The following is a 144,179-nucleotide window of genomic DNA, read 5'->3' on the forward strand; positions in this document are numbered from 1 at the left end:
GGGGCTGGTGCAATGGGACGACCCAGAGGGATGGTATGGGGAGGGAGAAGGGAGGAGGGTTCAGGATGGGGAACACATGTATACCTGTGGCGGATTCATTTTGATATATGGCAAAACCAATACAATGTTGTAAAGTTTAAAAAAAAAAAAAGAGTATGTTTTTAAAAAATAAAGTTTTAGTTTATAGTATATTAAATTATAATCCATGATTTCTGGGGATATTGGAGGGAAATAACGTAGAGAAGGAGTTATACTATTTTTTTCTTTTTTTTTTACCACCTGACAGTATTTGTATTCTAGAGATAAAGTGAAAGTGAAAGGCGCTCAGTCGTGTCCGACACTTTGCGACCCCATGGACTATACAGGCCAGAATACTGGAGCAGGTAGTTTTTCCCTTCTCCAGGGGATCTTCCCAACCCAGGGATCAAACCCAGGTCTCCCGCATTGCGGGCGGATTCTTTGCCAACTGAGCTATCAGGGAAGCCCTATTTTAGAGATGAAGCTTTCGTGTAAACTTCAGAAACAATATTTGCATGAACCTTGGCGTCACCAGCTGTAGATCATTCTACTTCAGTGACTCCTGGAAAGCAAGTTATTTTGACCTGATTCGTTTCATGATGTTATTGCACCTTCCCTCAGGAAGATGGGTTTGAAGCATTACCTGATGTGAGACAGGGCAGCTGGAACCTGGGCATCTGACCGCAGTCCTAAGCCAGGGCAGTGAGAAAGGAGAAGCCACGTGTGCCACCTCAGGGTCCAGAAGACACTCCATGCATGATTCTCAAGCCACTGTGGTGGGTGACAGTCTGTGCTGTTCACTCAGGTTTTTGTTTTTTTTTTTTCTTCACTAACATTCTCCGTTCTCTCCTTCTGCCCACGTTTCTCTGACACTGGGCGAGATGGGAAACACAAAGTCCAGGGTTTGTTTTTCAAAAGCCAAACACACAGGAGACAAGGTTTGAGGGAGAGGCAGAGCCCTGGAGGACATCAGAGGGAGGTAATTAGGCTTCCCAGGTGGCACTCGTGGTAAAGAACCCACCTGCCAATGCAGGAGGCATAAGAGACACGGGTTTGATCCCTGAGTTGGAAAGATCCCCTGGAGGAGGACATGGCCACCCCCTCCAGTATTCTTGCCTGGAGAATCCCATGGACAGAGGAGCCTGGTGGGTTACAGTCTATAGAGTTGCAAAGAGTCAGACATGATTGAAGTGACTTACCAAACATGCGGGTGGTGAGTTGGAACTCTCCTAATCGGACTAATGCCCTTTTAAGAACAGGAAGAGAGACCATAGACAGGACCAGTGCTCCCATAAAAGAGTCGCCCCCATCCCCATCCCAGAGCTCCCTAGCCCCTTCCACCACGTGTGGACACAGTGGGACGTCTGTGACCCAGAAGAGGGTCCTCACCTGACCTTGCTGGCACCTGATCTCAGACTAACAGCCTCTAGCACTGTGATAAAGAAATTTCTGTTGTTTATAAGCTACCCAGACTATGGGAATTTGTTACAGCAGTACAAACAGACTAAGTGACTTTCTATTTTCAAACCATCCTGAATTTTAATTTTGAGAGTCCTATGATTTTCACTTACCAGAAGTAATAATAAATGGGATTCTACCCTATCTTTTGTATTTTACTGAAAAAAAAAGTCACATTCACCTGGAGCCAGTGCTCCAGCACTTTACTGCTTTTTGTTTTTGCCTTTTAAAAGACATACAAGGTCTAGCAGTTTATTTAACCTGGACGGAGGAGCCTGGTAGACTGCAGTCCATGGGGTTGCTAAGAGTCGGACACGACTGAGCGACTTCACTTTCACTTTTCCCTTTCATGCATTGGAGAAGGAAATGGCAACCCACTCCAGTGTTCTTGCCTGGATAATTCCAGGGACAGCGGAGCCTGGTGGGCTGCCGTCTATGGGGTCGCACAGAGTCAGAAAGGACTGAAGCGACTTAGCAGCAGCAGCAGCAACCCTCCAGGGGTCTTCATATATGTCTGTATGAACCCTATATGTGTCTTGATCTGCAATACTGAGAAGACACTGATTGAACTGACAAAGAACCATGTACAAAGTGAGGTGCTGATCTCCCATCTCTGGCCATTTCACACCTGGTCCCCATGGCTTTGCCACCATAAATTAGTTTCTTTACCCATGTTTAGTCAATGCTGAGTGAACGCTGGGTACTTGGCAAATAAAGTGTGATAAAAAACTCCTTCCTGATAATCATGTCCTTGAACACGTGTCAAGTGTTTCATGGTTCACCAGGCAGGTCCAGATATTCAAGGGGTTTGATACTTTTAGCAATTCTATGAAGTAGGTATTGCTATGTGCTTCTGGCATAGGGAAGAACAAACCTGACTCCATAACAGAGTTTTTTACTCTAACCTTTGTGCTCTGTTGCCTGTGCTTAGTCTTGCTGACTCTGTACCTTTCCTAAAAGAATGTTACCTATAGCCTGAAACATACAGGATAGCCTATTCTCAAGGCGCTAACCTTTAAGAAGATAACATTTTTCCAGTCACATAGAGATACAAAGTTACAGAATAGAGAAAAACATTTCTTTTGTTGGAAATATACAGAAACACTCTGAACTGACCTGCATGGACAGCTGCAACAACAAAGGAGGTGGACATCAACAAACCATGCCCTTCCCTCACCTTGCCTTCAAAAGTGCTGTGCTGAAACCCTTTGGAAAGTTCGAGATTCAGGAGGCATGAGTCACCCATCTCCTTTCATGGACCTGTAACAAACCTTCCTCTGCTCCAGACTCTGACATTTCAGTTTGTTTGGCCTCACTGTATATACAGACTGGGTTTGGTGACACTTCTTACAGAAAAAGAAATGCAGGACTTTCCTGGTAGTCCAGTGGTTAAGAATCCATCTTCCAATGCATGGGATGTGAGTACAATCCTTGGTCCGGGAACTAAGATCCTACATGCCACGGAGCAACTAAGCCCATGTCTCTCACCTGGAGGAGGTCCACACGCTGCAACGAAGACCCAGTGCAGACAAAAGAAAAACCAAAGCAGAGAGCTAGAGCAAGAGGGCATGGTGAAGGGCCCAGATCATTGCCTGTCATCTTGCAGAAGTTCCATAAAAGTCTGGGTTGTTTCCACAGTGATGCAGAGCTTGTTTCAGGGCCCATCTTCATACTCCATGAGTTCTGAATTCTACCTTGATGACAGAGGCACTTCTTTTAACCAGAAATTGGAAATGGAAATGTTGTGTTCCTCATTTTGCTTCACAATAAATATTACATAAATGTGTCTGGTTCTTCAAACTCTCTCAAGAAGGCTCTTGATAGAAAACACTAAGATAAAAGGATATTTGTAGTCAGTAGCCCCGGGCTTCCTTCTCAGACTCATTTCTTGCTCTTTGTCCTATCTTCCTCCTTCCTTGTTCTCTTGTGCTACTGCTACTGCTACTGCTAAGTCACTTCAGTCGTGTCCAACTCTGTGCCACCCCATAGACGGCAGCCCACCAGGCTCCCTCGTCCCTGGGATTCTCCAGGCAAGAACACTGGAGTGGGTTGCCATTTCCTTCTCCAATGCATGAAAGTGAAAAGTGAAAGTGAAGTCGCTCAGTCATGTCTGACTCTTCACGACCCCATGGACTGCAGCCCACCAGGCTCCTCCATCCATGGCATTTTCCAGGCGAGAGTACTGGAGTGGGGTGCCATCGCCTTCTCCGTCTCTTGTGCTACTTGGCTTCTTTTCTTGCCCGAGGAACAGGTTGTTGCTGGTGGGGACAGTGGAATCACACTGCCTGGTTCAAGGCTTTGCTGCTTACCAGCTGCATGACCTCAGAAAGTTCCTCAACCTCAGACTTGTCACTTTTATAACATGGAGACGTGCAGTCATTCACTTTGTAACCTGACTGCAATGAAACAGGCCCACGTAAAGAACCTAGCATAGCACCTGGCCGTTAGAAAGTGTGCTTATGTGTCAGGTGCTGTGGTCTCTCAGGAAAGCCCTTTCATCAGCTCATCTGGACTAAAGTGTATCAGACTTTCTGTTGTTGTTGTAGGCTTCTGTCCATTTTTGTTTAATGATATGATCCTGAAGAAAAGCTATGACCAACCTAGACAGCATACTAAAAAGCAGAGACATTATTTTGCCAACAAAGGTCCATCTAGTCAAAGCTATGGTTTTTCCAGTGGTCATGTATGGATGTGAGAGTTGGACTATAAAGAAAGCTGAGCGCTGAAAAATTCATGCTTACGAACTGAGGTGTTGGAGAAGACTCCTGGGATTCCTTTGGACTGCAAGGAGATCCAACCAGTCCATCCTAAAGGAACTCAGTCCTGAATATTCATTGGAAGGACTGATGCTGAAGCTGAAGCTCCAATACTTTGGCCACCTGATGAGAAGAACTGACTCAGTTGTAAAGACCCTGATGCTGGGAAAGATGGAAGACAGGAGGAGAATGGATGACAGAGGATGAGATGGTTGGGTGGCATCACTGACATGATGGATATGAGTTTGAGTAAGCTCAAACTGGAAGCTGGTGATGGACAAGGAGGCCTGGCATGCTGAAGTCCATGGGAATGCAAGACTCGGACATGACTGAGCGACTGAACTGAACTGATGGTCCTCAAACATGGAGACTAAACCAGAACAGCCCCGGAAGCTAACCACCTTGCTGGGTTCTGAGTCAACAAGCCTGGATGGGGCCAGGATGCTGACCTCCAAGCAGGCCTGAGTGGACTGGTGTTCAGACACCACAAGTGTAACGGGAAGAGCAAAGGTTTTGGAGGCAGAGACCAGAGTGGGTTTCAAGTCATGTGACCTGGGACCTATCACTCAACACTTCACACCACATCCAAAAACTCGGCATAAAAACACCTCTGCCGGGCTTTCCTGATAGCTTAGTGGTAAAGAATCCACCTGCCAATTCAGGGGACGTGGGTTTGATCCCTGGTTCAGGCAGATCCCACATGCCGCAGAGCAACTCAGCACCAGGGCCACAGCTGCTGAGCCTGTGCTCTAGCGCCCTCAAACCACAACTACTGAGCCCACATGGCCTAGAGCCCGTCCTTCCCAACAAGAGGGGCTACCACGACGAGGAGCCTGTGCGCCCGCCGAGATCTGAGAGTAGCCTCTACTTGCCACAACTAGAGGAAAGCCTGGGCAACAACAAGATACGGCACAGCCAAAAAAATAAAAAATAAATACGTAAAAGTTTTCAAAAATTAAGAAAATATGTCTGTCATGGGGTTACCATGCGGAAAAAACCAGTAGAAAGTGTATAAAGCCCCTAGCACAGTGGGATCTCAGTGCCGGAAGGTGGTGTATACAGAAGGAACCTCAGAGAAGTTCTAATTAAGCCTCTTTATATTAGGAAAGAAAAAACAGATTTATGCAGTTAATAGATGCTCAGAAGATACAGAAGGGAGACCAGACCTTGAACGTCAGTGCTGGGATCTGAATTTGTCTTTCCTGTGAGAGTCAAACTCAAGACCTTAACAAGACTCCAGGCTCTGCGGAGCTCACACTCACGTGTCATGTTATGAGTTCCGTAACCCTCTCGGGAGGGATCTCTAGGAGGAGGAGTGGTGACCACACAGCACTAGATTGGTAATGGTGGAATTTTATGCACCACGGAGCGAACCAGTGAACCAGTGAAGTTGCTCAGTCGTGTCCGACTCTTTGCAACCCCATGGACTAGAGCCTACCAGGCTCCTCCATCCATGGAATTTTCCAGGCAAGAATACCGGAGTGGGTTGCCATTTCCTTTGAAGTCTTACTTAAATGTAGCATGATATGGGAGAAGGAAGTATGAACCCCTCCTCCCGTTTCTCCTCCTCTTCCTGCCCTTCTCCTGCCTTTCATCCTTTGGCAGATACTCTGTGTTCAACGCAGAACTGTGGCCTAAGGGGAAGCAGAGGGCTTCCTCCTTACCCCTCAGGGTGACATTCTGAGCTAGATACGATGTTACCCTAGCAATCTGGTGCCTGCCGTCCCATTGTCACCAGCAGTTTCTTGAACTGAAGAATCAGAGGATAACTGCCTTGTCATCCAGCACAACCGGAAGCTGCTGACCTTTGTCATGAGCACCTCTTCCTTAAAAAATGAAATTCTTCTTCTCATTTCCACCCTCAAAGTTGCATAGGAAGGTTGGAAATACATGTTTCGAATTTCAAAGTGGAAAGGGATGTAAAGAATCATGTTTGCAATCTTTTTTGACCGTAACACATAGTAAGAAACACATTTACACGTGACTCAGGACACACACACACACATACGCATTCTATTTCATATTTTAACATCTCGTTGACCTATTAAATTGGTGTCTTGACCCGTTAATGGGTGACGATGTGAAGTTTTAAAAATACTGCGGTAGAGATCACAGTTCAACTTCTCCATGTTGTGTGGAGAAAAAAAAATCAAAGGCCCAGAAAAATGAAGTGACTCGTCCTAGGTCAAAGAGCCAATAGATACAGAGAATAACAAGTTCTGAGGCAAAGATGGCTGAAATAGGATGTAGGGGAGACTGGCGAGATAAAGGAGTAGGTAGAGGTCAGTAAGCCAGTGAGTCAGCATGAAGCTTTGTGTGTGCTCACAAATACGTCCTCACACATACAAACTCCACAAGCTATGGGGGCTTGGGCAGGATTCTGAACAGGCAGCCTGCCAACCAGGGCCATGCTTTTAAACTTCTGGTGGCCCGGGCACTCAGGATGTATTGGGGGTGAGGCAATCCTTCTCCTTATGCCATACCTTCTCTTGTCCTTTGCAAAAGCATCTTTCCAACCCTTGGGCACATTCCCATCTGCTGCAAGGATCTCAACCCTGGGATTCCTGTCTTCACTTCCTGATACCAGCCCTGGTGATTTCAAAACACACCCAGATGCCTCTAACATCAGGATTCATAGTTCTATGCTTCCTTGACTCTGATGACGCCATTCTACCTTCATCATTTGAAACAAGACTTCACCTTAAACCATACTGTCCCTGGACACTGTTCTCAGATCTTACCCTATGGAACTGCCCAGATTCATCTCCATCCACCCACCTTCAATTCCAGCAAGTATGTATTTAATGCTACTAATGTTCCACAAAATTCATGAAGGGTGGAAAATACCAAGGCACATAATACACAATCCTGTGCTCAGGAAGACCCTAATCTGGGGATAGAAAGACAGACTTACAATCCAGGGTGGGTATACTCCATGCTGCTGGTGGTGGCAATAATGGTAGTAGTTAACAATCACAACTAACACTTGTTTGGTGCTGCTTATGACCAGGCATTATTCTAAGTGCTATGGGGATACAAACTCAGTTGTCTTAAATAAGTAAAGGTAATTTGGCTGGCAGGTGTCAGAGCCAGGATTCACAGTCAGATAGTCTAGTTCTAGAAGCCTTGCTAAAAACCATCAATGATGAAGAGAGACACATGCTGCTGTGGGAGTCTACTGGGAGGACCTCATGGAGCATATCCCAGAGAAGGCGACCCCTGACATGAGTCTTGAAAGGTGATTAGATTTAGCCAGTTGGAGGTTGTGGATTGGAAGGAGGCGATCCATGTAGAAAAAGTAATGAATTGGAGGTGAAAAATGATGGACAACATTATGGGTAAAGCAATCAGTTTAGCTTGGCTGGAATGTAGGATGCATGTGTGGGGACGGCAAGAGATAAGGTAGGTGAGATACAAGTTTCATTTCTTTCTGTTCCCTGGCACACAATGTTTGGGGCTCCAAAATGTTGGAAGATGGTATGGCCTCTTTGAAATCTTTCTTTCTGCCTGAGGCCCAGAGGTTTTCCTTCTCAAACTGTTTGTCTATGCTTGTTCCTACAGCATCTGCATTGGGCCTCACACCGTCTCGGCATCTGCCTTGTCTTGCCCTCTGCGGGCTCTTAAGCAACAGAGCTCTGCATGTAGTAGATACTTACTTCCTCATCCAGCTAGTTCCAGGAAGGATTCAGGGGAGCTTTCAAGCACCTATTTGACACACACAAAAACGCCTCTGATTCAAACTGAGACAAAGCCTGACTCAGGTCTGGTGATGGAGACGAAGTATGGGTTTCTTGGAGGTCAGTGGTCACAGGAGAGGGAAAGGGGGTTTTAGGAAGGGCTAGGCTATAATCCGTGACAGATAGCAGGCCAGTCCATGGAGCAGAACAGGCTAAAGTCACTTCCTGATGTGGTGGAACTCTAGGAGCAGAAACAGAAAGAGCCACAGAAGTGACCCAAGATGACCTGGAAGTTTATTCCTCCCTTGGTTTCAGTCCAAGAAAGCCACTCCTGGTCCCCTCTCAGGGCTCAGCCTAAAGACTGCCTGGACAGGGACTGGCAGGGGCAGTAACATCACAAGGGGACGGTGGGCTCAGCACCAGTGCTCAGACATTCTTGGGTTGGCTGGGCGCAGCCTCTGCTTGGGAGGCCATGAGGCCCACGGATGCCATAGGTTTAGGAGCCTCACAGTGGGGATCACATGCTCCTGGCGTGAGAGAGAGGGGATCAAGCATAGCTGCAGTTTCAGACAACAAGCCAACAGGAGTGGACCAATTAAGTGATGAGTTGACTCCCGGATTATACTGCCTGACTGATGTAGTTAGAAAAAAACAGCAGTTAAGAGTCCAGTCAAATGGACCTTATCACCACAGTGACCTCCATGAGGCTACTTCGGGGCAGGATAACTGTGCATCTGGTGTAGTTTATTGGTGAATAAAAGTACCGGCTTTGGAGTGGGGCCCGGATGCAAATGAGGCTCTGCAGCTTATGAGACAAAGCACTTAACCTGTCTGAGACTCCATGTCCTCGTCTGTAAAAGGAGAAGAACATCTCTCTTAAAGAGTTGCCACGAGGATTAAGTGTGAGCATACTTATAAAATGTCAAGTGCAGTAACTGATACTTATTAAAAATTCCATGCTGCTAAGTCACTTTAGTCGTGTCTGACTCTGTGAGACCCCATAGACAGCAGCCCAACAGGCTCCTCTGTCCCTGGGATTCTCCAAGCAAGAATACTGGAGTGGGTTGCCATTTCCTTCTCCAGTGCATAAGTTTTGGTTATTATTATTTTTTTTTTGGAGTATAATTGCCTTAAACGTTGTGTTAATTTCTGCTGTACAACAAAGTGAATCAGTCATATGCACACATCTGTCCCCTCCCTCTTGAGCCTCATCCACCCTTCTAGGTCATCACAGAGCACCGAGCTGAGCTCCCTGTGCTATACAGCAGCTTCCCATTAGCTATCTGTTTTATACATGATAGTGTATATATGTCAATCCTAATCTCCTGATTTGTCCCACCTTGCCCCTCACCCACTGTGTCCACATGCCCATTCTCTATGTCTGTGTCTCTATTCCTGCCCTGCAAAGAGCTTCATCTGCACCATTTTTCCAGATTCCACATATATGCATTAACATACGATGTTTGTTTTTCTCTTTCTGATTTACTTCCCTCTGTACAACAGCCTCTAGGTCCATCCACATCTCGACAAATGACCGTATTTCACTCACTGCAGCACTATTTACAATAGCCAGAGCATTGAAACAAGCTAAATTTTCAATGACAACTGGCTGGATAAAGAAAATGTGGTACGTATTAATATAAACAATGGAATATTACTTGGCCACTAAAAGGAACAGAATGGTTATTTTTACTTCAAGACTCATTGTCTTTAAAAAAAAAAACGTCTGGGTTGGGTGATTGTAATCAGGTGGCAGGTAACTTAACTTTGTCAGCAAAAAGTTTGTTGTTTTGTTCTTGTCTTGGGTGGCAGGACAATTTTGCTTCAATGATAATAGCCTTTCTGTTATGTGGATTTAACTGGGGATGCTTCCAAACATGGTAGTTATCTTGCTAAATAAGAGACAGGAGGGTTCCATTCACATTTCTTCAAAGTGCATACTTACCGGGATGTGCATTTGCAAAGCATTTCTTGAGAATGACATGAAAGTAAATATCATAAGATATCATAAGTCAATACCATGAGCATTTTGAAAAGTCTGGCATGCTTTGGCATTATAAATTTTTTATAAATTTAAAAATAGATATGTCAATGCTATTTCTGACTGTACACATATGTACATTTTTTTACAATAAATAGAAAACTGAATGCTCTCTGCTCTGTGTTCTACTCTTTAGAAGAATTATGAATGACTGAAGGGAAAGAGTAGCGTTTTAAAAAACATACCCAAAAATCAATCATGAAGAGTCAAGATAATTTTTTTCAAAAGCCATTGTCTCCTCCTGTCTATGAGTTGAGGCACACAACAAATTGTCCTCATCAAAGGGTTTCTGATTTATACTTTTATTCATATTTTATATTTCTTTGTATAAAATCTGTTTAAAGCCACCCTTGATTTCATCACAGTTTTATTTTATAAGAAAGTGGGCTGGAGCCACCTTGTTTGGCCAGGTTTGTGGGCAGGAGGCCCTAAGGGCTGTTCAAGACAGTTCCTCAACACAGATGGGGGCACACACAGCCAAAGCAAAACACAGAAGCCCACCCGTACCGTGACCCTGCACCTGGCTTTGTTTGTAAGAGCCCAAAGAGATGGGTGCTGAAGGGGCTGACTGTAGGAAAGGCCAAGGGAAGGAGAAACAGAGAGGGTGCTGAGGAGTTGGGGGCAGGAGTAATAAGAACCAGCGCTTCCTGGGATTCTTGGCTCCGTGGCAGTTCTGCCTGAGGCTCTGTGCATATTTTTCTCACTTCATCCTCTAATGACTGTGAGATGAGATGATTATCCTGTTAGGAGGATGTGGGAGGCAGATAAATCTCAAGGACATCAAGTGATCCCTGCCTGAGATCACACAGGGGCTTTACATCATGTCTTCCTGATTCCAGGGCTCATTCTCTCACTGGAAGAACAACAAAGCCTCAGGGAGGCTGGTCCTAAAGGAGCACCGATCTCTGAGCTCAGGGACTCCTGGTAGTCACATTAAGGGGTTGGACAGGTGATCTCCATAGTCCTTTCCACCTCTCACATGCTGCCCCTGTCACTTTGGGAAGCTCTGCTCAGTGATCCAGGGAAGCAAAGAGAAAATGCACGGAGTATCTATTTATTAAGTGCCAGATATTGTCTCTCTGTTTAATTTGTATATAAATTATGAAAACTATCAAAATCTTGGGACTTCCTTGGTGGTCCTATAGTTAAAAATCTGCCTTGCAATGCAGGGGACAGGCGTTCGAGCCTTGGTCAGGGAACTAAGATCACACATGCTGCAGGGCAATAAAGCTCACAAGCCACAACCACTGAGCCTGAGCACTCCGGAGCCCATGCTCCATAGTGAGTCCGTGGACTGCAGAGAAGATCTCATATACTGCGACTAAGGCCCTATGCAGTCAAATAGAAAAATAAATATTTAAAAAATATCAAAACCTTGATTCAGCAGTTATTAAAATTTTGCCACTTTTGGTTCTTCCATACCTATCTATCTACCGTCTGTTGAAGGAAAGTTACTTGGCTCAAAAAGCCTGGAGTTAAAACTCCCCTCCAGGTCCTCCCTACCATTCTATGCAAAACAAAGAACTCTCTCACCCAAAGGTGGGAAAAAAAAAGGACATTAGGGTGATTACTTTCAGCTCCCAGCCGGTCCAGCCTCTGGCCGATCTCCAGAATTCCTTGCCCCAGCCTTTTGCTGCTGGGCTGCTGTCTATGGGATCACACAGATGGGACAGGACTGAAGTGACTTAGCAGCAGCGCCCCAGCCTTTTAAGAGATAACTAATCCGAAACAATCTTGGAGAAGAACAGGCCCCCTTAAGACATTAGCTTTCCACATATATGCCTATATATACTTACTCTTTTCTTGGGTTAGTGCAGCAGCTCACTAATCTGACTGCTGCCCCTTCTCGCCTCATGAGAGGTGATCTGTTCCCGTAAATTGCCAATCTTGTTCTTTTTCCGAACCTCGCCTCCTCTAACTCCCTTACACTACATCTATAATCTATCATCTATAAGAATTTTTGAAACAAAGTAACAGGTGAACATCTCAAGATTTTGCCCCTAAATATTTCATTCTGTATCTCCTTAAGAATAGGGATATTTTCTTACGTAAGCATAAAGCACCGTTATCACACCTCAGAAAATTAACAATAGTTTCCTATTTATACCCAAGTTTAACAGACAGTCCAGATTAAAATTTCCTTGTGCCCAACTGCATTTGTAGATTTTACTTGCGTTTTTGAACCAATATTCAATCAAGCTCGACTCACAGTATTTGGCTAAACAAGGTAAACAAGAACAGCTCCTCAAACTCTGCGGTTTGTTTTGTTTTATGATGTTGACTTTTAGAAGAGCACAGGTCAAAGTTTGGTAGAATAACCCCTATTCTGGATTTCTCTGATTGTTTCCTTGTGGTGTTACTTAACTTTTCCTTCTGATTTTTCCTATAAACTGGAGGTTAGGTCTAAAGACTGGATTGGGATTATGTTAAACACGTTAGATGGGGATACTTCAAAGGTGATTGTACTTCACATCACCTCAGTCAGGAGATAAAATGCTGGGATGTTAAATGAAGTTAAATATGACCACTTGGTCTTTCCATTGTAAAGGTGGGATTCTCTTGAAAATCTCTATGGCAGAGTGTGGATTATCCATTCTGTACTTGATGTAAACGCACCCTTTGTTATTGTATATATTGTTTAACTGATGGTTACAAAATGGTGATTTTCTAAATTTTCATTTCTTCTTCCTTTATTTGCAGGCATATCTTTGTAAAAGGGAAAAAAGAGCTTTTCCTTACCTACTGGGAATGAATTACAGTTTCTTTTTAAAAGGCAGGGTAAATGCCCCCTTTTCTTTGCTAACTTTCAGAATAAGAAGTAGCCATAGTTACTTTCAATGCTGGTAAATTGGGTTTTTTTCTGTCTCTCTTTAACAGTGATATGGACTTGTGGCTTTTTATTGATTCAGTTTTTATAGTCAATTGCAATCATTTTTGGTTCAAACTGCCCCAAATTTGGCCAGAGGGAGCTCCTTCAATTAAGCTGGATCCTGTGTCCTTTGAGATGTCCCCATGATTCTTTGAGCACTTCCTTGCTTTTTAGCACAAGAAAATGTGCTTGCATTTTCCACATCCCAGGTCTAGAATAAGGAGCCTTGAGATCTTTTATTAGAGAATAGTATCTAAAATCCCAAATCTCTGAACTCAGAGAGTTCATTGTCATTGGAGTGTTATTGCCTGTAAGCTCTCTTCGTGGTTAAAGCTAAGACATGTATTTAAATCATGAGTTCAACTTTCAAAATTTTATATCATACCTCCTCCCTCATATCAGTTTCTGTGTGTGTGTATGCAGTTTCTAATGACATTAAAATATTTACCAATTTCCTTTAGTTTATAAAAGATATATAGAATGGCAGAAGTTTAGATTTTTTTAAGAGCGTATTTCTTTTTGTCCTTAGAATATACTCAATTAAAGATGAATAGTAAGGGTTTCCCTAGCGGTCCAGTGGTTAAGAATCCACCTGGCAAAGCAGGGGACACGGGTTCAATCCCTGGTCCAGTAAGATTCCACATTCCAAGAGCCACAACTACTGAGCTCACGTGCAGCAACTACTGAAGCCCACTCACCCTATAGCCTGGGCTCCAAACCAAGAGAAGCCACCACAATGAGAAGGCTGTGTCCTCAAGAAGAGCAGTCCCTGCTCGCTGAAACTAGAGAAAGCTTGCCCGCAACAATGAAGACCAGCATAGCAAAAAAAGAAAAAAGATGAACAGTAGGAGTATTGTATTCCAAAATCACTTGAAAGAACTATTTTCTATATTTACTATGTTATCCATATGTAACTGGGAAGGGTTAATTATGACTCCATGACAGATCTGTTCCTCTTGCTTTACTTTTGCTGCTTTTGTTATTATAAGCAAATATAATGGCTTGCCTTAGGGAACCTTGCCCTCCTCTGCCTGTTAAACTAAAGTGCCTTTGTTCATAACCTTGTCCACCTGCAGACGGCAGGAAGAAAAAATTAACACATCCCCTTGCCTGACTGAGCGACTTCACTTTCACTTTTCACTTTCATGCACTGGAGAAGGAAATGGCACCCCACTCCAGTACTCTTGCCTGGAGAATCCCAGGGACGGGGGAGCCTGGTGGGCTGCCATCTATGGGGTCACAGAGAGTCGGACACGACTGAAGCGCCTTAGCAGCAACAGCAGCAGCTGCCTGAACTTGCCATTCTAGGAGTTGTTTGCAACAATTAAATGGTCTTTTTACCTTATTTCCTTACCTTCCTCCATCTCTGATTCATAAAAGAACCTGGCATCCATGCCCCAACATGATGGTTATTTTGAGACATTAGTCCGCCATCTTCTCAGTCAGCCAGCTTTGTAAACAAAGTTGTATTCCTTGCCTCAACACCTGTCTCCTAGATTTATTGGCCTATTGTGCAGCGAGCAGAAGGAGCTTGGACTTGGTAAATAGTTAGAGTAACTTGTTTTGGTTTGATTTCAAATTTGGTTTGCTTTTGCTTTCTTTGTAAGTTTTAGTTTTGAACAGGTAAAACGCATTTGAGCCTTTCTGTGGCTCAAATTCAAAATTACATAAAAATATAGTTAAAGAAATCAACTTTTTTCATCCATATCCCCCTCCACCTGCCCCTCCTCTTCCTCCCTACCTCCAGGTAACTAACACTTTCATTTCTGTTGGTTTGATACTTTGTATGTGTATGTGTGATTTCCTCTCCCCTTTACACAAAGGAAAGCAATCTACATTTACTGCTCTGTGCCTTGTTTTCTTCCTAACAATATTAACAATGCATGCTGAGAATCCATCTAGTTCCTACATACCTTCCTCATTGCTTTTTTGTTACTGCGTCCTTTATTGTGGTCCTACACTTTTGTTGCTATTTGGTCTCAAGCAGTTTTGCTTTATTGTTACTTAGTGGCTCTTTTTGCCTTTGTTCATCTTCTTCTGGTCCTCAGAGGCATCTGAGGTCTTGACTCTGCTAAAGCTTTCCAGCCGGACAGAAGCAGGGAACACAAGTCCAGTCAATTCCCAGATTTATCCCATTAATTGCCTTTGGTGGAGATAAGGGTAATGCGGAACCTAACCTGGCTGTTTTCCCTCAGAAACTGGCCCAAGCACCCTGGGCTTTTTTCTGTTTCCATGGAGAGCTGGGGGTTAATGACCAAGGGGAGGGTGCTGATTTAATACAGCTTGGAATTAACTTCCATGGTTTCTTTTTTTTTTTTTTTCCCCCTTCCCTTTCCCTTCTCTGCTATGTACAAATTGGAATCATTTTCCTCTTGTGCTAACTTACAGGCAATTAAAAAAAGAAAGAAAACAGAACACAAGATTTTACTAACATTCAAAAGACACATCATTAGATTGAAGAAAGATTTTACTGCACACTGGAGTTTTCGTCTTCAAAATTCATGTCTTGGATTTCTCAGAATAACTTTAAATATTCAGTATGTGAGTTCTCTTAATGCAGACTTTTTTCTGTGCTCATCTTCAAAGCTTGTAACACACACATTCTCTTATTTTCTTTTTGCTGGGTAATTCTTTTGCAGGTATATTCTTTCAACATTCATTTCTTAAGTCATTTGTTTCATTTCTGCCCCACTCATTTAAAAAAAAAAAAGATGGAAAGACCATTTTGGTGAAATTAAAAGCTTTTTGCCTTTCCCTGCAATGATTTTCTTCTGACCTTTGAGTAATATGGCAAAAAGAAACTAATGCAATACAGCGTGCTTATCATCTAATCCACCCATGCTAGATGCATGACTGTCGCCTGGTTTGTGAATTACTCTAGCACACACAGAATAAATTAATCAAGCTCTGAAGAGATCACCTATTAGTCCTTGAAGGATAACTGTCTCATAGGAATCTGAAGCCCTGGCTGAGGGTCAACATCATTTTCAGCCTTGCAGTCAGGAGCAGGGGCAAAGCAATGATTACTTCCTGGCCTGAAAGGAAGAGAAGGGAGAAAAGGGTGTGAATGGGAAAAGATGGAAGAGTAGATGTGAGAGCAAGGAAGGAAGAAAGGAGGGAAGGGAGAAAAGAAGAGAAATGGGGGTTACTGCAGGCAAGAGCACAAAGCTCTAAATTATTGGGCTGGCTAAAAAGTTTGAGATTTTCTGAAACAATGTACCGAAAAACATAAACGAATTTCTGGGCCAACCTAACACGGCCAACTTTTTGGCCAACAGACATATTTCTGGTGGAAAGAATTCTCTGAGGGTTGGAAACCATGTTTTCCAGTTCGGTATCTTCTGCACATGGTGCTATCCAAAGAATCTGAGGAACTGGCTTGTACACAGAGCATTTGGGGAAATACAGCACCTCTTTTTTTTAGTAGCTAATATTTACGAGTGAGTTGGTGATGGACAGGGAGGCCTGGCGTGCTGCAATTGACGGGGTCGCAAAGAGTCGGACACGACTGAGCAACTGAACTGAACTGAACCACGTACTTATTCAAGCACTTAGCATGGGTTAGGACATTTAATCCTTACCTCAAGCCTAGGAATTAGGCTTTATAATTACTTCAATTTTACTACTGAGGAAACGGAGGCAAGGATGCTAATGAACTTACCCAAGGTCACACTGAGCAAATGATGGTCACTGCTGTCACGACCCCTCCCACCTCCACTGTCTTCTTTGCTAGCAGAACCCCAGTAGTTTAGGTTGACTATAGGCCCACACTCCACCCCAGTCCCTGGAGAAAAAGACCTACACCCACCTTGCCTCTGGCATGCTCCTTCCTGATACACACTTTCCCAGTCTCCCTTGTACTTCGCCATATGACCCAGTTCTGATCCAACAGGTTTAGACAGAAGTCCACTGGAGGGCTTCTGAGAAAGCTTTTCCTCTGTGATGTGCGTGCATGCTAAGTCACTTCAGTTGTGTCCGACTCCTTGTGACCCTATGGACTGTAGGCCACTAGGCTCCTCTGGACATGGGATTCTCCAGGCAAAAATACTGGAGTGGGTTGCATATCCTCCTCCAGGGGATCTTCCCAACCCAGGGGTTGAGCCCGCGACACTTAGGTCTCCTACTTTGGCAGGCAGGTTCTATACCCCTAGAGCCATCTGGGAAGCCCTCCTCTGTGATAAAAGAAAGCACTTTTTCTGCCTGCCTTCTTTCTCCTTAGGATGATAATCAACGGCAATGTCATCCTTTTGGCTCAGGCAGCCACCCTGCAACGATGAGGCAACAAGCCCTAGGACAGGCCTCGCTACACTGAGGATGGTAGATTGAAAAGTGGAAATGTGTCGTGCATTTTGAGGATACTGCTAGATGTTATGATAAACCTGGATTCACCTCCCTATCCTCTTCTTCTTATGTGATATTTCACATCAAATGTAAACTACTGCTGCTGGAAATTTGTTACATTTAGCCAAACCTACAGCTGCATGTATGTCAACTATAGTTATGGGAACAGAAGTGGATTTTGGACATAGGAAGCCTGTTTCTATTTTAGGCTGATAGTTTGCTATTCAGTATCCCAGAATTCGGTCTCCAACAGAACTTCCTACCCTCAACCTTGACCTCACATACACAGTTGTTATTCCTAAGTGAGGAACAAAGGCAAAATGTAGCAAATTGTAGGAAACTACATACTGATGAGATTTTTACTACTGAAAATTTATTCTAATAAAGCCAGAACAATAATGATACATATTGCAAGTAAACATCAGTTCATACTACAGACATTCTTCCCAAGGACCCATAGTCTTTGTCCCTGCATTGTTCACACAGAGCCACATGCTTACCCATGCTCACAGTTGTGCTTCTATCTAGGACTTTGTTGTTTAGTCGCTAACTTGTATCCAACTCTTTCACAACCCTGTGAACTGTAGCCCTCTCCGCTCCTCTGTCCATGAGATTTGCCAGGCAAGAATACTGGAGTGGGTTGCCATTTCCTTCTTCAGTGGATTTTCATGACCCAGGGATCAAACCTGAGTACCTGCACTAGCAAGTGGATTCTTTACCACTGAGCCATCTAGGACTTTAGTTTGTGCTAAAACTGTTTCTTTCTGTCCCCAACACACATGCTTTGTTTTAGGACTCTTCATATTCCCAGCATCTAGTAGAGTGCCTGATGTCAACCAGGACTTTGATAAATACCAGTGGTATGGAAGTAAAATTGCATTATATCCTCTCTATTAAACAGTTATCAAAGTCACATGCATCTCAGGAATTACAAATATATTAATATTTTCCAGATCCTGAGAGATGATTTCTTTAATTATGAAACATTTAAAGAAATGCAAATTGCTGAGGAGAGGAAGTTTGATAAGTTGCTAACAGACAGCCAATGCTTAAGTGCTCAACAAACTAAACAGACTGGCTTTTAAAAAGCTACATGTTAACCATATGATCCAGCAATCTTATTCCTGGGCATATATCTGGAGAAAACTATAATTCAAAAAGATACAGGCACCCCAATGTTCATTGCAACACTATTTACAATAACCAAGACATGAAATGTCCACCAGCAGAGAAATGAATAAAGAAGAATAGTACATACATACGATGGATTGCTTGGCCATATAAAAGAACAAAATAATGCCATTTGAAGCAACACAGATAGACCTAGAGATTATCAAACTGTAAGTAAAGCAAGTCAGACAGAGAAAGATAAATATATCACTCACATGTGGAATCTAATTTTTTTAAAATGATGCAAATGAAATTATTTACAAAACAGAAACAGACTCACAGATATCAAAAACAAACTTACCAAAGGGGAATAAAGGTGGGGGGGGAATAAATCAGGAGCTTGAGATTGACATATACACACTATTATATATAAAATAGATAATAAGGACCTACTGTATATGACAAGGGCCTCTACTCAATATTAATAACCTATATGGAAAAGAAATCTTGAAAAAAATGAATATATGTATATGTATAACTGAATCACTTTGCTGTATACCTGAAACTAACACAACATTGTAAATCAATTATACCCCAATAAAATTTTTTTTAATAAAAAAATAAAAAGCTACATGCTCTGGGAAGTGTAAATTTGGTTCAAGTAAAATCAGGCATTTCTACCACACTGTTCTCAGGGCAAGAAGAATTTAATGGATTTTTCAAATAAGTTTGGCTTATAACCAGAAAGCAATTAACACTACAAAGACTACAGCTTCATTACATTATTAAGTGCTTCATTTTGTCATAAAGTTAGTGATACCTGGACCAGATCACAGCTCCCCAGTACAGTGAGTGCATTCACAGGGAAGTCTAGTTCCCTGACCTCGTTGTTAAATGGAATTCCACTTAATGCAAAAAAATGCCTTCCCTCTCAAAGATGCTATTTAAATCCAACGGCTCTCATTGCAGTGGAGACCAAGGTAGAGTGATGCCTGCAACTTAAATTGCTTCTAAATAAACTAACTTGAGAAGGATGCAAAGAACTGAGGAAAAGAAATGGTAACCTAATAAAGTACTCTATATTTTTTGTTGCTCTTTAATTTTACTTTCAGGAAAGAGTTGCAAAATTTAAAGGTAAAGACCTCATCATTCTTTTTAAAATCATTATGGCTCAAGGTATTTAAAAGTACTATAAACAAATGTTAATCATTTCCATTCAGTAGACCCTTCAGAACCCTAGGGAAAGTAATAATAAAAAATAACAATTGCTACAATACCACTTTATATTTGTTTAAGCTGACTTTTTCATTTTCTCTAATTATAGCTATATATAAACATTTTCTTATACTTGCTCCGTTGCAATTACTCTAAATGGCCTTTATGCCTAGCATAATGAGAAATTATAATGAACTGAAAACTCATTAGCAATGTATTCATAAGGAATCAAAATAATTTCAGAATTCAACAACAACCTACAGGTAAATTTTTGTTTATTACCATATGGTATTCATTTATAAAGTATCGAGCTAATAATCAAAACATTAGTGTATTGGGAGTTCCTCTAATAGTGCTACCTAGAATTACTCAAGCAATATCAACTTGAACCTTTATTTTGTTATGGTGATATTGTCTCCTGATCTGGAATGTAATCTTGAGGGGTGGGGTGGGGTTGGGGTGTGTGTATATCTATCTATCTATCTATATGAAAGTGAAAGTGTTAATCACACAGTGGTATCCGACTCTTTGTGACTCCATGGACTACAGCCCGCCAGACTCCTCTATCCATGGAATTCTCCAGGCAAGAATACTGGAGTGAGTAGCCATTCCCTTCTCCAGGGGATCTTCCCAGCCCAGGAATCTAACCCAAGTCTCCTGCATCGCTGGTAGATTTTTTCCCATCTGAGCCACCAAGGAAGCCATATCATTTTAAAAAGTTGATTAGGAGAGTCTTATAAGATTATAAAACAAAACAACACAATGAAAAGATTCTTTTCATCAAGTACCTAGCACACTCTTGTTCACTTTTCATCTTCCTGTGGTTACCAGCAGACCTAAAACTTCCTTGGTATAGTTTCAACAGTGCTCCAAGATGCTCACTTGTGCCATTCACCTCTCTTCTAACTTTTTTCAGATTCTAGTGGGAATAAGGTATTGGGGAAATGAAAGTGTTTTCTCCTGTTAGAGAGGCTGGGGAACCCTATTGATTTGGTTGAATATTAACTGATTCAAGAATAATTCCTGGTGTGGAGGAAAGGGAATACTCTAATACTGTTGGTGGGAAAGTGAATTAGAATAGCCACCATGAAGAACAGTATGGAGGTTCCTTAAAAAACTAAAACTAGAATTACTATATGACCTAGCACTACAGCTCCTGGGCATATACCTGGAGAAAACTATGATTCAAAAAGATACATGCACCCTAATTTTTATAGCAGCACTACTTATAACAGCCAGGACATGGAAGCAAACTAAATGTCCATTGATAGATGAGTGGATAAAGAAGATACGTTGCACACACGCACACACACACATATATATAAATATAATATATGGGATGGAATATTACTCAGTCATAAAAAAGAATGAAATAATGCCATTTGCAGCAACATGGATGGACCCAGAGATTATCACACTAAGTGAAGTAAGCCAGAAGAGACAGACAAATATCATATGATATCATTTATATGTGGAATCTAAAAAAAAAAAACCAAAACATACAAACTTATTCACAAAACAGAAAGAAACTCATAGACATAGTAAACAAACTTATGGTTACCAAAGGGGAAAGAGGTGGGGGAGGGATAAATTAGGAGTTTGGGATCAACATATACCCACTATTACATATATGTATAAAACAGATAAACCTACAAGGACCTACTGTATAGCACAGGGAACTATACTCAATATTTTGTAATAGCCTCTATCAGAAGAGAATCTGAAAAAGAATATATGTGCATATGTATATATATATAGGTATAAAAGTTATATATATATATAAAAATAACAGAATCACTGTGCTGTACACCTGAAACTAGCACATTGTAAATCAACTGTACTTTAATTAAAAAAAAAAAAAAAGAATATGTCCTAAATGTTGGTTTCAAGCCTAATTCCTTGCTTTGTGATTTACCTCCAGTTCCTAAACATGAGGGCTGAAACTTTCATCCAATTCAGGGATTGCTCAGTATGACTCTGTTAATTAAGATTTTATTTTATTAAGAATAGGCAGAATGGGCCTGATGAAGCCACATAAAAGCACCGGATGAATTCTCTCATGAAATCCAAGCTGCCTGATTTGACTTTATGCCTGCTTCATTTCTCTAATATTCCTTTTATCTTAAGCATGGCCTCTAAACTTCATTAACATCAAAAAGATTTTGTTAAGCACTTTAATGGAACATGGCACTGTACAAAGAGTCTTATAAGAACCAGATTCTTGTTATTTAGCAAGTTCAAATCACAGACTTAAGACAGAAATATTTATAGGACTCACACGCTTTATGCAAATACAGGCCATTCCTTGATTTACTTTGCATGATTCATAACAGCTAATACTTCCTGAGTCCTAACTATGTCCCAGGCATTGTGTGAAAAGCACTTTCCTTAATCTTCTCCATGAAGTCCCCTAAAAACAATGAAGAAGGGGAGACACTGGCAAGTTACATAAACCTTCCTCAGTTAGTTATTAGTCACTCGGTCATGTCTGACTCTTTGCAACCCTATGGACTGTAGCCCCCAGGCTTCCCTGTCCATGGAATTCTCCAGGCAAGGATCCAACCCAGGTCTCCTGCATTAGGAAGGTCCTTAGGAAGGTCATTTAGCTGTGACACCAATCCAGGTAGGACTCAGAGGCCAGGCCGGTTCTTTAACCACTCTGACCTGCTCCTGCCCTTTGGCTTATAACCTCCTCTTCACAAATCTATTGCCTACTAACAGCCAAATACGCTCACTCAGCATTCACGGCAGCTGCTGCCTGCAGCCGGGGCACAGATTGTGGTAGGCATGGTGTGGTGACCGACATTCCTTGAAAAGTGAAATTCTTGGGTAGCCAGATAGTATTGGATTAAGTGCTGTTAAAAATAGGGCAATCCTCGACTTCCCTGGCGATCCAGTGGTTAAAATTCTGTGCTTCTAATGCAGAGGACGTGGATTTGATCCTTGGTCAGGGAACTAAGATCCCACATGCCTGCCACATGGTGTGCCAAAAAAAAAGAGAAAAGAACAGGGCAGCCCTGACAACACAGAATTATCAATCAGACGCAATTCTACTCTAAAAATAAAATCTGGACAGTTGGGACTCCAGACTGTTTCAAAGAGCTCTTCATTTAATCTGTAAGGAAACCTTAATGAAGAGTGTTTCTGCTCCCTGGCTCCCCTGCAAGCTTCTGTCCTCACTCATCCCCTATTACTCTTCATCCTCCAATTAGGATAGACTAGATCGCTGCCTCTACTGCCTCATTAACCATCAGGGCTCCGGGCTCTGCCATTTGATTTCTGCTTCCACCCTTCTGCTGGAAGTGCTCTCCCAAAGGTCAGCAATGATAACAGACCACCATTATAATAATACCCAGTGGTTCCCGTGGATTTACTGGGCTCCAAACCCCACGGTTGGAGCTTTCTTTACACTGGAAAAACCAGGAGAACCTTAGGGTTGTACTGGATTTGCAGATGGTTTTGGCTTGGTTGGCTCGATTTTTAAAAATCAAGTCAGTATTAAAAGATCAGAATATCTTAGACAAAAGTCTGTATTTTGAGCGGTGCTGCCCAGTTTGCTATGGTCCTCACGGTGAATATATGTACATGTGGATCTATCCGACCTCTCTCATTTATGTCACCTGCCTGACTCCCTACACAAGCAGTATTTACTCTCAGTGCTTTGCATGGATATTCTGGTCGGGACTGTGTAGCTGCCAGGAAAAGAGATATTACACACCTTAAACTTAGAAAATGTTATATGTCAATCATGTCAATAAAACTAAGGAAAAACCCACATTCGCCAGATGGTCTATCATGACTTGTAAAAACCATCAAGTCCTAGACAATGCATGAGCACCTTCTGTGATGTCCAGTGGCCTACTCCATTTTCTGAGCTGCCTTTAAGTTTCAGCCACCTGCTCTATTTGCAGACCTGCCTTGTCAGATCAGCAGTGTATCCTCTCTGTGCTATGATATCCTGGGGCTGATCTTGGACACTTAAATTATATCCCAGATTGCTTTTTACTCTCTCTGTCACTCTCTGGGCCTCAGCTCCATCCTGGCTACTGTGGGTTGCTGGACTGCTGACACTTTGTCCTGCATACAAGCTCTGGAGACAATCTTCTTCACCGAGGGTATTTAAAAACAGAGCGAGCCGGGACCAGAATAATCTTCTCAAAGTATAGTTCTGATCGTATCCTTCTCTGCCTCAGAATGATTGCAAATTAAGTATAAACTTCTCAGTTAAGGCAGCTAGGATTGTAAAAAAAACAGAACCCTACTTGGGGTGACTGAGGTCAGATTTATGACATGGATACAGGAATATTACACAGGCCTCCAGAGCAAAGATCAGGAACAGGCTGAACCATAGAGAGACTGGCAAACTTTCTCTGTAAAGGACTACAGAGTAAACGTACTAGGCTTTGCAAGTTATCTGGTTCCTGGCACTCTGCCAGAGACAATAGGAAAGTAATGTGCTCTAATAAAACTTAATTTACAAAATAGACACCCAGCTGGATTTGACACACAGGCCAGAGTTTTAGGGTCCCTGGGCTTAAGCATTATCAGAGCTCACTGAAACATCTCTGTCATCCTCCACACACCTGCTTTGTTGTTCTCTTCCTGCCAACTACCATCCTTAGCATCTCTGGTGCTCATGTTGGAAAATGGCTTCTGAAAGCACTGACCTTTCAGGTCACAAGCTAAAGTTCAAGTGTTCTCATTCTCTTTCTTAGTCCTCATTTTAAATTCTTCGGGCAGAGATGTGGCCAGGCCTTTCTTGAGTCAGATACTTACCCTGAGACTAATCAGCTGTGGCCAGGAGTTTGGGTCTTGCTTTATGAACCAGGAGGGTGTTGGCACCCCCACCCCCAAAATCTCTTAGATCAAAGCAGAAGAACAGATTCCAGAAAAGGGAAAGGAGTTGGGCAGACAAGTCACTGAGAGTCCCTGTCTGCATTCATTCAAAGCTGTATTTTCAGCATTGTCCCTTATTAGAACCTTGATATTTTTTCTTGAAATAAAACGAACCCCTTGCTGTTCCTATGGACCCTGCATATTCCATCCTGGATATGTGAACTCAGTCGCCTCCTACTCTTTGTGACCCCATAGACTGCAGTTGGCCAGGCTCCCCAGTCCATTGGATTTTCCAAGCAAGAATACTAGAGGGAGTTGCCATTTCCTTCTCCAATATTCCATCCTGTATCCCTTCCATTTGCTAGCAGAAATTCTACTCATCTTTAAAGTCTCTTCTAGAAGGCCATCTTTGCCCTCGCTTTCCTCTTTATATCCACACAACTCTATTGGTACAGTGTGTCTTGTCTCATTGCTATTTCTGTATCAGACTTTTTTGTTTTGCAGTCAATAGATGCTCTGCTGACTGAGGAAAGGACTTACTCAGCATTTCATGCACTCTGGTACCTGTCAGAGCACAGGCTTGGAGTTCTCATTTGTTGAGTTTAACTATATCCTCAAAGCTGAATAATTCCAAATGGAAGAAATTTAGATTTTATAAAATTGCATCACTACAGGAAATATGGTATCGACGTTTAAGAAAATATTTTTCAAGATATAAACATTAATTTCTGCATTTAGGGTAGCCAAATTAAAGTACATGTGGAGAGAGAGATTATTTACAGCCAGCAAAATATATATTTAAAAATGGCTAATAATAAGAAATAAAGTCCCATTAGGATTGTCTTTTCTGTTACCGTAATAAACTAAAAAATGGAATACTACAGACATGATGTCTGATAAATAATAGGGAGGGTTATACACGTGAAGTAATCAAAATCTCTCTAAAAAACAAATGCTCCAAAACCAAAATGCTCCAATGATTATGCAAGATTTTTACCAAAGAGCCAGAGACCTCATCATCTAATCTCTTTCTTCCTAGAACTATTAATTAACATTGTTCCCAGAACTCTGCTAAAACTCCCCTGCTGAAAGGAAGAAAGTAAATACAGTACTGCAGAGAAAACTGGTTCATTCTACAGGAACTGTGAGAGGCTTGCGCTTTTGCGAAACAGAAAACACTTGCTGAAGAACTATTCCTAAACTGTTAGAAACTACCTAAAAGCTTTTTTATTGTAACAGCATCCTCCTGGGAGACTGTGCCGGAATGTGCAGCAGATCTGAAAACAGCACAGATTTGGCTCAAATCTGCAAATATTAGATGCACAGAGCCGAAGCCATTGTGTAGGGAATCGGGGTGGAGCGGGCGGGGTCCTGATTCTCGATGTTGATTAGTAGAATTCTAATTTCGTTTAGGAATTTTTTTTTTTTCCTACAACAATTATTACAGTTTCTCTATAAAAATAAAATATCGGTTGTGCTCTCACCTGGGTTTCTAATTTTCAGCGTCTACCGAAAAAAAAAAAAAAAAAAACCTCGTATTTATTCCCCAAGAATCACCCTTCTGCAATCTGCTGAGCCGCTGGGAAAACAGGAGCGCACAGCCCCACCGCGCCCCCCGACCCCGTTCCCACCGCGGCCACCTCCCAGCCGCCCAGCCCACCCCTCGAGTCAACCGGAGACGGTGGGTCTCCGAGGCATCACTGTTGTCTGTTGACGTTTCTGGGTGTGGGGAATGCTTCAAAACAGTAAACCACTACACACAGAATCCCAGCTCGGACACCGAACCAAGCTATCCTCGCCTAGCTTTCTTTTCTCCCCGGCCTCGTCTCGCCAGGATCCTCGCCACCCCGGCATAGCGTCTCCCCGCGGCCTCGGGTGGCCCTCGCGGCACCTGCGCGCGCCCAGGACGCAGTCTCAGGGACGAGGCGGCGGGAAGGAGCCCGGCGGCGGCCACTCCGGGAGCGGCCCGGACTACAACTCCCATCACGCCCCGCAGCCGGCTCCCTCCCCGGCCCGGCCCCGCCTCCCTACCTCGGCCGGCGGTCGGGCAGCGCCGAGCTTTTATCCGCAGACCGGGCGGCCGGGCGGACTCCGGGTCCTTGCCGACTGCCCCCCAGACGCGAGCGCTGTCCCGGGCAGCAGCGGCGGCGGCGGCGACTCCCAGCCGAGTTGTGCCTCCGCGTCCCCGCCAGCCCGGAGCCCGCGGGGGGCGCAGAAGGTCCGTCCCGACCCGGCGAGAGGATGGTCATCCGCGTGTTCCTCGCCTCCTCCTCGGGCTTCGTGGCGGTAAGCAAGCAGGGGACCGGCCGCGGGCCGGGGTCGGGTCCCGCGGGGAAAGGGGGCGCGAGTCCCGCGGGGCGCGGGCGGCGCTCGCCCCTGTGCGTCTCGGCGCGGCGGGCGGCGGGAGCCAGCGCCCGGCAGGTGATCCATCTCCCTCGGACGACAATGAACGGGGCGGGGAGCCAGGGTGTGTGTGTGTTGAGGGGGGGACCCCGCACTCACCCTACATGTCCACCCTGCACGGTCCGAGAGGGAGACCGGAAAATTGATTCGGCGGGAAGCCCCCGGCTCTAGTTGCGAGGCTCGGGGATTTGGAGAGGGGTAGTCAGAGAGCTTCGGTCGGGGGGCGGGGGGTCCCACTTTCCTTGATGAGCTTGACCGATTTGGGACATTCAGCCCGGTTCCATTTGGTACAGGAACTTGTTAAGCTGCTTGGTTTGCTCACCTAGCTCCTGAATGGAACAAGTTTAAGTGGAACTTGTTCTCCACCCTCTGTGCCCCGCCGCCAAGCACGTTACTTCAGTTTTATACCTGCGCAGAGAGATTCGTAAACCAGGTTTGTCCTGTTGTGCTAGGGTTTTTTGTTTTTTTCTTTTTTGCCTAAGGTGCTATAAATATGTTTACATCTATATGTAAATATGGTGTGTTTGGTTCATCTTCCTCTATGTGCTCAATTTCATCTTGGGGGTATGTAAATTGTGGTCTCTTTAATTATTTTAAGCTATTTTGTTTGGTCCGATGTTCTCGAATTTATTTTTTTTTTAGGGAGAAGTTACATAGCTAGATGTCAGACTTTAAGGAAAAATTCAGTAATAATAGCTCACTGAGTAAGACATGTAGCAGTATGTTTTACATGATTATTAAGATTTGGTTACCTTTAGCTGATTTAAACTGTAGATTTCAGGGGCTCTCTAGTGAGATATAGAGTTAAATACATCAAAACCTATGGTATTGATTGTTTCAAATTTAGTCCGGCCAGTTGGTTGCCTGCCCGGAGACTCAACTAGGTTTTCCCCAAATTGGTTTCAGAAGGCAGGTTCGATGGAGAATCGAAGAAATGTCGTTTGCAACATAACTCTGAAGTTTTTTATTTTAAAAAGAATTAACTTGTGGTAGAAAAAAGGCCCCCTTTTGTATTAGTAACAGGAGGTGGGAAACTCCAGTTTATCTTTATATGCAGGGATGTTCCTGGTCCCCAGACTCCTGATAGCTTTAGTGTTGCTTGCTCTCTGGGGCTGCTTAGTCATACCTGCCTTTTATAGATCCCTCCACCGCTCCACCGAAGCTACACTTCATGTGTTTGGGAACCCATAGAGCTTGTGGATAGATTTTTTTCACAGTCACTCCTTCATAAGTTCTACAAAGCTTTTGGTTTCACTGTCAACTTCCATAATTATTGCAATAGTATTTCATTGACTGGGAAGGGATGCTTTATAGTATTGATATTAAGGAACCTATGTTATCTATGTTGGACAAGTCAGAGTCAAAATTCTGAGGTCATCAGGTGGCTTATCCTTCAGTAGGTAGTATATCAAGAGAGTTCTGGAACCCTGCATCTCTGTTTACTTATTTCCATTAACAAATATTATTGCCTGTCTGCTATGTGCCTTTTTAATTTTTAAATTTAATGATGGGTGTTTTGCACATGAAGCTAGACCTGAGAGAACCCAGGCAGGCTCTGATGAGCGGAATGAGCTTGGTTGAAGTACCTCATCTCTGCCTAAGTTTCATTGATAGAATGAAGAGTTGTGATGAAAAAAGTCAGCATTCCACTCTAGCTTTAAAGTACTTTGGCTTAATTAGTTGGATAAATGCAGATAAATCCTCGTAACAGCTTCTTTCACATTGACAATATACATGCTAGTATCAAAGTGAATTTTTTTTCCCTTTGGTGTTTTACTGGGATTCCCTCCCTGCCCCACCCAGTTTGTGTTCTAACAAGATAAGGTTTGAGCTGGAAGACATACTCTGTTATCATGTACCATATGTACAGCCCATGAACACTAATTATCTATTTTAATGTACCTGATCTTTTTGGGTCTCAGACAATCCTCAGTCACTGAATCTCTCCACTTGTAATATCTCCTGTATCCCTGCACAGTTTTTCTGTAATTAATATATCATTGATACTTTTGGTAATGATAAGTTTCTGCTTGTATGCAAGAATAGTGATTTCTAAGAGATAATGAAGTTGTTTAGGTCAGCTACTGAGCAGTAGAGGCTCCCTCTAGCTTATGGCATTATGTTGTATTGAACTGTGAGGGCATAGCAGGGTTTTCCCTCCAGCAGTGTTGTACTGACCATTGGCTCTGTTTTATCCAGTGGCCAACAATGACCAGCAAGTGCAAGGGAGAAAGAATATTCCTAAGTCAGTTTGGTTTTAGCTGAAGTTGGTTAAACCACACGGAAGTAATGTGACTGGAAGTAGACTTGGCTAAGTAAGTCCCAGAAATTTCAAAAAAGATGCTCTGCCCCAATCCACAATAGATTTAAATAAACTGTTTAGGGAAAACCCTCATATCTTGTTCTGATTTCCCTGAACTCTCCAGCTTCAACACCTAACAGTGGTAATTGTAATAATTAACACCAAAAGGTGATTGCCCTTTTCTCTTCCTCAGCTCTATGTAAAATCTGCTTTTATAAGAAATAAAAGCAATGCCACATTATTATGCTGTGGCTACCTGAAAATAAGATTTCTTATCCAGCTGTCATTCATCTCATAGCGAAGGGCATTTTATTTCAGTCCTAAGAAAATACTGTAGTCATAGAAGTGCTGTTTTAAGACGTCTTGATTTATTTTGGTTGTATACCCAGCAGGGGTGATCTTGGTAACTTTATCCAGGAAATGTATTATTAACATGACTTTTTAAAAAACTCTAATTTGTATTGGAGTATAGACAGTTAACAGTGCTGTGATAGTTTCAGGTGGATGGCAAAGGGACTCAGCCATACATATACATGTGTCTTCATTTGAAAAACATTGAAATCAGCCCGTTATTTCATAGTCATTATTTTATTCATTCAGCAAGCATTTTATTCATTCATCTAAGTGTCTGCTGCTTGCCCAGCTCTGTAAGGACAAGAACTGCCTGGGCAAGGCAATTCTTGTGGGAATTGGAGGAGAGCAGAGGGTGTGGTTTCTGTGTCCTCAAAGAATTCAGGTGGGGATCACGCCGGGAGATAAGATAGGAAAGGTGAAACCACCAGTAATAAAGTACAACCCAAGGACACTTGCCTCTTTCGGGAACATTCTTAACAGAGATAGAAATAATATAGGCGGCAGAGGGATGCGTTGCAGGATGTCAGATAAAGAGGAGATGTGCCAGAAGTCATAAAATATGCATGTGGGAGCCTCAGGCAGATGGCGGAGAGAGGGACTGAGTTGGATTTGGAAACGAGGGGAGAGTGCCCAAGCCCACCTTGTTCAGGCTGGAAGGTGGGCGCCTTAGATGGGAGGGGGCAGGCTGCAGGGTTCCCTGTGGACCTCTCTTGAGGACACGGCAGACTCTGAGTCCGTGAAGTGTTAGCTGCTCAATCGTGTCTGACTCTGTGACCGCAAGGACTGTGGCCCACCAGCCTCCTCTGTCCATGGGATTCTCCAGGCAAGAATACTGGAGTGGGTAGCCATTCCTTTCTCCAGGGGGTCTTCCTACCCTGGGATTGAACCTGGGTGCATTGCAGGCAGATTCTTTATGCCTAAGCCACCAGGGAAGCCCATGATGACAACGTCCAGAGTGCTTAGCGTCTCAGAAATGTCTTCAAAATCTGCAGCTGATGTGCTGTCTGGACCTTTGTCCCTAGGGAGGAAGGTGTGGTCTGATGGGGAGGGACCACTGGGATGTGATTTCAGAAGATTCTTTACCTTCCTGCCTGTCTTGACTGAAATTTCTCCAAAAGGAAGGAAAGCTTTTCACTCTTTGTTAAAGTCCTTGGGCTCCAGTGTTGGGGCTGGCAGAATACCGAGAGAGATTTTCTCGTGAAGTCCAACCGCCTCATGTCACAGAGAAGGAAATATGGCTGAGAGAATAAGTGACCTGTTCTGAGGTCATTTATGTCAGTCAGTGCTGAGCTGAGGATTAAATGGAGTCCCGGTCACCTGACTCCTGAATGTGTTCATTCCTGTGTTCATTTGGCCCCGCATGTATTTGTGCCTTGATGGACTCATTCATACATTAATTAATCACCGAAAACCAACTGAGTACCAGGCTCTGTCTGACAAAGGTCTGTATAGTTTTTCCAGTAGTCATGTATGGATGTGAGAGTTGTACCATGCAGAAGGCTGAGTGCTAAAGAATTGATGCTTTCCAACTGTGGTGTTGGAAAAGACTCTTGAGAGTCCCTTGGACTGCAAGGAGATCAAATCAGTCAGTTTTAAAGGAAATCAACCCTGAATAGTCATTGGAAGGACTGATGCTGAAGCTCCAATACTTTGGCCACCTGATGCAAAGAGCCAACTCATTGGAAAAGACCCTGATGCTGGGAAAGATAGAAGGCAGGAGGAGAAGGGGACGACAGAGGATGAGATGGTTGGATGGCATGACCAACTCGATGGACATGAGTTTGAGCAAACTCTGGGAGATGGTGAAGGACAGGAAAGCCTGGCGTGCTGCAGTCCATGGGGTCTCAGAGTCAGACATGACTGAGCGACTGAACAACAACTAGACTCTGTGAGGTGCTATTATGTACTGGGTATATACCATGGTCAGGAGAACAGACACAGACTGCCTTCATGGCATAAATCAGTGCTGAAGCCCCACAGCTCAGACTTGGACTGTAAACCATTTCACCAAAGAGAATACAGAGCTGATGCTGGCCTGGGTGACGTTTCCATGGGACAAGGTGAAATGAGCCAGACAGCAGTAGTATATCGCTGGATGTTGGAGGGGACAGTCACTGGGAGGAAAAGATACAGAGAAATGGGAAGCAGAGTTGGAAGACGTGGTCCTTTGCCCACAGCTGCAACGCTGTTTTCAAGTGAGGTTGGGAGTGGAGAGGAAACGGAACTGTGCTCAGAGTTGTCTTGCTCTTTTGAGCTTAGAAAGGCGTTTTATTTTGCCTGATTTATAACTATTTGAAACATGCAGAGATCTGTTCCGTCTCCACAGAATTTATCGTGAAGCTTTATTTGTGTAAGGCAACCTTCTAAAGGAATTCCAATGTAAGTCAGGGTGTGACCATGTAAAACAGACTGAGCATTAATTCTTAAGTGACTCTAATCCCAGAAAAAGCTGGTGAGGGTAAGCCTGGACTTGCTAGGATCTTTAATTCAATCCTGAGCCACATGGCAGGGTTGATTGCCATCTTACAAGTGGAGAGGCTGAAGGTAACTGACCTGATTGAGATCATTTGCAGTTGATGGTGAGACCTTGAGTCAGAGTCTGGCTGGCAGGTGGCTCTAAAGCTTCTGGAGCCGAGTTTCTGCACTGTGGGCACTGTCATGTCCTTGATGGAATGGAAGTGCCAGGGATGCTCGACATCCTGCAGTGTCCTGGACAGTCGCCCAAAAGAGCTGCTCCATGCAAAATGCCAGTGGTACCCAACAAGAAATACTGCTGAAGGCTTTTGGTGGCAGGAAGTGTGGAATGACTTTAGGGAATTGGTGGGAGCATATAAGAATATCAGAAAATAAAAGAATAAGGCTTCCCTCATAGCTCAGATGGTAAAGAATCTACCTGCAGTGCAGGAAACCTGGGTTTGATCCCTGAGTGAGGAAGATCCCCTGGAGAAGGAAATGGTAACCCACTCCAGTATCCTTGCCTGGAAAATCCCATGGACAGAGGAGCCTGGTGGGCTGCAGTCCGTGGGGTTGCAAAGAGTCGGGCGTGACTGAGCGACTAACAGACTAACACGGGGACAAAGTTGAAAGAGAATGTCAGGCTGGGAAGACTTGTGTGTTGTTTTTCTATGGCTGCCATTACCAAAGTACCAAAACTGTGGGGCTTAGGCAACAGACATTTGTCTCAAAGTGCTGGAACCTGAAAGTCAAGATCAGGGTGTTGGTCTGATTGCTTCCTTCCAAGGGCTGTGAAGGAGACTGCGCCATGGTTCTCGCCTACCTTCTGACGGTTTGCTGGAAGTCTTTGGTGTTCTTTGGTGTGTAGATTATCCCTTATATCTGTCTTCATGTCCGCATGGCATTCCCCTTGTGTGTATGTCTTTGTCTACCTTTCCTCTTTTTATATTGAACTTCAGCCTACCCTTTTACCTAATTTTGACTTGATCATTTGCAGAGGTCCTATTTCCAAATAAGGTCACATCACAGGTACTATGGGCTAGGACTTCAGCATCTTTTGGTGGGGGGACACAATCCAGTTCCCATAACAGCATGCAAGTTGAGGGTTGAACTAGAAGTACTAATTGATGGCACTTCCAGCCTTTAATTGGAAAGACTACGGACAAATTTCCTGAATCCTAAAGTCAGCATCAGGGTATGAAATTTTAGTCATTGTATACACTAAGGCCCATCACTAGCGAGGGAGATTCTTCATCATCCCAAGTGAAGACCTGACCTCAGTTTTTCTAGTTCATTCTAATTTTTCCCAAATTTGACATCTTTTTTCCGTTCTGTGATATTTTAAATTTATAAATATAATGCAGGGCATGGACCTCTTTACGAAATTAGGGACTTTTAAAAATCTGTTTGCATTAGGACACTTTAAATAAATATTCCATTTCTATTTGAGGAAACTAAATTTTGACAGCTGTTTATAAAAGTATGAGGTGGTTTCCACATCGAAGGAATGTAAGTCTAGTTGTCTTGCTTTTTTCTGTGTTTTTCAATTTTTTGATCAAAACCAGAGAATAATGAAGAAGGCAGTGACAACCCACTGCAGTACTCTTGCCTGGAAAATCCCATGGATGGAGGAGCCTGGTAGGCTGCAGTCCATGGGGTCACGAAGAGTTGGACACGACTGAGCGACTTCACTTTCACTTTTCACTTTCATTCTTCAGAGAAGGAAATGGCAACCCACTCCAATGTTCTTGCCTGGAGAATCCCAGGGACGGAGGAGCCTGGTGGGCTGCCGTCTATGGGGTCGCAGAGTCAGACATGTCTGAAGAGACTTAGCAGCAGCAGCAGAGAATAACTGTTGTGAAACTAACCCCAACAGTTCTGCAGGAAGCAGTGAGATACTACCACTAAAGAACATTTCTTCCTCAGATTTTTTTTCATGTTTAAAAAGTTGCGAAATGAATTGCATGCTTTTTTTTGTCAGTAAAGTTATAAATGGGTAACAGAGTAGAAAAAATCTAGATTAGCTGTGACAAACCTAGAGAGCATATTAAAAAGCAGAGATGTCACTTTGCCAACAAAGGTCTGTATAGTCAAAGCTATGGTTTTTCCAGCAGTCATATACAGATGTGAGTTGGACCATAAAGAAGGCTGAGTACCGAAGAATTAATGCATTTGAACTGTGGTGTTGGAGAAGGGTCTTGAGAGTCCTTTGAACAGCAAGGAGCTGAAACCACTCAATCCTAAAGGAAATCAACCCTGAATATGTTCATTGGAAGGAGTGATGCTGAAGTATAAGTTCCAGTGTTTTGGCCACTTGATGTAAAAAGCTGTCTCATTGGAAAAGACCCTGATGCTGGGAAAGACTGATGGCAGAAAGAGAAGGGTTTGACAGAGGATGAGATGGTTGGATGGCATCATCAAGTCAATGGACATGAGTGTGAACAAGCTTTGGGAGATAGTGAAGGACAGGGAAGCCTGGCATGCTGCAATCCATGGGGTCGCAAAGAGCCAGACATAACTGAGTGACTGAACAACAAGATTCTTAGTGAATGTGTCATTTTAAGAAAAAAATTATTTTTTGCTGCACTGGGTCTTTGTTGCTTTTGCACAGCTCTCTTTAGTTGCAGTAAGCGGGAGCTACTCTTCATTGAGGTGGGTGGGTTTCTAATTCCTATCCACTGTGCCCCTTTTAACATAAAACTTTATTATGATTTAATGATTATATGTGAAAGTTTGAAACACTTTTTTGAAATGTGGATTTGGAAAAAAATGGGATCAAGAAATTATTAGTTTAGCTGCCAAATGTTAATTTTTAAAAAATTTGTCCCCCAAACTCTAAACTCAGAAGGAGACCCTTTTAGGTTTCATCTGTTTTTCAGTACAGACTGCTTTAATAGGTGTTAGTTTAGCTGCAGCGTTAGCCAGAAACTTAAGTTATCATTTAAATCACATTCCTGTGTTCGTTATTTTTCTGTGGTCAACTTTATATTATTTTGTTTATCCATTTTGCAGGGAAGGAGCTTAGCTTTCCAAATTAGAAATTTATTGAAAATTTATTCTTTCTGTAAAATGGTGAATGCTTGTTAACCTGTGAGGGAAATCCTCTGCTTCTGATGATGTACATTTGGCTTTTGGGGTCCTCTTGTAACAAAGTCATTGAACTCTTCTGTTTGGTGTTTTTAAACCAATAGGGATCAGTTCTTACCATTGCCAAGTTTCTGATTGGTGGTTGGGATGGCTGGGGTGGGGGCAAGGGTTGGGGGAGTCGGAGATTGGAAATTGACACCTGCTGCAGCTAAGAGGCTAGGTTAAAGCACTGGTTTCCCTTCTGTCCTCTTCAGAGGCTTATCTGGGTTTTCCTGCCAGTACAGGCTAGTCCCTCAGGACCGGGATTGTGGCAAATATTTTCTTTTTTTTGGCTATGCAGCACGTGGGATATTAGTTCCCCAACTGGGGGAGGGGTGTCAAACCCACTACCCCTACAGTGGAAACACAGTCTTAACCACTGGACCCTCAGAGAAGTCCCAAGACTATAGCAATTTAAAGTTAGTGCTGTTATTTCTTTTACGTTTGATTTTTTTTTTTTACCCGCAAATGCTAAAAGAGAAATCAACCCAGGAAAAGTACTTCATTGAATGTTTCCGTTCCAGACTCATGACAGCTTTGCTGTAAACTGACAGCTGAACTAGATGCTGGCAGAGGGGGCCCCCCACCTATAACCCCAGGGCCCTTTAGGCTGGTATGGCCCCTGGGAGGTGCTGGAGCAGTTTGATTGGTCTCCTACATCTGATCCCTTGTGTTAGCTTTGACAACTTATTTATTCCTGAGAGGACCTGACTCCTTTGTAACTGGCAAAACCCCAAAGGGAGTTTCCTGGAACTGACCCCTGACAGTGGAAGGATAGGAGTGGTGTACGTCGGGGTGTGTCTGCCTTGTTGTGGGACCTTTGTGGGCTCCATGCCAGCATTACAGCCTGGCTCTTGAAACCGGAAATGGAGCTTGGCTCTGACTATGGGCAGAGAGTTCTACTGCTTCAGGATGCATTTTCCACTTCCTAGTAGTAGTCCAGGGGGTTGCTAGGAGTCGGACACAACTGAGCGACTTCACTTTCACTTTTCACTTTCATGCATTGGAGAAGGACATGGCAACCCACTCCAGCGTTCTTGCCTGGGGAATCCCAGGGACGGGGAGCCTGGAGGGCTGCCGTCTCTGGGGTTGCACAGAGTTGGACATGACTAAAGCGACTTAGCAGCAGCAGCAGCAGCAGTGGTCATGAGTAGCCCATATCTGGAGATGGCTTGTTATCACCTTGGCTCTGGTGCCTTTGGGAGTGGAAGGCTAAGCGTGAGAGGTGACTTGCCTGACAGGTCAGTTCAGTGGTGTTTAGTAAATGGAAATGCATGGAGTTAAAGTCAGTAGCTGTTGCTGCACACCGATCTAGTATTAAAAACACAGCAACCAACAAGGTTGCTTGCATAGCACTGTGTATAGCTTGTATAGCTCCCTTATAGCACAGGGAGCTGTATCAGTGTCTTGTGATAACCTATAAGGGAAGAGAGTCTGAAAAAGAATAGAGATATATGTATGTATGTGTAACTGAATCACTTTGCTTTACATCTGAAACTAACGCAACATTGTAAATCAACTATACTTCAATTAAAAGAGAAAAAAGTAAAGTAAAAAAATACACCACCTGTTGTGCATGTTAAGTTGGGGAACAATTTGTAGCTATATCTGATTTAAATCGGTTTATGAATACCGTCTGATTTCAAATAGAACACGTTCAAATGGAAAACAAGACAACAAAGCAAAACAAAAACCCTCAAAGCAACGCAACCAACATAACTTTTGAGTCAGTTTGTTTTCCTTCTGTGGGTTGCCCGAGGAATGGGAGTATGTCTCCATTCATGACATTCCCAAGTGGATTGATGCTTCCAGCTTCTCTGCTTTAGTAATCATGTTCCTTAGGACAGATCCTTTGCCTAAGAATTGGCCATTTCCATAAGCCTGGATTCCCCCCTTGACAGGAGGTTTGGGTTGCACTATCCCTTTATGACAAAAGAATATGTTTGCCAAAGTAGATCTTTGCATTGAATATCTGCTGATTTATTTAATTTTGGAGTCAGTTTACATTCAACTCAAGAGCCTACTTCTGCCTCGTCTTTGGATTATTTACCCCTGGGTAGATAGCACCAGTGCAAGCACATTGGCTACCTTGGTATAGCCTCATGGTTAAGGCGGGGCTTGGTCCAAATCCTAGTCTGCCATTGGTGAGGGATGTGGCATTGGGCAAGGAGTCTCAGCCTCTTCATTTGTAAAAATGGGACTGGAGTGGTACCTTCTGTATAGGATTGCTGTGAGCATCAAAGATTTCTTCAATGAAGTATTCCATATAGAGTGCCAGGTACACAGAAAGTATTCAATGCCTGTTGTCTATTATTTTCATTGTATCATCATCGTGGAGATAGGAGAGCAGCAGTAGTAATAACAGCAGTAATAAAAACATGAAAAATTATAACCCTGAATCGTACAAGATCTTTAATCATAAAAATATTGTGTTCAGTACATAATACTTCTAAACCAAGGGTACACGCTGGTATAATTTTTAGAGAGCTTTTAGTAAATTTAAGTTCAGTTTTTGACTGAAATTTAAATTAAGAGCATTATTATTTGAGGTCATTCCCCAAGCAAATCACTTAATTAGAGTTCTTCTGTAATGTGTGAGCACCATATAGGGACATAGCAGGCTGTGTGCGAGTCATTAAGCCATGTTTATTCACAGCCTACGAAGTGCTTACTGTGATGCAAATGGGCACTGTCCTTTGCTGTACATGGTATGTGATTTTAGAGTCCTCATCTAATTTAAGGCTTCCTAAACTTGGCAAGTAGGTTTCATCCCAAATGGCAGCCCTATCCGATGGATGGTGGCTGCTTGGAGAGCTGGGAGAGGGGTTTGGGAGCCTTGTCTGGGATGAGCTGGGAACCACACAGTGTGATTGATTGTTGATGTCTGCTCTGGCACCAGTGATTGATTGTTGATGTCTGCTCTGGCACCAGAGAAGGTGGCCCGGGCCGGGGCTGGTCCCCGTACTTGGCAGCCCTGTCTCTGACTCTGTGCACATTTCAGATTCATGTAATTGAATGTAGAATGTTTCCAGTCTGTGAGTAAGAGGGAATAGAAATATTCGACAGTGGATTGAATTGATGGATTGTATCCTTTGCAAACATCTACCCTTAAATAAGGGGGTGGCAGCAGAGAAAGGTCAGGATCTCCGTGTTTCATGAAGATGAGTGATACTTTCCAGAAAAGACCATCATGATTCTTCTGACTGTGAAACTGAACACCGAACCTTGATGTGGTGAAAGGTAGGCAGGGTTCTTTCACATCTGGCAGATGGGTACAGGGACGGTGGTCAAAGGGGCTTTGTGGAGCAAGGTGGTGGAGATAAGAGAGGGAGAAAAGCACTGGAATAGATGAGGATCAGCCTGTGCACCCTGCTGAGTCTTGAGCATTGAAAGATCGGGTGAATGGTGAGTGTTTACTCCTGCCCGGCAGTCTTGGACAATTTTTTTCTGCAGGTAATTCAGTCCTTACAGTCACCCTACAGACTGCAGGCTATTATACCCATTTTGCAGATAAGAATATTGGGGACACAAGAGTGGTTAAGTCACATGCCCAGCATCATTTAGCTCAGTGGAACCCATGTCATCTGGTTTTGTGTCTAGTCCATTTTTTGTTACCCCACATTGCCCACCAGAAAAGCCCCGGATTGGAGGCCAGTGAGAACCTGGCCATGCTGACCCAGAAAACTTGCTAGGATAACAGTGTGTGAGCCCAAGGTAACAAAGCCAGGGCGGGGGTGGGGTGAGGTGGGGCAAGACTCCACAGAGCCATTCTAGGGGCCTCCACTCAGCTGTGGAGCAGGTCATTTTAGGCACAGTGTCCTCAGGGCTTGTTTAAACAATGGCTTTGCTTCTTTAGAGACTGATGAAAGCTATCGGGAATGCTGTAGATTGAGGGACCTCCCTGATGGTCCAGTGGTAAAGAATCTGCCTTCTAATTTAGGAGATGTGGGTTCGATCCCTGGTCAGGGGACTAAGATCCCACATGCCACAGGGCAACACAGCCCTTGCACCACAATGAAGGCCCAGCACAGCCAAAATAAAAATAAGTAAATTTTTAAAATAAAAAAAATGTTTAAAGTATGGTTGACACGGGAAGCTAATCTTTCATAATAATAACTGTCATTCACAGCATGTGCAGGAAGTACTCAGGGCTTTGTGTTTGTTATTTGTATTGCTTAAAGGAACTTGGCCTGGTAGCCATTGGAAGTGGAGAGGATGGATTTTCAGCGCAGAAAGACCTGGGTTCAGATTATGCTTCTGGTTCCCCAACTGGCAGTAGAGTTTAGCAGGATAGTTTGGCAAGTCTTTTTATTCCTCTGGACCTCAGCGTTCCCATTTGTAAAGTTGTTGGGAGTTTCAAGAAATGGCAGCTGTCAATAATATTATGAGTTCATTTAAATTTAACAGTAATTCTTTGGTCTTTGGTAAATTTTCAACTTCAAGTGAAACTATTAAGATTTAACTGAAGAAAAGAAATTGTTCTTATAAACAAACAGTAAGTCCTGTATTCCATGGAACACATTCCTAGGAGGACCTGAATTTGACATTGCTCATTGGGGTTAACATGTGCTACCTCATGGCCTGTTTGCAGAGGCTGGAACCCCCTTTTTAAAAAAATTTTTTAATTGGAGGATAATTGCTTTACAATATTGTGTTGGTTTCTGTCACACATCAACATGAATCAGCCATAAGTATACACATGTCCCCTCCCCCTTAACCTTCCTCCCACCTACCACACCTCTAGGTTGTCACAGAGTACCCGATTTGAGCTCCCTGCATCAAAAAGCAAATTGCCACTGGCTATGTATTTTGAATACGGTAATTTGTAGATGGCTGATGGCTGTGCTACGGTCTCGATTTATCCCACTCTCTGCTTCCCCAGTGTGTCCCCAAGTCTGTCCTCTGTCCACATGTCTGTGTCTTCATCGCTGCCCTGCAAACAGGTCCATCAGTACCGTCTTTATAGATTCCATGTATATACGCGTTAATATACAATATATGCTTTTCATTTTCTGACTTACTTCACTCTATATAACAGGCTCTGAAAACTAGGAATAGAACCACCACGTTGTTGCTGTTGCTTAGTCTCTCAGTCGTGTCTGACTCTTTGTTGACTTCATGGACTGCAGCACGCCAGTCTTCCCTGTCCTTCACCGTCTCCCAGAGCTTGCTCAAACTCATGTCCATTGAGTCAGTGATGCCATCCAACCATCTCATCCTCTGTCGTCCCCTTCTCCTCCCGCCTTCAATCTTTCCCAGCATCAGGATCTTTTCCAGTGAGTCAGCTCTTCGCATCAGGTGGCCAAAGGATTGGAGCCTCAGCTTCACCATTAGTCCTTCTAATGAATATTCAGGATTGATTTCCTTTAGGATTGACTGGTTTAATCTCCTTACAGTCCACGGGGCTCTCAAGAGTCTTCTCCAGTATCACAGTTCAAAAGCATCAGTTCTTCGGCCTTTAGCCTTCTTTATGGTCCAACTCTCACATCTATACGTGACTACTGAAAAAACCATAGCTTTGACTGTGCGGACCTTTGTTGGGAAAGTAATGTCTCTGCTTTTTAATATGCTGTTTAGGTTTGTCCTAACTTTTCTTCCAAGGAGCAAGTGTCTTTTAATTTCATGACTGCAGTCACCATCTGCAGTGGATTTTGGAGCCCAAGAAAATAAAGTCTGTCACTGTTTCCATTGTTTCCCCATCTGGGAAGTGATGGGACTGGATGCCATGATCTTAGTTTTCTGAATGTTGAGTTTTAAGCCAACTTTTTCACTCTCCTCTTTCACCTTCAGTTCTTCAATCTTTCACCTTCATCAAGAGGCTCTTTAGTTCCTCTTTGCTTTCTGCCATAAGGGTAGTGTCATCTGCATATCTGAGGCTCTTGATATTTCTCCCAGCAATCTTGATTCCAGCTTGTGCTCATCCAACTGGGCATTTTGCTTATGTACTTAACGTATAAGTTAAATAAGCAGGGTGACAATATACAGCTTTGACGTACTCCTTTCCAAATTTTGAAGCAGTCCTTTGTTCCATGTCCAGTTCTAATTATTGCTTCTCGACCTGCATACCGGTTTCTCAGGAGGCAGGTCAGGTGGTCTGGTATTCCCATATCTTTCAGAATTTTCCACAGTTTGTTGTGATGCACACAGTCAAAAGGCCTTGGCATAGTCAATAAAGCAGAAGTAGATGTTTTTCTGGAACTCTCTTGCTTTTTCCATGATCCAGTGGATGTTGGCAATTTGATCTCTGGTTCCTCTGCCTTTTCGACATCCAGCTTGAACATCTGGAAGTTCTTTGTTTACATACTGTTGAAGCCTGGCTTTGAGAATTTTGAGCATTACTTTGCTAGTGTTTGAAATGAGTGCGATTGTGTGGTAGTCTGAACATTCTTTGGCATTGCCTTTCTTTGGGATTGGAATGAAAACTGACCTTTTCCAGTCCTGTGGCCACTGCTGAGTCTTCCAAACTTGCTGACATACTGAGTGCAGCACTTTCACAGCATCATCTTTTAGGATTTGAGATAGCTCAGATGGCATTCCATTACCTCTACTAGAAGTGAAATACCACATGACTCAACAATCCCACTACTGGACATGTACCCTGAGAAAACCATAATTGAAAGAGATACATGTACCCCAGTATTCATTGCAACACTATTTACAATAGCTAGGACATGGAAGCAACCTAGATATCCATCAATAGATGAATGGATAAAAAGTTGTGGTGTGTATATACAGTAGTATTACTCAGCCATAAAAAGAACCCCTTTGTTTTTATCTTAACAGTTTAAATTTTTTTGAGCAAAGATTTTAAATCCTGGGGGATGTCTTTCTCACCCCGACACATGATCTGGATTTCCCATTCTTGAGACATCAGAAGATTTTTTGGCCTCCACCAAGGCAAAGATCCACTGAAGATGGCTAGTGGTGGCCCCTTCTTCATCAGGGCATATACCCCTGGGGTCTCCAAAGCTCCCCATCATTCCTGCCATCTTTCCAACTCTGAGCCGTTTGTTCTTGAGCTCATGCTGTTCTTTTTTGTATTTATTGTTGTTCAGTCCCCAAGTCATGTCCAACTGTCTGCAAACCCCAAGGACTGCAGCACGCCAGGACTCCCTGTCCCTCAGCATCTCCTGGATTTTGCCCAAGTTCATGTTCATTGAATTGGTGATGCCGTCCAACCATCTCTTTTTCTTACACTAGGACCTATTTCTTGGCATCCATGACTATCAAAGTAGGTAAAGCTGAGAGTCTGTGAGAAGGTTAGATATGTTTCATGAAGAATGGAGCTAGTGAAAGTCTTTTTTGTGGAAGGAAGGACATAATAGTCCTAAATGGTTATTAGGTGTTTGCGGGCAGTGGGTATGTGACGGAGTCTCACTATGGTTTTGATTTGCATGTCCCTTGCGACCAGTACTGTTGCTATTATTTCTTAAGAACTGGTTCAGATCTTTTTTTTTCCCAGAGCTAACTCTAACTTTTTAATTCAGATGTTAAAGAATCTGCCTGCAATGCTGGAGACCCGGGATCAATCCCTGGATTGAAAAGATCCCCTGGGGACGGGAATGGCTACCTACTCCAGTATTGTTGCCTAGAGAATTCTGTGGACAGAGGAGCCTGGCTAGTCTGCCCTCTGTCCATGGGGTTGCAGAGAATCGAACGTGACTAAGCAAGTAACATTTTCACTTTTTTTTTCCTTTTATTCCACACTTAGACCAATATGACAGAATTGAGTCATTAAGGGATCTCTCTCTCTCTCTACTTATATATATTAGGCTTCCTGGTGACGCTAGTGATAAAGAACCCACCTGCCAATGTAGGAGACACCAGAGATGTGCTTCTGATCCATGGGTAAGGAAGGTATAGATTTAAAATTAATTGAGTTAATCCTTTCCCATATGTTCATGAGTACTTTTTGCTGCCAAGTGTTCACCCATGTTCAGGACACATGAATACATGGCATGATCCTTTCCTCCAGATAGCTAGTCATCTGATTGAGCAGAAAAGATGAGCACAGAAAACAGAGTCCTAGGGAATATAATGCTAGAATGATCTGTCCTGTTAGTAAGCCTCCAGGGCAGATAGATATATCTGGATGAGGGCAAAGAAAGCCATATTCTGAACTAGCCAGAAAGATAGCGTCTCTTCAACTGGGAAGATGACTATTTTTAAGATTCTAGAAAGTGTTACTTAAATAAAAAGCTTTAGAGAAAAATTGAGAGACTTTTTTTTTTCCAAAATATTTTGTACGAGCTTGTGAACTGGAACAGATATCACCTTTCCTATTCTCTTTTTGTCAAAGAGATGGATTGGATTGTGTGCCATGCTGCCTGGTGTCTTAGCCTAGATGATTCCTTTTCCACTGGCATGCATTTCTCACTTGTAGAGTGAGAGCATGACACACACATATGCTGTTGTGAGTTCCACAGTAATATTTAAGTGGTGAGCTTGGTTCTAAACGATGATTATGAGAGATGAGATTAGTACTTCACCTTTTTAAATTCCTTTTCCATTAAAAACGGGAAACTAAACATCTTCCTTCTAACAAGATGAAGTCAGTGTTCAGTTCAGAGAATGTAGGAAAATCTCATTGTCTGCTGACACCTGCTCCCTTCAGGGCCTCACTTCTTGGGCTGGCACCTTGGGCCCTCTGATCCAGTCCTGACCTACCTCTGCGGCGTTTTCTCTACTGTATGTATCAGTTCAGTTCAGTTCAGTCGCTAGTCATGTCCGACTCTTTGCAACCCCATGGACTGCAGCACGCCAGGCTTCCCTGTCCATCACCTACTCCCGGAGTTTGCTCAAGCTCATGTCCAGCCAGTCAGCGATGCCATCCAACCATCTCATCCTTTGTCATCTCCTTCTCCTCCTGCCTTCAATCTTTCCCAGCATCAGGGTCTTTTCAAATGAGTCAGTTCTTCGCATCAGGTGGCCAAAATTTTGGAGTTTCAGCTTTAGAATCAGTCCTTCCAATGAATATTCAGGACTAATTTCCTTTAGGATGGACTAGTTGGATCTTGCTGTCCAAGGGACTCTTAAGAGTCTTCTCCAACACCACAGTTCAAAAGCATCAATTCTTCGGCACTCAGCTTTCTTTCGGAGAAGGCAATTGCAACCCACTCCAGTACTCTTGCCTGGAGGATTCCATGGATGGAGGAGCCTGGTGGGCTGCAGTCCATGGGGTTGCTAAGAGTCGGACTCTACTGAGCAACTTCACTTTCACTTTTCACTTTCATACATTGGAGAAGGAAATGGCAACCCACTCCAGCATTCTTGCCTGGAGAATCCCAGGGACAGGGGAGCCTGGTGGGCTGCCGTCTATGGGCTCGCACAGAGTTGGACACGACTGAAGTGACTTAGCAGCAGCAGCAGCTTTCTTTATAGTCCAACTCTCACATTCAGACATGACTACTGGAAAAACCATAACTTTTGACTAGATGGACTTCTGTTGGCATACGTATGTGCTAAGTAGCTTCAGTCATGTCTGACTCTTTGCAACCCTGTAAACTGTAGCCCTAAAGGCTCCTCTGTCCAAGGGATCCTCCAGGCAAGAATACTGGAGTGGATTGCCATATCCTTCTCCAACTATATACACATACCAGGCTTTTCTCTTTATTAGAGGCTACATGGGCTCTTAGTTGTGGCATGTGAGATCTAGTTCCCTGGCCAGGGATCAAACCTAGGCCCCCTGCGTTAGGAATAGGAATCGTAGCCACTGGACCACCGGGAAAGTCCCCACACCAGGCTTTTTTAATCCTTTCCCTCTGGGCCTTTTCTCATGCCGCTTTCTTTCCCTTGATTGTGCTGACCTTGCACTGGGACTAGGCCTCTTCCTTCTTTGAAGCCTGTGCCAGTAACATTTCCCAGTACATCCGCCTCACAACCCAACCTGTCTCCCTCTTTCACCTTTGAAATCAGGAGGACTCTGTTTCCCCAGCCCCGCAAAGTCCAACCTGGGGAACTGCTCTCCTGTGGCCTCAACACGTGTAAGCCTTGTGCGTGTGTGCTCAGTCTTGGCCGACTCTTTGTGACTCCAAGGACTGTGGCCCGCCAGGCTCCTCTGTCCACGGGATTTTCTGGGCACGAATACTAGAGCCAATGCTAGTAGCCATTTCCTACTCCAGGGGATCTTCCCAACCCAGGGATCGAACCCCAGACTCTTGCATCTCCTGTATTGGCAGGCATATCCTTTACTGCTGCGCCACCCGGGAAGCCCATTTCATACTTGGTTACAGTGATCTTGTACCCAGGTGATTTGAACTCTCAAGTTCTAAATTTGCTGAGGTCAGGTTCTGTTCTTTTTTTTTTTTTAAGGAAAATATTTATGTTTTACAAGTGCTTTTATAGCGTTATTTTCTTAAGAGCAATTTTAGATTTGAAGCACAAGTGAATAGGAAGTAGAGATTTCCCATATGTCTCCTTCCTTCTCATATGCAGTTTTCTAGTCATCCTTTTATTCCCCCCACGCTTCCTATCATAGCTTCCCAGGTAGCGCTAGTGGTAAAGAACTCACCTGCCAATGCAGGAGACTTAAGAGACTCAGGTTCAATCCCGGGATCAGGAAGATTCCCTGGAGGAGGGCATGGCTACCCGCGCCAGCATTCTTGTCTTACAGACCATGGGGTCGCAGTGTTGGACGTGACTGAGTGTGCACGCACACGTTTCCTGTCAGAGAACTTGGCATGTTGTATTTATTGAACAACATGGAAAAGAAATATTGTTTCTGTAGCTTCCACATCAGAAAGGAAAGCTAATAAGAGTTTGTGACCTTGCCAGGGGGGGCCTGGCGTGGAGTAGGTAGATTGAAGTTTGGTTGGAAAACAGAAAGGCTGCGAGGGGCGTGATTCATTTCACTGCTTCTTAAACAGATGGCGTGAAGAATCCACGTCATAGGGATAATTTTATTACAGTATTACTTCTCTTATCCTGATACCAGAATTCTAGAATCTTCATTTGGAAGGAAGCAGGGAGACCTCTGAGAGGCAGTTGGCTGGTCTCCATTCAGCCAGTCGGGGGGCTGCCCTCTTCCAGACAACTGGGAATGCAGTGGGGTCCTGCAGTCCTGGCCCCATGGGGTGGGGATCGGGGTCACCAGGGGAAGCTCTGAGAAGGGGAGTCGCCTTCTGAAGGCAGACATGGAGCATTCCAGAAGCACAGCTTTGGTCTGTTTGGTATAAAATAAGCCAGCAGGCTCTGACATGTAAGTGGGCTCTGAGAATATCAGCATACCACATCAAAGGACAAAAATGGGTCAGCAGGATAACGCTCAGTCCAGGAGAGATCAAATCGGAGTTGAGGTATTTTGGCTTGATGTACCCTGCTGAACAAGGCAGGAACACGTGTGGTGCATTTCAGAAAGGTGTCTAAAATAAAAGTGGCTTAAAATAAGATGGTAATAAATTTGTGCTTAAAGAGCCGAGTTTCAGTTATGCAGAAACCCTCAGGCTCCAATCCCAGGAGAAAGTAACTTTGGTTGTTGTTAGTTGCTAAGTCCTGTCTGACTCTTTGCGACCCAATGGACTGTATAGCCTGGCAGGCTCCTCTGTCCATGGTTATTACCAGGTAAGAATCCTGGAGTGGATTGCTATTTCCTTTTCCAGGGGATCTTCCTGCCCAGGAATTGAATTTGCATTTCCTGCATCGTAGATGGATTCTTTACTAGCTTCCCTTGTAGCTCAGATGGTAAAGAATCCGCCTGCAATGCAGGAGACCCAGGATTGATCCCTGGGTCAGGAAGATCCCGTGAAGAAGGAAATGGCTACCCACTCCAGTATTCTTGCCTGGAGAATCCCATGGACAGTGGAGCCTGGAGGGCTATAGTCCATGGGGTCTCAAAGAGTCAGACACTACTGAAGCAACTTAACACTTGCACACTTGGAAAAAGATAGTAATAAATTTGTGCTTAAGGGGCTGAGTTTCACTTATACAGAAAACCTCACTCTCCAATCCCAAAAGAAAGTAACTTGCTTACTCTTAACTCTGTACCCACATGGCACCTGCTCTTCACTTCCCACTTTTCTTTCTGTCTTTCAATATTATAGATGTTGACTCTTTTTCCTTATCATCCTCGGAGCCATGTGTTTTATATTCCTTCTTTCTGTAGCTCTCATGCTGTGCTTCTGTTCCCATGCACACATTAGCTGTAGTGTGATAGTTCATCCCCAGTACCTTCCCCCCAGAGAACCTGCCTTTGGGCTGTCCTGAGCCTGTGGGCGCTCCCGTGTTACTGCCAGTTTCGTAAGGAAGTTGCTTGTTGACAAGCCCTGACTGTCCTCTCGCCCTAGTGACTGTGCACCGCCTCAAATTGGAGGCCTTGTTTTGTCGCCTGTGCTCTCCTAGTTCCCATGGCAACATTTCCAACCTTCCACGGTCCGCACGAGGTCTTGTAAAGCCTGTCCAGTGAACCATGGCTCCTTGACCTTTTAAAGAATTTGGTTTTCCTTTGTGCTGCCACCCCCCTCTCACTAAATTTTTTTTTTTTCCAGTTATAATATTTTTTTTTACTTGAGCTTCCCTGATGGCTCAGATGGAAAGAATCTGCCCGTAATGCAGGAGATCTGGATTCGATCCCTGAGTCAGGAAGATCCCCTGTAGAAAGGAATGGCAACCCACCCCAGTGTTCTTGCCTGGGAAATTCCATGGACAGAGGAGACTGGAGGGGTAAAGTCCTTGGGGTTGCAAAGAGTTGGACATCACTAAGCGGCTAACACTTTGACTTTTCACTTTCCTAGTTGATTTACAGGGTTGTATTAACTTCTAGTTCTTTGTTAATTTCTTCCACTGACTCTTTGGAGTCAAATGGAATTCAGAAATGATGTGGTTGAAGATAGAAATTTGAGGACATTCTTCAAGAATTTTGAGACATTCTTCCAAACAGACTTTATCTCATCTGGGCTGCAGGAATCAGGGTCATCAGTGGGAAGGGTGAGTGCCTCTGGAGATATGAGTAGACTTTGAAAGCTCCTCATGGTGGTTTTTTTGGGATCTAAACAGAGCAGAGTGTCCAACTGAATGAAGTTGGTGGTGGTTTAATCGCTAAGTCATGTCCAACTCTTTTGACCCCATGGACTGTAGCCTGCCAGGCTCCACTGTCCTTGGGATTCTCCAGGCAAGAATAGTGGAGTGGGTTGTCATTTCCTTCTCCAGAGGATCTTCCCGATCCAGGGATCGAACCCGGGTCTCCTGCATTGCAAGCCAGTTGTTTACTGATTGATCCACCCACCCAGGAAGCCGTGAATGAAGTTTGATAGTTGGAATTTTCAGCAGAGAGGGCGCCTTGGCTTGGCTTTGTAGCCCACCGAGGGAGGAGAGAGCTGATGGGACCTGGCCCATGGGATGTGGGTAAGAATGCCCAGAATGTCTCTGGGGCATCAGTGTGTGCCCACTATGGAAATGTGAACTCATTGTGTGATCTCCCATGAAATGTAATTGTGAGAACAGTCTACTGTCCCCATACTCTTTTGTCAGATGTGAATAGTTATCATTTCTAGATTACCTCTTAGGATCTCTTTGTGCACATCTGAGGATGGACTGGCATAGAAATGGGAAGACTGTGTTGCAAAAACACTGTTGCAGTGTAGCACCCTGGCCATTGATAAAGGCTTGGCTTTTGGCTGCAGTCCTGTCATATTTGGTGGAAAATACCCATCGTCAGCAGGATTTCCTCCTTACTGCAGAGGATTTGGACTATTGTAGCGAGTTCTGCTGGAGCAGCTTTTTCTACAAAGTATCCTCTAATTAACAGGAAACGTGTGTGAGAACAGTAGTATATAATTTTTGTAGATAGTCTTGCAAAATAGTGGCATTCTAAGTTGGTATTTTATACTTGGCTGACTTTTTCCTTTGAGGAAATAAACATGTAATCTTGACAGAGAATGTAAAAACAATAGCATCAAACCACCCACATCTTTCATTCCAGGTTTTTGCTAATGTTTTTTATGGCTTCACATTGCTAAGTAACACAAGTTTGGTTTTTTTTGTTTTTTTTGTTTTTTTGCTAAAGTGCAGAGTAAAAGTAGTTTAATGCATGAGTTGATAGAGAAACTAGTTAGAGCCGTATATATTATGTAAAGCAGGTGGGAAAGGAGACAGATCAGCTAACAGGTATGTGACAAACAGTCCTCAGAGTAACCCTCCCACGTCCTATGGGGACTCAGAGTGATACACACATGGTCGTCATCCTCCAGAGGAATTTACAGTTAAATTGGGGAAAGAGACACACACACACGACTGGTAATAAACAGTGCCAGGCTTTATATCATTAAATTCTAGGTTGCTGGTGACCATGGGTATAATGGGAGTTTGGTTAGGAGACAATCTGGGAGGGCAGTGGTTGGCATAAGTCAGGATTCCTCAGAGTCATCACTGTTGATATTCTGGGGGTCTGTCCTGTACATCAGAGGATGTTTAATAGCACCCCTGGCTTTGCCTCCCAAATGCCAGTTGTATCCCTTAATTGTGACAGTCAAAAACGTCTGCAGATACTGACCACTGCTTCCTAGGGGGAACAAAGTTGCCCCGGCTTTGAACCACTGGGTAGGCATAGTTGAGCGCAGTGTGGGTTTAGGGCTGAATCTTGAAGAATAAGTAGAACTTGGATAGGAAGTGTAGACTATTTGGAGACGATTTAGTTACCAGGCGCCATTATGTAAAGACCCAGTCAAGTTTTTGTTTTGATTTTTTATTTATTTATTTGAGTATAGTGAATTTACAATATTGTGTTAGTTTCAAGTGTACAGCAAAATGATTTGGTTATATATATATATATATTCTTTTTTTTAGATTCTTTTCCATTATAGATTATTACAAGATATTGAGGATAGTTTCTCATGCTGTACAGTAGGTCCTTGTTTAATCTATTTTGTATGTAACACTGTGTATATGTTAATCCCAAACTCCTCCTAATTTATTCTTCCCCCCAACCCCATTTCCCCACCCCCAGACCTAGTCAGTCTTGGAGCAACCTGCCCACAGTAGCATCTGTGGGCTGGACCTTGTTGCTGATATAAGTACTGCAGTCGAGGGTAAACATTTAGCGACTTCTGTGGCAGGTTCCCAACCGGTCCATTCTGAAGGAGATCAGCCCTGGGATTTCTTTGGAGGGAATGATGCTAAAGCTGAAACTCCAGTACTTTGGCCACCTCATGCGAAGAGTTGACTCATTGGAAAAGACTCTGATGCTGGGAGGGATTGGGGGCAGGAGGAGAAGGGGACGACAGAGGATGAGATGGCTGGATGGCATCACCGACTCGATGGATGTGAGTCTGGGTGAAGTCCAGGAGTTGGTGATGGACAGGGAGGCCTGGCAGGCTGCGATTCATGGGGTTGCAAAGAGTTGGACACGACCGAGTGACTGATCTGATCTGATCTGTGGCAGGTTTACAGAATTAACTTTATGGTTTTCTGACTACAATCACGAAAACTTTAGGCTTTGTTTTGTATGTTTTTAATCATTTCATTTTTCTAGAAATTCATTTTCTGACAGTCTCTCAGAACATTAAAGACCACTGGAAGGTTGAAGTATGAGAACAGTAAAACAGTAAGAACAATAGCAGAGTGGTCCTTTACCACTGACGCTCTAGAAGCATTGCGACTCTGGCCAGACTGGACTTAGGACGCACAGTGTGAATTAAGATGGGCTAGGTTTGGCCCGTGTGGACCATGGAGTTGGACTGGATTCTGAGCCCTCACTGGGTGCTTGCCACGTCTTAGACCTGATGACTCAGTATTTTCAGGATGACTGAACGAATGCATGCCTGGAAAGCCTCCACTCCAAGCGCAGTGGATCTTGGTGGGGGGACCCAGTGGATATTTTTGAGACAGGAGTGATGTTTAGGAGGGTGTTTGTCATTTGGTCCGTCTCTGGGTTTAGTCTTCAGTCATCTGATTATTCCCACTTAGAAACCTTTTCTAGTTGCTTGCCCTGGGACCATGATTTTGAAACTTTCATTGATGTATTTTAAACTTGGTGTTCACCTTTTGTGTGTCTTTCCCTCTTGGGATTTGTAAACAATTTAGTATCTTTGGCAGAAAGTAATTTTTGTGATTATTTGCCAGTGCGTAAGGCCATTTCGTAAGGAAGAAAGGAGGATGTGTTTTGTGAATTTGCACTTTCTGTGAGTGGAGAAAGGTCTGTGCCCTTGGCACTTTTTTGTAGTGGCCTTGGTGGGTATGTGCCTCTCTACTTGTAATTTGGATTCCTGTTTGGACGTGTGGATGGTGTGGGTGTGGGGTTGTGAAGGCTGATTGTTTAGCCTAAGGCTGTGGTCCTTTGCTTATGTCTTCCCAAGAAGCTTTGAAGAACTTTGAAAGTGTGCTTTGAAATTCCACCTGCTGCTTGAACTTTTTTTCTTCTTAAGTTTTATTGAAGTATAGTTGATTTACAATGTGTTAATTACTGCTGTACAGCAAAGTGATTGTTTTATATATATATATATATAAATTCTTTTTCATATTCTTTTCCATTATGGTTAATCATAGGATATTCAATATGGTTTGCTGTGCTATACAGTAGTACCTTGTTGTTTATCCAGAGTCTATATATAATATAGTTTGCATTTGCTAATCCAACTCCCAATTCTTCCTTCCCCCAACCCACCCCCTTCTGCCACTTACTTTTAAATTATCCCTCATTTCTTTCTTTGAACATATTGCACTTACTTATATTCCATATCTGATAATTTTAAGATCTAAAGTGTTCATGGGTTTTTTTTCTTCTCTTTATTTTGCGTCCCTGACTCATGGCGCATTGTGTTTCTAGAACGGTTCAATTTTGAATATTAACTGCTTCCTTGCTTGAAACTAGTTGCTTGAAATAATGCATAGAGCTCAAGGCTTTGTATTTTCATTTGGGATAATAGTCTGGGACAAGAATTCTCAGTTTCCCAATTCCTGAACGTAAATTACTTGGCAGGACTTCCCTGGTGGCTCAGCGGTGAAGAATCCACCTGCAGTGTGGGAGACGGGGGTTTGATCTATGGGTTGGGTAGATCCCCTGGAGAAAAAAATGGCAACCCACTCCAGTATTCTTGCCTGGAGAATTCCAGGGACAGAGGAGTCCAGCAGGCTACAGTCCATGGGGCCGCAAAAGAGTCAGACACGACTTGGCAACTACACAGCAAAAATCACTTGGCAGAGTGGAGAAGCGGATGTGGGGCTGCTTATTAGGAGAAGTGGATTCCAGCCCTGTCTACTGGGTAAATTACTTAACTAACTTGTGTTTCTGTTTTATTATTTTGTCAAAAGTGTAGGTTGACGGGTCATTGAATAGATGTAGAATAAATGACTTATTTCAGGATCATAGTCATTTAGGTGTTGGCAATTTCACGTCCATTGTTGCTGCAACTTCATCATTTGCCGAGGCAGCGTGCAAGGTACTTTAAAGTCAAAGAGACATAGCATAAGTTCCCTGCCCTCCAGGATCGCAAGTTCATTGACTCGACAGGACCCGGTAACTCTTAGACATTCAATGAATGTGGATCATGTTCTCTGGAAGTTCAGGGGAAGTAAGTGGAGAATATTCTGGACTGGGGTGGTCCTGTGTGACAGAGGTAGGCTTAAAGTAGAGCTTTGTGGAGGGTAGGAATTCACTGTTGAGGAGGCAAAAGGGCATTCCAGGTGTGGAAAACAAAGGTTATCAGTGTGGTGAGGACTTAAGTGTAGGAAAAAAGAGGTGGTCGACTGCATGGAGAAGTTGGGACCGCGAATGCCAATCCCACACCCCTTACCTACACCTGCCATCCTCCCCACTTCAACCCTGCACAACCACTCATCTGCTTTCTGTCCATAGATTCATCTATTCTCTGGACATTTTATTTAAATGGAATTATACAATAGATGATCCTTTAGGACTAGCTTTTTTTCACTTTAGCGTAATGTTTTCAAGGTTCTTCCATATTGTGGTGAGTATCCATACTTCGTTCATTGATGGATATGAAGTGCAAATTCTTTTCTAAAAAATATTTATTTCTTTGGCTCTACTGGGTCTTAATTGCAGTATGCGGGATCTTAGTTGCAGCATGTGGAATCGAATTCCCTAACCAGGATTTGAAACTCCTGGCTTCCTGCATTGGGAGTACAGAATCTTAGCCACTGGATCATCAGGGAGGTCTTTGAAATGCAAATTATTGAGCCCCACCCAAGTCTTACCAAATCAGAAGCTTTGGAGTCCTTCAGGACAAGCCCTCCAGGGGACTCAAGTGTACTTAGGGGTGGAGAGCCAGGGCTCCCGAGGGGTGGGGGAGCTGGAGAGGTGGGCTTTGTGGGCCTGGGCAGGGATTTCTACCTTCATCTCAAGGATAATGGGAGGTTTCTGGAAGGTTCTTAAACAAAGGTATAAAACCGTTAGGTTTATGCTTTTAAAAAAATTTCATTTTAGAAAGGATGTTTGGCAACATTCTTGTGGAGAATTGCATGGACAGAGAAGCCTGGCAGGTTGTAGTCCATGGAGTTGCAGAGTCGGACACAACTGAGCAACTAACTCTATACACTGTTTGTACAAAATGGGCAATGTAGACAATATTTTGTAATAACTGTTAGTGGAAAGTAACCTGTTAAATTATATAAAAATAAAAATTTTTTTAAATAGATAAAAAAATTTAAAGTCTCATTTTAGCTCCTGTGTAAAAAGTAGCTTTGGGGGAAATCTGGCTAAAAGAAGATATAGGACGACCAGAGATGATAGCTTGGCGTGGACAAGTTGGGGTGAAAATGGAGAAACATGGATGGATTCAAGAAAAAATTTGAAAGCAGAAACTTGATGATTAATTGTATCATTGGGATAGAGTCAATGATAGAATCCACGTTTCTGGGTTGGGCAGATGTGTGGGTGTTGGTACCCTCACTAGATGTTCTGAATTTTCTAGTTTTCTAATATGTGGGTAAATCGTAGTCTCCTTTCCTCTCCCTGGAATCTACTCTTTCAAGCAACCCCTGGGGACAGTGTATCAGATGACATCTGAGTACATACTATGCAGAAAATACTCTCGGAGACACACCTACACATCTAGAACCATAATATTAATACTGTTGTGTACATATAAAAATAAAATCTGAGAAGTTAGAAAATACAGGTGTAACCACGGTGTTTGGGCTCAGGTGTGTGTCTTTGCAAGCACATGAGGTGGATTTCCATAGTTTAGAGAGAAGAGATGGGAGTGTTTGATGAGTGGAGAGAAGAGATCTGAGGTTCTGGTCAATTCTGGAAGGGCCTCCGGGGTGAGGTGAGGTGCTTGGCTGTTAGGGATGTGATCCAGGATTCTGAAGGTGAGATGGAGTCAGGGCCTGGCTGCTGAGAGGCCTGGGAATCTAGGGGCAGGAGACAGTAGAACTGTCTGAAAATTTTTTTCAAAGTCAAGAGCCAGTGAGGAATTGTGAAGGTCTGGAAGGGTAGTAATATGTGCTTGAGAAGAACATTCTCATGGGCTTTTGGAGGGGCGTGGGTAAGATAGTAAAACCCCTGGGGGTAAGGCTGAGAGCAGCATAATTACTGTGGAAATGGGGGGAGATCAACAAGATGAAGGGAGTGGTAGAATTTTCAGCAGCTGTAGGAAAAAGCAAAGGAACAAAGAGAAGAAGGATGTGACTTCATGGTTTCTAGGAAGCTGAATGATCTTATGCTCATCATAACTTGTGATGGAGGACTTAGGAAGGCTGAGACGGACAGTGATTGTCTTTTAACATGAGTGAATGCTCGCATGGAATTAAATAAATTTAAGTGTGGTTTTGAAAAATAAAATCTTTAGAAGTTGAGGTAGCAAATTTTATTGACTCCTTTATCTTTTCCATTATAATTTGGTTTTCATATGGTCCTACTAGCCTATCTTTTAAAATTATACCAAGAATTGGAAGCAAATGTTGTTTGAGTAACCTATGATGTAGAATGTGAAAGGACTTGCCCAAGCTATTATGAAATGCCAACCCACTCCAGTATTCTTGCCTGGGAAATCCCATGGACAGAGGAGCCTGGTGGGCTACAGTCCACGGGGTCACAAAGAGTTGGACACAGCTTAGCAACTAAACAACAACAAAGCTATTCTGAGAATACCAGTTCCCAATCAGAAAATACATAAGTTTCCATTAGTGACAGATTAGATTCAAGTTCATGGGAACAGTCATTTTGCCAGCCTCAAGGCAGCAGGAACCTCTCTTTGAAATATTTCTTTAAACTCAAGAACTGTAGACCATAAACTCCAACACCTGCCAAAGTTTCAGTCAGGGAACTAAATGAAGTGATTGGATTTAATTACATCTTAACTTTTTGATCTTAATCTTCGTTTCTAAAACTGAGTCTGACTCCAGATAAGCATGTGTTTAAATTGATCTTGGTTATCTGTTTAAAAATATGCCAGGATGGACTTTTAGTCTTAGAGGACAGCTCTGGAGACATTTGTTAATTACTCTTTGGTGCCTTAGTTGCTAAGTCGTGTCTGACTCTTGCAACCCCATGGACTGTAGTTTTCCAGGCTCCTCTGTCCATGGGATTCTCCAAGCAAGAATACTGGAGTGGGTTGCCATTTCCTTCTACAAGGGATCTTCTCGACCCAGGGATTGAACCCTGGTCTCCTGCTGCAGGCAGATTCTTTACTAACTGAGCTACAAGGGAAGTCCTTAATTACTCTTTACTTGTCTGATATTTGTGGTTCTCTCAGTTCCACTTTCCAGTTTTTTTGTTTTTGTTTTTTTTTGAAGTCTAGTTAATTTACAGTGTTGTGATAATTTCTGCTATACAGCCAATTGATTCAGTTATACTACTTAAACATTCTTCTTTATATGCTTTTCCATTCATTCCACAGGATATTGAATATGGTTCCCAGTGCTACGTAGTAGGACCTTGTTGTTAATCGACTCTCTATATAATAGTTTGCATCTCCTGACCCCAAATTCCCAATCCTCCCTCTCCTCTCGCCCCCACTTTCTAGTTTTAACTCTAGCATTCTTTTTTCTCAGTCCCTGTATGCAGCAGAGGTAGGGAAGTCTAAAAGGTTATTCCTGTGAACAGACAACGAGGGACAGCACCTGCCTGTTCCTGGGTTTGGTGAGTCTGGCCAGGGCAGTTGAGCTGCATTCTGCTGTGACGAGCTCTGTGCAGGGACACCCAAAGGAGACCCCTTCCTGCCCTCATCACCTTCACGCTGCCCTAGCCTGCTTCCCGGGATAGGAACATGGCAGTGTTAGCATGAGAATGCAGCCTCACAGAATCTATGCTAGTGTGACAGCAGTCACGCTTGCATCTAAAGAGAAACCTATTTTTACCAATGCGTATATTCAGTGCAGGAGACCCAGGTTCGATCCCTGGGTTGGGAAGATCCCCTGGAGAAGGAAATGGCAACCCACGCCAGTACTCTTGCCTGGAAAATCCCACGGACGGAGGAGCCTTGTAGGCTACAGTCCTTGGGGTCGCAAAGAGTCAAACACAACTGAGCGACTTCACTTCACTTCATATTCCCAGGGAGTGGATCCTGTTGACAGAAATAATGAATATAACTGTCAGCTATAAGAATAGAAAGCAGCTTTATTTGAGCCAAACTGAGGACTAGCATAGAAGCCTGCTTCCCAGGCAATTCTGATAAACTGCTCCAGAGAAGCAGGGTTTTGAGCTCAGTTTTATTTCCTGTTAGAACAAAGAACATTAAACAAGTCAGGGATACATTTCTTCAAGGCTTCAAAAAAAGAACAGTCCAACAAGTTCACAGCAAGTCAGCATGGCCTTGGTCCCTGGGAAGGGAGTCTTTTCCTCAAAGGAGGACCAGCATTGGCGTCCCAGGAAGAGAGGCATTTAATCTTTATTTTTAACTTGGGCAGTCTTTACTTTTGGTCAGTGTGTCCTTTTCTCTAATAATTAGAGCAGATGTACAATGTATATTTGATAGACCATAAACAGGCTGTTTCAGTTAGCATGAAATTCAAGTTAACTCGTGAATATGCCACAGTGACTTTCCTGTCTCTCAGACACAAACATTCCTGTCATCAGTCCTTTCTGCATTGTCTAGTTTTATAGTTCAGGCACTGTCGGTGCTCTGACTGGTGACTCCCTGTAACTCCCAGCTTTCTTGGGGGGCGAGCTGAAGGAAGGCAGGTGCGTCCCCCCTAAGCCTAGTACAGTGCCCTGCACCTGCTCAACCCTCAGAATGCCCTTCTGGAAAGAACAGATGAGGAGCTCACTGAATGAATGGTGTTGTGTCCTCAGTGACTAGTGAGAGTGGACACTTACCAAAGAACAGGACAGCTAATGAGGTTTGTGGCCTTGGCCCTAGCAGTTCAGTGATTGAGCCTGCGCTGCCCATGCAGGGAGCACGGGTTCAATCCCTGTCAGGGAGCTAAGACCGCGCCTGCCACAGGGCATGGCCAAAATAAATAGATACAGCAAAATAGCCTTAAAAAAAGAGTAGCAGTAATAGTAACGAAGTGTGCTGAGCTTTTTCAGTGGGTCCCTGCTATGGCTTAACTGTGAGTATGGATTGTGTCAGTTAAAATTTCATTGCCACTGTCTGCCCTACATTTTGATCTGCATTTTACCAATAAGGAAACTGAGGCTTTGATAGAAGAAGTGATTTGCTCGAGGTGACACAGATCCATCCCTTGCTGGTTATCCAGAACTAGAACATAAATCAAAGTTAAGTGGCCCAAGTGAGGATCAGGCCACTGCCCTTGACATCATCATCAAATGTTTTAACCATCAAGGAAAAAGTCACAGATGAACCAGGACCCCTCAGAGGCACTCTTCCAGTACCTTTTCTACACCATTCCTATTCTATTACTGCCACATTGAGCTTGGAGACACTCTTTCCAGAAAGAGAAAAACAAATATTGTGTAATGTCGTTTGTATGTGGAATCTAGAAAAATAGTACATATGAACCTATTTGCAAAACAGAAATGGAGGCATAGATGTTGAGAACAAACTTATGGATACCAAGGGGAGAAGGGGGATGATGGGGTGAATTGGGAGATTGGGTTTGACATACATACACTGCTATGTATTAATGTAAAATAGAAAACTGTTGAGAACCAACTGTGCAGCACAGAGCACTCTGCTCAGTGCGCTATGGTGACCTAAATGGGAAGGAAATCTAAAAACGGGGCTATATGTATATATATAACGGATTCACTTTGCTGCACAGCAGAAAATAACACAATGTTGTAAAGCAACTATATTTCAATAAAAATTAAAAAAGGGGAGAGAGTGTGAGAAAGCGAAGGCTGTCATTTAGGTAGATTGTTAACGTTAAGTGTTGGACTGATAGGCAGGTCTGTGGTCGTGCTGAGTCGTATCCTAAACAGAAAGAGACAAGTTAGGAGGAGGTAGATTGGTAGGTAAATCTTGTGACAACAAGGTTTTATCATTTCTGTTGTTTCGTTTTAGCAGTCAAGTTTGAGATGATGGTGGTACATGTGAGCATACACTTTGAGAAAGGCTTTGGAACTGTGGGTTGGCCATTTGTGAAAGAGGCCGATTTTGAAATGCGGATTTTAGATGTGGTTTCCATAGAGGGGCTAGTTGAAGTTGTGGAAGTGTTTGATGTCTTCAAAATAGTAGTGTGAAGAGCAAGCAGATTATAAAGGACATTGTAAGATGTTGTGATGATTTCAAGCATGTATTGCCTGATTCAGCTATATTAGTATGTGCTTATATTCCTGTCTTTCCTGCCTCTAGATTTATTACCATGTCTCAGTTATGTTAACAGAAAATATATTAGCAGGGTAGTATATTTATATATTTACAGTGAAACTCTGGTTAGTTTTCTGAACTTTCAGAGAATATGTTGGGATTCACCTCCCTCCATTTTTGCTGGTTTTGCAAGATAGGAATTTATAAGCTGACCTTCAAATATAGTCTAAGAAATAATACACTAAAAAATAAGAATAATAGAATTTAATCTTTATCAAATGTCTGAAAAAGAGATTTGCCTTCTGACTTGGAAGCTGTTTAGACATGTTATTTTATATTATAAAAGAAAATAATGTAAAATCCTCTGATTTGCACGCTTACGTTTCTCGTGGTCCCCATGGTTCTCTAGTACAGTGGTCTGCGAAGTTTTCTGATCACATATCCTAATGATAAAAAATTCTTTGAGTGTATTTCCCCAATATGTATATATTTTAAATGAATTTTATGTATACATTACTATACTAATAAAGTGCATGCATTTTTAAATGTCAGTTAAAGCAATGATAGAATAATGGGATACAGTTTAAACTGCATTCTTAATTTTATTTTTAATGATAAAAATCTTTCATCAAAATTTTTTTTCTTAATGAGAACAATGAGAGCTAAAGATCAGTACTACAATTTGAAAGTCTGCTTTTAACATTTGTCATTTTTTTTTTAATTAACTAATTTATTTTTGGCTGAGTCTTCATTCCCGTGCAAGGGCTTTGCTGGTTGTGGTGCACGGGCCTCTCCTTGCAGCGGTTTCTCTTGCTGCGGAACGCAAGCTCTAGAGCGCCAGCTCGGTAGTTGTGGTTCGTGGGCTTAGTCGCCCCGAGACATGTGGAATCTCCCCTAACCAGGGATCAAACTCATGTCCCCTGCATTGGCAAGTGAATTCTTAACCACTGGACCACCAGGGAAGTCCAGCCATTGTAACTCCTAAAAATATGTCAATGCAAATGGAGGATAAGCATCATTAGAACTAAAGGGCAGTGATAATCCTTTTTCTGATCCCATTCATCAATAGTGCAGAAGTGGTAAACATGTTGTCATTAAAATCATACTGTCTTCCCTGATATCTTTTAGTTGTTCCTGAAAACTAATTGAAAGATGTTGTTAGATTTCTACACTTAAAAAAAGGCACTGAAACTTTTCATTTGAAAGACTTAGTAGATTAGAAAATTATGTTTCTAGGTTTTCATAGTGACAGTTTTTATAGATGACGAGCTCTGTTTACAGTAACCGAATAAAAATATCAAACATTTCCTAAAATCCATTTTGTGAGACACTTGACAAAAGTATCATCTTTAGTTTGAAGGAACAAATAAAGAAAGAATAGGGTCTATGTGTACATGTGAGTGACTCTTGTGTTTTAATATCTGTTAGGTGGCTTACTGTTGATATCATTTGTCACCATGAAAAATGTCAGCCCATTTAGAATATTTTTTTTATATAAAAGAAAAATATCTCTAGTATATACTTAAATTTCCAGTGGTAGGATAATGTTCTAAATATTAGAGTAAATAAGAGAATGCATCATATGGTAAGATAACTGTGAAGATTATAAAAGCACAAAATTTTTGTAATACATCTGAAACATTCTATCCCAAGTATATATGTTATTGTGGCAGCATATAAAATCTATTTATGAATGTTGAATCCTTGGAAAGTAACATGAAAAATAATTACTTCAGGATGATACTATGGGTTTTTTTTTTTTTTTTTTTTTTTTTAAAAAGATGACTTAACATTATAAACATGGGGGAAAGAAGCCAATGCAAGGAGACAGGATCCAAAATATTTACTGGTTAAAAAGAAAGTATGTTAATAGTATTTATTCAAGCTCAGTAATGTTTATTTGTTTAATGCAAACATATGGAGTGCCTCCTAAGTACCAGGGAGTTTGCTAATGATACACAGATGAAAAAGCATGATCTTTTCCATCATTGAAAATGTGTTGCTTTAATTTACAACATATAATAGTGATTCTTTCAAACATTGCCCTGTGGTTCACAGTTCCCCTTTCTGACACTCTGATTCCCTGAAACTCAAGTTTCAATCTCTTGCAGGACAGCCTCTCTTGTTATCTCTGGCGTGGTGACCTGGTGTTTGCTTTCTAGTAAGACAGACTGAAATAGACACCGGAGACACAGCCATTTGTGTGTAATCGCATGTGGAGTTAAACAGCGTTTGAATGTTGCCAATGAGTTGATGGCTTGTTGGGGTGTAGTCTGCACCCCTGCCCTGCTCTCCATAAAGGAGACATACCAATGGCTGTTTCAGGAAGGAGTATGTCTCTCTGAAGGTAAAACCTGAGTAACCCAAGCTTAAATGAGCAGGTGTTTTGGTCTCTGTTGGTAAATCTGGAAACTGATTTGTTCAGACCTGTGTTTCTGGGATTCTCTTGACATTTTCCTGACGCCTGTTGCCCAGCAGTGGAAGGGTGGCCCCTGCACTTCCAGCCCTCATGCCGTGGTTTTGAGCAAAAAGAGGAAGGAAGGGCAGCTACAGCAGGGAAGCAGAGCCTTGTTCAGAAGCCCTGCCCCGTGGACTTCAGCCCCTGCTCAGCTGTGGCCTCTGGGTCCTATGGCTGCCCAGCTGTAAGGATGGCTGGGAACTTGGGGCTTTGACTTTCCAGGCTTCACGGGAGAAGTAGAGAATAGCTTTGGGCTAACTAGCATCTGCCATTTGCATCCTCTTTACGAGAATATAAAGCCTAGTGAGTCCCACAGTGTGGTATTAGTTAAAGAATTTGCCACGGAATGATTGGTCTTTGAGGCACCCTACTTAATCCCGGGAAAGTTCCTGGGTCTCTGACCAGGGAAGGGTCATGAGCCCATTCCTACCTTTTTGACTGGAAGGAGGAGTTGGCCTCACGCCCCCTCCGCTTCCTAGTTTAGTCCAGCTCCTTCTCTGTAGGTCTCATCAAGTTATAAGAAAATATGTCTTTTCTGCCCTTGCTCTGCCTTTGACTGTTTCCTTGTGAGAGACATAAAAGGCCCTAACCAGCCTTACATCTGCCTCAAGTCAAAAGAAAGAAATCTGTGTATTTGAAGTGCAGAAGGAGGTGAAATGAAGAACTATGGCATCCAATTCCCAAAGCCTTTGAAAGTTCTCAGAAGTTACTTTGTATTTTTTGCCAAAGGCTGTATCTAGGGTAAAGGAGGAAAAGTTAATATGCTTGAATGAATGAAATAATTGAACAATGCCCCTTACTGTTTGCACGCATGATAAGTTGCTACAGGCCTGTCCCACTCTTTGCGACCCTGTGGACCATCACCCACCAGGCTCCCCTGTCCATGGGATGTCTCAGGCAAAAATACTGTTTAGCTCTTTTCTTCCTTAATCCTCCCAATAAACCTATGAAAAAAGATACTGAGTCTATTTCACAGATACGAAAACTAGGGCTGAAAGAGAAGCTTAATAATATCAGGAAGGCTCCTCAACTGACAGGGGCAGGGTTAAAACCAGGACAGTCTAACTCTAAAATACTTATTTTTCCTCTAGTTTTTCCTTGTCTTCCATCTGTGCTTTGTCTTTTTTTTTTTTAATTTCTTCATTGAAGTAGATTTGATTTACAGTGTTGTGTTAGTTTCAAGTGTACTGCAGAGTGTTTCAGATGTGTACAAATACATATGTTCTTTTCGGATTCCTTTCCCGTATGTGTATATGTATGTTAGTTGCTCAGTTGTGTCCAACTCTTTGTGAGCCCATGAATTGTAGCCCATAGGCTCCTCCGTCCATGGAATTCTCCAGGCAAGGGTACTGGAATGGGTCGACATTCCCTTTTCCGGGGGATCTTCCCGACCCAGGGATCGAACCCAGGTCCTCCTGCATTGCAGGCAGATTCTTTACTGTCTGAGCCACCAGAGAAGCCCCTTTTCCCATATAGATTATTACAAAATATTGAGTATTCCCTGGGCTATAAACTAGGTATTTGTTGTTTATGTATTTTATGTATAGTAGTGTGTCTGTGTTCCTTCCAAATTCCTAGTTTATCTCCCTCCCTCTTCCCCTTTGGTAATCATGTTTGTTTTCTATGCCTGTGACTCTTTCTGTTTTATAAGCGAGCTCATTTGTATTTTTTTTTTTTTTTTTAGATTCTGCATGTAAGTGTTATCATAAGATATTTGTTTCTGTCTGACTTACCTCACTTAGTAGGACACTCTAGATCCATCCATGTTGCTGCAGATGGCATTATTTCATTCTTCTTGTGTTTCTGTGCTTTTTCTGTAAACTTGCTTTCCCACAATTGCTCACATTAAATCTTAGTTAAAAAGCAAAAGCAAAAAAAAAAGCCCTCTCTTGTTCTAAATGATAATATTTTTATTTACTAGTAGACTCCCAAGACCCCAGGATATAGCCTTGGCTGTGTTCAGCCTGGAATTCAAACATGACTAGACACGTCTGGAAGGAATCTGGCAGGGACTGCTTAATTATGTAAGTTAACTGGCAGCCTTCTGGGAGAGAACTAATCCTACACAAAGAGAGAGTGGAGGAGTGCAAGTTTACTTATGAGCCAGTGCCTCAGAATAGGGGTAAGTGTAAGTCAAGTGCAGTGTCATTTATTTAGCCTGGGTTCTTGGAGTCAGGAGGTTGCCAGTGGAAGCTACCAGCATCTTCACTAGGGTATCCACGAGTCATTGAGGGTTCACGCCACATCAGCAGATCGAGCAGCCCCAGCCCAGACACCTTATCACCAAGGGTGGGTGGTGAGGACTTGAGAGCTTGAGATCTGGGTCCTGTGGGGGGGCTCCCCGGAGTTGAAAGGGGAAAAGGTTTCTTGTCTTAGTCCATCCAGGCTGCTGAAAGAAAATGCCACAGACTGTGTGGCTCCTCAGCAACAGAAGTTTCTCACTGTTCTGGAGGCTGGAAGTCTAAGAACAGGGTGTCAGCATGGCTGGGTGCTGGGGAAATCCCAATTCCAGGGAGCAGACTGTCGTCTTGGCTGGGTTCTCACATTTGGCCGGGGGCAGGAGAGCTCCGGGCCTCCTTGATAAGAGCACTCCATCCTCATCACTTGATTATCTCCCGTTAACCTCATCTTCCAATGCTGTCATCTTAGGGGTGAGGTTTCAACATAGGAGTTCGGGGGTGACACCTTCAGGGCACGGCACTTTCCAATGCAGTGGCCAAGAAGGCTGCTTTGAAACATGTGTGAGGAGCTCGCTTCAGAGTTCTGGGAGACGTGTGGGGGAAAGGGGTTGCGGGGGTTAGAGGTGGTGTTGATAGAATTCTGTGGTAGCAGTTGGAAGCAGGGTCAGGGAAATAACCAGCATATTTGCTTAGTTTTCAGTTGCCATCAGTTAGCAGATATATCAACAAACCTTTTAAAAAATGTTCTCCTGAGCTCCAGATATGTTTCTAATGAGCATCATGTTTAAAAACAATTGGACTATATGATGATGTTTTACTTTCATCTAGTTTGTTTCACTTTTTCTATTTGATGTTCAGGGCTCCCATTTCATTTAGTTTATGTTTTCCAATTTCTCCATCTCTTCAGTTTTTTTTTTTTAATGTTCTTTCTCAAGCCTTTATCAACCATAGTAGAAAAGCTTTTGTATACATATATATAAATAATATGTATAGTATATATATTTTTAAAAACTTAACGAATTTTTGCCTAAGAAATTTATGACATTTTGATTCACTTGTTTGACTTAATATGAATACTGAATTTTTAATTAAAAAAATAGATATGCAACAAGCAGCAAAGGTTTATTGTATAGCACAGGGAACTATAGTCAATGTCTTGTAATAACTGATGATGGAAAATAATTTCAAGAAAAAATATGTGTATTTGTATAACTGAATCACCTAGCTGTGCACCTGAAACATTGTAAGTCAACTATACTTCAATAAAATACATATATATATATGTATATATTAAGAAGAAATGTGTTTATTTTGGGCTGCACTGGGTCTTCGTTGCTGTGCATGGACTTTCTCTAGTTGCGTCAAGCGGGAGCTGCTGTCTCGGTTCAGCGTGCAGGCTTCTCACTGGAGTGTAGGCTGTAGGCGTGCAGGCTTCAGCAGTTGCGGCACGTGGGCTCAGTAGTTGTGGTGCCTGGACTTAGCTGCTCAGCAGCATATGCAGTCTTCCCGGCCCAGGGATCCAACCTGTATCCCCTGCATTGGCAGGTGTATTCTTAACCACTGGACCGGCAGGGAAGAATCTATCAGCAATCTTATTGAAAAAAAAAAAACACAAAAAAACCATTTGGGCGAAACAAAATACTATGATACATAATGCACCTGCAGTTTTTAAAATTAACTGACTGTAGCATTTATTTAAACATAGAATCACATACAACTTCCTTCTTCAAGGTCAGTGGCAACGTTAGAAGGGATGCCTTTTTCACATTCAGGGTCCAGAGATTCTTCTGAATTATTTAGGCTGTTTCCAGTTCCAAGTAGCATGGTAGACCTTTTTAAAGTCATTCAGCTTTAGCATTCATTGAAAAATATTGGTGTTTGATCTACATTCCTGTTTGGCTAAACTTCCATTCCATTTGTTCCTAAATTAAATTATCAATTCAGTGTGATCTCTTGAATGTCACCTGGAAAGCTTTGATGTTCAGCACTGGGGCGGTAACTCTTTAATCATCAGTTAATATTTTCTGAGCGCCTCCTGTGCTTAAAGAGAGCTGACACTGTGGAGGGAGATGTGAGCATAAAAACAAGTAAACATATAAATAAAACTGTAATAAATGTAACTAATAAAACTTCAGCTGAGGAAGCTAGAGAGGGCTCTCCAAGAAGGGTGGTACCTGAGGTATCTCATCCTCATGATGAATGAATCCGTGAAAGTCCTGGCTGTCCATTAACCACTTACTGAGTGTCTCCTCTGTGCCAGATAACATTCTAGACCCAGGGATACAGCAGTGAACACAACAGCAGACAAAACACCCTGCCCTAGTGGAATTTGCATTTGATGGGAAGAGGTGGACAAACATGTGTAAAACGGACCTATACCTCAGATGCTAAGTGCTATGGTGAAAAATAAAACATTGAAGGAAGAGTGGGGGGTTGTGGGGTTGGTGGGGGCAAGGTGGTGGCTGGGGAAAATACAAAATCACGTGGTCAGGGAAGGCCTCCCCGAGAAAGTGAGCTTTGAACCGGAAATGAGGATCTGTGACCTAGTGCAGAGCTGGCAAACTTTTTCTGAAAAGGGCAGCTGGGAAATACCTTAGGCTTTGGGAACCACGCAGCGCGCCTGCGTGCTCAGCCGTGTCTGACTCTTTGTGACCCTAGTGGACTGTAGCTCACTAGGCGCTTCTGTCCATGGAATTTTCCAGGCAAGAATACTGGAGAGCATTGTTATTTCCTTCTCCACGGGGGATCTTTCTGACCCAGGGATCGAACTCCCATTTCCTGCATTGGCAGTGGTTTCTTTACCACCTAGCCACCTGGGAACCACACAACCTCTGTTTTAATGGTTCAACGATGCTAATTTTTCTCGGGTGGAAGCAGCTGTGGAGAGTATGTAAATAAATGGATATAGTTGTCTTCCGATACAACTTTTTTTTTTGGTCACGCTGCAGGGCGTGTAGGATCTTAGCTCCCAACCAGGGATCAAACCTGTGGCCCCTGATGTGGAAATGTGGAGTTTCAGCCACCGAACCCCCAGGAAGTTGCCTACAACTGTATTTATAGACACTGAAATTGCTATCTCGTAGAATTTTCACATGTCATGAAATACTATTATTCTTTTGGCTTTTTTTCAACCGCTTAAAAGATAAGGACTGTTTTTGTGGGCTAGAATTGGTCTGAGGGCCTCCCTGTGTTAGAGCCTGAGAGATTTAACAGTGTACTTTGCCCTCCTGATGTGAAGAGCCAACTCATTAGAAAAGACCCTGATTCTGGGAAAGATTGAGGCAGGAGGAGAAGGGGACAACAGAGGATAAGATGGTTGGATGGCATTACCAACTAAATGAACATGCGTTTGAGCAGGCTCCAGGAGTTGGTGATGGACAGGGAAGCCTGGTGTACTGCAGTCCATGGGGTCGCAAAGCGTCGGACACGACTGAGTGGCTGAACAAGAACAACAACTTCCCTTTAATTGCTTTGGATGACATGTAATGGTGTTTGGTTAATGATAAGGTGAAATGCAACTTTCATGCTTCTGTAGATACCTTGCTATTTGAGGTCCAACATCTTTATTGTTGCTTCACGAAGAAAAGGAAGATTCATCCGTTCATCTAGTGACAAATACTCATTTCACTTATGTGAAATTTATGCCTTACAGCTGTTATTTCTAGACTCTGCTGTGCAATAGTAACTTTTATTTTCAACCTATCATACCACAGTATTGCTGAAGACGTTTTATGTAGCAATTAAGAGTTTTACTAAATAGCATTGCATTGGGATGCAAGCTGTAGAAAAGTTGTTACAGGGTGGCTTAACTAATTATGGATTTATTTGTCTAATAGGGAAAGGTTAGCTTGGGCTGCGTAAGCCAAGTGTGGCAGCTGTAAAATACCAGGGACTCAGGTTTCTGTTCTTCTGCTTGACCACCACCATTTTTGCATAAGGCATTGGTTTTCACATTTTCCAAATAGTTTGTGTACCTCCAGGCACCACAGGTGCGTTTCTGCAAGAGAGAAAGAATTTGTTGTTGTTCAGTCACTAAATCGTCCAACTCTTTGCCACCCTATGACGGTAGCTCTACAGGCTCCTCTGTCCTCCAGTATCTCCCGGGGCTTGCTCATATTCATGTCCACTGGGTCAGTGATGCTGTGTAACCATCTCATCCTCTGCCATCCCCTCTCCTTTTGCCTTCAGTCTTTCCCAGCATCAGGGTCTTTTCCAGTGAGTTGGTTTGCATCAGGTGGCCAAAGTATTGGAGCTTCTGCTTCAGCAACAGTCCTTCCAATGAATAGGTGGAAAATGGGCTTCGTCTTTGCATTCATTAAGTGGAGGCGGCCGCCTCACATCTCACTGGGCAGCACTGCGTTCTGTGATCGCCCCTAGCTACGGAGGAGTTTGAGTCAACAAGTTTTTGTCGCTGAGCACATTGCTTTCTTAAATAAAATCAGCCTTTGGTTATTAAGAAAGAATGGGAGATTAGCTACTGGGTAAATAACCAGCATCATCTGCCATGGCTTGTAAGTGTTTTTGTTAAGAAAAACAAAAACAGCTGCAAGGCTAAATTGACATGAGGGTGAAGGAAGCGACAGACGCCCCACCTTGTTCTCTTTCACAAGTTTCTCTCCCCGATTTCCTTTAATATTCATTGTAAGGTGTGTTTTGTTCCAGGACAGTTGAAATAAAGAATAAAGCTCTTTGTCAAGGAAGTGATGGTGTGTGTTGTTATCTGAACCCTGGGTTTATGCCAGTATGTGCAGTGCCCTTGATGGCTTCCTCTTGCCTTGTATTACCTGGTACCCCAGCCTCTCTTGGGTCCTGCCTGTCCCTGCCACTCATCCCTGACCTCCCACTGTTCCAACCACATTCACCTGATAAATCTCAAAATCAGCCCTAGTGCCATGACTCATCTTCCTTCCTGAGGCTAATGTTGTAAGCAAACATCCCCTTGAAACTTCCTTCTCTGGGGTAAATCTCACCCTTTTGTTTATTTGGTTGATTTGCTATCATATCAATTTTCTGTGACCTTAGATCTTTTTTTTTTTTTTAATTTTGCTCTCTCTAAATTTCAACAAGAGTAAAGCAAAATAGATTTCGATTCACCTTGTCTCAAAAAAGTGAACTTTTTTAAAACTGATACTGCATTCTAAAAGATTTTTTTTAATGTGCTGTCAAATTGCAAACTCAACAATAATAATTGGAAACATTAGACATTATGTGCCAGGCAGTATTGTAAGCTAGACATAATTTAAATGTAACCCTTACAGTGATCCAATGAGGTAGGTAATACTATTGTTCCCATTTTAAAGATGGAAAAACCGAGGCATAGAGAGGTAACTTGGCTCAAACTCACCCAGTAAATAAATGAAGAAACCAGGATTTAGAGCTCTTTTTTTCCCCCCCCTTTCTCTTATACGTATAGAGAGTTAAGGAGGCCAGCGAGCAGCAAAATGCCCAGAGTCCAGCTTCACACTCTGTTAGGAAGCATGATTTATATAAAATGCCCCAGTTCTCTCTGGACGTGGACTACCATCCCCCTCCAGGTTGTCTTCTATGGGACGTTCTTTCTCTCTCAAATTAATTTCTTGTATTTAATCTTGTGGATATAGATGCATTCACATTTTTCAAAAAAGTGTACAGCCATAGAGTGCTGACTCTTGCTCCCACTGTGTCCCCCTCCTCCATGCCCCGCCCCTGGGCCACCACTTTTGTTAGTTTCTTATATAACCTTCAGCCATTTTTCTAAGAAATTAAAATACAAGTAAATATAGATATGTTCCTATTTTTTTCTATTTTTTAAAAAAAGTGCTTAGTATACAAATTTTTTTTTCACTTATAAACCTTAGGAACCTTTTCATAGCAGTGTCAACAGTACATACAGAATTTCTCCTTTTTTATTTTTTTATTGATTAAAAAAATTGTTTAGAAAGTATCCAGGTGTTTTATTTTATTTTTTGGTGGCACCATATGGCATGCAGGATCTTATTTCCCTAACCAGGGATAGAACGCATGCCCCCTGCATTGAGAGTCTTAACCGCTAGACTGCCAGGGAAGTCCCTCCTTATTTCTTTCTAAGGTGCATAGTATTAAAGTGGTCTCTTTGCACATAAACCTGGTCATGCCTCTTCTGATTTTCTCTTAAAATACAGATAGAACTGCATTTAGCTCCTGGTGCTCCCATCAGCCATTGCCAGTGTGAGTGATGACCTGTCCTTTGCTTCCTGAAAGTTGATAGGGTATAATGATGCATCTGGATTTTCTTCTTAATGACCATTTTTCCATCAGTTTTATTAAGGTATAATTGACATACAATGCTGTATAAGCTTAAGGTGTATAGCATAATGGTTTGATGTATGTATACACTGTGATTTGTTCACCACAATAAGTTTAGTTAACATCCATCACCCCGTGCCATCTGAATTTTAATATTCTACAATACAGCTTGCAGATCCTGGTTTTAAGGAAGAGGGATGTTGAGACATGGACACTCCTAGACATTGCTAATGTAAATTGAGGAATGTAATTTGAGGAATGTAAATTGAGGTGGCCGTGTTGAAAGACATTTTTAGCTTGAGTCCTTCAGGAGTCTGAAAAATGTCTTTGCCCTTTTATCTGGCTTTCATTCATAGGGCTTTGTCCTAAAATAGTATTGAGGTGGCGGTGGCTAAGTTGCTAAGTCGTGTCTGACTCTTGTGATCCCACGGACTATAGCCCACCAGGCTCCTCTCTTTGTCCATGGGATTCTCCAGGTGAGAATACTGGAGTGGGTTGCCATTTCCTTCTCCAGAGGATTTTCCCAACCCAGGAATTGAACCTGGGTCTCCTGCATTGCTGCAGATTCTTTACCGACTGAACTATGAGGGAAGCAAAATAGTATTGAGAGATACCATCAAAGATTTACATGGGCTTCCCTGGTGGTCCAGTGGTTAAGAATCCTTCCAATCCAAGGGATGCAGGTTCAAGCCCTGGTCAGGGAACTAAAATCCCACATGCTGCAGAGCAACCAGGCTTATGAGTCACAACTAGAGAGCTGCAACTAAGTCCTAACACAGCCAAAAATAAATAAATAAAATACTTTTAAAAGATTTATAAAGATGTTCACGTGATATGGTTTCTAGTGGTGAAACTTAGAAGGGTGCTGAGTATTAAACAATAGAGAAATAGTTTTAACTATACATCTACATGATGCAATTGCCAGGAAGATATTAAAATTTGTGCTTTTGAAAAAAGTTTGAAATGACAGGGGGCAGTGCTCATGATATATTTTTGAATAAAATGGGTGGGTGCAGCTATTTTTACTGAGTGTGATCCTGTGAAAGAAATGACCAGGTGGGCTGTAGGGGATATAGTCCAGCATTAAATACTGTGTGTGTGTGTGTGTGTGTGTGTGTCTATGTTTAGGGTCAGGAGGCTGGGGAGTAAAGAAGTTGTGTGTATGTCTCGATATATCCTCATTCTGAAAATGTTTGACCCTTTACCCACATTTTGGGGTAGTGGTGGATGTTATTATATGTCTGTACCTTACACGTGACAAGTGAAAGTGTTAGTCACTCAGTTGTGTCCGACTCTTTCTGTCCATGGAATTCTCCAGGCAATACTCCAGGAGTGAGTAGCCATTCCCTTCTCCAGGGGGACCTTCCCAACCCAGGGATCAAACCCAGGTCTCCTGCATTGCAGGCAGTTTCTTTACCATCTGAGCCACCAGGGAAGCCTGTACCTTATATACGGAAAACCAAGATAAGTTTCATTTTTGATCACACTCATGAGTCATTGAAATGTGCTGGGTACGTAGAGCTCCAAACAGGGACATTAAATCTAGACCCTTCTCTCTGTTTAGATTTTGGCAGTGGCTGTTGGATAGTAGAATTGTAGGTAACTTTTTGTTTGTTCTGCAAAGATCAGTGGGGGCCCACTGAACAAGGATTTTAGGACAATGACATGATTGTCTTGAGAACACCCACTAGGACTTTGATCAAAATAGGTGAACACTTTCAACCTCAGGGATGATGAACTCTACCTGGTAGGGTTGTAAGGGAAAATTAAGTAGGATGGCTGATAACGTTTTGCACATTGGAGTTACAAAATAACATATCTTCTGAAATAGTATGAGTGAGGAGAAAAAGTTAACTTTTTCAGACATGAGAAATGGCTTAATTCAAGAAATTAAGATAATGGCATTTTCAACTTGGATTTACAACCACACAGCAATTCTCTCTTTTTATAATATTGAGCTTAAAGATGTCATATTTGCCAGTGTTTTATTTCTGTCAGTACTATTATGCAATCTCCTTATTCATTCATAGACTTGAACCCAGTGATCTGGGTTTCCGTATATAAGGTATGGGCTTCCCAATGCCTCTGTTCTCCTGGCATTTAACAGACTTCCACCTCAGAGAAATATGTCACCGAAGCTTTGGGGGAGGAGTTGGATTGGGGGGTGGGGCTGGGACGGATTGTTTGGGGCTACTGGTCGGACACGACTGAAGCGACTTAGCAGCAGTAGCAGCAATGGTATGTGAAGGTTGGTTCTTCAGAATTTTATTTTCTGTGTCGGGAGGTCTTTCTAGCTGCTTCATTTCTCAAAATGATTCTTTCCTTTGGCCATTATAACATTAACGTCACCTCTTAAGTTTTTTTGTTTGATTTTTTTTTTAATGGCTGCATGTCGTCTTTGCAGGATCTTCCCTGGTGGCTCAGACGGTAAAACGTCTGCCTACAATGCAGGAGACCCGGGTTTGATCCCTGGTTCGGGAAGATCTCCTGGAGAAGGAAATGGCAACCCACTCCAGTACTCTTGCTTGGGAAATTTCATGGACGGAGGAGCCTGGTAGGCTACAGTCCACAGGGTCACAAAGAGTCAGACACAGCTGAGCGACCTCAATGTCATGTTCAATGTCTGTGTCATTAGTTACCCAACCAGAGATCAAACCTGCATTGTCAGCAGTGAGAACATGGAATCCTAACCACTGGACCACTTGAGAATTCCCTTGTTTGGCTTTTATGCATATTTCCCAGAATCATTTAGAAAAAGTACACCTGTTTACTCATATGTTTTATGTGCTGTGTTGAAGATACTGAATATTGTCACCCCATCTTGGTTTGTTAATACATACCTTAAAAGACAAAGATTTGTAACGGTTGGAAAACCTGCTCAGGTGTTTGCAGCTCTTCAAGAGCACACCTGACCCCTAGTGACTGGAAGGAAATATAAAGATCAGAGAAACAAGAAGGGTTAAGAAAGGGAGTTCAAAGTAAGGTGGTGCTTGTTGTTCACTCTCACCTTAGAAGTGGAGAACATTTTCCTCTTGTGAGTTGATGAAAGGACGCTTTCATGACAGTGGCTGCAGCTGTGGAATATCTGAAAGAGGCTGCTGAGGGGAATAAAAATATGGCCACTCCTAAGAATCAATGAAGTGTCAACATTTCAGATGGGCTATATGTGGTTTTCAAATGGTTGGGGGCACAGGAGGTCTTTGTGACTGTACCTGTCAACTTTGAAGGGTGGGAGGGGGAGTGGTTATGGCTCCCAGAAAGCTAAGTGAATCTCCCACCTCAGACCTAGTCTGTCCCTCCCAGACCATCTGAGATGTGCCCTAGAATTCTGTGCACAAATCACTGTGTCAGGGCTTGCTTAGCCATCCGCTTGATAACCAGGGAGTGGGTGGTGTGTGGGGTCTGCAAAAATCACCTGTTTTGGGGGGGAGGGGTGGCTCAGTGGCCCTTGACAATGAGCAATCAGATCTAGTTCACATGGGAAACTTGTACATACGGTTTCAGAGGAGCATTTCTCCTTTTGTATTTGTCTTCTCTCTGCAGATAAAGAAGAAACAGCAGGATGTGGTTAGATTTCTGGAAGCCAACAAGATAGAGTTTGAGGAGGTGGACATCACAATGTCAGAAGAGCAGAGGCAATGGATGTATAAGAACATCCCCCCGGAGAAGAAGCCTGCTCAGGGAAACCCTCTGCCACCTCAGATATTTAATGATGACCAGTACTGTGGAGTAAGTAGCTAGATTGTTACCACATCATTTCTTTGCCTGGGGTGCAGTTGGGGTTTTTCAGTGCCGACTGTAACCTCCTCACCTAGTACCTAATCAGGTCCACAGATCTAACAGAGAGTGAAGTTATGTGGGCGTGTGTGTCCAAGGTCACAGACTATGTCTTCCTGTTTGCTTTGAGACAAGAGGATGGGAAGAGAAGCTGTGCATATGCATGTTTATTGTGTTCTACATTTTAAAGCATACTTTTTGATTCATACGTTTTGGGGGACAGAATGGAAAGGGTATGTTCTTAAATATTTATTTCTCTAAAACTGCTAATACCTGATTATAAGTCAGCGTTTTGCTTTTTGATGGTCATGAACCAGATGGATCATTGGTGGTGGTGGTTTAATCACTAAGTCATGTCCGACTCTTGCACCCCAAGAGCCTGCCAGGCTCTTCTGGGTCATTATGAACAGCTAAAATATATCAGATGCCTTCTCGCTATTTGTGGCATTGAGAAAACGAAGGCATTTTTGACTAATTATCTATTTTCCTTCTTATTGCTTAGGTTAAAAAAAAAATTGAGAAATTTCTCTAATGAGTAGTTAGGATTTGCTTTCTGCCAGTGCTCTAAGTATATGAGTGTTTACTTTGAGACCTGCATTGCAGTTCTCTAAGGATGGCCTGGAAAGAGGGAGGGGCTACAGTGTGGAGGTACTTAAGGTGAAATAAAGAACTGGGTTGCCGCTAGAATGGAGAACGGGGTAACAGTGCTTTAGGTGGCTCAAAAGGAAACAGGTCTCCGTGAACATGAGAGAGAATGAGATGTTGAGACATAAAGCCGTAAAGATTGTGCCCAGCACCTTTGCACGTCATGAAGAGAAAATTGAACCTGGTCTAGACCCTGATTTGAGTTCCAGTACTGCTTTGCGTTGGCTTGACCCCTTTGGAAAGTCACTTATCTCTTTGTACCTCAATTTTCTCATCTTTACACAAAGGATGATAGTATCTATCTTACTTCCCAGGATATTTGTGACTGTCTCTAAAGTGCTCCTGAAATTCTATACCCAGCCAAATTACCACTTAATTACAAGACCAGAATAAAGGCATTTTCACAGCTGCAGAATCTGAGGAAGAGAATCCAACAAAACCGCTGGATTTTTACGTTTTCTTGCACTGTTTAACTAATAGCTTTCTTTTCTTTTTTAATATTTACTTACTCATTTGGCTGCCCTGGGTCTTAGCTGCCGCATGTGGGATCTTCCATCTTCGTTGTTGTGTGTGGCATGTGGAAACTCTCTTAGCTGTGGCATGTATGTGGGTTCTAGTTCCCTGACCGAGGATCAAACCTGGGCCCCCTGCATCAGAGTATGAGTCTTAGCCACTGCACTACCAGGGAAGTCCCTAGCAGCTTTATTTTGAATTGTACAGTTTACACAAATTTTCAACTATTATCTCATTTTGGCCTGCAGGCATGAAAGTATTGATACATTTTCTAGACTCTGTGATCATGAGTGGGATACACCCTTGGTTACCATATATTTTCCCTGATAAAATATGTGATCATGACTCAAAAAAATCCACAAAAACAGTAACCTTTATTCTTATATAATAATGCAGCTTATTTCTTGTTGATGCTGCCTCTTCAGACACAGAAGTGTGACCATCCTCTGCTCTTGTCTATTTCTCTACCCATTTGCTGCTTATGTGGTTCAGGACCATCGGCATCTCCTAGTTTTATTTTAAAAGTGGGAGTTGTTTTTAATCCTTATTGTTTTATAGCCCTATTAAGAGGCAGGTAGAGACATCTTTGCTTTGTCACCATAACAGCCAAAGTCTTCAGGGCCCTTTTGAGTAGAGGAATGTATTTAAAGAATAAAAAGGAATGTGATGTGGAATAAAGTTAATTCCTTTTTTTAAATTTTCACTTCTTTATGACTTTCTAAATCTCTGTATATCTTTGCCCTATGGAGTCTATGGAATTTTTTTCAGGTAGACTGGCAGCTGGCTAGAGGCTTCCATATTTATCAACTGTGCCAGATAAATGGCATCTTCTCTGCTAGAGCAGAGTCAATCCCACAGTGGTGGTGACGGCAGTGTTGTATATGCATTCTGTTGTTATAGTCTGTTCTGGCAGCAGTTTTGAAGACAGTGTCTGCTTTTATCAAGGTCCAATAAATTCGACTTTGAGAAAAACAGAAGAATTAGAGGGCAGTGAACCATGGCTTCATTCAAACCACCTGCTCCTGTGCACCTTTCTTTGCCCAGTGACAGTTTATGAGTGGGCTTATCTGGTTGGATAACCTGTGGAAACCTGCCGTATTGCAAATGACAGGATCCAGTAAGCACAAAGATTCTCCTGTTTCCTAAATTGGCTGGAAATTTTACTACTTTGTTTTAAACTGGATGAGCTAGGCATGTGAGACACAGTCCATTCTGAAGGAGATCAGCCCTGGGATTTCTTTGGAAGGAATGATGCTAAAGCTGAAACTCCAGTACTTTGGCCACCTCATGCGAAGACTTGGCTTCCCAGACATGGAAATTCCTCTTGTTTTCTAAACTGGATCTCCAGCCCTAATATGGATTCTGTGAGTTCCCCCCATACCTTTATATATTTCTTTCAAGTTTCCAGTGTCTATTTCAGTTTGTGGGCAAGAACACTTATTAATGCGGACTGGTGGTTCTTTCTGTCTGCCTTAAATGTCCTACCATGAGCAAGATTCTTCTCTGGAAATGAAGACCTAAAGGTCAGCATCCCAACATGTGGGCTTTCCTCATTTTAGAAAGCTCGGATCCTCACGTTCAAGGAAGGTTTAAACTCTGTTCTCTGTCTGTGGAACTGGCATGTGTGGAATGCACCAGAAATGAAAATGCGCACATCTGCACAAAATGAAAACATTTCCTCCCATTTCTTTTCTCCCTCCCTATTTAGAAGGAAGAAAAAAAAAAGATTTGGATTTCTTTATATATTTTTTTTCTTAAAAATATTTATCATTAAATTTACTTTTTTTGTTGTTGCTGTTGCGCCACTCAGCATGTGGGATTTTAGTTCCCCTACCAGGGACTGAACCTTTGCCTCCTGCAGTGGATGCACAGTCTTCCCCTCTGGACCATCAGGAAGGCCCCCAAATTTACTGTCTTAACCGCTTTTAAGTGTACAGTTGAGTAATGTTACGTATATTCACAATGCTGTAAAACAGGTTCCCCAGGATTTTTCATCTGGCAGAACTGAGATTCTTATACTCGTTAAATACACCTGTTTGTCCTCTCCCCCAGCCCCTGATAACCATCATTCTACTTTCTATATCTATTGAATTCAACTAGTTTAGAGACCTCCTAGGAGTGAAATCATACAGTCTTTGTCCTTTGTGCTATGTCAGAGGACATAGCACAATGTCCTTAAGGTTAAAGAACATACATAATGTCATCCATCATGTATGTCTTCATCCATTAAGACTGCTGTAACAAAATACAACAGACTGGGTAGCTTACAAACAATAGAAATTTATTTCTCAGAGTTTTGGAGGTTGGAAGATCAGGGTTACACTAGGGCTGGGTTCAACCCACTCCAGTGTTCTTGCCTGGAGAATGCCAGGGACGGGGGAGCCTGGTGGGCTGCCGTCTCTGGGGTCGCACAGTCAGACACGACTGAAGTGACTTAGTAGCAGCAGGGCTGGGTTCTGGTGAAGGCCCTCTTCTGGGTTGCAGATTGCCAACTTACTGTAGTATCCTCTTGTAGTGAAGGGGTTAATGGAGCTGTTATCTCATCCAAGAGGGCTCTGCAGACCTAGTTGCCTCCTTTGGGCATTGGCATTGAAATGTATGAATTTTGAGGGGCTTCTATTGTCTGTGTGTGTCACATTTTGTTTTTCTACTCATCCATGATGAACATTGGGTTGCTTCTACCTCTACCTCTTGGCTATTGTGAATAGTGCTGCTATGAACATGGGTTTGCAATATCTCTTCAAGGTACTGTTTTCAGTTCTTTGGGATACATACATAAAAGTGGAATTACTGCATATCATATACCAATTCTGTTTTTAATTTTTTGAGGAACTGCCAAACTGTTTTTCACAGTGGTTGAACTGTTTTATAATCCCATCAATAGTGCACAAAAGTTCTAACTTCTCCGTATCCCCACCAACACTTGCTATTTTCTGTTCTTTGGGGGGTTTTTTGTTGTTGTTGTTGTTTTTGAGAGTACCTATCCTAATGAGATCCAACCAGTCCATTCTGAAGATCAGCCCTGGGATTTCTTTGGAAGGAATGACGCTAAAGCTGAAACTCCAGTACTTTGGCCACCTCATGTGAAGAGTTGACTCATTGGAAAAGACTCTGATGCTGGGAGGGATTGGGGGCAGGAGGAGAAGGGGATGACAGAGGATGAGATGGCTGGATGGCATTGCCGACTCGATGGACGTGAGTCTCAGTGAACTCCGGGAGATGCTGATGGACAGGGAGGCCTGGCGTGCTGCGATTCATGGGGTCGCAAAGAGTTGGACACGACTGAGCGACTGATCTGATCTGATCCTAATGGGTATAAGGGTATTGTGGTTTTGATTTGCATTTCTTTGGTGATTAGTGATATTGAACATCTCCTATACTTTGTTTTCTGTTAGTATATTGTCTTTGGAGAAATGTCTGTCCAAGTCCTTTGCCCAGTTTTTAATTGGGTTATTTGATTTTTTGTCACTGTGTAAAAATTCTTTGTATATTCTGAATATTAACCTCCTATCAGATATGTAATCTGCAAATATTTTCTCCCATTCTTAGGTTGCCTTTCACTTTTCTTGATTGTGTCTTTTGATGAACAAACTTTGTAAGTTTGATATTGACTCCTTTGGCTGTTTTTGTTTTTGTTGCCTGGGCTTTTGGAGTCACACTCAGGAAATCATGACTTGCCAAATGCAGTGTTATGAAGCTTTTTCCCTATGTTGTCTTCTAGAAATTTTGTAGTTTGGGGGTCTTAGGTTTAGGTCTGTAATTCATTTTTTTTATGCTGATTTTTTTATATGGTATAAGTGTCCAGCTTCATTCTTTTGCATGTCATTATCTAGTTTTCCTATTACCATTTGTTGATGACACTGTGCTTTTCCCATGGAGTGATCTTGACGCTTTTGTTCAAGATCATTCGACTGTATGTGTGAGGGCTTCTTTATTTATTTATATTTTGGATTCTATTCTGTTTCACTGGTCTATATGCCTGTCTTTATGCAAATACCACACTATTTTGATTACTGTAACTTTGTAATATGTCTTGAAATTGGGAAGTGTGGTTTCTTTAACTTTGTCTTTCTTCAAACTTGTTTTGGCTTGAGATTCTATATGAATTTTAGAATTTTTCCTTATTTCTGCAAAAAAAATGCCATTAGAATTTTAAATGTTGGATCTTTAGATTGCTTTGGGCGGCATTGACATCTTGACAATATTAAGTCTTTCAATCTATGCACATGGGATTCTTTACATTTTACATGTCTCTGTTCATTTCTTTAAGCATTGTTTTGTGGTTTTTAGTGTTCAAGTCTCTTACCTCTTGGTTAGGTTATTTCCTAAGTAGATTTTTTTTCTAGTGCTATTATAAATAGAATTATTTTCTTAACATCCTTTTCCAATTGTTGATTATTAGTGTGTAGAGACACAAGTGAATTTTATATGTTGTTTTCTTTTTGTCCTGCAACTTTGCTAAATAAGTTTATTAATTCTTTCATTTTATTAAAAAGTTTGGAATTTGAAATGGGAATGCAGCCAAATTTTATTTAACCAGTTTGTGGATTTGCCATCTAGAGGAGAAAGACACAATTACCATTCATGTAACTGAGATGAGCAGGTATGTGTTTGGTTAAGGATGCCAATACTTAGAATTGGGTTATGGGTGAAGTGGGGAAGAGAGATGAAGTGACGGAATCTGTGGCTAGAACTACTCGTGTAACATCCTGTCTAATGAAGAGAGGGCAGTTCAGCTAAGAGACAAATGGCAGACTTTTATAGAAAAACAACCTTTTAATTAGTTTCCATGAGGCAACCTATAAAATTATCTATTATTTTAAAACTATTGAATTACTTTTTTTGCACTTTTAGATCTTACTTGCAAAATATTAAATTTGTACCTAAGCATTGGGTGTAGTGCTCACCAAATAAGATTACATTAATGCTGTTGACTAGTTTTGTTTAAGTAATGATTTGAGGGACAGCTATGACTGCCTTTCCCCATATTACCTTGCTTACTTGGAGTCTGAACGTAGATGACAGATAGGGTAGACTTCAGGAGGCACAGAAATGCTAAATGACCAGCAGTGGTTCTTTGTGGAGTCTCCTCCCCTTTTCTTTGTTAGGTATGAAAGGAAACGAGATATGTCAGCATTTTCTAACTATGGGTAGAGGCTCAGAGGCACACTAGAATACCTAAATGTATGCAGTTGTAGTATTCCCAAGTGCAGTGTTTTATGTAACTTTTGAAAAGATTGTCTCTGGGTGATATATTTTAAGTGTGTTTTAGAATCTTTTCTGAAACTGAAGAACCAACTCCTTTAATTATTAGTTTTACAAATCCCTACCTCATACATGTAATTTTATTTTAAAAAAGATTACACACACATATGTACATATATATAGTCATCCCTGACCAACCTAGACAGCATATTAAAAAGCAGAGGCATTACTTTGCCAACAAAGCTAGACAGCATATTAAAAAGCAGAGAATTGACTTTATCAACAAAGGTCCGTCTAGTCAAACCTGTGGTTTTTCGAGTAGTCACATATGGATGTGAGAGTTGGACTATAAAGAAAACTGAGTGCAGAAGAATTGATGCTTTTGAACTGTGGTGTTGGAGAAGACTCTTGAGAGTCCCTTGGACTGCAAGGAGATCCAACCAGTCCATCCTAAAGGAAATCAGTCCTGAGTGTTCATTGGAAGGACTGATGTTGAAGCTGAAACTGCAATACTTTGGCCACCTGATGCGAAGAACTGACTCATTTGAAAAGACCCTGATGCTGGGAAAGATTGAAGGCAGGAGGAGAAGGGGATGACAGAGGATGAGATGGTTGGGTGGCATCACTGACTCAATGGACATGAGTTTGGGTAAACTCTAGGAATTGGTGATGAACAGGGAGGCCTGGTGTGCTGCAGTCCAAGGGGTCGCAGAGTTAGACACGACTGAGCGACTGAACTGAACTGAACTGGCATCTGCAGGGGAGTGGTTCCAGGACCGTGAATGAGCATTCTGTATCTACCATTTTGTGCCCTGCTTTGTTTCTCCAACAAAAATAGCTTCCATGTCATTGCAAACTTAATTTTTTAGATGTTGCATATTATTTCCTTGGATGGATTATTAGAGGGCTTCGCTGGTGGCTCAGACGATAAAGAATCTGCCTATAATGCAAGAGACCCAGGTTCGATCCCTGGGTTGGGAAGATTATTAAAAGGGTTATTAGAACTTAGTTAATCATCACCTGTCCTCCCACCTGCCATGGGCCATTGGGTTTGTTTTTGGCCATTTGAAACAATAGTTTGTAACTGGCAAACCATTCTAATCTCCTAGCTCATGGGCCCCTTCATGACCCACTCACATTTCCCTGTGCTTCCTAGAGTTCAGTCGCGGTCTCATTGGAGAAACATAGAATTAGCTCTTCAAGTCTCCTTCAGGAAAATTAACCATATTGTCTGGCAGAATGGTGTACAACATAGTGATGGAGAGCAGCTTGGCCCCTGTTGAAGTCCAGTTGTCTGCAGTAATTATGAGTTAATAGGATTTTTGTTAGAGTCGGTAAGAAAAATAAAAAGGAAAGTTAAAGTCCAGTTTTCATCATCCACAAGAGATGTGGTCTGTCTCTATAATAAAGTATGAATGCTGTTTATATAGGTTCAGGGCTACAACATCCATGGATGTTATTTATCTAGGTCTTAGGCAAAGCCCTGAAAGTCACCCCACACCCACTTCCTCATCTGCCTACTCCCTTGATGAACAAGTCCTGTGATTTTTACCTCCTACAAAATTCTGTCCTGTTTCTCTTTCAAAGCTCAGTTCAGATGGGCCTTGTTGTTGACCCTCTCTAATTCACTAGGACGCTGGTTATTCCCCATCCCCCACATCGTGCCCAAAACCTGTCTCATTACTCTCAACGTGACCTTTAGCTCTTAGGATTGTTTTTCATGACTTTGCCTTCAACCAGTCTCTGAGTTGCTTGTGCTCACCCTCAGCAGACTCCGTGGCATATTTATCTTAGTACCTGGTACCTACGAGAACACTAGGAACATAGAACATATTAACAAAATTGCTTCTAGGAATGGGTGAATAGCTCCACAGATGTTTTCACTCAAGCAGCTAGCTAACCCATTCTGTTGGATCTTGCCCTGTCCAGGTCTTGAGCATTTTGCATTCCTGTTTATTAATAAAGCTCAAAGCCAAATATCTCAAAAGCAAGCATATTGAACTATCTTCTAAATTTTACAATGAAATCTATTGGGGAAATCACCTCTGTTAGAAGCTCACCTGCACTGCAGGTAGAATTTTCTTAGGAACCTTTTGATCTGAATTTGAAAATCTGTATTCCAAGGTTTTCTGTCTAAAAGATCAGAGATCTAATCAAGGGGAATCTTCTTCTTCAAATGTTCTACTGTAAATGATCTAATGCAACATCCTCACAGATACTAGAGGGTGGTGGGAAAGGGTGATATCTGTCCCTCTTTATTACTGGATGCCCAGAAGCATAGCATTTTAATTAGATATTCTTTGCAGTTTTCTCTCTTCTGTATAACCCTGTTTTTTATTCTCCTCTCTATAAATGTTTAATCTCCCATTTTCACCTCGCTGAGATGTTTGTCTCAATATTCTGCAGTGACACATCCCTGGGACGTGTCTTTCATGAAAACGATGGCTTGTGCTCTGAATGTTGAACATCTCCATCCACTCAGGGCACCCCAGTTGTATGCTTAGCAGTATATCTTAATAGATATCCAAACTGGCGATTTTCCTTTTGTTAAATTTTTTTCCTCTTTTCTGAGCCTACGCAGTTAAGGAAAAGAAAACAAAACTGAAAAGCGCTAAGACCGTGTTAATATCAGTGTTAAGATAATAAAGTCCGTCGACAGGAGGGTCCATAGTGAAAGGTCAGTCTCCCCCAGATTCCCAACATACAGCCTCTTTTATGAGATATGCTGCTTTGTGATTTGAAGTTATCACCTCTCTGAAAACATAGAGGTATAGAGAAACACGAAGATATGTTTCTCTCATCTGTTTCTCTCTATGTTCTAGGTACCAGAGATACTAGTATCTCTATTCCTTGATTTTAAATTGGACAGTATTTGCTTTTTTCTTTAGAGGATGAGAAATTGGAATTCATGTAGCTTCTCTCATTTCTCCCCCATTTTGATTTACAAACGCATGCACACACATCCTGTGGGTTCACACATATGGCATTGCTAAAGTTTAGAACAGTGACTTGTCTTCTGTACCTGTAATAACTATTCTATACTATGTAAATATGTCACATTTATATTGTTTTAGACATATTATTTTCTACAGAACTGTTTAGTTGTGTGAGCAGTTGTAACGGAGGATATAATCCTATTTTATTAAATTCCTGTGGCTTAAAGGAGAATGACTTTATTAATGAGAGAGTCTCGTAACTGACTTTAGCCTTTGCACTTACTCCTCTGGGTATTTATTAAACTTTTATTGCTGGTTGCCTTTGCTATGTTTAGCACAAAGTTTTTTCCCACCCAGTTTCAATGGGCGCTTGGGTAGATGTGTTTGCTTGCTCTGCCGTCTTGTATCAGAGCAGTCAGAAATGTTAAACATAAGTTAGGAATCTTAAATCTTCAGCTTTGGGCTTAATTCGTATATTTGGTATTTGGCCTAAAAGTTGTTGAATAAAGCTATCTTAGACAATCGCATCTTGCCTGTCCTACTGGGATTGGAGCCATCAACTATTTTTTCCTTCTATATCAAGATTTCACAAAATGGACTATAGCATTAATGGTTCTTAACCACTGAATGAAGACATTCTGCTCAGAGGCTACTCTCAGACTTGAAAGAAATTTCAGGAAGGAGTCTGTGTGCATTTGCAGCAGCAGTAACTCTTATAGTCTTAGCAAGCATGTTTTAGAAGAGTTTCTCCTTTGGGGTAAACCACATTCTCTTTGGCTCATTTGGAGGTGGTTGCTGCCCTGTTTCCTTACGGGCCACGTGTTGTTTGTGCTCCCTGTGGTCTTCTGTTTGGAAAGGCCCTCGGCGTGTGGAAATAATATGGGTTTGTCACATAATTGTCATCAACTTAGCGTGGGAAGCGATACTGCTTTTCAGAGTGGCTGCTGTGGGTTTTCCTGGCCATTCTCTTAGGGAACGCTTAAAGGGCAAAGAACTTTAAAGCCTTTGTCTCAAATGCTTGTCCAGTCCATAATAGTCTAACCATGGTGAACGGGTAATGTTCTTAAGTAAGCTCTGTGGATGAATGAAACTATTGTGAGCTCTACCTGTTGTAGATTTTATCATGAGCTTATAAATGTCTCTAACATTGGTTTTCACTTGAAAAGCAAACCCAAGTATAGGTAATGGAAGCTTTTCCCCCCCCTTTTTCTTAACAGCTGTTTAAGCTCTATTCTTCTTAAAATTGCAGCATTTAGATAAATATCCCATTTGTAACAGTGCTCAGTTATGCTGATATCCTTATAGCCCAGAATTTTTTTCTTTTCCTGAGTAAGTTGGCACTAGAAGCAGAGTGAATTTTTCAGCCTTTGTTTTAAATGTACCAGCTTCTGAAACTGAATGTTTTTTTTTTTTCTTGTATATGCTTTATGTACGTGTACTTTTCTCCAAAGGTGATATTAACTGATTATTATATTCTGTAGTCACAGGAATTGTCTTACAATGTGCAGTTTGCAGATGTGTATTTACAAACACTTTATAGAGAGTGTTTTTGAGTATAAGAAATTCAGCAAGCCCATTTAGAAACTTTATAGTGAGTTTTAAAAATGCAGTGCTTTTAACTTCTGCAGTATATGCCCTAGTGTGTTTTCTTTTAAATAGAAATGAATTTTGTTAAGAAAGCCAATCTTTCTCTTTTACTGGGGAATGCCTAAGGCCATAATATAAGAACTTCTATCTTAATAGGAGGTGATTTTAAAATTTCTAATACTGTTTGACTCAAATTAGATCATACTGTTTAGTTTATTATCTCTAAAAGAAGGTATTAAGAAGGTCTAGATTTTAAACTATCAATCACTTACTCTTTGTCTCAACATGACAAAGAAAATAACTTCTTACAATTTGAGATTCATCAGAGCACTCAAAAGCTTTTATATGTCAGAAGGTACATTTTTTACATGATGATTTAAAATCTATAAGTAACTTAGAGTAGAAATAGAACTTACTCAAATTACATTACTAGCATGAGATTACCTAAAACATGATCTGTTGGTCATTTATTAACAGACATAGCTCATCACCTTCTTTGCCTGGTGTGTGTCAGGTACTGTTCTCACACTGACTTTTAAAAATAGTTTCCTTTGAATTATTTTGCTTTTAAAGTTAATTGCCAAATTTTGTATTCATCACTCCAGAAGGAATTAATTACCTTAGGTGACAATTTCTAAACTGTTGGCAGCATTCGATTTAATATTCAGGTCAGAAGCCCTCTGGCCAGAGTGTAATATGTTAAAGGTTCATAAACTAAAAATAATGGTTATAACTTTTATAACAGAAATACAGTTTAAGAGAATTTTTTATATAAATAAGCAATGTTGCCGTTCTGAGATTTCTAAATGTCTGACATTTCTAAATAACTTTGGTTGATGACTATTCTTTGTTGATGACTGATCTAATTTTTAAGAGTAAAATAGTATTAGAAATTTTATTTTTTATTTTTATTTTTTAAAATTTTATTTTATTTTTAAACTTACATAATTGTATTAGTTTTGCCAAATATCAAAATGAAATCACCTCCTATTAAGAATAGTTTTGGTTCAGTGTGGTTAAATGGATCATTTATAATGTTACATATTTTTCTCTATGTGTACATAGTCTGTCTTGTTTTATATGTATGAAACTTGCTTGTGAGAGTTGACTTTATTTCTAGTTTTGTGATGTGGAGAACTGTTATCATTTTAAGATTAAGGTTTTGAATATAGACGCTGAAACCTGCATTAAACATATTAAGTCTTGTTGTAACTTGCCTTTTAATCTTTTGCATGCACTATATTTTCATGTTAGCACTTTGGTCTTTAAAGAAAATTCACACTACATCTGTAGAGATAGAGTGAGGTACTGTTTCTCATTTTTCATTTTTTATATTATTAGTTTTTTTTCCATTCCTCTGTTTTCACACTGACATCAGAGATTATTCATTAGGTAGAAACAGATAAAAAGGTCTTTCTGAATTCAAGAGCAGGGATAACATTTTGATAACAAAGTCACTAGTCCTCAATTTTTTTTTTTCTCTCACTTTTGGCCCTTCCCTTACCTGTTCTATTAAATCTGTTTCCTGTTCAGAGAGGGGTAAACTCTTCAAACAAGTATCTCTAGGAACTGGAATACATGGACTAGACTTTACATCTGGACAACAGCCCTTTTAAGAGCAGCTTCACTGAATGCACCATCATTTTATCGAGTTCTGGAGCTTCAAGGGGCTTTGGTCGTGTCTGATACAGAAGTAAGAAGCCGTCTGAGGAGGCTAAATGAGTTGGTCGTGGTCGTGACTTAGATAGTAGGTTGTTTGATTGTATGTACCACTCAATTTCCCAGAAACGAAGGTGTGACAGACATTGGTTTGGTTCAGTTAGAACCAGAGCCGTTGTAATGAAGACAGGAATGGACAGACTGGAGATATATTTTGGAGGAAGAGTTGATCATGCTCAATTGTGGAACTGATGTAGAAGGTTAGGGAGAGTTAAGAATTAAAACAGCTGTCACACAACTCTCATACAACCCCCTCTTCTCCCCAAGGAGCAATAAGTCTTGAAGGAGAGGACTTAAGTGGAGGGTGATATGATCAAATTTGCATTTGCTTGTTTGTTTGGGGTTTTGCCCTTTTAATCAGGGGTATAGTTGCTTTACAATAGTGTGTTGGTTTCTGTTGTACGATGAAGTGAATCAGCTCTATGTCTACATATATGCCCTCCCTCATGAACCTCCCTCCCACCCCCCACCCCGTCACAACCTGCTAGGTTACCACAGAGCCCTGAGCTGAGCTCCGATTTACAGCTTTAAAGGATAAGTACATCCTCACTTGAGAATGACTGGGGGGATGGGTTAGACTGGAAGGTGGTTGGTGTGTTGAGGTGCTATTGCAGATGTCTAGCTTGACTTAGGGCAATGAGACTGATGTAGAAAAATAGAGAGGTTGAAAGGATATGTAAGATAGTTATTGGCTGAGGGAAGAGTGGAGCTCTCTGACGCCTTGGTTTCTGACTAGTAGTAGAGCCTGTTAGATGGCGATGCCACTCTTCTGAGAGGTCTGGCTTGTGGGATAGAAGGAAGAGCATGAATTGTCATTTAGAACTATTACGTTTAAGAGTCTATGAACAGGGCTTCTCTGCTGATCCAGTGGTTAAGAATCTGCCTTGCAATGCAGGGGACACCAGTTTGATCCATGGTTTGGGAAGACAACACTTGCCACAGTGCAGCTAAGCCCATGAGCCACAACTATTCAAACCTGCGCTTTGGAGGCCAGGCTCTGTAACAAGATAAGCCACTGCAGTGAGAAGCTTACACACTACAACTAGAGCCCACACAACAACAAAGACCCCCAAGTAAATACATAATGCTTATTTATTAAAAATAAATGAATAAATTTTATTTAGTTATTAAAAATAAAATGATTTTTATTTATAAAAATAAATGATACTATTTATGTATTAAAATAAATAGTATTTATTAAAACATTTATTAAAACAAACAATATTATTTATTAAAAATAAACACCTAAATTATTTTATAAAGTAAATTATTTATAATAAATAAATTTTGAACTAAAAAAATATATATTTTAAACGAGTCTATGAACAGTTGCTTACTTGGAATCAGAGTTGATAGGAGAATCAGCGCTAGGGATCTGAATTTAATTAGAACCACGGCTTTGAGTGAGATTCCATAAGGGAAAGAATTTAGATCAAGTAGTGGCAGAATATGGTGTGGAGAGAAACAAGTCCACCAGTTTTCACATGGTAGATATCTAAAAGGATGAGATAAGCTGATGTAGCTTAGCACTCGTCCTCCTGTTACCACACTGAATATAAGCGGCAAATGATCAGGCAGAGAAAATATGTGTCAAGGTTTATTTCCTGAACCAAGGCCAGTAAAATGCTACTCAGCTATTTAGATCTACCTTTGTTACAAAGAATATCAGTAACAACATTTTCAGTTCATGGAATTTTGCCTAAATTCTACATCAAATTGAGATATAATTTTTATTAAAAGTTTTCCGTGAAAGAAAATTCTATGAAACCTATAATACCTAGAGTCATTTGAAACTTCCAAGTGCTCCACTGACATCTTCTCCACTAAGTGTCTCATACAGTTGCTCAAATTTAACATTTTGAAAGTCAACTTCAACCTTATCCTCAAACCTGCTTTTTTCCTCTGGTCTTTCCCCTTAAGTCACAAAGCTCAGACCTTCTTTAATTTTTTTTTTTTCCAAAAAAATTTTTTTTATTGAGCTATAGTTTTTACAATATTGTATGTTTCAGGCATACAGCAGTGATTCACAATTTTTAAAGGTTCTACTCTGTTTATCAGTTCAGTCAGTTCAGTCGCTCAATCGTATCCAACTCTTCGACCCCATGGACTGTAGCATGCTAGGCCTCCATGTCTATCACCAACTCCTGGAGTTCACCCAAAGTCATGTCCATTGAGTCGGTGATGCCATCCAACCGTCTCATCCTCTGTCGTCCCCTTCTCCTCCCGCCCTCAATCTTTCCCAGCATCAGGGTCTTTTCAAGTGAGTCAGCTCTTTGCATCAGGTGGCCAAAATATTGGAGTTTCAGCTTCAGCATCAGTCCTTCCAGTGAACATTCAGGACTGATTTCCTTTAGGATGGACTGGTTGCAGTTCAAGGGACTCCTTGCAGTCCAAGGGACTCTCAAGAGTCTTCTCCAACACCACAGTTCAAAAGCATCAATTCTTCGGCACTCAGCTTTCTTTATAGTCCAACTCGCACGTCTGTACATGACTATGGGAAAAACCATAGCCTTGACCAGATGGACCTTTGTTGGCAAAGTATGCTGCTGCTACTGCTGCTAAGTCGCTTCAATCGTGTCCTCTGCTGGTGCTGCTGCTAAGTCACTTCAGTCATGTCCGACTCTGTGCGACCCCATAGACGGCAGCCTACCAGGCTCCCCCGTCCCTGGGATTCTCCAGGCAAGAACACTGGCGTGGGTTGCCATTTCCTTCTCCAATGCATGAAAGTGAAAAGTGAAAGTGAAGTCGCTCAGTAGAGTCTGACTCCTAGCGACCCCATGGACTGCAGCCTACCAGGCTCCTCTGTCCATGGGATTTTCCAGGCAGGAGTACTGGAGTGGGGTGCCATCGTCTTCTCTGGTCGTGTCCCCTACATACAAAGAAGTTCTGTTCTGAGAGCACGATCATAAGTTCAATGTGTTCATGAGTCCAGTGAAGTTAGCCTAGGTACCCTGCTAACACAGTCAGCTTTGTACCGCTGCTTTTATGCTTGCTTCCAGACATCCTGTGCTTGGAATAAAGACACTGTACTTACTGTACTCTATACACAAAAGCACATATAAGTATACAAAAGCACAGCCAATTGTAGAGGATGCATACTCAGGACAGTGTATACCAGACATGTGAACTTTCGTGATTGGACATGGAAGCATACATTCGCATCTTTGAAAGTTCACAACTTGAAGGTTCGTACGTAGGGAGCTCACTATATAGATCATTCTGCTTGCTCCCTTACTCAGAACCCGCACATGATTTCCTTTTGTGCTTAAGGTAAAATTCAAAATCTTTCTCTTGCTTTCTCAAGTCTGGCACATGCTGATCCCAGTCATATCTGCCAGCTTTGCTCTTCCTTGTTGTTATTTCCTGTCCCAAAGGCTCCTATCCCAACCCCTCACTTATCTAATTCTGTTCATTCTAAAAAAATTCAGCTTAAAACTCCCATTTTCCAAGGAAGTATTTGCTGAAGTCTCCTTCTTTAGAGGTGTTTCTCCTTCTTGGCATGGTCAGGGAAGGCCGCTCTTTGGGGTGACTAGCCTCAGGGCTGATCTGAAATGACAGCAGGAGTGATTGCTCCAAGATCTACAGAAGGAGCTGTGCATGCATCCCTGGGGCTGGGATGACTGGGCACAAAAAATCAAGCTGCCTTCAAGCCAGACGAGACTCAACTTACTAAAACACTTGGATGACAGACAGAGTCTCGACGCAAAGGCAAATCATTAAAAGATTTTTCATCCACCGAGGCCTGCTTTGCAAGAAGCAGATCTCCACTCTGAGTCATCGACTCTCATTTAGATTCCTAGACAGGTTTCAAAAGTATTTGTAATGCCACTGACCCAGCTCAGCAGCGGCTTCATTAGGGCTCAGTGACTCATGTACAGGGTGCCCATACCTGGTTTCCTCTTGGGCAAGAAGCATCATAGAATACAAAAAGCATTGATTTCAACACCAATGAAACTTGGGCCCAAATCTCAGTCCTCTTACGCATCAGCTGTCAACCTTGGATACCATAATTATTTGCTCTGAGCCAGTTTCTAACCTGGTGGTGGGTATTAAATAATATGCTGGACTTCCCTGGTGGTCCAGTGGTTAAGAACCCTCCTCGCCAATGTGGGAATGGGGTGGGGGGTGGGGTGGGCTGGGGATGGGACAGGGGAGGTGGGGGGACGAGTTCCCTCTCCATTCCCGGAAGATTCCACATGGCGTGGAGCAGCTAAGCGCATGCGCCACAGCTACTGAAATCCAAGCGACCTAGAGCCTGTGCACTGCAACGAGAGAAGCTGCTGCAATGAGAAAGCTGTGCGCCGCGACGAAGAGGAGCCCTCGCACACTGCTACTAGAGGAAGAAGCCCGTGTACAGCAGTGAAGACCCAGCATAACCAAAAATTAAATTAATAATTTTGCCAAAACTTCTCCCATTAAAAATTATGAAATAACCTTTGAATGATGTTCGGTGTCTGATGATAAGACACCGAACCCAAAGCAAATGCCTACCACTCATGCTGATCATTGTCTGCTTGCAACGTTTATCCTCTGCATAAAGTGACCCAGGGGACTTATGTCAGATTTTAAGACCCACCCCCCCATCCCCAACCTTCACATCAGCTCAGCAACTGTGTAGTATTATACAGGCAGACTTTGGAAAAGAAAACAAGTGATGAAAACATTGGCCAGAACCCCTTCATGGCTTCTCTCTCGAAAGTAGGAAGAGAAAAGTGATTCTGTGTCTGAGGCAAAGATAAATGTTAGAATATTTCCTCCTTGAGGTTTTACTTCTTTCTTTTTTTTCTCTCCCTGAAGACATAGTCTCGAAGAATGTGGAGAAACTTCAAAAGCAGAATAGAAGCACGCACATTGACACATGGAAACCTTTACAACTTTCTGTTTACACAGTGATTTTTTTTTAAGCCCTACATAGCAAAATATCAAGAGTGGAATTGGGAGGCTGCCTTCCAGATTGAAATGCTTAAGTAAAAATCTTGGGTCAGAGTGACTCCACACAAACAAATAAATGTTAGTTTGACACGCGAGTGAGCATGTTCTGACTTCCTTTCTGTTGTTGATGGTTTACATTTTAATTCCTGTCACAGGCTTTGGATTAAAAATGTGTTGCCTTCATCATCACGCTCACATGTTGAGACTCAAACAGAGCAAATCCAGTAGATTTATGTAGCTTTTCCCTAGCCTGGATGGAACAGCGGTACATTTTTTATTGACATAAAGACTTTGTCAAAAGCACCAAGTACAAAGATGGTTGTTTGCTTTTGTTTATTTTCTCCTTCTCCTTTTTCTAGGATTATGACAGTTTCTTTGAATCCAAGGAGAGCAACACAGTCTTTTCATTCTTAGGCCTGAAATCACAGTTGGCGTCAAAGGTAGGTTAATCTTTTCTTGGTTTAAAACGTGTCTTGAGTTGTTCTCAGGGATTGAGGTAAAAGGAGTGTAGAGCTAGTCTTCCAGGTTTTCAGCTTTCGCTTTCTCAGGTGCACAGTTAGGACTGCCCAGGGTAAAGCCACATAAAGATGCCATTTTTTTTTCTTTCTTTCTCACTTTTAACTGTTGCTGTATATTAGAATTTATCTTTATTTAAAATTCAATTTATTCATAATTTGGACTTCCTTCTTTCAAGAAAAATTTAAGGTAGCAAAAAATCATAGGTGCTTCTTACTTTAAAGTGCAAGCTCACATTACTTTACCTTTTTTGAAAAACAATCAAAGCCATGCTTTTAAGGTCTTCTCCTATTTAAGTCATTTACATTGGAAGGGGCATGATTTGCAATAACAAATGGTCAGCCTTGAACAAAGAATAATTCCTAAACTAGTCCAAGTGTTTTTGAAGCCACTTTATTGTGTCAGATGTCTTTTAGAAAATGTAAAAGCCTCAACCTTTTCTAATATTTAGAACTATAGATAATATATATTATTGTAACTTTGTAAAGCACATAAATTCATTTTCAAAATAAAAAATACCATTTCTTTGTTAAATAAGGTAATATTTTTAGTGTTATTTCCCCTTCAGAAAGTACTTTTTTTTTCTGATTATGAAAATAGCCTAGACTCATTTTTAAAAATTGGGAAAATGCAAAATGTATAAAATAGAAAGTAAAAAGTCACCAGAGAAGACCACATAAACATTTTTGATGTATTTCCTTGCAGTCTTTATGTACATGGCAATGGAGGTTTTGACTGTATTTCAAATTGAGACTGAATTCTAAAGCATCTATTTTTAACACTGAGTTGAAATGAAACAGCATTACTGGGAAACTTTGATGTCTATAAGTAATAGGTCTTTTGAGGCCACCCGGGATCTGTACCATTTCTGGAGCACCTGTGGGAGGAAGGCAGAGACTATCAATAATACAAATTACACCCCAGGACCTGTAGCTCCTCGCCAGTGTGAAATTGTGCTTTGTTATACATCAGTGAGTCCACAGATGGTGGTGGGTGGTTTCTGTGCACATGTTTTAAACAGAGGCAAAACCCACACATAAAATATTTAAAGGGTCTTAAAGCTATTTTTATAAAGATGGAACATTGGAATACTTGGGAAAATGAAAGTATTTTTATAACGTGTTTCATATAAAGATATTAAACAATCCAGATTTATCTTCAAAGAACTGGAAAAAACTGGGATAAGAGCAGTCTAATGGATGCATAAATCCAGTGGACAGTGTCTGTGCAAACATCTTTGAAAAATACTGTGTGCTTGCCATCTTTGTTCTCATTTTCCCCTAAGATGTAGATTCCTTTGAGATTCTGTGGGCTGACTTTTTTTTTACTCTTTGAAAATCTTTATATTCTCTTAGAAAGTTTTTAGGAAACCTATGATCTGTAAAATATGCATTCTCCCATAACTTGTGGTCCTGGGATTAAAGTTGGTCTTATGTTTTAAATGTTTTAATGGATTTATAATTTACATACCGTACATTTCCCTTGTTTTTACAATTCAGCGATTTTTGGTATATTTACAGGGCTGTGTAACTATCACCACAGGCATAGAGTTCATTTATTTATTTTTGGCTGCTCCGCATGTGGGATCTCTGTTCCTAACCAGGGATCAAACCCGTGCCCCCTGCACTGGGAGCATGGCGTCTTACCCACCGGACCACTAGGGAAGTCCCAAGGTTGGTTTTGATGCCACTGAGGTTTGCTGGATTTCAGGAGACCATCCCATCAGCAGTGAGGGCTCCGGGCATCCCCACCCATTCCGATCCCCGTTTTCAGACTCCCGAGTGAATCATAATGTGAGCAGGGGCCCATGGAGCCCAGGCAGAGGGCTGTGATGCAGTGTACCTGCTGCTCTCACGAACCATTCAAGGCCTCAAGCGTTAATAGCAGCTCATACGTCAGTCCCATAGAGGAGAAGTGCAAGTATCTTTTAGAGCAAATCAGCATCTCCCCCCTTTCTAGTTATTTATTTTGTGCTCAGTCATGTCCCTCTCTGCCATCCCAAGGACTGTAGCCCTCCAGGCTGCTGCCCTTGGGATTTTTCTGGCAAGAATACTGGAGTGGGTTGCCATTTTCTCCTCCAGGGGATCTTCCCGACCCAGGATCAAACCCATGTCTCCTGCATTGGCAGGCGGATTGTTTACTACCGACCACCTGGGAATCTCTATTTGTTTTGTACCTTGGGAGTAATTCATTATACAGTCTACACTCTTAAGGCCTAGATGGAGCCTTCATGGATGTAATATACTATACGATGGAGCCTCCTTTCCCGTCTTCTTTCCTACGCGCTCTGCAGCACAAGCACATAAAAGACAGAGCTAGCCCACCAGGGGACATAAAGACTGCATTAGCATCTGATTGCTCTGTGCAACAGTGAGGGGAGAGAAGCTCAATAGGAAAAGAACATTCAGCACCCAGGTGTAGACACTGGCCAGAGTTCAGAGTGGATGGGACACAGGATGGTAGAAGGTCACAGAACGGTGGCCTGCAGGGCCACCATCCCATATAATGTGTGTGTGTGTGTGTGTGTGTGTGTGTGTATAATGGGATGATATATAGTCATGCTTCAGAATAAAATTTAATTATATTAAAGAAAAAACGTCCATGCAGGACAGACACATCCAGAGCCAATGTGCCCTGCATAATAATGAATACATTGAACACCAAGTTTGCTTCCAACTTTTTGCATTCTTAGTAGTACCCAGAAACATCCTTGTAGCTACTAACACTCTGCTGCATGTACATTTTTAAAGAATTCAAGTGAGTTGCTGATACTTAAAATACTGATTTCCCACATTTCTCTATTCCTTGAATTGTACAAACCCTGGTTGGGAGTCGGGGAGCAGAGGCACACCCTCCTTTCTGGATGTCTGGAGCTCACTGTGGTACCTACCTACGAGAAAAAGACCTTTTCATGAATAACTGTCAAAGGAAATCATCAGCCTCATTCTCATAATAGACTCAAAACAGAGCCTGAAATGGAAGTTTCTGCTTTCGGATCACCCCATTCAGGGCTGATATTGAAAACGTGTAGCCACCAGTAAACCCTGAGCACTGAACCAATAGGGGGCTCCTCTCAGAGCTCCCAGCCCCCGCCCACACCAGGGGTCAGCCATCCAGCTGTTGGATCATGGTGGCTCTTGAGGGCCTGGAGCCCTCACAGCTGTTTACCAATAGGTGTGGTAGTGTTCCCCTTGGGTTACCCTCTGCGGGGCCCCTGAGTGAGGTAACTGCCCCCACCCCACTCACCCAGGTGCAAGAGGCATTTCATCAGTGTTGGAAACAGGTGGCTTCCTTTCTCCTTTTCTACTTGGCAGGTCAGGTGGGTGTGACTTACATCTGGGCTCTGATCCTGAAACCTAGGATTCGCTCTTACCTATTACATGAGGGGAGAAGGCAATGGCAACCCACTCCAGTGTTCTTGCCTGGAAAATCCCATGGATGGAGGGGCCTGGTGGGCTGCAGTCCATGGGGTCGCTAGGAGTCGGACACGACTGAGCGACTTCACTTTCACCTTTCACTTTCATGCATTGGAGAAGGCAATGGCAACCCACTCCAGTGTTCTTGCCTGGAGAATCCCAGGGACGGGGGAGCCTGGTGGGCTGCCGTCTATGGGGTCACACAGAGTCGGACACGACTGAAGTGACTTAGCAGCAGCAGCAGCATCACATGAGGGTGATTATTGTGATTCCCAACCTCTCTGTTCCCTGATGTTTCAAATATCACTGCCAGGGTCCAGTGGTTAAGACTCCATGCTCCCAGTGCAGGGGGTGGGGGTTCAACCCCTGGTCGGGGAACTAAGATCCCACATGCTGCATGGTGCGGCCAATAAATAAATGAATAAGTAATATAGATCACTTGCCAGGGTGAATTTTCTTGTCCATGTAATGCAATAACTAGCTTTTTTTTTTTTTTTTTTAATAGGCAGAATCTTAGCGAAGACAAGTGGAAGAGATGGAGATGCATTTCAGAGTCCCCTCTGGTACTCGGCGCACACCTGCTTACCTAATGCATCACTGTGACAGAAGCCACATGCGTTTTCAGTAACTTTGCTTGCCATGGAAAAGGTGTTTGGGGAAGACTTGGGTCTAATGGGATTGCATGATCGCTTTAAACCAAATCAGGACTGTGGTGGGTTTTTTTCTTATTTTCAAAATTACCTGCAGTTGCCTCACTTTACCCGGAGGAGCTGTCACCTGCTCCAGGTGTGCTTCCTGAATGACTGAGTGATAAGCGGGTGGCACCATCAGAGAGAAAATACTGGGTCTGCCCTGGTTTGTCGTTGATGCCAGGATTGCTCAAACCTGCTTCTCTTCTAACTACCTAGGTGATATCCTTGAAATTAGTCTGCCAGGCTTTTAGAATATTTTGATCAGAAAGAAAAATAGCAATGTTGGTTGACAAAGGGCTGAAGGTCTTTGCTGCAGAATCACAAATATTCCAGTGCTTTGTCATAACTGTAGAAAAAGTTAGGTGCTCTAGCCTCCTTTTGGTGATGGAAATTATTACCCCTATAAATCCTCCAAGATCCTCCTGATGTGTCCAGAAATCATAGTTGATTATAGTATATGATCAGAACCGAGTTATTGGGATGAGAAGAATTGCTATTTTGAAAAATACATGTTTCTTTATCTCTTGCAAGGGGCAAGTCTCACTTAATACATAAGATTGCATAAAAGGTATATTTCAAGAGGTGCACTGATTAGATAGTAAATTTATAGGGGATATTATCTGACTCATATCTGAAAGCATTTCAGCTCTAGCAACTTAGTATGCATAAGTGCACATATATTTTTGAATGCAGCTCCCCTAACTAGTAGCTGCTTATATATTTTGTGAAAGGATTATATTTTTTGAGAAAGGAAGATCTTGGTTAGATGTATTTTGGGAACCCTTGATGAGGCATATTAAAAAAATAACTAATATTGCTATACATTTTAATTTTTTTTTTCCTGTGTTACTTTTCATTGGTCCTCTCACTCTGCCAACTCATATTTCTGGCCAGTGCACAGTCCCAGATTTTCAGAGTAATGTAGATACATGTTCTTATTCCATGTATGAGCACTAGTGATTTTTCAGAACAAAGTACGTACAAGAAAGAGGCTGTCAGAGATTCACTCTGGATAGTACATGGCATGTGAAGTCTCTGTTCCCTTTGAAGTGGATGCAGATAAATACTGAACCTGTCTACTTCATTAAGGCAGAGGCTCCTTTTACTGCATCCTTGTCCCTGCTCACATTTCTTAAGAGTTTTTAGTTGCCAAACCTGGGAATAGTCTTGCATAGGATAAACTCTTAGAGGACTGTGTAAGATATTCTGCTATTCTCAGCATCCTGATGGTGGACTTGCCCTTTGGATTCTGAGCAGGAAGTTTGTATGAAAGGAAAAGAACAAAAGAATTGAGTTCCTGTCACCTGTGTTTTCTCTCCCTCCAACTTGCTAAATGTGGACTCTTCTAAAGAACTTGTTGAATGCTAAAGCTGACATCCCCAGCCTGAGGTTTGCAGTCCAGGGCTATAACCAGAAGGAAAGCATTCAACTGATTCCTACTTGACTGGAACAGACACTTAATCCACAGTTTTCTCTCCAAGGAAAGTTGCTGTGAAATCATGAGTATGACTGCTTAGTTGGCATTAGGTACAATCCAGGTCACATTCCACTTGATAAATCCCAGGGACTATCCAGGAAATTGTTTTTGAACTGGGTATTGTGTTAAAGTCTGATAAGACTTAGTATTTCTTTTTAAGATACGATAGTTTAAAACATTAATGTTACTGTGATCTAACTTACGTTTTGTCTGCTCTTGCCAGTGAATACCAAGAAGCAACTTGGTAAGATTGAATCTTTGGGAGTTAAATTCTGGGGTCATAGGATCAATACAATACTTGCCAATACCAAGAAAGCTACTCAGACTTGTTTGTCTCAAAACTTTTGAATTACTCTGATTGTAGTAGATTCTCCTAAGCAGACTAGATGAATAGGAGAGCTAAATTATTATTATTACAGTTACACACCATCTACCTTCACTTGTACTTTTTTTTTTTGATCAGCAAAGAAATAGGAGAGACCAGCTTGAGCTGGTATTGTGCTTGTAATGAGTGAGCTTAGAAGTGCATTGGGTGGTATTTCCCATGGTATCCAGGCTCCGCGAAGTCCAGAGGGTATTGCTGTCTGGGCTTACCTGAGCCACACTGTGTTCAGATAATATCATGCCCTTACTTGTGTTGTTTTACCAGCTAAATTCCAAACACGTAATGATTTTCTTCATCCCTTCTTTAACTAGCTGCCTTTAGATCTGGATAATCACCTAGGAAAGAAGTGGATGGGAATTGTAGACATAGATATTATATCAGGAGCATTTCAAGACAGACTTTTTCTTTCCTATAGCAGGCTTGTTGGAACAAAGGATATGTGCTGCTAAAAAATCAGATTATGCCTTTTTAAAATTAGACACAATACAGAGTGCCATCCTGCTAGGTATATGCAGACCAGAAGAAAATTTATTTGGGGAAGTACTTGTTTTTCCAGATTCTGGCATTCTGTTAAAATCAAAGAGGAGAAAAGGAAGATTTTTTTTTTCCTCTCAGGCTCTAATATATTTTAGATTTGTTTCTGTTTTATAGATTTATCCAGTACTCCCACGTAGATGTTTTTATATTACATGAATTTAATAATGAACTAAACTTATTTGTCCTCTGTTGTTGAAGGGTACCAAAGCCTCTTGCTGTTTTGTTTTTTTTTTAAATTTGATTCTGCTATATAGGGTTTTGCTTTTTCTACAGATGCTTTTCATTTAATATCTTTTCTAAAGTGTCAAGACCCACTTTGATCTGCAAAATTATTGTTTTTAGATTTCAATTTGTATGCATTTGTTTCTAAAGGCATTGGTGAAATGTCAGATTTTATATTCAGCATTAAAGAGGAATAAATTCCCGAAAACCCACAGTCTGGAAGTGGAGTGTTTGTTCCCTACCATGTCTTAGACCTTTCCTGATTTTACTTTTGTGTTTGTTTGAATCTTCCTACTTAATTGGGCTGCTCAACTCCATACCTGAAAGCTATAGATTAGTTGTAAAAATGCATATGGCTCATTGAGCACTCAAAGAGACAGTTACACATGTGTGTGTGTGTGTATTGGAGGTGACTGCAGAATCATCTGTGTGTGTATTGGAGGTGACTACAGAATCATCTCAGTGTGTGCGTGTGTAATTGGAGGTGACTACAGAGTCATCTGTGTGTGTGTGTGTATTGGAGGTGACTGCAGAATCATCTCAGTGTGTGTGTGTGTGTGTGTGTGTGTAATTGGAGGTGACTGCAGAATCATCTGTGTGTGTGTGTGTGTGTTGGAGGTGACTGCAGAATCATCTCAGTGACCAGGACCAAGAATGGCGTTAAATCACTCATCCCTTGCTTGGTTCAAATGCCTGACAGTGGTTTCCTGAGTACACTGAAGCGCTGGGCTGTGGATTCTCTTCCCTTGGTTGGTTTAGTCACTAAGTCATGTCTGACTCTTGCAACCCTATGGACTGTAGCCCGCCAGGCTCCTCTGTCCAGGGATTTTCTAGGCAAGAACACTGGAGTGGGTTGCCATTCCTTCTCCATCGCTTCCCTAATTCTGTGCAAAAAAAAAAAAAAGAAAAAGTAGTGTAGCCGCAACCTGTAGTAGCAGGGCTCCGTTTGCTGCAGCCACTTCTGAAGGCAGAAGATATTTCTGAAGGCAGTGTCTGAAGTTAAGCACATCCCTGAACTGTTTCTAACCTTAGACACCAAGACGAGGGAGGCGAAGGAGGAGATAAAGAGTACAGGCTGTCAGTTTCCAGAAAAGTGCTAAATTGTGAAACCAGGGAAGCCAAGTAAATCCCCGCCTACTTGTAACCCAGATTTTCCAACTTGGTAGTTTTCTGGCAGTGCGGGCCAGGTTAGTTTGGTCACCCAGTTAATCAGTATGTGTTGCGCCCCTAGAACATGAGGGGGACTGTCTGAGCAGGACGATAGTCTCAGGCCTCCAGGAAGAGAGAAACAGAGAAGCAGTCACAGCAAGGACAGCGGGTGGTGATTTGAGAGACAGGTAAGTTCAGTGTTCTGGGTGATGGTTCATCTGAAACGTGGTATATAATCTTTTTCTTTGTATGTTTGAACCATTCTGGTTTTTTAAATTGTCTCATACCTGCAGTGGAATCAGCATGCACGTGCACAGACACACACGTATGTGATACATACGCTGCCACATAAAGAAAAATATACACACCCAGTAGTGTCTGCCAGCAGCTTCCTGCCGTCCCTTTGTGGCACCATGTGGCCTTCCCTGACCCTACCCTGTCCCCATTTAATAGTGGGAGACCATCCTGAACGCTGTGTTGATCGTAACCTTTCTGTCCTTTATTGTTTTACCATTGTGTAGATACCTAAACGGAGAAGGCAATGGCACCCCACTCCAGTACTCTTGCCTGGAGAATCCCATGGACGGAGGAGCCTGGTGGGCTGCCATCTATGGGGTCGCACAGAGTCAGACACGACTGAAGTGACTTAGCAGATACCTAAATGTACATATCTTGAATGAATGGAATTAAACTGTATTCTTCTGTCGCCTTCGTTTTTATGTTCACTGCTTTTGGGCATAATCATCTTGAAGCAAGTACCCTAGCTTGTTTATTTTCACTGCTAAGTATTAGTTCACTGTATAAATATATCACAGTTTTTCCCTTCTCCATATGGAAACACACCTTTCTTTGAAATAGAAAAAGGAAATGTTGCTATGAACATTCTTCTGGTGATTTCTGGGGCACATACACAAGTAGATGTAAACCTTGAATGGAATTGCTATATCACACGTGCTATAAGGCACATCGTTAACCTAAATAGACAAGGCTAAGTTGTTTTCCAAAGTAATGGTACCTACTGACAATCCTACTGGGATTCTAGAATTTCTGGTGCTCTCGATCTCACCAGGGTTTACGATCATCAGACTCAACATTTTGCCAAGCTGAGGAGTGTAAAATGGTATCTTGTGGTTTCATTTATTTGATTACTAACACGACAAATATGTTTTACTATGAGAATTCCTATTTCTTCTTCCTGGAAATCCCTCTTAGGTCTTCTACCATTTTTTCTATTGTGTGTTTTTTTTTTAATTAAATTTTGAAAGTTCTTTCTAGTTTTATTGGTAAATGTTTAATAAAGTAGAAACCATATTTAGAGTTAAAATTCTTCTGAAATTATTTCCAAAATTATGAAAAAAGCATGTGAAACTTTATTCTATTTGAGGGAAATAAATGTGTAAATTATGTGTTATGTGCTAATTTTCACCTCCTCAGCATCTCAGCCTAGAGAAGATGTACTTTGGAAACCTCTGTATGTCCTGGAGGAGGAAATGGTTACCCACTCCTGCATTCTTGCCTAGAAAATCCCATGGACAGAGGACCCCGACGGGCTACAGTCTAATGGGTCGCAAAGAGTTGGACACTACTTAACAAGTGAGCACACAGACACACACACAAACTATGCTCTCAAAGTGTTCTTTCTTTGAGGTAATTTTAAGGCTCATCAATTCCAGTTATTTGGTAGGAAATTAATGTGATTTATTTTCCTGCTGCAGAATAAAACCAAAAGGAAATCTTTATGTAGACTGCATGTTTGTTTATGCACAATTCCTTTGTATGTCACTATAGAATAGGCTTACAGCAATAGGCCAAAATGATGTTATACTTAAAAGGATATTTAAAAAATAATTTTTTTGTAGGGCACACAGTTTTGAGGGCATTAGCCTGTTAAGACCCCCTTTGCCCGGCAAAGGAATAAAGCTATTCTTTTCTCCTTCACCCGTTCTCCACCAGAATAATTTTTTTGAGTTGAAGGAGATTGTATTGAACCTATTCTCATAAATAATTCTTAAACTGAATGGAATATCACCATCATGTGAAGAAACCCAGTATGTTGTGACTGTTGTTGTTCAGTCACTAAGTCATGTCCAAGTCTGTGACTCCATGGACTGCAGCAAGCCTGGTTTCCCTGTCCTTCACTGTCTCCCGGAGTTCGCTCATTTGTCCATTGTGTCAATGATGCCATCCAACCATCTCATTCTCTGTCGTCCCCTGCTCCGCTGCTCAATCTTAACCCAGCATAGGGGTCTTCTCCAGTGAATCAGCTCTTCACATCAGGTGGCCAAAGTTACGGAACTTCAGCATCAATCCTTCCAATGAATATTCAGGGTCAATTTCCTTTAGGATTGACTGGTTGGATTTCTTTGCAGTCCAAAGGACTCTCAAGAGTCTTCCCCAGTACAATTCAAAAGTATCAATTCTTTTGTACTCAGCCTTCTTTATGGTCCAACTCTCACATCTATACATGACTACTGGAAAAACCATGGCTTTGACTGTATAGACCTTTGTCAGCAAAGTGATGTGAATGTTTTCATATCTGGTTGGCAGGTATAAGAACAAGAAACTACAGTGTAGTCTTCTGCTGTTGCTGCTAAGTCGCTTCTGTCGTGTCCAACTCTGTATGACTCCACAGACAGCAGCCCACCAGGCTCCCCGCAAGGCAAGAACACCGGAGTGGGTTGCCATTTCCTTCTCCAGTGCATGAAAGGGAAGTCGCTCAGTCGCGTCCGACTCTTAGCGACCCCATGGACTGCAGCCTACCAGGCTTCTCCGTCCATGGGATTTTCCAGGCAAAAGTACTAGAGTGGGGTACCATTGCCTTCTGAGGTTCCTGCTAATCAGGGGGCAGTTTTTCATGGGCCAAGGACTCTGGCATTTGAAAGCATAGTAACTGAAAACTTGGTACTGTTTACAATGAATGGCACAAAGATTTAGACCTTTTTTTTTTTTTTTTATTAAAACAGCAGTCCACACTCTTGTAATATACATCCTTTGGGTTCTATAATCATAAACTTCACTGTCAGCAGACTTTTCACTGAAAAAGCTCTAGTGCAAATATCTATCATCATTAATGTAATGGAAACGAAAGCTCAATAGTAAGAACAGCTGCTCAGTGTGGTTCCAGCAAGCCACATAGAATTATTGGGCACTTGAAATGTACTTGGCTGACTTTGTTATGTGCTGTGAATTTAAAATATGGTTCATACTTTGAAGACTTATGAAAAAATAAAATATCTTAATTTTTATATTGATTACATTTTAAATGATAATATTTTGGACATATTGGTTTAAATGTTAAAAACTTATTTCACCTTTTTTTAATGTGGCCACTAGAAAATTTTCAATTACATATATGGCTTATTTTATAGTTCTCTTGGACACTACTGTTCTTTACCTGAATTTATAAGAAAGACCTTAAATGGGTTTTTGAGTTTTGGCAGAATATCTCCTTTCTTTATGTATAATATGAAAGGAAGTGTGAACATCTTCTGGAATATAATTTTCTAATATGCTGCCAAGATAAATGCTTTTCTCATTTGGTTTTTCTGTCCCTCTAGCTTGAACCACTCAAGGCAGAGGTTCTTTTTTTTTCTGGAACTAAAGAGTAATGTGTGTGTCTTGTAACATGGGACATCTCTCTGTGTCCAGCCTGTCCCTTTACTATCATATCATGTTGGTGTCCCCTGTTGAATCAGTTCACGCCTGTGAACTAAGTCATGGTGGCATTTGTGTGTTTTTTTTTAAAAAGGAGGGAATTTAATGAATCACAGATCCCATCTATAATCTGCAGAACAGGGATGAATATTAATAGGATTTTCGTCCTAGATTTCCTAAAATGTTCTCTGTATCTGTAAAACTTGAGCTCAGAAGAATGTATGGATCATCTGCTTTTTAAAAGTTTCATTCTGATCTCACTGCCAAAGATTAAAACAAATGTGAGTATTAAGGGAGAATAGCTTCCTTTTCATGCCCAGAATTTTTAGCCTTTTCCATCGTTGTTATTACTGTCTTAGCAAAATAGTTTGGGAGAAAACATGTATTATTTTTGTCGTGAAAATAATCGATGGTAACAGTACTTACTAAGTGCAAGAATGTTTCTCCAGATTATTTCGTTTAGGACCCTTCTCTGAAATAAGAGAGAGACTGTAATATAGCCCTTGCCAGCCCAGAGATGCCAGCCATCTGTGTTGCTGCTCTGGGGCTCTTGGTTTCTCAGTCTAATGAGCTACCACACTTCGACAGGATTTAGTCTCTGGGCTCCCCTGGTGGTGAAGTTTTAAAGAACCCACCCGGCAATGCAGGAGTTGCAAGAGACGCAGGATCGATCCCTGGGTCGGGAAGATCCCCTGGAGGAGGAAATGGCAACCCACTCCAGTGTTCTTACCTGGGAAGAGCAGTGGAGCCTGGTGGGCTGCAGTCCGTGGGGTCACAAAGAGTCGCACACGACTGAGGCACTGAGCACTAATGGGTGGAACAACTTGTCTGAGATAAATGATAGACACATTTTTCATGCTGATTTTATTTAGCTTATTGGTACTATTGTCCCATCTGTTCAGTTGAGATCATATTTTTCTCTTAATTTTCTCCCTGTCAATCCATTTCATGTTGTATGTTAATAGTACCACGAGGTTGAAATAAAGATCCTGGGCTCCAGGACAGCCCACAGTTAGGCTCAGAGAGCACTCTGAGCTCAACAGCTGGGGCAGGAAGACCAGCATTTCGGCACTGACCCTCTTCCCCTTGCCCAGACTTGTCTTTTTCTCTCTCCCTGCCTGTCTTCATGGTAAACCACTCAAACCATCCGCTCCTAGCCACATCCTAAACAACAAGTACAGGAACAGAAGTGATGACAACAGCAATATTTTTACTCCCCAGATTGGCAACCAGAAGGAGGGACTCAGACAGCTGCTTCCTTTCCTGTACTGTTTTACATGCCTAAGAAATATTTATTCTACTATGTCCCAGTTGTAAATGAGAAATCAGATATGACAGGATCTCCATCCTAGTCGAAAAATAACTGGGCACAGACAATGTTATCGGTTACGTATTCACCAGGTAAAATGACTGTAGCATTCAGACTGGTGGGTAGTTTCTGAATAATGACTGCAAGCAACCTCTTTCCTGTGCATGCATGCTCAGTCATGTCCGACTCTTTGCAACCCCATAGGCTGTACCCCGCCAGGCTCCTCTGTCTGTGGGATTTCTCTAGCCAAGAATACTGGAGTGGGTTGCCATGCCCTCCAGTGGGTGTTCCTGACCCAGAGATCAAACCCGCATCTCCTGCGTCTCCTGCATTGCAGAAAGATTCTTTACCACTGAGCTACCAGGGAAGCCCAACCTTTTCCCTATCATGGACTCATTCAGTGAGCAGGTTGCCTCTTAGTAAGACCATTTCAGAGTGACCCAGTTCTCTAGAGACAGCTTTACTCAAGTCACAAAGTGTAAACAGTTACATCTGCAGTGAGGATAAGCAGCTATTGCTGCAGTCAGGGTAGTGCAGGCAGAATAATAAATGAATGAGGGGAATTTCAGTGGTACCAGTGTCTGTCTTCCTAAATACAGGTCATTTCAACAGAGAACGGATTTTGTTTTCTCCAGTGTTCCTGAAAATCGTGTATTAGTCATTCTCATTGCAAATAGCCCTTTGCATGCGTGCTAAGTTGCTTCAGTCGTGTCTGACTCTTTGTGACCCTATGGACTGTAGCCTGCCGGGCTCCTCTGTTTCTTTTTCCTGGTAAACATCTGAGAAAGGACAGAATATGCCCTATCCTATTTCAGAAGTGGCATAATCACCAGTCAAACTCAAACATGATGTTATTAAACCAGATCCATATCATTTATATTATCATGTGGAGTTTGTTGATACCTACATTGGTACCTGTACAGATATTTACATTTATATGATATAGTGCTCTTTGTACCCGCTTCCCTGGTGGCTCAGCAGTAAAGAATGTGCCTGCAGTGCAGGAGATGTGGGTTTGATCCATGGGTTGGGAAGATACCCTGGAAGAGAAAGTGGCAACCCACTCCTATATTCTTGCCTGGAAAACCCTTGGACTGAGGAGCCTGGTGGGCTATGGTCCATAGGGTCACAGAGAATCGGACACGATTGAGCACAGCACAGCACAGTGCTCTTTGTACCTTATCTGGGAGCATAAATGTATACTTTTTAGTATCTCAAAAGCTTTTTTTCATTTTTTTTTATCTTATATTATTTGGCATGGGTCAGCTTTGTATTAAGAGAGTGGAATTACATATATATCCTCTTTTTTACTTGTATACAGTAAATTTGTTATGTAATAGTTTACAGTGAAATACATGGCTTATTAGCATGTGTTAATGGTGTATTGGATAATTAAATGTATGACCAGGTACTGAAAAGTTGAATTGTTTTCTTACTGTGTCACTAGTAGCTTTGATGCCTTGTGTCTTTTCTGCTGACAATTACTGGTTGTGAAGTGGGAAATGTGTTGTATCAGACTGTGACCAATCAGAAGATACACACCACTCGGTGATTAAACAAGGGAAGTTAAATGTCGAGAATTATTACACTTTGATGAAAGGGTGACTCTCAGATATGAGAAAACTGCATTTTACCCTGTGGCTGAGGGAGAGCGTCTAAGGAAGGACAAACTTGGGAGGAAGGGAGGTTGGGCTTCAGAGTTTGTTGGAAAAGTATTTACAGTTGGCAGGTTGGCGGAGAAGTTAACAGGTTTCCCTGGGCAGGACTGGCCTACGGTTGCTTGGCAACAGGAAGCAAACACCTCCTCCTGCATGGGGCTGGGGCGGGTGGTGGGAGCACAAAGTGAGCATGGCCAGGCCAGAGCTGCAAGTTCCCCGAGACACCTCATGTTCTAGGACCCGGAGCTAAAGCAGCGCCATCAGAACCCACCCACTGACCCACCGTGTTGCAGCCTCACAGGAGCACCTCCTTCCTCCTACATCGTCCCTCCGGCACCTTCTGTCTGAACAAGTGGAACAGCGTGCTCACTGTGATGGGAAGATGCTCACAGGAGTTCTGTCCATCCTTACAGAACATGTGTTGCAGGTGAATTTGGAGCTAAGACACAATACGGTGATAGCTGGCACATATCATAAAAGGATTCTCTTTGTCATAACTTCTCATCTAGAATTACACATGTTCATTAAGAACAAAGGATGATCCGTGTTTTGTGAAGTAACCTGGTAATTTAAGTGAAAATCTGCATCCCAAGCAGTACTTGAGGCCTGGCTGTCAAATTTGGAAAGCTGGCCACTCAGTTGCTAACTAAGCTGGTGAGCGTCTTGTCAAAAGCACAAATGTTACAGGAGGATGTGAAGCTCAGGATGTAAACCTGATTTCCAGTCATCCTTACTTTGTGGTTCTCAGTTTTATAAAGCTGTTTAAATTTAATTTAAAGGAAAAAAAAAAAACATGATGCTGAGAAATATATTTAAAGTTTCTAGAAGTGACTCCTCAAGTAATCAGTTCTTTAGAGGATATACGTCAACCTATTTTTAGAGCATTGATCTTGGCCTAGCACTAGAATTTCTCTTGAATTCCCTAACAATAAATACCAAGAACCTAATACTTGCATAAAGGACATAGCTTAGGGCTGTTTCTCTTTTTGTTTTTAATTTACTCCTGTGGTAAGCAGAAAATTGAAAAGACTCTTTGTAAAGTCTGACCTATTTACTCACCCTAAAAGATCTACCTCTAATGGAAGACAAGGCAGAAAAAGTTATTAGGAAACGGTAGGTGCCAGGTCCAATTAAATCCAATGATTAGGTGCTTTCCCAGACTTGCAGTCCATGGTGGCTAGTGATTAAGCGGATGGGTAAAGGAGAGATAGATTATCCTGCCAGATAGCCTTCCTTTATTAACTTTTAAGTGGGCCTGAAGTGAAAGAAAAATTAATTTTACTGAGAAAGTAATTGGCTTCACGAGATGACCTGTCCAGGATTCTATGCTCCTTCCCAATGCCTTTCTCAGCTGGCTGCTGGAATGCTTGTCTTTGGATTCAGTTGCTCAACAGTACTGGAGGGGTTTGTGTGCCATCAAGCCATATTTACTAAATCAAGAGTAACAGATATTCATAGTACCAGCACCGTTCTGGACTTTGTTGGGAGTAGAAAAGTAACTTCCGATGTGGCTCTGTCGTTCAGGAGCTTACCGCTTTGAAGTCACTGTTGGTGGTAGAAAGCCCACCTGTAGAAAAGATTTCTGGGGTGCTGAGGAGCTGCCCTGGGCATCCTCTGCACTCTTTTAATTCTTAGATTGTATGGTGTAGATTTCATAGGTGTCAGTAAATCAGTGGTAACATTGGTGTTAGTTCCGGGAATTAATTTCCTTTACCCACATGCCCAGACTTGTCAGCTGTTATTAGGTATGCCAGGGAGGTTTGAGACCTTATTACTTTACAAAAGTATTAAGTAAACATTCTGATTTCCCCAGTAGTCAAGTAGAAGAGTCACTGTTGACTTACAATGGAAGCAGACCCAAATTTGGTACTTTCATTGTGTAATTATTCACTTTCTCAATTTTAAAAAATGTTTATTTTATTGAAGTTTACCTGATTTACAGTGTTGTGTTAATTTCTGCTGTATAGCAAAGTGATTTGGTTATAGACATGTATACATTCTTTTTTCATTTTCTTTTCTGCTATGGTTTATCACGGGATACTGAACTCCCTGTGTTATACAATGGGACTTTGTTGTTCATCCATTCTATATGTAGTAGTTTGCCCCACCTTTTCAATTTGGTTGCTATTCTTTTATATACACACTTTAAAACAACAAGACTTCATGAGCACAGCCAATTCATTCACTAACATAGCCTTTGGGTTGTTTCTCTGTTCAAGGAAAAACCCTGGCCTTCCTGGGCTCCTTATTAATTTTAGCTCCAAAGTCAGAAATCAATGTGAATTGCTTTTAGAAGCCTGACAGAAATCTGCCAGTTGAGCAGTAACTAGACATAGGCCTTAATATGAGCTCACTGCTGTTCAGTATTTTTCTTAGGTAGAACAAGGGGGTGGATGATAAAAACAGCATGTTCTCTTGTCTTACAATAACCTTGATTACAGTCAAAGTTCTTTGCCTAACAATAGCTTTGGTTATATTCAAAGTTCTCAGAAAATGGCTGTCTGAATCTGAAATGTAAGATGTGGATTTATTTATGTCTGTGTGCATGCACACGCGTGTATGTGTGTGTGTGTGCGTGTGCACATGTATACACATACACACATACAGGTCTTGATGGAGATTTGTCTCAGTTTCTAGTTCTACCAAACCTTCATTTTTAAAAAAAGGAGAGGCAAGAAATATCTTTAAACACAATGTTCTTTCTAATTATTTGTCTTGGCCTAGCCTATGAAATGTGACCTACATCAGCTATTAGAAATAAAATGCAATAATTACAGAGTCAGGAGCAAGAGAAATCCTAGGGTGAGAGTGACCAGCAAAACCACAGAAGCCGTAGCCCTGCCATGGTGTAAATAAAGACTGGGGAACAAAGGAGGCAAGTTTCAGCGTAAAGAGGAAAAGTAGAACAACTGAACTGCTCGTTTTTGTAGAAGTTTGTCATATGTTTTCAAATTGAAGTGGCTACTTAGAGAAAACCTTCTTAAGATCACAGAGGAGCGGAATTGGAAGGCAGACTTGCAACTCTTCTGAACCCTTCTGAATTCACCCACCCAGCATTCTTATTTCAGATTCCACATACCATATACGTACAAATACGTAAGCTTAAACCTTCAGAATGGGAAAGAACTGAACATTAATGGCGAAGGCAATGGCACCCCACTGCAGTACTCTTGCCTGGAAAATCCCATGGATGGAGGAGCCTGGTAGGCTGCAGTCCATGCTAAGGGTCAGTCACGACTGAGCGACTTCACTTTCATTTTTCACTTTCATGCATTGGAGAAGGAAATGGCAACCCACTCCAGTGTTCTTGCCTGGAGAATCCCAGGGACAGGGGAGCCTGGTGGGCTGCCGTCTATGGGATCACACAGAGTCGGACACGACTGAAGCGACGTAGCAGCAGCAGCAGCAAAAGTGACATTTTGGAGTATTTTTAGAACTCTAAGTGCCTCCATTCTTTCCTGTTTGCTGCTTTGCACTTGCTTTGAAAACCAACTCACAGTAGTCTCCAAAAACAGATGAGACTCCAGAGGAAGGGAAAACACTGACCGTGCTATATGAAATGAACAATTTTTTGTATGTATCTATAGAACTGGGTGCATCTTTAATGAATATTTTGATAGTCAAAATCCAGGATGTTCCAGTGCTAATGTGGAAAACAGAACAAAAGAATAAAATTTCAAAGTAGCCAGGTACATCATTTACTTTCTTGTATGTGTATGTGCTCAGACATGTCCAACTCTTTGTGACCCCATGGACTGCGGCCCTCCAGGCTCCTCTGTCCATGATATTCTCCAAGCAAGAATACTGGAGCGGGTCGCCATTTTCTCCTCCAGGGGATCTTCCTGACCCAGTGATCGAACCTGTGTCTCTTGAGTCTCCTGCATTGGCAGGTGGATTCTTTACCACTGTACCACTTTTACTCTCTTATTTGAATTTTGCTCAGAAAACTAGAGCTGGAATGGGGTGGAGGAAAATGCCAATGTTTTTTATATGTATATAAGATCTAGGCCAAAAAATTTGTTATATGTGTAATATAGACGCAAATATATACACTGTATATTGGAAGTGTTAGTTGCTCAGTTATGTCAGACTCTTTGTGGCTCCATGGACTGTAGCCTGTCAGGCTTCTCTGGAATCCAGGCAAGAATACTGGAGTGGGTGCCATTTCCATTTCCAGGGGATCTTCCCAACCCAGGGGTCTTACCCAGGTCTCCCATGTTGCAGGCAGATTCTTTACCATCTGAGCCACTAGGGAAACCCATACACTGTATGTATAATATATATAATGTATACTTTACGCATTTTTTTTTCCTGAATAATCTTGAAACAATACTGAACACTGAGTTCCTCTGTGCAGGGCCAGCGCCCTCTGATAACAGGACTTGGGTGGTGGCGACACCTAGAGGCCTGATGACTGAATGCAAGTTACAGAGTGGACTTCGTCTCTTGCATTTTAACCATCACCATTGCAATTAAAAGATTTATGCAGACAGCTGTGAAAAGGAAAGCTACCTTTCAAAAAAAGGTCTTTTTCATGCCTTACATTGGAAATAAAGGCCTAAGGAGGGGTAATTTTTGCAGTATTTCAGAAGATTAACCTAAGAGAGTCAAGAAACCTAGGTTCTCCAGGGAGGTAAGCCGTCCTGCGTTCCTGGGGGAGAAGAGGAGCATGGAGAGACCCGGTGGAGGGTGGGGGATCAACAGCAGTAGTATGCTTGAATTTACCTTGTTGCAGTTTCAAAGAGTGCTAGAGAATCTTAAACTAGAAACCAAATAGATTTCCTACAGCACCAACCACGGGGCCTGCACCACTAGGTGACAGGAAATATTTGATGAAGCAGGACTTTGCATTTTAGTGGAGTGACAGTGTATTACATAAGCCCTTCATTATTCCCCTCCCAGCCCTGCCCCAGCTGGATCAACAGAACACAGTGGGGGCGGGGTGGGGCTGGGAATAGTGGTAGGGGTGTGCAGTAAACCTCTGCGTGTGAAAGGTATCTTGCTGAGGTCCTGGAGCCATCATGTGCACCTTCGCCTGCAGCTCAGGGAGAAAGAGGAGACAGACAGAGCACAAAATCGAGGAGCTGAGCCCAGAGGCACTTTTCTATTCCTGCGTTCTGTGAAAGAACATCGATTGAGCACTGTATTAGTTTCCTTTTGCTGCTGTAGCAAATCACCCAAATGTAGTGGCTTAAAATAACACAAATACTTTTTTTTTGGCAGCACGGTGCTGGCATACGGGAGCAGCATGTAGGATCTTAGTTCCCTAATTAGGAATTGAACCTGTGCCCCTTGCATTGCATTGGAAGCTCAGAGTCTTAACCATTGGGCTGCCTGGACAGTCTGATGACTGAATCAGACCCTTAGCTGAGCTAGCTTCTTAGTGAGTTACCTATGAGGACTTTCCACCATCTGTAATGTTGAAAATCTGATTTTCAAAGAGGTTGTGCATGTGTGCTAAGAACCTTCAGTCACGTCTGACTCTTTGCGATCTGGACTGTAGCCCACCAGGCTCCTCTGTTCATGGATTCTCTAGGCAAGAATACTGGAGTGGGTTGCCATTCCCTCCTCTAGAGGACCTTCCCAACCCAGGGATCGAACCCATGTCTCATGAGTCTTCTGCATTGGCAGGCAGGTCTTTAGCACAAACTGGGAAACCCATCTTAGAGTTCAGGAGGTCAGAAATCCAAAATGGGTCTCACCCACCAAAATCTAGGTGTTGGCATTCCTTTCTGTTGACTTTTGGAGATTTTTTTTTTTTTTTTTTTGCCTTTTTCAGCTTGCACAGGCCTTAGCTCCAGGCTGTATCACTCAACCTCATGTCTCTTTCTCTGACTCTGACACATCTTTCCTCTTAGAAGGATCCTTGTGGCTACATTGGATCCACCCAGACAATAATTTCGGAAAAACTCCATTTTAAGATCATGAGTTCTATTTGCAAAGTCCCTTTAACCAATGGAAAGCTGGTGCAAGAGACAAAGATATGAATATCTTTGAGAGGAGAGGGCATTCTTCTGTCTACCACAAGCACCATGTGATTCAACACTGTGCCAGCAGGCGCGGGACATACGAGGTCTCTGCCTCTTAACGGAGTGGGGACTGGGATCATGCAGACAAATCAGATTTTCCACATTACAAATGGTGGTCCTCATAGGTAACTCGGTAAGAAGCTAGCTCAGCTAAGGCCAGCCCCTCAGGCTTCCTGATCCAGGTGATGTTTGACCTAGTTCTGAAAGATCAGGATGAGTTAGCTACAGAAGTGGGAAAGGGAATTTTAACCAATCAAGTAGCATATGCAAAAGTACAGATGTGTGTAAAGACAGCTCAGCAGTTTTCACGACTAATATAAAGTGTTGGGTTGTGTTGCTAGACTTGGGAAGAGATGAGGCTGAACCTAACGGCTCAACTAGGTGATGCGAGATTTTTTTCTATAATAGGTTCTGTTCTGGGCTCAAGGAACAAGGAAGTTAATTTTTTGTCACATAAATTAAGAGGTTGGGATTAACACATATACACTACTTTATATATAATAGGTAACTAATAAGGACATACTGTAATACACAGGGAACTACGCTCAGTATCTTATAATAACTTATAATGAAAAAGAATCTGAAAAAGAAGGTATGTGTGTATAAGCTTCCCAGGTGGCGCTAGTGGTAAAGAACCTATCTGCCAATTCAGGAGCCGCAAGGTTCAATCCCTGGGTCGGGAAGAGCCCCTGGAGGAGGGCATGGCAACCCACTCCAGTATTCTTGTCTGGAGAATCCCATGGACAGAGGAGCCTGGCAGGCTACAGTTCGTAGGGTTGCGCAGAGTGCAGCACAACTGAAGTGACTTAGCACTCACATGCACAAGTGCATATATATGTGTGTATATATATATATATATATGTATATATAACTGAAAAAGGTTTGCTGTACACTTGAAACTAACACAACATTGTAAGTCAACTATACTCCAACAAAAAATTTAAAAAACTCATTGCTTCCCAACATTCATGGTGTTAGGAAAGTATGTTCAACTCTGGTCAAGCAGCCGAATGTATTTTAATCTACCTTTTTTTAGATACTTTTAATAATAAAAGCAAAAGAAACTATAAAGCTAGAATGAAGATAAGCAATTGATCATCTCATGAAAATATTAAAACAATATCTAGAAGAAGATGTATAATGTATTTTTTATAAGATTCAATATAGTTCTGTTCTCTTACCACTAGCCTCATGAAAATTTTAGTGAGATTTTCATTAAGAAAAAAAAAGATTACTGTGGTAAAGACCCAAAGGTGAATTGCTAAGAAGTTTGAAACAAATGTGATATTATTGAACCATTTCACACTAAAGAGCTTGTAAAACATGTATTGCCCTGCTATTATGGAAATTTTATCTGATTTTTATCTTTTGAATATGGACTAATCCCCAGCTGGTGCTTATTTCACTGGCAGACAAAAGAAATGGGAAATGTATCTAGAAACTCTGAGGGTCCCTGGATCGAGGTAGAATGAAGGTTTGAAGTGACTAAGGTTTGACACGTAATTCCTGGGCAAGGTCAGGGGTCACAGATGTCATGTCAAGCAGGAACCAGACTGTAGGGGCTGTGGGATTTGGACATGAACTTGGAACTCTTTCTACTCAAAGTGTAATCCAAGGAGCTATAGCAGCGCAGGGAGCCGGCTATGTCCCCACCCCATCAAAGTCACATTTTAACAAACTCCTGGGTGATTGAGTCATACTGATGTTTGAGAAGCTCTGCTGTAGAGATCTGAAGACATTGAAGGGTTGAAAGCAAGAATGTCAGAGAATCATATTTACATTTTCAGAAAATCATAGAGTTGGCAGTGAGGGGAGAAGATGGAGTGAAGGGAAAGGTGATGTTGGAAAGACTAGAGACTGGGAGAAAGGTAACTTGGGATGATGAGGGCTTGGGCAAGGGTCATGGCCATGCAGAAGTCTTATTAGCTGTTGGGGAGAGAGATGGTGATACCCACATTTTCTGACTTGATGGGTGGAGGCAGTTAAAACAGGGAGATAATGATGCTGGCTTTGGCCACTGTGAATTTGAGAAGGAGGTGAAACACCCAGGTGCTTAAATTCAACATCAGACAACACAGTGGCTGTGATGTTCAGCAAGTCCTGGAGAACGGAAAACGAAGACTCACCCAGGGAAGTAGGAAAGCCAGGAGAAAGGATTCAATATTATGTGGAAAGCTGTCTCAAAGAAAAGTCAGATCAGACAAACACTCAAGTATATCCTTTGGATTTGACATTTTGGAAATTTCGGTGAGCTTCTTAATTATTTATATGCCCCCAAAAATGTGGGAATGAATTGCTGAAATTAGGAGAAAGTGAAGAGAAATGAAATAGGATGCATACAGGGAAGTCACTAAAAATATCTAATTTAGGGCAAGTGGACTTGTAGCAGGTGTGATTTTAAGGACTCTTGCGGAAACAGACAAGCCACTTGAAAAGGAGGGTGCCTCAGCAAAATTCTTGTAAGAGCCAACTGAAGCATGGGGAGCCCAGAAATGAGAAGAATAATGGAGAAAATGGAGATCAGAGGTATTAGATGCTCTATGACGATTTTTACAGAAAGAAAGCAGAGAAGAATGCTGGAAATAAGCGATCAAGATGGGTGACTCTTAAACTGTGATCATTATGACTTTCTTCAATTTTGTGCTGTTTTATTAACAGCACAATGTTGCGGAAATAGACCTGCCACTGTCTTAATGAATAGCTTCCCCGTGGGCTGCTTATGCTACACAATGTGTTCCTTTCTTTCTATCTTTGTGTGTCTATTGTAAGTTTTTGATATGTGTTTCCCATGGAATTCATATATGTTGATTTATAACTATACCCACTTGTTTTAAACTGGTAGTCATTTAAGTTCAGACACATTCTAAAAGAGCTACATTTTTACTCCCTCCCCCACATTTTGTGTTTTTGATGTTGTATGTTACATCTTCATATCTATCCCTTGTTTATTGTAGTTGCTTTTACAGTTTTTTGTCTTTTAAGCTTCATATTGGCTTATTAAGTGGCTGATTCTCAGTCCTTATTATATTTTTGTCTTTTCTATTGGGATTTTCCCTTTATATAAATTCTTACTTCTTTTCCACTTAGAGAAGATCTTTAACATTTCTTTTAGGGTTGGTTTAGTATAGATGAACTCTTTTAGCTTTTGCTTATCTGCAAAATTCTTTATTTCTTCTGTTCTAAATGATAATCATGCTGGATACAGTATCCTAGATTGTAGGTTTTTCTGTAGAGAAATCAGCTGATAGACTTATGGGGGTTCCATTGTATAAGCCTCTTTGTTTCTGTCTTGCTTCCTTTAGAATTTTCTCTTTTTCTTTAACTTGTGCTATTTTAATTATGATATGTCTTGGTGTGGCTCTATTTGGGTTCATCTTGTTTGGGACTCTGTGCTTCCTGTACCCGAGTGTCCATTTCCTTCTTCGGGTTTGGGAAACCACAGTTTGCTCAAATACATTTTCAATCCTCTCCTCTCTCTCCTCCTTCTGGGACCCTATACTGTGGGTGTTGATGTGTCTGTGTGTGCTCAGTCGTGACTGTCTCTTTGTGACCCCATGGGTGAATGTTGATACACTTAGTATTATTCCAGAGATCTCTTAATAAACTACTTTCATTTTTTAACATTTGCTTTTCTTTTTGGTGTTCTGATTTGATGAATTCCATTACTGTGTCTTCTAGGTCAGTTAAGCATTTTTCTGTATCACTCATTCTGCTAGCCATTCCTTCTAGTGATTTTTGATAGCATCTATTGAATTCTTCACTTACGATTTGGTCTCTTTTATATGTTCTAGTTCCCATCATGTACATCTATTCTTTTCCCCAGTTCAGTTAGTATTTTTACTACCAATGCTTTGAATTCTTGATCTGGCGGATTGTTTATTTCTAGATTATTATTTTTTTTTCAGGGATTTTTCTCTTGCTCTTTTAATTCAGAGTAGTTCCCCTGCCTTTTGATTTTGCTTAACTTTCTCTGCCTCTAGGCATTTAGGTGAAACAGTTACTTATTACAGTCAGGAGGGAGTGTTCTTATGTGGGAACATCCTTATACAGACCGCACATGCCCAGTGCTATGGGGGGAGGGGAGCTGAATCTGACACGAATGCCAAAGCGTGTCTTTTTGTCTGGGGGCTTCTGGCAGCCATCACCTTGGTGGGGGGATGAGCTTGGAGATGGAGGTGCTTGAGCTGGAGCTGGATATGAGGTGGGACATTCCATCTGCTCAGTTGCTGTCACTGCCTCATGAAAGGCAGGAGCTGATCCCACGCTACTGGAGCAGAAGCCCTGAAGGTCAGGCCCAAGCTGGCTTTATTCCCTTTTAAGTTTGTGCTTTCTCCTCTGCCCACACTGGGACCCCCACCCCAGAGCGCTGAAGCAGGGCTGAGCTAGCTCTTGGCTCATGTCAGCCACAGACAAAGGTCCAGGCTGTCTCTGGTGAGCTGCCTGTGCAGACACCTGCAGTTGTGTCCCTCGCTTTGCTCAGACACAGCTTGAGTTCAAGTCCCCTTTATCCCTCACAGCACCCACGTTCCCCTGCCTCTCCAGCCCTATTGTGAAGCCTCAAGCTACGACAGGTGGGGCCCGCATAGACTTCCGGCCTGTTTGAGGAGATGAGCTGTGGTAGAGCAGCCACTGTCAGAGATCTGGGTTCCTGAGGAGCTGCTTGACTAAGGGTCAACAGCAGCCACCACCGCCCCACGCAGCTCTGCCCTGGGACCAAGTTGCTTCTGCATCTGAGTTTGAGTTTTCTCCTGGTCATGGCCATCCCAGCACGGGGGCAACACTGTGCCATGGGGTGAGCGGGGCTGGAGCATTTGCTTGGCTTGGGCTGGGGGTACTTGCTGAGGTGGTCACAGGAGACACAGCACCCCTAGAGCAGACCTCTCTTCGCCCTGCCTGGAGGCAGGCCAGCACACCGGTGCTCCTCGCTAGCAGTCTCCAGGCTCCCCACATTCCTCCTATTAGTCCCTGTGGTCCTCCAACCACCCAGGAGGGCTCTTCTGCCTTGCACAGAACCCAGGACTGGGGTGTCCAATCTATCCTCTCACCACTCACTCCTCAGAGCCATATTACACAGTATTTACTCTTTAAGTCAGCTTCTCAGGTGACTCAGTGGTAAAGAATCTACCTGCAGTTCAGGAGAAACAGGTTCAATCCCTGATCAGGAAGATTCCCCTGGAGGAGAAAATGGAAACCCACTCCAGTATTCTTGCTTGGGAAATCCTGTGGATAGAGGAGCCTGGTGGGCTACAGTCCATGGGGTCAGCAAGAGTTGGACACGACTTAGTGACTAAACAACAACAACACATTCAATATACAGAGGTTCCCTGAGATTTTCCATGCGATCTATTGCATATTCCTAAAGTTCTCTGTATTTGTTTTCTGGGACTGCCATAACACAGTATCATAAACTGCATGACTTGAACAGTGGAAATGTGTTTTCTCACAGTGCTAAACTCTAAAGTCCGAGATCAGGGTGTCAGCAGGGTTGGCTTCTTCTGAGGCCTCTCCCCTTGGCTAATAGGCAGCTGTCTTTTCCTGTATCCTCACATGTTCTTTTCTCTGTATGTGTCTGTATTCAAATGCCCTCTTCTTATAAAGACATCAGTCGTATTGGACTGGGACCCACCAGAATGGCCTCATGTTAGCTTAATTCCCTCTTTAAAGACCTATCTCCAAATACAGTCACATTCTGCAGTCCTAGGGGTTAGGACCCCAGCATATACATTTGGAGGACACAATTCATCCCATCTATAACATTTCAGCCTTGATTTTTTTTTTTTTTAACTTAAAATCATTTTGTTCCATCCTGACAAGTAACCAGTTCAGGGATGGTCTCTCTGAATGACTGGGTCATAAAACTCTTAAGTGTGACATTTTACATTTTCATCCTTTAGCATAAGCACAAGCTGGAATCAAGATTGCCGGGAGAAATATCAATAACCTCAGATATGCAGATGACACCACCCTTGTGGCAGAAAGTGAAGAGGAACTAAAAAGCCTCCTGATGAAAGTGAAAGAGGAGAGTGAAAAAGTTGGCTTAAAGCTCAACATTCAGAAAACGAAGATCATGGCATCTGGTCCCATCACTTCATGGGAAATAGATGGGGAAACAGTGGAAACAGTGTCAGACTTTGTTTTTTTTGGGCTCCAAAATTACTGCAGATGGTAATTGCAGCCATGAAATTAAAAGACGCTTACTCCTTGGAAAGAAAGTTATGACCAACCTAGATAGCATATTCAAAAGCAGAGACATGACTTTGTCAACAAAGGTCTTTCTAGTCAAGGCTATGGTTTTTGCAGTAGTCATGTACGGATGTGAGAGTTGGACTGTGAAGAAAGCTGAGTGCTGAAGAATTGATGCTTTTGAACTGTGGTGTTGGAGAAGATTCTTGAGAGTCCCTTGGACTGCAAGGAGATCCAACCAGTCCATTCTAAAGGAGATCAGTCCTGGGTATTCTTTGGAAGGACTGATGCTAAAGCTGAAACTTCAGTACTTTGGCAACCTCACGCGAAGAGTTGACTCATTGGAAAAGACTGTGATGCTGGGAGGGATTGGGGGCAGGAGGAGAAGGGGACAACAAAGGATGAGATGGCTGGATGGCATCACTGACTCGATGAATGTGAGTCTGAGTGAACTCCGGGAGTTGGTGATGGACAGGGAGGCCTGGTGTGCTGCGATTCATGGGGTCGCAGAGTCGGACATGACTGAGTGACTTGACTGACTGATCATCACCATCATTGCTTCATCTAGATATGTTAGCATCAACAGAAGTTGGGAAATTAAAATGGAGCATGAATGGGATGCTACTTTGTAACAAAGAATTGTATTCATCTCAGTCTCAACACATTGCAATTAAAAAAAAAAAAACAGAAAACTACTTAGCTATTAGATTTAAACTAAAATATTCAAAGCATAGCACTAGTCTATTGCATTCAGCCCTGATATCTACTCAGTAACTTAATTTCAGCCCATTATTGGCTTGTGACATCCAGTTCCTAAACTGTTCAAGGAGAAACAGAGGGCTCCTTCTGTCAAATAATTGTCCAGCTCAGGGCTTGGTGTGCTTTTTCTGTAAAGGACCACAGAAAGTGTATCTTAAGCTTTGCTGGTCACATGTGGTCTCTTTTGTATTTTTTTCTCTGTTTTTGTTTATAACATTTCATTCTTAGCTCAAAGTTCATACACAAATGGGCCACAGGTTGGATTTAACCTGTGGAGATCTAGGCAATTGCCCACTTGGCACGTACTTCCTTCAAGCCTTATAGAAGCAAATACCATAGTAAGATAATCTAATTCCTCCATTCTGATTTCAGTACTCTTTTTACAACCTCTGAAAAGAATTTATATTTTCAAGTAGATTGTCCAACTTCTAAAGAAAATTGTCCTGATCACAAAACACAATATTCTAAATTACTTAGCAGCTATTTTCTAATGTCAAATTAATAAATTGGCAATCTGAGTTTTGTGACCTGTGTGTGTGTGTTTTTGTGTGATGTGTTTGAAAAACTTTAGTTTGGAACTAGACCTTGGAACATGGTTCCAATGGTTACTCCATGCTGGGTGGTCCATCCAGGAAAGCAAGCAGCATACCTTTTCTATGCACTATCCATTTTCGGTAGGGACAAGTGATTGATAGATCAAATGACCGAATGGCTGAAATCTGACAGTGGCATTGCATTCTTGGTACCAAAAATATAGGTTCCATTCCATCCTACTGTTTGGTCCTTTTAGAAATCATTTTACTTCTCTACCCATCTCTTTGCACATAGGCTGTCTACAAAGATGGCTGCTAACACATTTTCTGCTCTTGTACCTGCAGACTACTTGCCCCACCAAGAGGCAGAGCCCGTTCTCCCAGCCTTGGAATCTAGCCAGGCTCAGTGACTTGCTTAGACCAGCGCAACGTGGTGGGAGTGATGCTGCACTAATCCCAGGCTTTACAAAGTCTGCTTTTGCTCTCATGGGGTCTAGCTCCTGTGTAAAGAAGCTTACTCTGTTGTTGTTTGGTCACTAAGTGATGTCTGACTTTGCAACCCCATGGACTCTAGCCCACCGGGCTCCTCTGTCCATGGGATTTCCCAGCCAAGAATACTAGAGTGGGTGGCCATTTCCCTCTCCGGGGGATCTTCCCAACCTAGGGTCAAACTAGTGTCTCCTGCATCGGCAGGCAGGTTCTTTACCACTGAGACACCTGGGAAGCTGCAAGCTTAGTCTACGCTACTGAATAATGGCAGACCATGTGGTGAGAACCAGCCTGCTCCACCTGAGGTCTAGACATGAGTGAAGACATCCTGGGTGTTCCAGTCTGAGCTAAGGGCCTGGTTAAATGCATCTTACTCATATAATCACTATGCGGTCAGCCAAGCCAATCCATCTCACACCATCACAGGAAATAAGAGGTTACTATTTTAATCCGCTAAGCTTTAGTGTGGCCTGTTTCAGTGCAGTAGACAGCTGAAATGCACCAAGTCTTCTATCTTTCTCTCCAGCAGAAGGCCTCACACTCTGCCCCTCCCAGCATCAGAGGACAGCAGAACGGAGGAGGAGGTCGCTTGGAAACCTCCCCAGGGGATCCTAATACTCCCCTCTCTCAGTTAAGGATAGTTTGGGCTGCAACCAATAGACAAAGCCCTGGTTACAGTGGCTTAAATGACCTGGAAGTTTCTCTCTCATTTGAAAGCTAGATGCACTTGCGAAATAACTGCTCAGAAACAGTGCAGAATGTCACAACATTTTCCTTCTTTTTTTTTTTTAATTAAGTATACTAATATCTTTTTAAATTTGAATTAATTTATTTTATCTATGGTTGCACTAGGTCTTCGTTGCTATGCATGTGCTTTCTTTCTCTAGTTGCGGTGAGTGGGGGCTCCTCTCTAGTTGTGAGGCGTGGGCTTCTCATTGTGGTGGCTTCTTTTGTTGCCAAGCACAGGCTCTAGAGCTCAGGCTCAGTAGTTGTGGCTCCCAGGCTTAGCTGCTTCAAGGCATTGGGATCTTCCCGGACCAGGGATCGAGCCTGTGTCCCCTGCATTGGCAGGTGAATTCCTAACCACTGGACCACCAGGGAAGTCCTACAATGTTGTCTGCTTTGGTCAAGAATATGCCTTTTCCAACTTAGTAATTCTATAGCTTTGTCTGTTCCCTAATTGACACTTTTTATTTCAAATAGTATTTAAGATCATTCACTGTATTAAAAAAAAATGGAAATGCCCTGAAATCTTACAATACATACATGAAAGAAATTTCCTAAAAATATACAATCCATTAACAATAATGAGATGTGAAGTTCCAATAAACTTTCCTACACTATCAACAATTTCTTAAAAGTTCAATGAAGTCTTTCAGAGGAAAGAATGAATGGTTTTTAGCTCCAGAAAACTGGATATAAAAATAATTTTAATTGAAGTGATCGAGGAATATACAGTAAAATAATGCTTGATGTATTAGGGACTTAATTATAAGAGACATACTTCTTTTTGCATTTGGGAATGTTGGTACTTGTCAGTCTTTTTTATTTCATAATTTTAGGTGTTATCTTTCCTCACTCTGCATGCCTGCACGCCAAGTCATTTCAGTCTGATTCTGAGTGATGCTATGGACTGTAGCCCACCAGGCTCCTCTTGTCCATGGGATTCTCCAGGCAAAACTAATACAATATTGTAAAGTTTAAAAATAAAATTAAAAAAAAAAAAAAAAAAGAATACTGGAGTCGGTGGCCATGCCCTCCTCCAGGGGATCTTCCCAACCCAGGAATTGAACCTGTGTCTTTTACATCTCCTGCATTGGCAGACAAGTTCTTTACTTCTAGTGTTACCTGGGAAGCCCCTTTCCTCACCCTAACCAATATTTATTTTCATACCTAATTTTATAAAAACTCCATAAAATTTAGATGCACCTCTGAACACTAAAAGAAACTCCCTATCAGTTCAGCCAGATAAGACTAGCCTGTTGTTCCAGGAGAACAACAGCTTCCTGTTATGCTATATTGCTGTGAGGCTGAGGGGCCAGGATGACACTCCGGACCTGCAGACACTTGTTTACAAGAGCGGTAGCTGTAGAAAGCAGGGCTCCCAGGCTGTGTGGACCATCTATTATATTATCTGGGGATGGCCTATCTACTGGAAAGCATTATTTTGTTACTATTCTGGGATTGTTCAAGTCTCTGATAGGGACAGTTCTAGTCTGCTGAATTCTGCATTCTGTCATAGCAACTGGAACCTCCCTGACATAGGTTCACAGTCAGCTGTCTCAGTAGCTACCCCTGCTCTGTGCTGAGGTAGGTTGTGTCAACCACTTGTGCCAAATGCCCTGGTTTCTATCTCCTTAATTTGGGTTCCAAACACTAGTTACTTGAACACAAAGATGGGACATCCTGATTCTTTTTTTTTTCCTAGCAAAAAAGTGAGTCTTAGATAAATTGTTTGTTTTACATTTAAATTTCATCTATAAGTACATCTTTGCCCCACAAACAGTGAACTTGGTTGTATTTATCTTCATTTTCCTTATTTACTCTTTAAAATAAACATTTCTTACAATGAAAATGTATAACTGCATCGTTCGCTATACATCTGAAACTAACACAATATTGTACATCAACTACACTGTGACTGCAGCCATGAAACTAAAAGACACTTGCTCCTTGGAAGGAAAGATATGACAAACCTAGATGGTGTATTAAAAAGCAGAGACATCACTTTGCAGACAGAAGTCTGTGTAGTCAAGGCTACGGTTTTTCCAGTAGTCGTGTATGGATGTGAGATTTAGACCATAGGGAAGTCTGAGCTTCCAAGAATTAATGCTTTTGAATTAATGGTGCTGGAGAAGACTCTTGAGAGTCCCTTGGACTGTGAGGAGATCAAATCAGTCCATCTTAAAGGAAATCAACCCTGAATACTTACTGGAAGGACTGATGCTAAAGCTGAAGCTGAAGCTCCAAACCTTTGACCACCTGATGTGAAGAGCCAACTCATTGGAAAAGTTGCTGGGAAAGATTGAGGGCAAGGGGTGAAGGTGATGACAGAGGATGAGATGGTTGGATGGCTTCACTGACTCGATGGACATGAGTTTGAGCACACTCCATGAGATAGTGAAGGACTGAGAGCCTGGTCTGCTGCAGCCCATGGGGTCACAAAGAGTTGAACAAGACTTAGTGACTGAACAACAACAAAGTACTCCAATATAAAATAAAAACTGAAAAAACATATAAATTTCTCTCAAAACAATTCAATTTTAAGCAGAGAAGAAAAAGACATGTAATAATCAAGAGTAATCAGTACACAAAATAAGCTCTCCCTTTATTTGAGCGTATGTTCCCTGGACAGTATCTCGACTCCAACTATGTTAGCAAAATGTTTTATGCATCACCCTCTAATTAGGGTTCAGGAGGTGGTTCTCCCAGCAGATGAAAAAAATATTCTTTTATTTTGACATTGCACCATTGTTAAATTTATGGCATGGGAGAAAGCATCTGAAATAAGTTTTCACTATTCATTAGTATTCATGACAGGAACTGACCTGAACTTCAAGAATTTTTAAAATAACCTTTAAAGAAACCAGACGTTGAAATGTGCTTTATTTTCATTTGAAAGGTACACAAATGATTTTTTTCTGAGCTGCCAATTTGTCTTTTGAAGTTTTGTTTTTCCTTTCCTTTTGGAAGCATTTCCTCGAGCTTTAAAATCTAATTCTAATTGCCTAAAGATTCACATTACAATGTAAAAGGAGGAATTTAATCCAGAAGTTATTTTTTAAATGGAAAAATGTAAAAGCTTTCACAGTAAACCAGTTACATTTTATTTTCAGGTTTAACTCTTTATTTTCCTTCTCTGTTGGTAGACATAAATCATGCAAAATTAGATCATGATACCCTTTTATTCTTAATAGAATTTAGTTCATTTCACAATATAATCACCCTATTTTACAGAAATTAGTCTAGCTAGAAACATGTTTCAATATCAACACTGTCCATTCCAATAATTCCTGTCCATTCTAGTTACTCATATAGTTGTAAATTAATTAGCAGATGATTTAGATGTTTTGGACACCTTTTTAAATATAAAACTGGATAGTCTATGTTTTCTCACTATCACATTAAATCTACTTTTACGTAGAAATAATTAATTCTGTTCATCAAAAAATAGTGGTCTAAAGTTTTAATTTTTTTTCTAAGCCAGTTTCCTCAAGTATACAAGATCAATCTGATAACTGATTATCTTCCATTTCATATCTACAAGGAGCCATCTTAATCATGGAATAAATAATTTTTATTTATGATATTTTTTTCCTAGTCTCATGCAAACTCTTTGCCTTCGTTCTCATGCAAGCAATAAGTGCATTTATGGCCAGTGTTGGCAAAAACCTCCATGTCAGATGAACATGACTTTTGGGTCATTCATCCCAAGCCTGTCTGATCTGCTCAAATCAGGGCTCACTGATGGAGTCACCAAAGTCATCTTTTTTAAAAAAAAATATTGATTTATTTATTTGGCTGCGTCAGTTCTTAGTGCCATAGATGGGCTCTTTGTTGGGGTGCAAGCACTCTGTAGTTGTGGTGCTTGGCCTCCAGAGTGCAGGGGCTCAGTAGTTGTGGCGTGTGGGCTTGGTTGCTCTGTGGTGTGTGGGATCTTAGTTTCCCAACCAGGGATCAAACTAGCGTGCCCTGCATTGCAAGGCAGATTCTTAATCCCTGGACAACCAGGGAAGTCCCTATTCATGGACTCCTGTTATATTTTGTCTTCAGAAGCTCTAAATGTTGTGTCCATTAGGACTCTTTCCCAGCTTGTAAAGCCTGAGACACACAGTCTTGCTTACTGCTCATCTCTCTTCTACTAGATATTCTAGAATATCTACTAGAATATCTAGTCTACTAGACTTGTCTGTTTTCTTTACGTAACTCTTCTCTGTGCTATAGCTTTGAAGAATACTAGTTTCTTTTTCTTCCTTTTTACTTAGACAAACTAGGTTTCTCCATGATCAATCTGGGAAACCCTTCATCCTGGCTTTCGAAAACTTTCCCAAACTCCAGTCCCTGCCCTACTCCTCTATCTCCGGCTTCTCCCCATCAGACTGATCTGTTACAGCCTGGTTGATCTCCCCATTTTGGGAAGGGTGCCTTTCTCCCCACAGTACTGAGCCATCGCTTGTCAATTTCCCCATCCAGACTTTGTTCCCCTCCCCTCTGCCCAACCAGCCTTCAAGCTCCAACCTAGTTCCTTCCTTCCTTCTTTAGAAGGGCTTTTTCTTTTTTCATCTATTTATTTATTTGGCTGCCTTGGGTCTTAGTTTCTTAGTTGCATCATGAGGGATCTTTCTATGTGACGCACAGGCTCTCTAGATGTGGTGCTCGGGGCTGGTTGCTCCATGGCTTGTGAGATCTTAGTACCCTATCCAGGGGTCAAACCCTCGTCTCCTGCTTTGCAAAATAGATTCCTTATCACCAGACCCTCAGGGAATTCCCTAGAAGGACTTTCTTGACTACTTCTGCTGATTTGTAGCTCATTCCTTTCCAGCATTTGTTTCCAAAATTTCTCATTTTTCACTTGATTATCAGCAATAATCCAATATATTTTCTTATCTCCCCAAGGAGATTACATATTTTTTGGAGAACAGGGGCCAACGTTCAGGCTTCCCATCCTTCCTTCCTGTTCTTTAGCACAGGGCCTTCCCATGGGAGGCACTAAAGAGGCACCTCTTGGCCAAATGAGTGGCAGCCTCTGGTGCTGGACTCTACTGTCTCATAGATGGTTATTTGCCTGGTGTTGAACTCAGAAAGGCTAGCTGACTCATTGGTCAGCTGTTTATGGGTCTAGTTTCCTGCTATCCTTATCAATAAAAATCTAGCAGTTTACGTTTGATGGAGAGGTTTTTTCTAGTTCAGTAACTCTCTACACCTCTCACCATCTCTAATCTTTTAAAAACTTCTCTTTCATTCCAGTTCCCCATGACACAGCCGTGTTTTAGTGGCACCCATTCCTGGCCTTCATGTTTTGCAATGTCTGGTAGATCCCTTTTCTCACTATTGATCATACAGGACGAGGTTGACTAACTTTTTCTATAAAGAGCCAGGGCATAAGTATTTTAAGCTTTGCATGCCCTGTGGTCTCTGTTGAGACCACTCAACTCTGCCATTGGAGCATGAAATAAGCAATAGACAATATATATGTAAACAAATGACATGGCTGTGCTTCAACAAAACTTTTTATCAACTTGGGAATTTGAATTACATACTATTCTCATATGTGATAAAATATCCTTTTTTTGTTTATAATCGTTAAAAGTGTTAAAAAAAGATTCTTAGCTGGTGGGCTTTACAGATACAGATGGTGGGTCAGACTGGGCTTGCCAGCCCTGATATAGTATATCAAAGTGCAGCTTAGACATCAGCCAGGGTAATTTAATTAGAGGCAAGATTGGCTTGAATCCAGTTTCGGCTTGTGGAACTTCAAAGCTGTCCCTAAGATTCCCGTCTATTCTTGGTGAATACAAGACTTCCGCAAACCTCTAGGCTCCTCCTTCCTCATTTCAGGCTTCTACTCTACACCCTGCTGACCCTCCTGTAAAATAGAGGCCCTTTACTGAGCAACTCAAAAAAGTCCCCACCCACAGAGGCCTTCTTGAACAAAACAGACTTTACTGAAGATTTCAGAGGAGAAATTTGCCACAAGCCTAAGCTATATTTAATGGGATCATGACACTATACTTTTCAAAAAAATTTTTTTTGGCTATGTGGCATCTTAGTTACCCAACCAGGGATCCAACCTGCATCCCTTGCATTGGAAGCACAGAGCCATACCCATTGGACCCCCAGGGAAGCCCCAGTTATGCTCTTTAGAGGTTGTCCTATCACTTCACCACTGAGTTCTATTCCCACCCCCACCCCCAATAAATATGTCTTCTTTAAGAAGACTGGGAGCTTCTCAGGTGGCACTAGTGGTAAAGAATCCACCTTTCAATGCAAGAAAGGCAATACACACAGTTCCGATCCCTGGGTTGCGAAGATCCCTTAGAGGAGGGCATGGCAACCACTCCTGTATTCTTGCCGGGAGAATTCCACGGGCAGAGGAGCCTGGCGGGCGACATCCATGGGGCTGCAAAGAGTCAGATATGACTGAACACACGGCTCTTAAGAGGACTGGCTCAACTTTTTACCAAAGTGGTACCTTTTTTCCCCTCTTGAACTTTGGGCATTCATTTGTTCATTCAATTTGTGTATCAAACTTAATTTATTTCTTGAATATCTAATACAGTTCGGTCTAAAGAAACTTTCCACCATGAGGAAAATGTTCACCGCTCAACATAGTAGCCACCTGTGACTACTGAGCACTTGAAAGTGTCTAGAAAGACCAAGGAACTGAATGTTAAACTCTATTTCATTTAAATTAATTTAAATGTAAACAGCCACACGTGGCTACTGCTATCAACCTGAACAGCACACACCTACTATGAGCAGGCCACTAAGGTTCCCTTCGAGGCTCTATTAATACTCAGTTGCTAAAACTTAGCACAAATCTGGGACTGGGCTTTCACTGCCGGTGAGCAAGATTTAATTAAACTCCATGGTTCATCATGGCTGCCTTGGAATCAATAATGTTTAAAGCTTTCACTCTTTGCTTCTGTCATGTAACTGAAGAAAGTCCCTGGCTTTCAAGGTTCTCTTCTATTTTCCACTTCAGTTGCACACAAAGGCAAAGGCTTTTTTCCCCCCAAGGGCATATTCCTCACACAGAACACATCTTCAGCCATGTGGCCAAATGCTATATTGATTCCAGCTGTTTCTTTACCAAGTTCATAGACACAACAGCTGGTCTTTGTTTTTAACACCTCTCTGTTTAAGCAAAATATTTAATTTTAAATACAGCCTTAATATGTTAATGTGGGGATGATCCATATGGAAACTATCCTATGGAAATATCGACAGTTTGTACACAGGAGGATTGATCTACCTGGATAGGAAGGTTTTGAAATAGTGCTAGGACATTTCTCAAAAATGTCGAGGAATACTTTTTAATCACTGTAGATAAACACAGTCCCTTTGGAAGTGAAGCCAAACTTTTGGCACCATCCCAAGGATATAATGAACCTGTGTTCTGTAGCAAAGCTGGAATCTATGTTACCACATCACCTGGAACATTCTGCAGGAGAGGGGAGTATTCAGATCCATATGGATCTAGGAGAAGCTTGGGTCTATAACCCTAGAGGCTAAATTAGTGTAGGAATGCATTCCAAAATTATGAATCAAAACAAGATGGTACCTAAGAAGGCCAGCGTTTTCAGGAGACCCATTATCTCTAGTCTTTCCTGGATGTTTGAGTCACTTAGCAGGTGGTAGGAGTGTAGGGTTCAAGATGTGAGATATTGATAGCTACTTTCCAGATTAAAAGACAGATTAAACATAGGCAACCAATTTGGGGTGGTCCAGTGGTTAAGACATGGCTTCCTAGGTGGCTCAGTGGTAAAGAATCCACCTGCAATGCAAGAGCCCCAGGAGACATGGGTTCAATCCCTGGGTCAGGAAGATCCCCTGGAGGAGGGCATGGCAACCCACTCCAGTATTCTTGCCTGGAGAATCCCATGAACAGAGGAGCCAGGTGGGCCACAGTCCATGAGGTTGCAAAGACTAAGCACAGCATGCATGCAGGCAGTGTTAAGACTTCGCCTTCCAACACAGAGGGTGTGGGTTTAATCCCTGGTCTGGAAGCTAAGATCTCATAACCGAAGCCCAAACACCAGAACATAAAAGACAACAATAGCAATATTGTAAGAAATGCAATAAAGACTTTTAAAATGGCCCACAGAAACAACAAAAAAAGCTTTAAATAAAAAACTACCCAATTTGAACCTTGTCATACAAGAACTGAACTGAACTGAACTGATACAATAATCACCTAACAAATGTTAATTCCCTTTTCCTCGGTTTTACTCCCTGGCCTTTGAGATTTCAGTCACTGCGGAGGTGCCCCATTGAAAGTTCTCTTTCCCAGGACTGCTGTGACCAGACAACCTTCATGGAGCAGAGGTGCCCTGGAGGGACTGTGAGCCAGTCCAGAGGTGAGCATTAGCTCTGACCAGCGGCTCCAAACAAGGTTACAATAGTGGGAGATGGTATTGTTCTCTACTGTAAGAGCTGCAAACCCAACACACAAAAATCTTTACAGAAGACGTTCCAGGAAACACGAGTTCATTAAAAACCTCTTAAATGCAAGAGGAAATAAGCGACCATAACCAAGATTTAGCCGAAACAGCAAACTGCAGAAGTAGAGGTTTGGTATTGGAGATATTTGATACCAGAATATAAAATAAAGTTTTACTGTGCTTAAAGTAAAATGAAAAGTATTGAGAATATGAGTGGGGCAAAGAGACTTACAAAATGACTGCGTAGGGTAAAAAAAAGGATAAAACTTTTGGAAAATAAATATATAATTATTGAAATGAGAAACTCCACAGATAAAGGAGACTTGTGAACTGGAAGCTAAATAGATCTGAAGAAATTACTCAATTAAATTAGAGATAAACAAGATTAAAAGATATAAAAGGAAGGTCTCTAGTAAGAAGTTTTAACTATATTCAATCCAGAGTTTTAGAAAAGGAGAATAGCATAAAGGAAAGGAAATATCCAAAAAGATACTCAAAATTTCCAAAATTGTAGAAAGACTCAAATTCTCAGATGTAGGAAACCCCAAAAAAATTCCAAACCAGATAGTCTGAATGGAACTTTGGGGAGAAACCCAGACAGGGTGGACTTCAAATGGATTAAGTCTAAACATGAGACAGAAAGCTTGAAAGGACAATGAATGAACAGATGCACTCAATTATGAAGAAAATGTTACTTTATTTCACGGTCAAATAGTAGATGAAAAGTCTCTTAGCAAAAAAACCAACGAAATTCCAACTGCATATCCGCATGATTCTCACGTAAGTAACCATCAATGGGCCTTTCATGAGAAAGTCCTAAAAAAATTTTTTTAAGTTAATGACAGGTTGACAAATTTGTAGAAATACAACTGGAGAAATCTGCCTTCCTAAAATCTAAATTTTCAATGCTTATAGATCAAGAGAATAAAAGTTGTGAAATTATCTGTGAAGAATACTAAAAAATGAGCATTCCTACAGGACAATGAGAATCATGTAAGAGAAGGTCAGCAGGTGAGGAAATATCAGGACTGAGGTAAATCAGATAGAAGGCTAAACACCTCCTCTAGCCATGCCCCTAAGGGTTCTAGGAATTCACCATGAGACCAGGCTGGAAGTTATTATAAATACCACTGTGCACAGTGCTTACAGTTTGTAGTGAAGAATCATGCCCAGGCTAATTCAGAGTAATGTGTTTATACTTCTTATACCACATGGTCTTCATTAAGTTGTCCTCAATCACTCCTTTTGTGATCTCTATGCAGGGTTGCGTTAATGAGGGTCTTTAGTTCCAAAGTCTACATCTGATTGATCTCATTTGGTGTATTAACCAGACCTTTGCTTTCCTGAGGCTTTGACATCTTGAGAGCTTGCTGACCCTGGTGGGACTGCCCAGAGACAGCAAACAACTCACCTGTGAATGCACCTTTCCTAAGGAAACCAGCCAATCCAGAGCCCGTGCCCCTCAAGCACCTCCTTTATCAGGGTCTCACACTCTGGGCCACTATCCACCTGCCTTAATCACTCCAGGGTCAGATGCCAGACAACCAGAGACTGCCCCTATACCCCCAGGGCCTGCTGATATTATCTCAGCTAGTGAATCCTAAGCCAGTTCAGCTTGCCTCACCAGTTTCTTCTCACAGGAACTAAAATAAAGCCTCATGCCCACATTTTCCCCTGGCGCCCTCTGTCTCCTGATTTAACCTGGTGCATTCCCGTGTGACCCCCTTAACATGGCATGTCCTCTCCTCTTAGAGTCTATGAGTTTAACAAACTCTCTCTTCCATGGCACTTGTCTCAGTCTGTTGACCTTGCCATATCTGAATGATAATAAAACCGGTATTCTATAAATGAGTGATAATTACCCTTCAGATTCTGGTACCCTAGGTGGGAAGACTAGGTCAGAAGCTCTCTTGACTAAGTGTCACGCTGGCCAGTTATGCCCTTCTCTGGATGTGTGATACACATGTCTAAAGACCTCAACAGTGTTCTTTCCACCCTGCCCATAGAAGAAAAACACGTGATCTGGCAAATGCGGTTATTCTGGCCACTCAGTAAAGAATTCCTGTGGGTGGGTGAAGTGGATGAAATATAATTGTATTCAAGCTTTTTCTGTAGCCAGGGGAGGAAGCAAAGAAGATGGGTGCTCTGGGGCACAACCCCACTCAGGGCTGGCCAGTGAGTGGACGCATAAGAATGCACCAGAGGGGAGGAAGGAACGAATGCAGTCAACAAACCGAAGTCAGAAGTTATACACAAACTGAGGGTAAAAATACTTAAATAAAAGAAATATAAGGGTTTTCTTTTCTCTGCATCTTCTACAGCATTTATTGTTTGTAGATTTTCTGATGAGGGCCGTTCTGGCTGGTGTGAGGTAATACCTCATTGTAATTTTGGTTTGCATTTCTCTATTAATGAGGGATGTTGAGCATCTTTTCATGTGTTTATTGGTCATCTGGATGTCTTCTTTGGAGAAATATCTGTTTAGGTCTTCTGTCCATTTTTTGATTGGGTTGTTTGTTTTTCTAATATTGCTGCTTGTATATCTTGGAGATTAATCCCTTGCTTTGGGAAACCTCTTGCACTGTTGGTGGGAATGTAAATTGGTATAGCAACTATGGAGAACACTATGGAGATTCTTTTAAAAAAAAAAAACTAGGAATAAAACTACCATATGACCCAGCAATCCCACTACTGGGCATAAACCCTGAGAAAAGCATAATTCAAAGACACATGTGCCCAGTGTTCATTGAAGCACTATTTAAAACAGCAAGGACAAGGGAGCAACTTATGTGTCCATCAACAGATGAGTGAATAAACAAGTTGTGGTATATATATATGTGGTGTGTATATATATATATAACAGAATATTACTCAGCCATGAGTAACATTAGTAATAATCTGAGTGGAATGAATTCAAGTCAGTTGAACTGAGATTGTTGAATCTACATCCTGTTATACAGAGTGAAGTAAGTCAGAAAGAGAAAAACAGATGTCACGTATTAATGCATATACTTTGGAATTTAGAAAAATGGTACTGATAAACCTATTTCCAGGGTGGAAATAGAGACACAGACATAGAGAACAAACAGACTTGTGGACTCAGTCGGGGAAGGAGAGGGTTGGATGAACTGAGAGACCAACAATAAAACATATACATTACCATATGTAAAATAGCTAATGGGAAGCTGCCGTATAACATAAGGAGCTCAACCCAGTGCTCTGTGACGGCTTGTAAGGGAGGGATAGGGGAGCAGACAGAGGTTCAAGAGGGAGGGGGTGTATGTATACTTAGGGCTGATTCATATTTTTGTACGGCAAAAACCGATACAACATTGTAAAGCAGAAAAAAAGTGTTAGTTGTCGCTCAGTCGTGTCCAACTCTTTGCAACTCTGTGGACTGTAACCCACCAGGCTCCTCTGTCCTTGGAATTTCCCAGGGAAGAATCCTGGAGTGGGTAGCCATTCTCTCTCCAGGGGATCTTCCAGACCCAGGGATCGAAACTGGGTGTCCTGAATTGCAAGTAGATTCTTTACCGTCTGAGCCACCAGGGAAGCCCCTATAAAGCAATTATCCTCCAATTAAAAAAAAAGAGAGAAATATGAACCATTCTCATGGGCAACATGGAGACTTGAAGGGTGGGACAGAAAAAAAAAAATTGTATGTCTTGGTGTGATGAATGTTTGATTTTCGATATTTTAGGAGACAAGGAGCCCAAGCTAGATTGGAAGATCCCACTGCCCCCCGCCTCCCTTGGCATCACAAAACTAGTATTCCTGCTTCCCTTCTAGACCCCAGGGGCCCCCAGGAGTCAAGGGATCAGAGGGAACAGAGAGCAGTTTACCCCCTTCTCCTCTGGGAGCCAGGAGGAACCTGCAGAGGTAGCAAGCCCTTCTCCATGCAATGGGACAGTTCTAAAAGCTGTCACAGTGGGGCTGGCCTGTCGCTGTTCTGCAGGGAGCAGCAGGGCCTTGGTTTCCTCATCAGTCACCTCTGAGGCTTGTTGTTGGTTGAGAGAAGTCTGCAGAGTGGTGGGCACACAGCCAGATCCAGAGTGCTCACTAAAAGTTATTAATATCGATCACTACTATCCATGGAACATTTCAGAGATGGAACTGCAGCTTTAAGAGAAGCTGCCTAGCTATCTATTTTATATGTGGTGGTGTATATATGTCAATTCTAATCTCCCAGTTCATCCCACTCTTTCTTCTCCCTCTGTGGCCACATGTTCATTCTCTATGTCTATGTCATTATTCCTGCCCTGGAAATAGGTTCATTTGTACCATTTTTCTAGATTCCACATATATGTGTTAATATACAGTATTTGTTTTTTTCTTTCTGACTTACTTCACTCTATATGAAGACAGACTCTAGGCCCATCCATGTCTCTACAAATGACCCAATTTTTTTTTCCTTTTTATGGCTAAGTAATAGCATATTGAAAAGCAGAGACATTACTTTGCCAGCAAAGCTCTGTCTACTCAAGGCTATGGTTTTTCCAGTAGTCATGTATGGATGTGAGAGTTGGACTGTGAAGAAAGCTGAGCGCCGAAGAATTGATGCTTTTGAACTGTGGTGTTGGAGAAGACTCTTGAGAGTCCCTTGGACTGCAAGGAGATCCAACCAGTTCATTCTAAAGGAGATCAGTCCCGGGTGTTCTTTGGAAGGAATGATGCTGAAGCTGAAATTCCAGTACTTTGGCCACCTCATGCGAAGAGTTGATTCATTGGAAAAGACTCTGATGCTGGGAGGGATTGGGGGCAGGAGGAGAAGGGGACAACAGAGGATGAGATGGCTGGATGGCATCAATAGATGTGCGTTTGAGTGAACACCAGGAGTTGGTGATGGACAGGGAGGCCTGGTGTGCTGCAATTCACGGGGAGTTCAGACTCAATTCACAAAGAGTCAGACACGACTGAGTGACTGAACTGAACTGAACTGGATATTCCATTGTATGACTATATCAGAACTGATGCTGAAGCTGAAGCTCTGATACTTTGGCCACCTGATGCGAAGAACTGACTCATTGGAAAAGACCCTGATGCTGGGAAAGATAGAAGGCAGGAGGAGAAGGGGACAAAAGAAGATGAGATGGTTGGACGGCATCACTGACTCTATGGACATGAGTTTGAGCAAGCTCCAGGAGTTGCTGGATGGACAGGGAAGCCTGGCGTGCTGCAGTCCATGGGGGTCACAGAGTTGGACACAACTGAGAGGCTGAACTGAACTGAAGAATATATCACTTCTTCTTTATTCATTCATCTGTTGATGGACATTTACATTGCTTCCTTGTCTTGGCTATTGTATTAATATATGCTATAAAGCACAAAGCTCAGCTTATTGCTCTGTGGTGACTTAGATGGGAGGGACAGAGGTCCAGAGGGCAGGAATATATGTATATGTACAGCTGATTCAGTTCATTGTACAGCAGAAACTAACACAATGTTAGAAAGCAATTATATTCCAATTAAGAATAAATATACTAGAATAATAAAGCAGCTGTCTAACTCTCTGGGGGCGATTTTGGTAAATGGCTAGGTTGAGCCAAAACCCAGATCTGACTCCCCAATCCATCCACCCATCACTATGGCACTTCCTCCCGAGCAGCATAGACCATTTCCTTTGTGAGGCTGTGCTGAGACCTGAGGGACTCAGCCTTCTGACTCCCACCTTCCTTTGTTCCAGTCCTATGCTCACCAAGTAGCCTTCTGATCCTCCCCAGATCCTGGTGGCAAGCGGGGTACTCCTGTGGCAGAAATGTAGGACCAGGGATTGTCCTGATCATGGATCTCTAGACTAATAAATTGACATTGTCACATAAAACGACTTGCTTGGCTTTTTGTTTTTCATATCACTCGAGCCTGATGCTTCTGAGAGGGTTGGAAAAATTCAGTTCCTGACCCCAGGGAGCTGGTACATAGATGCTGGCCATGGTGACCATAATAAGGACACGTCACACTACATCCATACTGTCCTCTGGCCTGGTCAGTCTTTCTACCTCGTCCCTCTCAATCTGTCTCAGGCAGCATGGAATTCTTCTGACAAGGTCCCAATTTATTTTGCTTTCTATGTCATTCTATGACCTTAATGTCGATCAGTGTTAATATTCTTCTCAACACTGAAATAATTTTCCATCTCAGCAGCTGTTCTTTTCACTCTGAAGAGAAGTTTTTAATGTGACCATTATTCCTGGCTTTTCACAATGTATAAACTTTCTCAATATTATTCATAGGAAATGAAGGTTACACTTCTGAGTGAGGGCAAAAGGAAGGGAAGGCCGCTGGGGGACTCCTCCAACTCTTGAGAAGAAACATGGATATTGAGTTAAATAATGTGATTTATTTGTTTGCTTTTTTCCAAGTTTGTGAGAATATTGGAAATTATGGTCTGTCATTGGAGGCCGCATAGTAACTAGGTTTTCTTGTGCATATACACTCTGAGGAAACCAGAAGGGAAAGAGACACATGTACCCCAATGTTCATCACAGCACTGTTTATAATAGCCAGGACATGGAAGCAACCTAGATGCCCATCAGCAGATGAATGGATAAGAAAGCTGTGGTACATATACACAATGGAGTATTACTCAGCCATTAAAAAGAATACATTTGAATCCGTTCTAATGAGATGGATGAAACTGGAACCTATTATACAGAGTGAAGTAAGCCAGAAAGGAAAACACCAATATAGTATACTAACGCATATGTATGGAATTTAGAAAGATGGTAACAATAACCCTGTGTACGAAACAGCAAAAGAGACACTGATGTATAGATCAGTCTTATGGACTCTGTGGGAGAGGGAGAGAGTGGGGAGATTCGGGAGAATGGCATTGAAACATGTATAATATCATGTATGAAACGAGTCGCCAGTCCAGGTTCGATGCACGATACTGGATGCTTGGGGCTGGTGCACTGGGATGACCCAGAGGGAGGGTGTGGGGAGGGAGGAGGGAGGAGGGTTCAGGATGGGGAACACAGGTATACCTGTGGCGGATTCATTTTGATATTTGGCAAAACTAATACAATATTGTAAAGTTTAAAACTAAAATAAAATAAAAAAAATAAAATAAGAAGTAGCAGACCTGCTCAGTCTTCTTTCAGAGAAGGTTTTCTTTCTTTTTTTTTTTTTTTAGAGGAGAGAGGCATCCTTTGCAGTTAGCTCTAGCACTCCACGTGGCAATGGTAGGCACTATATCATTGTATTCAGAAATCAAAAAGAAAAATCCTCCTGTGGGTAAATGGAAAAAAAAAAAAAAAAAAAACATGTTCACCTACCCTATCATAAGAGTGATAATATACACCTGTGCCCCTATCTGAATGAATTTAAAAATCCAGGGGCTCCCCTGGTGGTCCAGTGTTTAGGGCTCCAAGCCTTCGAGGTAAGGGTTGAGGGTTTGATCCCTGGTTAGGGAACTAAGATCCCACATGCTGTGTGGCATGGGCAAAAAAATAAAATAAAATAAAATAATACAATAAAAATCCAATCTTTTTGCAGATACATTGTGTGTGGGGGGGGGTCATTATTTTTACTTTACAAAGTTAATTCTTCCCTGGATTCTTCCCAGATTCCTTTAAAGACTGGACGTTGGTTTATCTGAAATAACACAGAAAAAATACACTTAAGCATAACTTTTGATACACTTTCTTTCCTGTGTCCTGTACACATTCCATCTGAGTGACATAGTTTCTTGTTCCTAAATCTGGTTCATGCCTCTGGGCCTTTGCACAGGCTGATCCCTTCACCTGGAATGCCCTCCCCGACATTCTACCAATACTTTGGCCACCTGATTCAAAGAGCTGACTCATTGAAAAAGACCCTGATGCTGGGAAAGATGGAGGGCAGGAGGAGAAGGGGGGCCATAGAGGATGAGATGGTTGGATGGCATCGTTGACTCAATGGACATGATCTTGAGGAAATTCCAGGAGACAGTGAAGGACAGGGAAGTCTGGCGTGCTGCAGCCCATGGGGTCCCAAAGAGTCAAATACAACTGAGCAACTGAGCAACAACAACACTCTACCTGTTGGAATTCTGTTAGACTTTCCAGGCCTTTTCAAACTTTCATACCTACATGGCACTTATATTGATCTTTCCCTCATGTCTTTTCACAGTTTCTGTTTGTGTTCACTGTGAATATATTTTCTGCCTCCTAATGATAAGCTCCATGAGTGAAAGGAAAATGACTCTTTGCACTTCTCAGGGCTACGGGACTCATTCCTTGTCTTGCGTAGAACATTCTCACATTTCCCTCCAGGTATTACTCAGAGCAAAGGAGTATGTGCCTCCATATTGCTTTAGGATAAAATTTCTTTGAAGCTGTGCTTTATCTTAAAAATTCAAGTAAATTTTACATTCAAATCTATCGTATAATATTAGTAATTTTCATGAAAAAATGTTTAAACTGACTCCTGTGTAAAATTTAGACTCTAGAAACTGCCTCCCAGTTTTTGCTTTTTAGCTAGTTAGACTTTCCAGCATGCGGCCCTTGGGATACACATTTCTCAGATAAAAAGGGTACAAGTAGAAGTTTAAAATGTTTACTGAATTGAATTAAACAAGTGTAACATAAGGGAAAGTGAGGTATTTGTTCAAAATGCCAAATAATTGAAAAAATACAGTCAAGACTGATAAAGGCCACTTGTCATTAGAAAGCCTAGAATAATTTTTCAGAGAATTATTTAAAATAGCAAAAGAGGGACTTCCTTGGCAGTCCAGTGATTAAGACATATCCATTGCAGGGGGACAGATTCAATCCCTGATCAGGGAACTAAGATCCCACACGCCACGTGACACAGCCAAAAATAAACCTAAAAAATAAATAAAATAGAAAAAGACCCCCAAAATGGTTTGTATTCACATTTGCTGATGTTTTCTCCTTCAGGTCAACTTGTGAAGTGATTAACATGCAGTTCTTCTTAAAACCTACAAACAGAGACCATCCTGAAATTTCTCTTTTTCAGTTATTTTAGCCTATGAGCTTCTGAATTCATGTTCGTTTTAAGATTATATTAGAATAAAAGCTGACAAGACTGTAAAAGTAACTGACAGGCATGCACACTAAGTCACTTTAGGCATGTCCAATCCTTTGTGACCCCATGGGCTATAGACCGTCAGACTCTTCTGTCCCTGGGGTTCTCCAGACAAGAATACTGGAGTGGGTAGCCATTCCCTTCTCCAGGGGATCTTCTTGACCTAGGGATTGAATTTGCATCTCTTATGTCTCCTGCATTGGTAGGAGTGCCATTTGGTAAACCCAAGTTACTGACAGTTAAACTTGACACTTTATCTAGCCGCTGAGGAAGTAAGATTCAGTTTTAACGGGCATGCCTCATAGAAATTTCTAAAACGACCTGGGAAAATACCATATTAACAAAAAGCCTTAGGATAGAAATAAATTGCTGAATTTGAGCATATAAATAAATAAAACACCCCTAACTCTTACCCTTTCCTGAAATGGATCCTAATGCTCAGGCACTTGAAGAAACCACTCCCCAGACAACATTCTGATGGCTCCAAAACAGCTCCCAAAGTAAATGTCTCTAAGATGACATAATAACAATGGGATCTAGCGTAATAAAGAATTCACTGGACTCTGGGAAAGTGTGTTCATGCAAGAACAAGATGTTCTTCATTGTAACCTCCAACTACAATCACATCCATAATGGTAAAGGGCATTGTCAACCAAGCAAGGCCACCTGAGCACAGACATGACCTGTTCCCTTTGCATTTTCTGTATTCCCTAACAAGATCCTTACTAATATCTGTTGGATGAAAAGTGAAGTCGACCCGCACAGACCACATCATGATGGAATTATCTTTCCCTGTAGCCATGCCTCCCTCTCTAGGTCTTAAACTCCTCTTCTAATCTAGCATAGTGGACTTGGGCTATCTGTGAAAAGAGTGCTTTTCTAGTTTTCTCTCCTTGAATATTTGCTTATCTTTCTCCTTCCTAGTTTGCTTACAAACCCAGCAAAGACAAGATTTTTCTCTAGTCTGGCTTTGACAATGGAATGAAATGCCAGGCATCCATTGCTCCTTTCTTAATGCTTATCAAGCTGCCCTGTTCCTGGGGTCTCTGAAACAGCCAATCTGTCATTTATGGCTTGGCTGTCTTTCCAGCGCTGCCCTTATTTTGAGCATCTTCCGTTGCACTTGCCTGAAATCGTATATAAGCAGTAAAATCCCTGAACTGTGGAGGATCTGCTGCCTGCTGCTCCCTCAAGGCAAACAGCCTCTGCAGGGCCAACTCATCATGGATACGACGATATTTCAGTCACGCTGTGACTGCGCATGCAGGTTTAATCAACTTCGATGCAGACGTAATTCACAGTGGATCCCTTTTGTTTCACTTATCATCAGAATGAATACATACAGGAAGCTCATCTAGCCCCCAACATTCGTCATCGGCTGCCATATTAAACATTGATTTTATAGTCCCAGGTCACAAATGATGAAATCAATATCTAACATGGCAAATTGTATTTGCTCATGCCTTTTTGTTCAGATTCCCTGACAAACTTTAAACATTTGACGTTGCATTCATTTTACAGATTAAATGTGTGAGCTTATAGATTTACATGTCAGTAAAGGTTAAGAGTTAATTGCACAAAAAACTATGTTAAATTTTAAAGTGAGAGTTATTATTAAATACACAATGAGGTATTGCATTATTTTATCACTATGATCCAGTAATTTATTCATCAGTTAGTTTGCTGATTATTCTTTTAACATATATGAATGCAATGTTTGGTATTTTTTCAGAGAGCTTGAAAATAAAAGGTTAGGTATTTTACATATGAAAGGATTCTCAAACTGTGAAACTATCATATCTGGAATTACTTTTTGTATTTCAATTAATTTATTCATCTGCAAAATGTTAGGCACTCATTGTGCCGTGCTGAGAAATGTGGATTCACAGACAACTAAGAACTAGCTCCCACTCTCTAGCAGCTCATAGTTTAGAGGGAGAGATGCAGGCACAGCAAAGACGAAATTGGTAAAGAAGTCACAGAAAGGTGGTGTCATCCATGACTATCTCGTCTCATAGGTGGTCTCCTGCTCCATGGCTCCACAAAGGGGCAGAGGATGCAGAAATCAGAGAGAAGAGAAATATCAACTCTGAAGCAGTTTGAGATGTTCAGGAATGCTGAAAAGTTATGGAACAGGGGTAATAAGCAGGGAGACCAGAAAAATGTAAGGAGGAGCCAAGCTGTGGAATGCTATGGGGCTTAGATTTTGTCCTTCAGTCATGGGAAACTGCTGGGTAATATTTCTGTTAAATAATTGTATGTCACATCAAAAGTTTTTACCCTATACCATAGTTAATTGTATTACTGAATGTGGTTTATTTTATGGTGAAGTTGATAATAGTAATGACAAGTTAAGGGTGGTACGATAGACCCCACTGATTTCCACAGGACTTCCTTTGGTCTTGTACCTTACTACACACACCACTGTTTCTTTGTGTATATATTTATATTGCACTGGATCTTTGTTGCTGCATGTGGGCTTTATCCAGTTGTGGAGAGCAGGGGCTACTCTTCATTGCAGTGGTCAGTTTTCTCCCGGTGGTGGCTTCTCCTGTTGCAGAGCACAGGCTCTAGGTACATGGACTTCTTGCGGCACATGGGCTTAGCTGCTCCAAGGTGTGAGGAATCTTCTCGGACCAGGGACTGAGCCCATGGCCCCTGCATTGGCAGGCAGATTCTTATCCACTGCACCACCAGGGAAATCGACACATCACTATTTCTTTGAGAGTGTTGTGAGTGCTGTTTTAGACTCAGAAGACTTGAGTCCAGTCATCATTCAAAGCTTTGTAACCTTGTGAGCTTGTGTAAGCCACTTGGTTTCACTAAGATCTGGTTTCCTTATTTAATAAATGGGAGTGATGATACCATATTCCCAAACTATCCCAATCTCACAGGATTGCAATGAGAATCAGGTTAAATAATGGACGTGAATCATTTTTAAGCTGGTGGAACGTGACACATGAGAAAGGTTTTATCACTAACGTTATAATCATCATTATTGGCAGACTACTGTCCATGAGGTGGCAAAGAGTTGGACACTACTGAATGACTGAGCATACACACACACTTATTGTTTTATTATTGCTATTTAACATCTGAGACAGTTCTGAATGACTTAGCAATTTGTCATCAAAAACAGTCTTCTTTTCTGGAGCACCAAGTATGTAGGTAGTTGCTATTTTACAGACATGTCGTAGAAATTCCTGAATTAAGCACCAGTTCTTTGAGAACTGACAAAGCAGTCTCTATGCTAATTGGCTGAAATGAGTTAAAAATTAAAGGCTCGTAACCTCTGCTGTGAATGGTGCCCCTGGAATTGTGCAGTGCACTCCCTGCTCAACCTTTATCAATACAGAAACTTGATAAGAGAACGAAAAGAGAATAATGGAAAAACGTGTTTGAAGAGATTTGAATGGAGAATTTTCCAGCATTGGAGGACACGATTTATTAACCCCACAGCACATTCAGAGTACTGAGCGTGAGAAAGATCAATACACTGTTCCAGCTCTGCCACCATCTGACTGTGGACACTGATCAAGATGCTTTAACTCTAGGTGTGCTGGTTTCCTCATCTATAACACAAAGATATTAACAATGCTTACCTCAGAGGGTTGCTGTGAAGTGTAAGTTCCTATCTGTGCTTAGCACACTGGTACAGAGCAGGCAGTTAAAGAGTGTTAGCCATTGTGACAAAGAAATCATGATTGCACTGAGAGCATATGTGTTACAGGCAGCAAAGAATGACAGAGGGCAATACACTAATATCTTCCAAGTGCGAAAGGGACAGTAACTATCAACCTAGAATTTTGTTAAACTTAGGTAAATTATTATTCAAGAATGAGATTCAAAAATAGGCATTTTCAGACCAAAGCTAAATATTTTTTTAACCCATAACCCCACTAAAGGAATCTTAAAGAATGCACTATTCAAAAAGAAATGAATTCCTAAGTCTTGAATTACAAGAAACAAAATTCATCGCAAAAATAGATTAAAGTAAGTCTTAAATTAGCTACTGAAAATACAGCTTCTACTATTTTTTTGTGTCAAAAAATTAAAAGATAAAAATAACAGGAAGGAAGGAGTTTTTCACTGAACAGCTGAAGCATGTTGTGGCTTGTATCCTATTCAGGAAAATAATTGAAATACTGAAAAACTCTAAGCACTGTTTGAAAAATATATAGTTAAATATTTATATTTAAAAATTAAGGTAATTTGTCATGCATAAAATACAAGCCACAGCTTCCAAACTGGAAGAGGAAAAACTAAAGAAAATAAAAATAAACAAAAAAATATGAAATAAGATGATCGAAACAAGACATTATTGTTGGCAATAGCATCAGTCAGGAAACAGCATTACCAAGAGGACAATGGATAAATAAATGCTTTTTTATCAGTCACTGCTCAATGGCTAACAATAGAGTTGGTCACACTGAAACAGCAGGTATCAATCTCAGGCTAAACTGAAGGGAAAAGCAAGTTGCTAACCATATATCAAGTATGAAAACATTTACCTAAATTTCTAAAGTATAAAAACTTGGGAGGGAAAGAAGAGAGGAGAACCAAAATTGACTAACAATTTTGTCTACGGTTAACATTTCTATGTGCTAGTAATTTTTGTCACAATTTTTCAGGCTTTTATTTTTATGAAAGCTTAGATAGTTTTGTAACATCTCATGTGCCTGTTTGACAGTAAGAAGATATTTTAATAATCCCCAAATATTCGGAAATTTGATACACAATTCTAAATAATGATACATGGGACAAAGGAGAAACCTCAAAGTTCCACAACGTTTTGAACTGAATGGAGATCAAAATTTCCAACTGTAACTAAAGCAGAATGTTGTTTAGTTTCTAAATAGTATGACACTCTTTGAGACCCCATGGACTTTAGCCCACCGGGCTCCTCTGTCCATGGGATTTCCTAGGCAAAAATACTGGAGAGGGTTGCCATTTCAAATGACAAGTTTCATTTCAAAGATACAAGGTTCATACAGAAAAATCAATTGTATTTTTATGTACTAGTAATATTAAGAAATTATCCTTTCAAAAAAATCCAGATACTTAAGTATAAATTCAATAAAACATATGCTGTTTCTCCATACTGCAAATTATAAAATCCTGATGAATAAAATCAAAGGAGAACTAGATAGTTAGAGACATATGCCATATTAATGGAAAGCTTAATATCATTAAGAAGTCAATTCTTGCCAAATCTATAGATACAAGAAAATCCAAATAGAAACTCTGAAAGAATATTCTTTAGTTAGCAAAAATTTGATTCTAAAATTTATATAGAAAGGCAAAGAAACTGGAATAGCCAAAATAAGTCTGTCAAAGCAGAACAGAGTTGGAGAATGAATGATACCTGATTTCAAGATTTTTTCCTATAAAGCTACGGTAACTAAGATAGTATGATGGACGTGTAGTTCCATGAAACTGAAAGTCCAGAAATAAACTCACTCAAATATAGTCAACTGGCTTTTAACAATAATGCAAAGGCAATTAAACAGAGAAAGAATAGTTGTCCAGCCATAAACAAAGACATGGACACCAAATAGGTTATGATTCTAAATATAAAAAATGAAACTGTAAAATATTCAGAAGAAAAGATAGGCGAAAAGCTCTGTGACCTTGAATTGAAGAAAGACATCTTAGATATGACTCCAAAAGTGTGACTGCAACAAAATGATCAGCCTGCATCAAAATTTTGAAACTTGCTCTGTGAAAGACACTTTCAAGAGACTGAAAAGAAACAGAAAACATTTACAAATCACATAGGAGGAAGAACTTGTATTCAGAATATAAGAAAAAATATAAAAACTCAACAATAACAAGAAAGCAAAAAACCCAATTTAAAAATAGGCAGAAGATTTGGATAAACTCTCTACCAAAGAAGATAGATGAGTAGCACCTAAAAAGATACTCAACATCATTACTCAACAGGGAAATTCAAGTTAAAAGCATAAGATACTATTACACTCAGATATTAGCATGGCAAAAAAAAAAAAAAAACAGCTAGCAGTATCAAGTGTTAGGGAAGACAAGGAGCAGATAGAATCATCGTGTATTGTGGGAGGGTGTGCAAAATAGAATATCCTCTCTAGAAAATGGTTTGGAAGTTTTTAAATAAAAGTTAAACATACAAAAACCAAACCACCTTGCAGTCTCACACCTGGATGTTGTACCCCAGAGAAACTAAAC

At 41.8% G+C, this 144,179-nt stretch overlaps 1 protein-coding gene across 1 annotated transcript; it reads left to right on the forward strand.

The window, feature by feature from the left end:
• Positions 1-4,932: 4,932 nt before the first annotated feature.
• Positions 4,933-98,238, forward strand: SH3BGRL2 (SH3 domain binding glutamate rich protein like 2). Its single transcript, XM_070796610.1, has 5 exons — positions 4,933-5,067; positions 26,125-26,607; positions 73,009-73,194; positions 91,139-91,219; positions 95,217-98,238. Exons 1-5 carry the CDS (start codon positions 4,933-4,935, stop codon positions 95,226-95,228), a joined length of 897 nt encoding a protein of 298 aa, XP_070652711.1. The 3' UTR covers positions 95,229-98,238.
• The last annotated feature ends 45,941 nt before the right edge of the window (positions 98,239-144,179 follow it).

Source organism: Bos indicus, chromosome 9, assembly GCF_029378745.1.
Source record: "Bos indicus isolate NIAB-ARS_2022 breed Sahiwal x Tharparkar chromosome 9, NIAB-ARS_B.indTharparkar_mat_pri_1.0, whole genome shotgun sequence".
NCBI classification, from domain to species: domain Eukaryota; kingdom Metazoa; phylum Chordata; class Mammalia; order Artiodactyla; family Bovidae; genus Bos; species Bos indicus.

Excerpts from the sequence above, each read along its gene's own strand:
- SH3BGRL2 (XM_070796610.1), top strand. The coding sequence starts at position 4,933 with ATGCCGCAGAGCAACTCAGCACCAGGGCCACAGCTGCTGAGCCTGTGC. Across the intron at positions 26,608-73,008 it reads CCTCCTCGGGCTTCGTGGCG|ATAAAGAAGAAACAGCAGGA; the intron begins GTAAGCAAGCAG and ends TTCTCTCTGCAG. Across the intron at positions 73,195-91,138 it reads ATGATGACCAGTACTGTGGA|GATTATGACAGTTTCTTTGA; the intron begins GTAAGTAGCTAG and ends TCCTTTTTCTAG.